At 44.8% G+C, this 126,748-nt stretch overlaps 3 protein-coding genes and 1 long non-coding RNA gene across 11 annotated transcripts in view; 1 reads left to right on the top strand and 3 right to left on the bottom strand.

Moving 5' to 3' along the window:
• Window positions 1–6,373: 6,373 nt before the first annotated feature.
• Window positions 6,374–8,232, bottom strand: LOC120882591 (thyroid receptor-interacting protein 11-like). The gene is given in 2 exon segments (XM_040266618.1): window positions 6,374–8,073; window positions 8,075–8,232. Coding segments are annotated over 2 exon segments (1,320 nt in total). The 3' UTR covers window positions 6,374–6,911.
• Window positions 8,233–9,333: 1,101 nt separating this feature from the next.
• On the top strand, window positions 9,334–108,745 carry ARHGAP17 (Rho GTPase activating protein 17). 8 transcript variants are annotated; one of them, XR_005724144.1, is made up of 22 exons: window positions 9,334–9,497; window positions 49,863–49,902; window positions 54,083–54,187; window positions 59,542–59,615; window positions 60,422–60,533; window positions 60,767–60,843; window positions 64,400–64,511; window positions 67,833–67,901; window positions 68,061–68,142; window positions 72,755–72,882; window positions 73,635–73,746; window positions 74,290–74,371; window positions 77,436–77,516; window positions 79,510–79,623; window positions 82,035–82,126; window positions 84,324–84,483; window positions 86,407–86,640; window positions 88,654–88,817; window positions 94,514–95,116; window positions 96,229–96,276; window positions 98,018–98,066; window positions 103,937–104,024. XR_005724144.1 is itself a non-coding variant. In XM_040258085.1 (21 exons), the coding sequence occupies exons 1-20, from the start codon at window positions 9,445–9,447 to the stop codon at window positions 98,023–98,025; spliced, it is 2,502 nt and encodes an 833-aa protein (XP_040114019.1). In that variant the 5' UTR covers window positions 9,334–9,444; the 3' UTR covers window positions 98,026–98,066; window positions 103,937–108,745. The 8 variants fall into 8 exon arrangements, 6 of the variants coding, with proteins under 6 accessions (XP_040114019.1, XP_040114011.1, XP_040114044.1 ...); XR_005724151.1 differs by lacking the exon at window positions 86,407–86,640 and having other exon boundaries at window positions 103,937–108,745; XM_040258085.1 differs by lacking the exon at window positions 96,229–96,276 and having other exon boundaries at window positions 103,937–108,745.
• Window positions 99,432–104,804, bottom strand: LOC120876328. The gene is made up of 2 exons (XR_005724153.1): window positions 102,774–104,804; window positions 99,432–102,653 (listed from the first exon to the last, which is right to left on the bottom strand). It is a non-coding gene; the product is annotated as an uncharacterized LOC120876328 (long non-coding RNA).
• Window positions 108,746–110,049: 1,304 nt separating the features above from the next.
• Window positions 110,050–126,748, bottom strand: part of SLC5A11 (solute carrier family 5 member 11) — a 59,515-nt gene continuing 42,816 nt past the window's right edge. Inside the window, exons 10-16 of the mRNA XM_040258050.1 lie at window positions 124,020–124,155; window positions 116,906–117,013; window positions 116,463–116,613; window positions 113,421–113,589; window positions 112,814–113,029; window positions 111,768–111,936; window positions 110,050–110,354 (exon numbers count right to left, since the gene is read on the bottom strand). Coding sequence (XP_040113984.1) covers window positions 110,149–110,354; window positions 111,768–111,936; window positions 112,814–113,029; window positions 113,421–113,589; window positions 116,463–116,613; window positions 116,906–117,013; window positions 124,020–124,155 — 1,155 coding nt within the window. The 3' untranslated portion in view covers window positions 110,050–110,148. The remainder of the gene's footprint in view (window positions 110,355–111,767; window positions 111,937–112,813; window positions 113,030–113,420; window positions 113,590–116,462; window positions 116,614–116,905; window positions 117,014–124,019; window positions 124,156–126,748) is intronic.

Here is a 126,748-nt window from a genome sequence, read left to right as displayed (position 1 = left end):
AGGCAGTGGGGACACCTAAAGTAATTTAAAGCTGGGAAGTATCATCAGATCTTTATGTTAAAGATGTTCAGCTTTACTGATGTCTGCAAAATGGACTCAAGGAGACCCAGGAGTGGCAGGTCGGTGAGGAGCCTACTGTACTAGTTCATGGAAGAGACAGGAAAGGAAGGAATTGAGGGCCCTTTGGAAGGTGGTTGGATATGGAGCAGGGGAGACAAAAAGCTCAATCATGACTCTGATGCCTCTTGCTTGGGTGACAAGATGGACATGGGTTTTAGGAGATGATAAAAGGAACAGAGGAGGATTCTGAAGGAAGATCCTGAGTTCCCCTTTGGACACGTTGATTTTGAGAAGCCCACGGACATCCTGACAGAGGTGTCCAGCAGACAATCAGCTAAGTCAGTATGGAGTCAGGAGAAAGGGGAGGACAAATATAGGCATTCAGAAGTCATCACCAGCATCCAGGTGAAAGTAGAGGGGATGAGCTTGCCCTGAGACCACAGGGAGGTGCAATTAGCTGAAGGTGGTACCTTAGAGAACAAATCTATCAAGAAGTTGTCCAAAGAACCTGCTGTAGAGCACAGGGAACTCTGCTCACTGTTAGGTGGCAGCCTGGATAGGAGAGAGTTTGCGGGAGACTGAATACGTGTATGTGTATGGCTGAGTCCCTTTGCTCTTCACCTGAAACTATAACATTGTTAATCAGCTATACCCCAATACAATACAAAAAGTTAAAAAAAAAAAGTGATCCAAAGAAGAAGTAGTCACAGAAGAAGCAGAGAAAGAAGAGTCTGATGTTAGGAAAGGAACTTAAGGAGAGTAGCATCTCCGAAAGAAAGAAGGTGGAGAGAACTTTTAAGAATGAAGATGGGGCTAACATTTACCAAATATCACCGAGAGTTTAGGGAAATAAGAAGACTGCTTTCTAATGCATTAGAAGGAAATGGCAAACCACTCCAGTATTCTTGCCTGGAAAATCCCATGGCCAGAGGAGCCTGGCAGGCTATAGTCCATGTGATCATGAGAGTCGGACACAACTTAGCGACTAAATCACCACCACCACCGAGAGTTTAGGGAAATAAGAAGACTACTTTCTAATGCATTAGAAAATACCTGGGACATTGAGACAAGATTTTGCGGTGCTTTCAAAAAGAAGTCTGTGAGGACTTCCCTGGTAGCAGAGTGAATAAGAATCCACCCGCCAATGCAAGGGCCGCAGGTTCGATCCCTGGTCTGGGAAGATGCTACATGCTGCAGAGCAACTAAACCCATGCGCTGCAACTACTGAAACCCGCATGTCCTAGAGCCCTGCTCTGCAACAAGAGAAGCCACCACAATGAGAAGCTGGAGCACCACGACTAGAGAAAGCCCGTACAGCCACAAAGACCAAGCACAGCCACAAATAAAATAATTTTTTAAAAAGGCAGTGAGAAATGAGATGGTGGGGAGGAGTGGAGAATGTTTTTCAGAACCTTTGTTGTGAAAGGTAAAGAGAGATGGTGGTAGCTGAAAGAGCAGAAAGGTAAGGATTGCTTGCTGGAGTGACTTGGACAGGGTCTGAAGCTTAGGGGAAAGATACAGGCACACGATAAGGCCGGAAGGAAAATCAATGGAATGAAGTCTTTGAAAAAGTCTGAGTGGATAGTTTCTGGGGCACAATGGAGCAATTAGACTTTAACTGCAAAGCTGGATCCCTTGTCCTCTACAACAAAAGGGGGGAAGTAGAAGTGGAGGGAAGTGAGTAGATGGTTAAATATAGGAAGGGGGTGTGGGAAATTGGGAGTTCCTGACTGCTGGCCTCTAGTGTCTGCAAGAGGGCATAAGACATACTTCAGGAAAGCGATGACAGTTTGGAGCGGTTCTTAAGGAAATGGGCAAGAGAGTTGGTTATGGCCATGATCGTTTTGGGGATACAAACTGCTTAAATGCTGATTAATAGGAGCTAGTTAAAAGAATTACATCTACACAGCAAACTAACTGCTGCTTTTTAAAAAGGGTAAGAGGGAATTCATTCACACCTGGAAAGATATCTAAGGTGTAGTGTTTTTTGTTTTTTTTTTTTTTGTCAGAGAATATACACAAATATACAAATATTTCTAAAAAGCCTGAGAGAATACAGTTTACTAACAGAGTAGTTTCCCAGGCAATGAAAGGTTTTCCAGGTGGCGCTAATGGTAAATAACCCACCTGCTAATGCAGGAGATATAAGGGATGCAGGTTTGATTCCTAAGCCAGGAAGATCCTCTGGAGGGGGTCAAGGCAACCCACTCCAGTGCTCTTGTGCAGAGAATCCCATGGACAGAGGAGCCTGGCAGGCTGCAGTCCATAGGGTTGCACAGAGTCAGACACGACTGGAGCGACTTAGCACAATAGCACCAGGAAATGAAAAGGGGAGTGGGACTTAGCCAGGAAAAGTAACCTTTCATTCTTAAAAATGTTATGCATCTTGTACTTTGGGGCTGTCCATCTTTTTTCTTATACAAAGACTGCGCACTTGTATATTCTATCACTTTGAACATTCTCTGTGTATGTGCTTAGTCATGTCCGACTCTTTGCGACCCCATGGACTGTAGCCTGCCAGGTTCCTCTGTCCATGGGATTTCCCAGGCATGACTACTGGAGTGCATTGCCATTTCCTCCTCGAAGGGATCTTCCCAACCCAGGGATTGAAACTGTGCCTCTTGGGTCTCCTGCATTGGCAGGCAGGCTCTTTACCACTAGCGCCACATGGGAAGTCCCATTTTGAACGTTAACAAAAGGTAATCTTTTAATTTCCCAAAGCCTACATAAGTACCTGCTTCTTATTTTAAAAAGTGAAAGCATAACAAACACTATTTGAAGCATCCCTTGGCCACAGCCTCCAATCCCACCCATGCCCTGTCTCATAAAAAGTTACTGTTGAAGTCTCATAAAAAGTAATCATCTTTGAAGTCCTCAAAATATACCCTTTTATTTTAAAAGTATTGATATTTTTATTAAACAAACTGACTCTGAAAAGTCATGCTCTGCTAAGGCACATAAACACAGTGACTTTGGTTTTTTAAAGTAGCTTAGTTTCTCGTCTCTGAAGAATCATCTATGGCTTTGAAAAGTCTTTCGACACATCTCCAGCCCTCTTGCCAGGTGACAGAACCAAAGGTGGGTAGGTAGGCAAAACATCAGTAACAGCATTTAAAAGAAGATGTCCAGACTCAGCGCTTTTACGTCTGGGTGGGTTAGTCAGAGAGATAGCTGTGAATGTCGATTCACATCTGGTTTGAGGGATGTGGATTCTGAGATAGTTTTAAGACTTGGTGATACATTTTTAGGTAATTTTTTCTTTCCTGGTGAACCCAAAGACTTTGGTTTGAGTGGCAGAAGAGTGAGAGGAGATTCTGTTTTGAGACATTTAACAGAGTTCCAAGAAAGAATTCTTCGTCTTTGGTTGCTGATTTGGTGTCAGAGGTGTGTTGGGGACACTTTTTGTTCCAAGCCAGCCAGTCATCCATAGGGTACCACTGCCTTGCTCCTCATTCACAATCACATCGATTTCTTCCCTTGTGATACCCAGGGTGTTATCCATTATCTGCAACATTTCATGATGTTGTTTTTGGTGTTTGAAAATACCCTATGAAGAGGTTTCTCATGAGGCTCTTGTCAACTTCTTCTGCATTACTTAGTAACTTCATCAGCTTCTTCTGCACCTCATCCAGCACTTCCTGTTGGACCTCATTTTGTTTTTTTCAGATCTTTAATTTGTTCTTCCTTTAGATTCCAGGCAGCATTCACTTTCTCCTGATGTCGTTGTGCCGATGTTAATTTTCCTTCTAGGTTTATCTGCTTTTGCCATCCATTCTGCGGCTACCACCTTCAGGTTAGCTAGTGCTTGGGCATCCTCCTTTACTTGCTCTCACGACACAGAAAGCTGTCTCAAAGTGTCATCTCTCTGTGTTGGGATGATATTTACTTGTTCCTTCAAACTGCAAACTGTCTTGTTGATTTGCACTTTGCTTGCATTAGAAGACAGAAGGAACTTTCCCTCCAATGCGGTGACTTTCATTCTTAGTTTAGCCGCTCTGTCTTCTGCAGCCAAAGCCTTGCAGTTATAAGACACTTCTGCTTCTACAGCCCATTATGCACTCTCTCCTGTTCCTGCTTTAAGCATAGATCTTTGCTGTGTCAATGTTGAACCTCTGTCTGGAGGGCATGGTTTGCCATTTATTTCTGTTTTAGTACCAGTATTGCTTCATTTCTCTCCTGTCGAAACGCGTCTTTTCTTGCATCGATGTCACTACATTTAAAAAATGACTTATTTCCTGTTTTGTCTTGTTCTGTTCCTTTTAACAGATGTTCAAAGGCAAGCACCTTCTCCTCCATTGTAAAATATTCCAATTTTTTCTCTCTTCACATCAGAGACAGCTGCATATTTGTCTCTTGCAATGCTTGATTTTCTGTTTCCTTTTGCCTAGATGTTTCTACTATTTTTTCCTTTTCCTCTTCTAGTTGACACATTTCTGATTCAACGCCGACTGCTATCTCCTTCAGGTTGATTACTGCCTGCTTCAAAAGGTCGTTTTTCACTCACTTTATTAGTGAAATTTTCACTTAAACAAAGTAATTCATCACTTTTGGCTTGGATTAAAAGCTCCTTTTCCTTAAGTTTTGTAAGTCGTCTTGTTTCTCCTGCAGCTGCTTCATTTCTGAATCTACTTTGTCACGTCGCTTTCTTTTTAGTTCTGAACCATCTGCGATGGAATTGAACAAACTCGGATTATCTTCCTGGAGGGTTCTAATGGTTGCATCTTTTTCCTCCATTAATTTTCTTAACTCTCCAATCTCTTCTTTGAGCATTTTGGAAGAGTCACTCAATTCATCAGCTTTAACTGCCTTAAGAGAGGCTGCTGACGTGGAGCTAAGTGGTTCTTCAGAAGGCTGTGGTAAAATCAGGTCGGACACTCCAAAGAGAAAGCCTTTGGCCCTGCAAAGCTGCTCTAGGCTGAGATTAATTTGTGCCACCTGCTGCTCCAAGTTTTTGAGTTGGATTTTATTCCTTTCATCATTTTGATCAGGTCAGTACAGTTCATCTGTAGTTTAGATTTATTAACCTTGTCACCTGAAACCGGTGCCTGAAATTGTTGAAGTTCTTTCTGAAGACTGGTTGACCCACACTGCGTATTCTGTACCAGGCCATCATGGGCTCTTTCCATTCTTCTAGCATCTTCACCTGCTCTCTCAATTTATCACGTTCCCACAGAAGCTCCTCAAATGGATCCATGTGAACGTCTCTCACCTACCACCATTGCTGGACGTTTGCACTGTTGTCAGTAAAGTCTGACATTTCTGAGTCAAAGCATCAGTTTCAATGTCTTTTTCTCGAACCACGTGGGATGAATTCTGGATCGTTTCTCTAAACAAATATTCTCTAAACATATTTCAGGATATGTTTGGATATGTTCAGGATATGTTAGAGAAATCTGGTGGAGAGTTCTGTGGTGACATCTTTGAGTTTCAGGAGGTCAGCTTCTTTGGCCACAGTTATATCTATCATTCTGAAAGTTTCTCTTGTAAGATGATTATTTTCCCTAGTTTTCTCATCTAAAACAGCTAACATTTGTTCTCTTTCCAAAGCATATGCTTGCAACTGATGAATCTCTTCATTATCTTGGCCACTGGAAGAAGCTGAAGATACTTTCATACAAAGAAACCGTATCTCCAAATCTTTTTGCCAGATGAGCTGAGTTAGCTTACCATTCTCACCGTGGGACAGCGGATCAATCTGTTCAGTTAAAAGAGTATTTTTTTCAGTTAGAAGTTTAATCTCCAATTTTTGTTATTTCTTGTAATAATCTTTCAGTTTCAGCTTTAGATCAGTCATGCTTTTCACTTCCGTTTTCTATGTGAAGACTCTGAACTTCTGTTACTCGAAAAATGTCACAGCTTTCTACTGGCATATACTGAGATTCTTCAGGCAACTGGGTTTTGATTTGTTCTGTTGCATTTTGCAAATTCCCGATTTCCTCCCCTTGGGCGGAAAAGAGCTGATTGTGTTTAACATTCATTTGCTCACGTTGTTATCTGAGATCTTTCTATTTCTTTTGATGAGATTTAATTTCAAGATTATCTTCAACTGTGCTCCATGCAGAGTCCTCAGATTCTATTTCTGGAACAGTTTTAGGATTAATCATTGTTGCGGTTTGACTGTGTTCTCCCCTCAGTTGATCCAAATTCTTCTTTCAGATGATTAATTTCTTCTCTCATGGATGCAAGACTTTTGGCTTTTTCCACTATGGTTTACTGTAAATTTTCCATTTTTCTTAAGGCTTGAGTATACTGGTTTAACTCCTCCTGAAGCTGTGGACCTCCTTGAAGTTTCTCAATAAAAATGTCTTTCTCCCTTATGTTGTTTCAACTGCTTCTGCTCTTCTAAACTAGATGACAAAATTTCTTTGGTTTCTTTGTGGTCAGCAATCATCTGCTCAACAGTATTTCTCTTGACCGAGTTTAACCAAACCCTCACACTCCAGCTATTAGGCCGAGCTGTCTGGGTCCTCTGCACTTGACGGTTTTTTAACAGCTTGCTCAGACTTCCTCCTTTCTTCCAATAGCCTCTGTGCTGCCTGACACAATTCTGCTTCTAACTGTCCTTTTTGCATTTTTTAATGAATTAACTTTTCTTTTTGCCCATCCAACTCTTTAGTTATGTTCATTTTATCATCTTCAAGTTGACGAACGCTCTTTTTTCCCACATTCTAGATCTTGTTTTAGTTTACTGATGATGTATCTCCTTTTTTTTTTTTTTTGATTTCTGATCTTTCATCAAAACCATGCACATTGTCGTTTTTTGTTTCTGCCTGTCCAGCTCTCCTAACTCAGGGATCAGTAATTTCTTTTCAGCAGTGACAATGAGGTTTTCCTTCTTTGATTTCCAAGTCCTATCTTAAATGAGGTACTTCTGAATCCAAGCTCATGTGTCTGATAGTTGAGCTTTTAATGGGTTCATATTCAGTGCTCAATCTGACAAATGATAGTTGACGTTGTTCCTTTTCTCTGTTTAATAATGAATTTTCTTTTTCTAAAACTTGGGCTCGTTTTTGAAGCTTCAGGTTCTCTTCAATGAGATTTTTATTCTGCTTCAAACTACTTAATCTCATCATTTCATTTTCAGCATCAGACAGCGGCTGTTGTTGTCTGGATGCTTCTTCCAGGGATGTTCTCTGTGGAAGAATTTTTTCCTTTTCTGTCACAGCATCACTATGCTTCTTAGTAGAAGGCTTCAACTCACCTTTTTTAAATCTTTTATTCGTTTCATTTATCTGGTCTTGTTCTCTAACTGAAGCATCCTTTTCTTCAGAAGATAATTTTTTTTTCAGGTATTTTACTCTAATCTCAAGTCCTTTGATTTTCTTGGTAGATGCTACTTTTTCAGTGGCCAGGACTTGAATAGCTTTTTGCATATCATGAATCATCTCCTCGTAATCCTTTAATTGTTTTCGATGCCTGCCACTTATTTCTGCCAGTTTCTGCTGATGAATTTCCTGCAGTACTGCCATTTCAAGCTGATGGTCATCAATTTCCTTATTTCGATTCTGTTCAAGTTCCTTGATAGTATTTTGCAGTTTATAGATTTCCTTTAGATTAGAACTATCTGCTCCATGTGCTGAGGAAGTTTGAGCAAAATGTCTCCAATGGCTGACATCAACCTCAAGTCTTAAAACTTCATTCGACAATCTATTTATTTCTTGTTGTGACCAAATTAGATCAGCGAAGTCCATATCATCATTCTGGAAAGCAAAAGCATGCTGATAGACATCATAACCCAGTGAAGAGGCTGCAGGAGTTGAGGGCTGAAAGCTATCCTGAAGATTTACTGAGTGGATGGCTGACTGCAGCTTTAGCAACTGATCCTTCATTGCTACCTGTCTTGCTGTCAGAAGTCTGATTTCTACGTCTTTCTGGTGTAACTGATGTCTGTAGCTAGTAGTTTGCTGCTTCAACTGAAGCTCTGAGGCTTCATACTTCTCTTCTAGATCGCTACAAAGAATTCGAAGCCTCTCAATCTCTGATTTTAAGACTGATTGAAAGTCGACAACCTCCTCTCTTGCAGTCAGGGAGTTCTTCTACCTTTTCAGCTCCCTTCCTCAGCACATCTTTTGTGAAACTAGAAACACAGTCTGTTAAAAAGGCCATAGTACCACCACCCACTTGCCCCAGGGAATGGCCTAAGCTGGAGCCAAGGCCACCAAACCAGGACATTGTCACAGGTCGTAAAACTGACCTGATCTGTCCTGCGAAAAGGATCCAGCGGAGTCGGACAGCCTCACTGCTGACCAGCTCGAGGTTAAGAAAAAAATGAGGAGTTTCTAGGCAACGTGGGCTGCGAAGGCCCCTCTATAGAACCTTCGGAGCCCCAGGCATGGCCTGTGACCTGACAAAGAACCTGTCTCCTGTGACGTGTCCTCGCTCGGGCGTCTGCTCATCCTCACAACTTCCCAGCGCTAGGGTCGGGCACTTCTCTGCTTGCGTGATTTTCCCAGGGCCGGTAACACCCTGGACCGGCGACCATCACCGCAGCTCTGACCGCGCCATCGGTGAGCACATGTTCATAGAAAGCACACCTTGTCTCTTTCTCTCTTCTTTATGATATGGAGTGACATTCAAGGTCGATTTAAATCAATAAAAGAGAAGCGGCACTACAGTAATAGTATTCAAATGGGAATAAAATATATTTAATTGCCTCTGACTTTTTTACTAAATGGCATCTCACATACACACAGTCCTGCAGCTTGTTTCACGCAACTATTTTTTTTCTTAAAAAAAAAAAAATCGAGGTAACATGTACATAGGGACACCCGTCCGTCTTAAGAATCCAAGTTGCTGTATTTTGACAAACGTCTACACCTGCGCATAAGCACGGCCCTGATAAAGACTTGGACCGTTTCCACCGACCCAAAGCTCCTATCCCGTTTCACTTCGCGCAACACTCCCCCCCGCCCCCACCTCCGAGAGCCCTGCCCGGGGGTCTAGTCCCGAGGGTGACTTTTTGTGTCCGCTCTTTGTGTCTGCTTTGCCCACCGCGTGTCTGGGAAGTGAGTGAAATATTAATATTTAATATTCGCTGAGCGGAAGCACAAGCACGCCGAGGTCCGGGTGGACCGCGGGGCCCCGGGCGGCCGCGCGTCGCGGGGCCCAGGGAACTACCTGGAGGCGTGGGGACCACGCGGCCCCCGGGCAGGCGGGCGGCGGAGGCCTGGGCGCGCCGCCCGGGGCCTGGAGCTCCTCGCCCGCCCCGACCCGGCCGAGCCGGCGGGCGGCGCCGCTGGAAGTGACGCGGCGAGGGCGGGGCCGCAGGCCTGGGGAGCCGTGCCGCCGCCGCCGCGCCTCGGCCGGGAAGCGATGTAGGAGCCGCCAGGCCGTCCCCCGTCCTGCCCGGCCGGAGCCCCGCGGGCCGCCGCCGCCGCCGCCGCCATGAAGAAGCAGTTCAACCGCATGAAGCAGCTGGCCAACCAGACCGTGGGCAGGCGAGTGCGCCGCGCCGGGCCGCCGGGGGTCGCGCGCCGGAGGTCGCGGTCGCGGGGGCGGACCGGCTTCTTCCGCGCGCCCGGCCGCTACGGGCCAGGCTGAGGCTCCGCCCGAGGCCGGCGGGGCCCAGGGTCGGGGTCTGCGCCACGCCGCGGCCTGAAGGCCCGCTCTGGGCCGCCGCCTGGCCCCCGGAGACCGGCCGGGCGGGCCGCGCCTCCCGCTCCTACCCCTCGGGGTCCCCACTGCCCCGCGGAGCATCGCCCTCCTGGGACTGGAACTGCCCCTCGTCTTTCCCTACCCCGGAATCGGGCAGCCCCGGGCCGCCGCCTGGGGCTGCAACTCCGATCAGTGGTGTGTCCGAGGCTGCCGGGCTTGGGGGCGGCATTCCCAGCCTTTCCTAGTGGCCCCTCTGCTGCAAGACCTCACTTGCAAGTGCCTGGGGGCGGGGGATGGGGGAGCGGCGAGCAGTCAAGAAGCAAGGGTCATAAGCCCAGCGGATCTGCCTAGTGAGTTTCAGAACGCCCTTTGAGGGAGCTACGAGGTGGTGCTGTCTCTAGACCAGAGGCGAATATGAACTGGACAGCTTGACATTTAAAAAAGCTTGGGGGGGGGGGGGGGGAATTAGGAGGAAAGGATTCTGGAAACGCCTAGCCCCCGTTTAAAAATAAGTATCATTTTAAAAGTCTTTCTCACTTTGGGTTTGGAAGCAGCTCCTGCTCCCTTGCTTCTTTGGGATTCCTTGACTGCTTGACAAGCCTTGATTCTGAAATGACAGGAGAGAACGGAGTTAGCAGAGGATCCGGCCATTGGGACAGGACTGGTCTGTGATCTTGAGAACTTCTGAAGATGACTGTCATGTGCTGTGTTACCTGGGGCAGATTTTTCAAGGTCTGTCCAGGGCAAGTTAGCTGTATGGTAGCGATTTTGCTGTTTATTCTGGGAAGAGAGATGAATGCGGGAATTTTTTTTCACCGCGTTGATTTCTTTTTTTCCAGCAGTTGAGTCAAAGGGGGAGTTTGGTTTGGCCAAAGCACGTGGCACACTTCTTTTTTGCGTGTGTGTATGAAAATACTTTTACTTCCTCTTGAGTTTTCTAAATGTGCTCTTTACTGTTTCGTTTCCCTCAACTTTTTTTGCTTAGTTTTGTTGTTTAGGTCTTTTTGGTTCCCCACCCTGTTAGCTTGGGGTGCATTTATCCTTTTTCCAGAGTTAATTCCTGTCTAGGCTAAAGCCTAGATGTGCCTTGTTTTCTGTTATTTGTGGGGAAATGATAGAAATAACGTGGAGAGGAAGGTTGACAATGTATTGTGGTGGTGGCGGTTGAGTCGCTATGTCGTGTTGGATTTGCGACCGTGGACCGTAGCCTGCCAGGCTCCTCTGTCCACGGGATTTCCCAGGCTGGAATACTGGAAAGTGAAGTGGCTCATTCGTGTCCAACTCTTTGCAACCCCAACCCCATGGACTGTAGCCTACCACGCTTCTCCGTCCATGGGATTTTCCAGGCAAGAGTATTGGAGTGGGGTGCTATTTCCTTCTCTGGGGGAGTCTTCCATGTCTCCTGCATTGCAGGCAGTCTCCTGCATCACAGGTGAATTCTTCATGGCTAAGCTACCAGGAGAGAGTATTGGTGATGGCTCATGTTTCAGTCAAGAATCTGGGAATGAATTACAAGATAATTCTGTGAATTTTCTACCGCTCTTAGTGTTCCCAGGAACAGGCATCAGGGAACCAATATTTAGTGAATGTCAAGATGCATTTGTCGGAGAGTCATTTTGGCCTGTTTATACGTTGTATCAGGCAAGTGATTTTTTTTTTTTTTTTAAACAAAGTTCTGAGGCTTTAAAAGCTGCAAAGTTGGTTCAGGGAAACTGTTCAGGGTGTCTTTGGCCCCTGCTTCCTCTGTCGCAGCTTCTCTTTCTATACTTTTAAATTCTAGCCATCTTGCCTACTTTCAGTTTTCAGTGGAGGCTATACTTTTCTTACATATTAGCCTCTACTTGGAACTATCACAAAGAAATCTCTTTTACCACACCTGCCCTAGGTCACCTCCCACTTGTTCCTCGGGTCTCCTTGGAAAGGTCTCTGCCTCTAAAAGGCCTTTTCTGGGACAAAGTTTGGATGTCCCTCCTTGGCTCTTTCCTAATCCCATACAGCACCTGTTTTTCCATCATGTAATTGCTTCTTTACTTGCCCGCATTCTTCATCGCGCTAAACATTTAAGAATGTTTACCCTTTCTTCTTTGATTCCCAGGATCTTCTGTGGTTCCTATCACTTGGCAGCTCCTCAATAAACATTGTCAAATGAATGTAAATTCAGTTCTCCCTAGATTGTTCAAGTGGTATGGGAAGACGAGAACTGGATAGAATGAGTGGAGTGATGTGACTCACCCTAGGACTGTAATTCTGGCTCTGACCTTTGACTCTGAAAATCTTTATTGCTTGATACAGTGTAGGCTGCAGCTATACAGTAGTATTAAGGGTGTGGAAATTATGCACCTAAAGTCAAAACAGTTTTTACTGGGGAACCTGTTGCTTTACTGGTTGCTTTCCAACTTAAGTAATTGTAAAGGACTAGGGAGGAAAGATGGAGGAGGCAGGAGAGAGCCTGAAATTGTTCTTGGGCAGAAGCAGATAGTTTGGTGGATATCAGAACCAGGCTTCTGGATATATTGGGGTCAAAACAAAGGCTAAAACACACACACTCACTAATGAATGAAGTTGTATGTGTGAATGACTTGCCCACAGTGTGTACTGTCAGTTTGTAGTTCTAGGTGGTGTCATGCGATGAAGTATTCTCTTTGCAGAATGAGGACCTTGTGAGTAACTCCACAGTGAGGTTCCATGGGACCGACATGTGGGAGAATTAGTAATGGCTGGAAGGAGTGAGTTCTCATGATGCAATTTGTTTGTAATGGGTGGATGAGTCTGTTTCAGAAGGTGGTTCAAATGAGGTGGTCTCCTGAGGTGGGTGTCCCAAAGAGGACAATGAGGATGGTTCTTTTGTGCCCTCTGCCTTTTGTTCATTCATCTATTTAACAATTGTTAGGCCCAAACTGTGTGTGAGTATGTGAGGTCCTGGAGTCTATTTCTGCCTCCCTGTTTCTGCCTTGAAGGAGCTCAATACATTTGTGGAAGAGATAGGCAAGCAAAGAAATAATTGTTACCCTGAGATACGTGCTTTCAGAGGGCTGGCTAATGCTGGTTCTTATTGGATGGAGGAAGGTAGCAAAAAACAGAAGAAAGCTTGGGCAAAGCCTTTTGGCTTTGTTTTCATCTTCAAGCACTTTCAGATTTCTTTTGTATTAATGAGGAGCCTGGTGGGCTGCAGTCCATGGGGTCGCTAGGAGTGGGACACAACTGAGCGACTTCACTTTCACTTTTCACTTTCATGCATTGGAGAAGGCAGTGGCAACCCACTCCTTCTTGCCTGGAGAATCCCAGGGACAGGGGAGCCTGGTGGGCTGCCATCTCTGGGGTCGCACAGAGTCGGACACGACTGAAGCTACTTAGCAGCAGCAGCAGCCCTTGGTAGTATGAAAACCCATTTCAAGCTGGCATAAGTGAAGATGGGAATTAATTGGCTTATATGTGACCAAAAAATATCCAAAAGGAGTCTGGCTTCAGGCTGGGCTAGATCACTCTCCGGACAGGCTGGGTCCACAGAAGGACCCCTCCCCGCCCCCACCCTCCATCGTCCTCAGTTCCAGTCCCAGAAGGACGGAAAAACCTTTCTCCCAGTCTCTGTCTCCAAGGCCCACAATTGACTCAGTGCTTCTGACTGTGTCCCCTGCTTCTCCCTGGAAATGGGTGTGGAGTAAAAGCCCATCTAAACCTTAGGGACTGAGAGTGGGGGAGCACTGGCTCCCCAGGGGAAACCGGGGTGCTGGTTAGGAAACAAGAAACATCATGTCAGGTCTTTCGTAGTCTAATTCCCTGGACAGAGGAGCCTGGACAGCCCACGGGGTCGCAGAGAGTCGGACATGATTGAGCACAGCCCAGCACAGCAGCAGCAAGAAGCAGGCATTTTGTTCTTTGAAAATCCTTGGTGCAGATAATCCAGTGGACACAGGTGGTGATTTGGAGGAGGTGATGCCCTGCCAGGAGGAAAGTGTACATGGGATGAGGACCTCGAGGAAAGTTTAGTTATGAGGTCTGAGTGTCCAGGAGAAAAGGAATCTGAAGGACTAACTAGGAGAGTTATGACCTAGGTGAGGCTCTGGGAGGGAGTGTCTCATCGGGTGTGGGTTCCTGCCTTGACTGAAGTACTCCCTGGAGGCTCAAAGCTTTTGCGATAAGCCAAGGTTACAAACTCAAATACCTGTAGGGGCCTGACGAGTAAAATAAATGAGTGACTGAAGACAGGTAAGGGTTGGGGCCATGCCCCTCCCCGCCCCCCTCCTACGGTCTCACCAAAAAAGGGCACATGAGAATATGGGCCCAGAGTGACTCAACCTTTGCAACTTTCCAGAAAAGCCTGAAATCTGGATTTTAATGAAAGTTTAGGTGGCATTTAATGCAAATGAGACAATCATTGTGATACTGGGGCAAACAAAATCCATCATTGGCCAGATTTGGCCTGTGGGTCACCAGCTGCCAATTGCTTGTCTAGAAGGACCTGGGAGTTCAGGATCCCTATTATTATTTTTCTTATTTTTCCTGTACCTTTCCCTGATATTATTGGAGAAGGAAATGGCAACCCACTCCAGTATTCTTGCCTGGAGAATCCATGGACAGAAGAGCCTGGTGGGCTATAGTCCATGGGGTCGCAAAGAGTTGGACATGACTGAGCAGCTAACACACACCCTGATATTATTACATTCTCGGTTCTTTGGATTTGTTGAAGAGCTCACTCTTTCCTTCATGCAGGTGGTTTAGTCATTAAGTCATACCTGACTCTTGCAACCTCATGGACTGGAGCCTGCCAGGCTCCTCTGCCCATGAGATTTTCCAGGCAAGCAACTGCAGTGGGTTGCTTCTCCAGGGGTTCTTCCTGGCCCAGGAATAGAACACACATCTCCTGCATTGCAGGTGGTTTCCCTCATTGCAGGTGAATTCTTTACGCCGAGCCACCAGGATGGAAATCTTTAAAAGGTTTGGTAGTATTACTCGTCAGCTTGTCTCTAGTTGCTTTACCAAGTGCTGTACCAAACCAGGGCTTCCCTGGTGGCTCAAATGATAAAGAATCCGCCTGCTATGCATGAGACCTGGGTTCGATCCCTGGGTTAGGAAGATCCCCTGGAGGAGGGCATGGCAACCCACTCCAGTATTCTTGCCTGGAGAATCGCCATGGACAGAGGAGCCTGACAGACGGCAGTCAGTTGGGTCGCAAAGAGTCAGACACGACTGAGCACCTAAGCACACAGCACAGTACCCAACCACCTGGCTTGGTTCTTGCTACTGGCAATGATCATTTCTATTTTAGAAAGAGGGAAATGACTTGCCAGGTTCATACAGCTACTAAGAGGCTGAGGCATGACTTGAGTCCTGGGCTTCTGACTCTGGATCCCATGTGCTTCCCACTACACAATCTGGGCTGCCTTTTCACCCGGGAAGGATTAATGTTTATTAAATGTCCTTGGTGCTTATTAAGCTGCTGGGCTCAGTGCTTTGCATAAATTATCCTGTCGCCCTCTTTCAGTAACTCAAAGAAGTAATGTTATTTGTTCCTGATATAATGATAAGGAAGCCAGAACTCAGAGAGGTCATCAAGCTAGTAAATGACAGATTTAAACGCTGGATTCTAGTTCCAAAGCAGCTGTAAATTCGTACTTCATGGGGGAACTCTTAGGTAAGAAACCTGTTTGAGTCGTGAGTGATGCTTTTGTTAAAATCCTTGAGGCTGAGAGTTGGATATTGCTCTAGTTTAGTGGCTCTTACCACGTATGGTTTTACCCCCTGGGGGACATTTGGCGACGTCTGGAGACTTTTTTTTGATTGTCCTGACTTGGTTGAGGGAGGAGTAGGTGGAGTCCTGGGAAGCTGCTACATGTGCTACAATGCACCTGACCTGAGAGCCTCTCGGCCCAGACTTATCTGATCCCAAATTCACAACTGCTGAGACTGACAAAGCCTGTTCTAGGCCTTCCACGATCCGGACATGTGAATTATCCAAACCAAGGCGCCAATGTGTTCTCTTTTGGCCTACCCAGTGCTTTTTTTTTTTTTTAACAATCATTGGCTCATATTTTTATCTGTTTTTTAAAATATATTTTACTTGTTTATTTGGCTGCACCGGGTCTTAGTTGTGGCACTCTGGATCTTAGCTGCAGCACGCGGGATCTGTTTTCCCTGCCAGGGATCGAGCGCGGGCCCCCTGTGTTGGGAGCTTGGAGTCTTTGCTATGCTCTGCTTAGTCGCTGGGTCGTGTCTGACTCTTTCTGAGGCCATGGACTCCTCTGTCCATGGGGATTCTCCAGGCAAAGAATACTGGAGTCTTCACTGGCTCCTACTTAAAAATGAGAAGCTTTCATATGAAAACCTGGATTTCCAGCGGCTTATAAAATCTCAGAAGACCTGGCAGTGCCTGCCGCCCCTCCCGAGTACAGGAGGCAGGAGCTGAGCTCCTGTTCCGCCCAGTTCAGCCCAGTCCCTACCTGGCTTGTTTTAGTCTGTTATTGGGTTGGCCAAAAAGTTCGTTCTGGTTTTTCCTGACGATGTCATGGAAAAATCCGAATGAACTTTTTGGTCACCCCAATACAGTCTTTGCCGACCCTCCCTGAAGGTCACAGATATCTGTGGACCTCCTCCCCCGCCCGGGTGGGCAGTGCTAAACTCTCAAGGTGAGTCAACAATACCCCTCTACCCGCGCACCCAGAATAGCCCTCTGGAGCCACGCAGATGCCATCTTGTCTCTCTTCTACGAGACAGCCCTTCCTTGCTCTTGTCAGCATCACACACTACATCCCTCACCTGCTCTGGGCTTCCCAGGTGGTCCTGCTGGTAAAGAATCTGCCTGCAAATGCAGCAGATATGGGAGACTTGGGTTTGAACCCTGGGTTGGCAAGATCCCCTGGAGGAGAGCATGGCAATGCCCTTGGGATTACCTGGAGAATCCTGTGGACAGGAGAGCCTGTTGGACTATTGTCCATGGGGTCTCAAAGAGTCAGACACAGCTGAAGCGACTGAGGATGCACCCTCTACTCTGCTGCCTCATTTTACTCACGTTGACTTTCTCTGAACAGTAATTCTGAAACAGAGAAGGCAGCTGTGCTCTGCTCCAATCTGAGTGGATTCCATCCAGCCTCTGCTTAGAGCATGGGTGGCAAGGAATCTGGTACTTTTGCAACTTCTTCTGAATCTGATCTTCTGTGGCCTTGTGATGTACTTTACATATTGTGAAATCCTAGAATAGCAAACAGGGTATTTATAGGTGAGTGAAAACCCATTATTCACCAAGGGGGGGGGGAAAAACCCAAAGGATGTGGTCACATATTTTCACATATCATATAGTGTATGTAATGCAGGAGACCCCAGTTTGATTCCTGGGTTGGGAAGATCCACTAGAGAATGGATATGCTACCCACTCCAGTATTCTTGAACTTCGCTTGTGGCTCAGCTGGTAAAGAATCTGCCTGCAGTGCAGGAGACCTGGGTTCGATCCCTGGGTTGGGAAGATCCCCTGGAGAAGGGAAAGGCTACCCACTCCAGTATTCTGGCCTGGAGAAGTCCATGGACTGTGTAGTCCATGGGGTCGCAAAAGAGTCAGACACGAAGTGAGCAACTTTCACTTTCATTTTGTGCCTGTGATTCCCAGTGTATACATGGCCGATCTCACCAGGGTCAGGTGTAGGGTCCCACACCAGGGTCAGGTGTAGGGTCCCACACTCTGGCATAATGTCCTAGAGCCAGCCTGTGCTCTGTGCATTCTTCTCAGACTGTGGATGGTTTTGCATATCGTTCTATTTCTGTTTCTCACATATAGATAAATGCTATTATAATTAATCAAGTATAAATCCATGTAAAAATATTATTATTGCACTCCCATCTGCTTTGTGTGTGTGATGTGTTCTTAAATGTAGATAGCAAAAGTATAATAGGCCCACAGTCCTTTATCCAAAACCTGGGGTCAGAGGGGCTTCAGAATTCAGAATTTTTCAGATTTTAAAGAAAAGTGCACATATGCGGTTATTATTAAATATGATATCTCCAGTACTGTCTGGGGCAGTAGCCCATAATCATACATGTTACTATTTCTGTAGCAAAATATATGAATGTATTTCATGCTAAATGGAATCCTTAAGATTATAAATAGCTTCGTGTTAGCTTAGGTCAAGTTATGTTGTTAAATGAGTTGGAAAAAAAAAAGGGTTTTTTTTTTTTTTTTTTTTAGAGTTTAGATAAGGGACTGTGGACCTGTAATGTTCCTGGTGAGAGAGTCTGAAATTTTGCTTTACGTAATGTCTACTGTTTTCCAAAAAGTTGGGAACCGCAATTAATACTCTGTAAGGAAAGAGTCACAAACTCAAATGCCGGGCAAGCAAAATTAGTCAGTGAAGTGGTAGACAGGTGTAGGCACAGGGCACGGTGAGGGCTGTGAACCTAGTGAGGCACGTGTATTTAAAGGGGACAGTGGGGGCCTCCCTGGCGGTCCAGTGGTTAAGACTTGGCCTTCCAGTGCAGGCGGCTGCAGGTTTGATCCCTGGTCGGGGAGCTAAGAACCCACATGCCTGGCATTCAAAAAACTAAAACATGAAACTGAAGCAATATTGCGACAGATTCAAGAAAAACTTTAAAAATGGTCCATAGCAAGAAAAGAATCTTAAAAAACAGGGATATCTGCTCTCAGCTCCTGCATTTGTTGCCGTGGTGAAATGCGTGTACATTGTATCACATCTCCCCTTTTTGAATAATATTTATATTCCAGAATGCCATTTCTTGGTGTTTAAATGCTCACAACCAAAAAGAAAAAATTAGTGTAGGCCCAAGAAAATATAACTTCAGGCTTTCTCTGGTCTTGGGCTGCCTGCTTTGACCTCTGGTTTTCGAAACTAACTCTTATGGTATGAACGTTGGACAGTAGTGTTTTGATAATGAACTTAATTTGCTGCTTCTTAAGATGGGGGACCAAACATTTGTTCTATCATCATTCATTATACTTAACACACATGTGGTAGATGTTTTGAGTATAAAATTCATAATAAAAATGAAACATTAAAAAGTTGACAGGCATTTTATTTTAGAATTGCCTTATTTTCCAGCCAGTGGGAAGATTTCTTTTTCGTGTTTGACATTGAAACTCAATCTTGGAAGTCATCAACTTTGGAAAAGGGAATGAAAGCCCTGTGTGAAAATAGGAGGCTCTTTTTAGGATAAAGGAATTAAGGGAGGTTAGGTTATCATGCCTCTATCTTTTTCATGGCCATAGTGAGCTGAGGTGACATTGCCCACCTGCCCTGGATTGGGACAGGGAAGCGCCCTTCATCCCTTCTCTTCTGAGGCCATTTCTCCCAGGTGATCTCAGCCCCATCACTGCCACCACACGACTGACGACTCTCGATTTTATGCGTCTGGCCCTAGCCTCTCTTTGTCTCTAGACTGAACATCTCCACTTTAAGTGTCCTGCTAACATTGAACTCCTGAACTTCATCCCCAGATTGATCTCCTTTCCTTGGATTCCCTAGTCTCCAGGTCGACAAGCTTTGGCCCGCAGGCCAAATCCTGCCCACAACCTGCTTTGTTAAAAAAAAAAAAAAAACCATGCGCTGGTGCAGCAGAGCTAAGTAGTTTTGACGGTGATCGTCTGGCCCACAGAGCCTATGCCGTTTACCATCTGTTCCCTTTACAGAAGCACTTGCTGACTCTTGCCCTAGTGCGTGGAATGCCACCACACCCACTCAGTCGCCTGTCAGGCCCACCCTCCCCCTCCACCCCCGCCTTGTTCATATCCAGGCTGTCACCACCATCTGGCAGCCTCCTGAGTATCTTTTGACTTGGTCTCTGCCCCTTGATGACCATTCTTCCATTGACCTTAGTTCAAGCTTTCATTTTTTTTTTTTCCACCTGGACCCACAGTGTCCTTCCAGCTGGCTCTGCTGGCTTGAGCTGGTCCTTATCCCTTCTGAGGAACATCTAGCTCTCCTCTTACTTTTGACATGGCCTGTCGCTCTTTTAATGATTTTAGCCGTTCCCCTGTAAATTATTATTTTTTTTTTCCTGATGAATTTTCTGGAGTTTTGAATCCATACAGTTGTAGGAAGTCAGTATTTTTGTGGTCACTGTACTGCAGATTGGGGGTTCCCTGGTGACTCAGTGGTAAAGAATCCACCTGTCAAGCAGGAAACGCAGGTTCGATCCCTTTGTCGGGAAGATGCCCTAGAGAAGGGCATGGGAACCCACTCCAGTATTCTTGCCCGGGAAATCCCATGGACAGAGGAGCCTGGCGGGCTGCACTCCATGGAGTCGCAAGAGCTGGACATAGCTGAGCGACTGAGCAGGCAGGCATAGCTGAGCGACTGAGCAGGCAGGCGTGCGCTGTAAATTGCCTGCTAGCTTGACAGCAAGGTCATTTCATCTGCAGGACATTTACAGCAGGTATGTCCCCCAGAATGCACATCACCATACAAGACATGATGAGTGCCATGTCTCATCATCACCCTCGTAGCCCCAGACAACTTTTTTTTTTAAGTAATTATTTTTGGTTGTGCTGGGTCTTTGTTGCTGCATGCAGGCTTTCTCCAGTTGTGGTGAGTAGGAGCTACTCTTCATTGTGGTGTGTGGGCTTCTCATTGCCATAGCTTCTTTAACTGCGGGGCACAGGCTTTAGGTGCACGGGCTTCAGTACTTGGGGCACATTGGCTTAGTTGCTCCTTGGCATGTGGAATTTTCCCAGCCCGGGGGTCAAAGCCATGTCCCCTGCATTGGCAGGTGGACTGCTGACCACCGGATCACTAGGGAAGTCCAGATGTTGTCTTTTTTTTTAATTCACTACTTATTTCAATTTTTTCCACTAAAGTTGAAATGACCATTGTCGCTATATTTGTGTTTCCTTGTATGTTCGAGTTTTCTGTATGTCATTTGTGTATTTAATTGCCATGGAATTAATGTTCAGTTGTCAGTTTCACTGTTCAGTTACCAGTTCAGCTTGTATTGTGCATGTGTGCCAAGTTGCTTCAGTCGTGTCCGACTCTTTGCGACTCTATGGACTGAAGCCTGCCAGGCTCCTCTGTCTGTAGGGACTCTCCAAGCAAGAATACTAGAGTGGGGTGCCATGTCCTCCTCCAGATGATCTTCCCATCCCAGGGATCGAACTTAGGTCTCCTGCAGTGGAAGATGGATTCTTTACCACTGTGCCACCTGGAAATATCCAATGTATATTGAGAACCTGTCAAATGCTAGGGGCTAGGGTTAAAAATTGGAGAAGGCAATGGCACCCCACTCCAGTACTCTTTTGCCTAGAAAACCCCATGGAGGGAGGAGCCTGGTGGGCTGCAGTCCATGGGGTCGCTAAGAGTCCAGCACGGCTGAGCGACTTCACTTTCACTTTTCACTTTCGGTGCATTGGAGAAGGAAATGGCAACCCACTCCAGTGTTCTTGCCTGGAGAATCCCCAGGACGGGGGAGCCTGGTGGGCTGCTGTCTCTGGGGTCGCACAGAGTCGGACACGACTGAAGCAACTTAGCAGCAGCAGCAGTAGGGTTAAAAATATAACCTACGACTAGGAACTTTAGTGGGAAGACAGACACACAGATAATTCAAATACACCCAAATGTATCTATTCTAGTGGCTTTTAGGTGCTAGTAAGTAAATATTAATGCCGTATCTTGATTTTGAATAGGTAGAGCCTATTTGTAGCAGATGAAATGAAAACATATTCAGTTCACCCCAGCGCTCTGGGTTGTAAGATTTGCTTCCTGTGTTTAGATATTTCACAGCGTGTTATTTGCATAGGTCTCTTCCTTTTAATTAGTCCTAAGATGTTTCTCTTCCTCTCCTTTCCCTCAATTCTTTTTTAGGTATCTTCCTTATCAATAGTCTAATCTAGTAGTCCATTTGATCACTCTTTTAATGTTTCATCAGCATTTCTTCTATGGTTTCTCAGTGTTCTTGCACGTGGATTAGCCAAGTTTTTGGCTTCTAGAGTTTAAATCATAAATTGTAGACTAAGTAAACAAAAGCTGAAATAAATACAAAAATTTAAATATATAAATGTTCAGAACTACACGGAAATTCTTGTAGGCAACTACCTGTTACCTGTCAGCGTGAACATTTACACATCTACCAGCTTGGATTTCACATGGTCATTGGATACTTTCAGATGCATTGCCTGGAGTGGCCACTTGAACCCATGCCCAGCTGCACCTCGGGAAAATATACCAGAGTATTTCTGCTTCACTAGCTGTGGTGAGTGCTAGGCTAGATGGAGCAGGGGCTCAGGCTTGTGGTCTCTGGGATGTGCTGGGGGCTCAATGAAGCTTTTCTGACATGTGATACTTTAGCAGTGTTGATAACAGGCAGGAAGAGATGACAAGTGATTAAGAATTCCAAGAGAGAAAAACAATTCATAGTAGAAAACCTAAAACCCTGAAAAGTATATTCTTTACTTAAAATACTTTTGTCTATAAATTGAAAAAAGACAACTATATCTGACTCTTAACAGTGGTAAAACTCCACCCAGCTCTTATTTTCAAATTCGCTAATGAAAGGTTGTGTGTAGATCCATATGATCTCAAGTCCAGAATGACTGTGGTCTTTCAATTCACAAGTCCCTGGATGCATTTCCATCCAGTAGAAGAAGAAGTAAATGGGTTTTTTAAAGTTTTAAGAAGCCTTAAAACCAGTATACTCAGGTTTCTTCACTTCGTGTAAATGAATGTCCATCTACCCCTGAATAGACAGTTGTGCTGTACATGGAAAGTCTATTGAGGCATTATATCCACAGTGCAGCTTTTAGTTTCTTTACTTTCCATTATACTTGTTTGTCCTCTCTTATAACCTTTTCAGTACTCTCACTGCTTTTGCATTTCTGGACATGCTAGGATTAATCATAATTCCCAAACAACCCCAATATGGCAGAACTCAAACACATGATCACCCATGACCACTAACACCCAACTTTTTGAAGCCAGGTAGTATTGACTGGCTTTTGTTCTCCTCCGTGGAAGACGATCATTAGAAAGACTTCTGCTCCAGCTTTGCAGACCATTGCAGTGGATCTGGGGAGCCCTTACACGCAGAAGGTCGAGAAAATTAAGTCGGTTTTCTTTAGGAAGACAATTCTGGCAGCAGGTGGAAGAAGGGAAAGAGGAGAAGGTGAAAGGAGGCTAGCTAGGAAGCTCTGGAACAGACTGAGGGAAGTGGTGGTGGCCAGAGCTAAGACAAGCGCACTGGTAATTGACTTGAAAACACATTTAACAGTATGATGTTTGAGGTGAAGGGAAGAGGTGTATGGTTAGATGTTACTTACAGAAGCAGATAACACCACGATACGTGGCTTTTCCAGTGTTTTATGATGCTTCTCTCTTTTTTAAAGCATACAATTCATATGTCTATGTCTACTTTTTTGACTGTGCTTTCTCTTCCACTGGTTTATGGCTTTAGTGTGCCTGTTGATCTGTAGCATGTTTTGAATCTGGTACATATGGTTTCCATGAGCTCTTCTTCTTTTTCAGGTATTCTTTCCTGTTTCTGTCTAAAAGTGAATTTTGGTCTCACTTTTCTAGTTCCTAGAAAAATTCATTTAGGGTTTTAACTGATACGGAGCTCCCTCACTTATCCAAACAATATTTATTGGGTGCCTGCTATGGGCTAGGTCCTGAGGAGACAGAAATAACTAAAGCCCAGGAATTATGGTCTAGGAAACCTGTGAGCTAGACCTGGGGAGAATTGATACCTTTACAGTGTGAGCATTACGCATCTCTTTATGGACCCAAAGCTTTTATGTGCTGCCTAAATATTTTGTTGCAATAGTTCTTGTTGACAGTAGTGCCTAATTAGTGTAATTGGTAAGCATGGGTCATATTGATGTTTGCATATACTTTACAACTTCTCTAGCTACAATTGATAATTTTGTTACTTCTTTGACTTTTCTGTATATATAATATTATCTGTGTGTGTTTCTATTTCTTTGGATATTATTTTAATGATTTCTTTTTCTTTCCTTATTTAATTAGTTAGACTCCCCAAAATAATGTTTAAGCTGTATAATTGTTTATAGCAATATTGTATAAAGGGCATGTGATTGCACCTCTAATGGGCGTTCCAGAAACATGATAGGGAATGCTTAAATCTTGCTAAAATGCAGATGTCCTAACCCGAATGCTTTCCAGTGGAAATCAGCAAGCATTTCCCTCTACCCTTCTCTCTCTTTTCTGGCCATGCCACTTGGCATGTAGGATCTTAGTTCCCCAACCAAGGATCAGACTTTTGCCCCCTGCCTTGGAAGTGTGCAGTCTTAATCACTGGACCACCAGGAAAGTCCTTCCGCTCTTTTCTTTTAGCCTCACACCTTTTAATATGTATGATGAACCTTTATTCTGTGTCTTAGTCATAAGATTGACAGGTCATCTTACGGGAAGAATGCTGAACTTATAGATATTCACCTGTATGGAGAAAGCAATTGCAATGCACTTAGGCTAAGGAAGGACTTGGAAGAGAAAGTTGAGAAATAGAGGAGGTTTAATTTTTTAACTTATTTCTTTTAATTGGAAGATATTGCTTTACAGCGTTGTGTTGGTTTCTGCCATACATCAGCATGAATCAGTCACAGGTATACATGTTTCTCTGCCTCTGGAAGCTCCCTCCCAGCCCCCACCCCATCCCACCCCTCTAGGTTGTCTCAGAGCACCAGGCTGAGCTCCCTGTGTTATACAGCAACATCCTACTAGCTATCTGTTTTACATATGGTAATGTATATATTTCAATGCTACTCTCTCAATTTGTCCCATCCTCTCCTGCCCCTACTGTGTCCATAAGTCTGTTCTCTATGTCTGTGTCTCTATTCCTGCCCTGCAAATAGATTCATCAGTATGATTTTTCTAGATTCCATATATATGCATCAATATTTGATATTTTTCTCTTTCTAACTTGTTTCACTCTGTATAACAGACTCTAGCTTCATCTACCTCACTAGAATTGACTCAAATTCTTTCTTTTTTATGGCTGAGTAATATTCCATTGCACATATGTACCCCGACTTCTTTATCCATTCGTCTGTTGACAGACATCTAGGTTGCTTCCATGTCCTGGCTCTTGTAAATAGTGCCGCAGTGAACATAAGGGGACATGTGACTTTTCAATTATGATTTTCTCAGTATATGCCCAGTAGTGGAATGGCTGGGTCATATGGTAGTTTTTTATTCCTAGTTTTAAAAGAAATCTCCATTCTTCTGTTCTTCATAGTGGCTGTATCAGTTTACATTCCCATCAACAGTGCAAAAGGGTTCCCTTTGATGCTGCTGCTGCTGCTAAGTTGCTTCAGTCATGTCTGACTCTGTGTGACCCCATAGACAGCAGCCCACCAGGCTCCCCCATCCCTGGGACTCTCCAGGCAAGAACACTGGAGTGGGTTGCCATTTCCTTCTCCAACGCATGAAAGTGAAAAGTGAAACAGAAGTTGCTCAGTCGTGTCTGACTCTTAGTGACCCCATGAACTGTAGCCTACCAGACTTCCTCCATCCATGGGATTTTCCAGGCAGGAGTACTGAAGTGGGGTGCCATTGCCTTCTCCCTTTGATGAGAGGAGTTTAAATGGAGCATATGTGACGGTATGTTCATAGAACTTGTCAGGTGGTCAATAGCTCACAGATCAATGGACTTAATTGTAGTCTTTGAATCTTAGAACAGTGTTTAGGAACAGATTTGCTAACCCACAGATTTTGAGGAATGTTCTAACAATCCTCTCCCCAGAAAAAAAATCTCCACAAATACACACTTTGTACATAATTTCATGGACTTCCCAGACATCTTCAAGCCTATGGACGAGAACCCCAGGATTAAAGGAAACCCATCTATATGGTCTGCAGCTCAGGAAGCCTACTGGTGATCAGAGAGATGCAGTTTCCAGGCTGTGAACTGGTCTTAATGTACAGATGGGTCCCTCACACATCTGTCTATCTGTATTGTTCTGCTGGTCTCCAAAATACACACTCGAGGTCTCTCTGAGAGCCCTCCCCTGCCAAAAGCAGAACTCTGGTTCTCTAATTGATGAGATTTGATAAGCACATCAAATTACTGCCCCTTAATCTAAATCAGCTTGTTGGTCAATTTGTTAATGACGTTGTTTTTTAAACTTGTAGATGAGGGCATGAGAAAGCTGACATTGCTTTAGGGCAGCGGGGGTATGGGAAGAGGTGAATGCGAGATCCTCACTGAGCTGCTCACTGGCCAGCTCTCTCTCTCTGACCTTGGCCGCATCAGCCTCCCTGCTGTGTTTCCGCAGTTGTCCACCAGAGAACAAGCCTGGGTATGATTAGGAAGTTGGCAGGTGATAAGGAGACATTATAAGACAGTAAGGAAACAGTCTGAGACAGCAAGTTAGTATTGGGGAAAAGAGTCAGGTGAGATTCCACCTCACCACTACATGCCAAGATAAATTCCAAATGGATTAAGAGTTTCGTGTAAAAAAAAAAACCCATAAAATAAATAGAAGGAAATATGAAAAGAACTTCATGCTCTGCCTTACAAATGCAGGGAATGAACAATAAAAGATAGCCTTTAGATTTAGCCGCATAACTAAAATTCTGTCATAGATCATAATTAAAATTATGGTGAATGAGTAACTGTAAAAAATCGAGAGCAGCCACAACAGAGGGTTAATATCCTTAACATATAAAGCTTTCTTACCAATCGTTTTAGAGAGCTCTACTGGGGTTTCTTTGGTGTCTCAGGCAGTAAAGAATCCCCCTGCAATGTAGGAGACTAGTGTTTGAGTCCTGGGTTGGGAAGTTCCTCTAGAGAAGGGCATGGCAACCCACTCCAGTATTCTTGCCTGGAGAATCCCATGGACAGAGGCGCCTGGCAGGCCATAGGCCATGGGGTCGCAAAGAGTCGGACATGACTGAGCAACTAACACTTTCACTGCCATAAGCAAATACCATGAGCAGAAAGTCACAGAGGAAGTACAGATAAGCAGCAAATGTGTGAGACTCTCCAAAATTCAAGGAACTGAAGAAGCAGAACGCTTTGAGACTCCATTTTTCATTGACCAAATTGGCAGAGTTGAAACTCAGGTTGTATTGCTGCCTTGGGAGAGGGGAGGAAGGCTGTGTCATGCCCTGCTGGTAGAAGTGCAAAGTGGCTTTCTTTTCCAGAGAGGAATCTGCCATTGTGTTTAAGAACCACTTCCATGTAGGGGAGGAAGGATAAATTGAGACTCTGGAATTGACATAGACACACTACTGTATTTAAAATAGATAACCATGGGACTTTCCTGGTGGCCCAGTGGCTAAGATTCAATGCTCCCAATGTAGGGGCCTCGGTTCCTTCTCTGGTCAGGGAACTAGATCCCACATGCCACAACTAAAGATCTCCTGTGCCACAACTAAGACTTTGTGCGGCCAAATGAATGAAGATAAATAAAATATTTTTTTAAACAAGAAAATACATTCATTAAAAAAGTAACATAGGTCTAACCAGCAAGGACTTACTATATAGCACAGGGAACTCTGCTTAATAGTCTGTAATCACCTAAATAGGGAAAGAATTTGAAAAGGAGTAGATATATAAATATGTATAACCAAATCACTTTGCTGTACACCCGAACCTATCTCAACATTGTAAATCAACCATAGTCCAATATAAAATAAATTTTTTTTTAAAAAGAGAAAGATCTACTTCAAAAGTCTTAGCCCCAGATTCTCCATCTGCCACCTGACTGCAGTCTTGCACTCTCAGATTTCTCTGTAATCCAGTTCCTCCTGCCCTCGATGAAGCCCCCTTCCTCCTCCAACAGTCCACCCTGGCGGCCTCCCTTTGACACCGCTTTCAGAACTCTGTTCAGTTGGCCTTTTCCTTTGGCCTGTTCTGCAGCCCAGCAGCCTGACGCCTTTATCTTCTTGGCAGCTTCACTCCAATACCTGGGATGCAGGGAACGGTCCAGAAAAATCATCCAATTGTGCAGGTTAGGGCTGCCAAAAGTTTATGGCCTCCAAGCTCCGCTGGGCTTTTCATACTGCTTTCCTATCCTTGGCTGAGTCTCCCATCCCATTTTCCTAAGTGTCTTCGCCAGACTTTTTACTTTCCTCAAACCTACTCCACCCGGCTCCAGACACACCCACTCTCCTCAGATGACCTGCCTCCTAACTGCCGAGAAGACGGGCTGCCGCCCCCGGTTCTCGGTCCCTGATGCTCAGGGGCACCATCTTCACACTCATCCTTGCTTCTCCTCTGCCCACCTCGCAGGGGGCCTTTCTTCATTGGTCTTCCCCAGTCTTTTCTGCATCTTCAGGTCTCCCTCCCTTCGCTGGCTCTTTCTTCTTGACTACTAACTGTGTTCAGGTTTCTCTCCGCTTTCTGAGAAAGCTTTGCCTCTCCCCCCTCCACCCTGCGTCTTGGCTTCCAGGAACCATTCTCCTCATACTTTCCTGTCCTCTCTGCCACCGTGTGCATTTTTCACCAGTCTCTCAGCCTCGCTTCCCTCCCCGTCCCTTCCCTCCCCTCCCAGGGGACTCGTCTTCTGCTCCCTGCCTTGGCTCCTCTTGTGTTGTGTTCACAAGCCTTCTGTCCTCAGCCTCCATCTTCCCATCTTCTCTGTAGGATTCGGAGTGAACTCCCCCACGTCCGTGTTTGCTGCTCGTCCGTACAGCGTGATCTGAACTCCCCCATCCAGGCGCCTCTTCTGTGCTTCAGAACCATACATCAAAAACCACACATGCATCAAACCATACATCCATCCATCAGAAAACATACAGGACGGCTCCACCTGAGCGTTCAACAGAACCCTGAAACTCAGCATTTCTGGAGCTGCCCTCATCGAACTGACCTGCAGATTCTTCCAAATCTCCTCTCTAGGTGAAGAGCCTTGTTATCCAGTCAGCCACTCAAGACAGAAACTTGGTGATCACCCTAGGCCCTTCCTTCTCGCTTCCCACCCACATCACATCACCAGGACCTGATCACTGTACCTCTGTAAAAACTCCCGTCCCCTCCTCTGCCTGCCCACTGCTTTCCTTTTTTTGCCCCCCTTGTTTAAACATTTGTGTTTGGCTGCGCTGGGTCTTCGTTGCTGCGTGTGGGCTCTCTCTAACTGTGGGGCACAGCTTCCACCGCAGGGGCTTTGCCTGTAGCTGAGCACAGACTCAGGCTCACGGGCTTCACTAGTTGCAGCCCGCAGGCTCAGTTGTTTTGGTGCACGGGCTTAGTTGTCCTGCAGCGTGGGGGAGCTTCCTGGCCAGAGATTGAACTGGTGTCTCCTTCATTGCAAGGCAGTTTCTTAACCACTGGACCACCAGAGAAGCCCTGCCCACTGCTTTCTTACTTGGGGTCTGGACCCTCCTCTTCCCTTACTTGGATCTCATATATGTGGGTCTCTTGACGTCCTCCTCACTCTCCAGTGTGTCTTCCCCTCAGTCATTTTCCACGTGGTTGCCAGAAACATCCTTCCAAAGAAAAATCATTGTAATAACGATAGCTTACATTTATTTGGGTGCTTACTATATACCAGGCACAATTCCAAGTGTTAATTATGTACTAACTCACTTAATACCCAGCACAGTTGTATCGGATTATCCCCTTTTACAGGTGAGGAAACAGAGATTCAGTAACTTGTCTGAGGCCACAGAGCTTGTAAGTCTGTCTCCAGAGTCTATACTCTTAACATCCTGTGATGAAACAATAACCGAAACCGTTTGAGGGGCATTCTAGGAATTAGCACCTCACAGGTATTATCTTTTTCACGTCTCTAACTTCGAAACTCAGTGTCTCCATTTGGGGGCTTCCCAGGTGGCTCAGTGATGAAGAATCCACCTGCCAATGCAGGAGAAGTGGGTTCGATACCTGGGTTGGGAAGATCCTCTGGAGAAGGAAATGGCAACCCACTCTAGTATTCTTGCTGGGAAATCCCATGGACCGGGCTGCAGTTCATGAGATTGCCAAAGACTTGGACGTGACTGAGCAACTAAATAACAATTTCCATTTTTCCACATGTGGAAATAGAGGCCCAGAAATGTGAAGTGACCTCGTACTTACACAACTTTCAGGTGGTGGATGGGCCTTTGAGCCCTTGCAAACTTAGCCCCCTCATCTACCCACAAGGAGCTGGGGGTGTGCGAGGGGGTACCTTCTGAAATCAACACTTTTATGAGTGTTTTTCTATTCTGCTTTCAAAGTTATAGGTGGCAAAGGAGGTATGCATGTATAAGGTGTTCTCTCCTAAAAGAGCATTTGTAGTGGTAAGGAAAGATTAGCTTCCTGTTTGAACGATATCCAGATGTGATAAAATACCAGATTTGCTCTGTGATGCCGTAGAAATTCCTCTGCTCGCTTAATGTGCTCCATTCGGATTGCTCTCTCTCTGCTTTTTGATCTGCTGATTTTTTAATCAGGAATTTGTATATATTCTTAGAGACATAGCTATCATAATAACATATTAGAGCACAGTGATTTGGACTGTCGTCTCCACTAGTAGCTTCCTGAAATTATCCATGGTAGGAAAATTCTCTGCTGAGGAGAGGAACTTCAGACATTATTAGAGATGGTTTCATTTAAGATGGTTGGCTAAATACATATTTATTTCTTCTCTCCCATTAAGATCTATTGAAATGTTGTTGCTGCTGCTGCTGCTGCTGCTGCTAAGTCACTTCAGTTGTGTCCGACTGCTAGTGACCCCATGGACTGCAGCCTACCAGGCTCCTCCGTTCATGGGATTTTCCAGGCAAGAGTACTGGAGTGGGTTGCCATTGCCTTCTCCATTGAAATGTTAGAAGAGATATTAAAAAATATTTTTTAATTAAAAATAAGTTACTGTAAGCCATTCAGAAAAAGTCCCAAGTGACTTTTTGAGTAGCAGGTAGCTCTACAGATGACTAAAGCAAGTGCAGTTTTATTTGCTTATTCATTGTCCAAGGCAGAACCATAGTTTGTAAGAAAAGTCCCCAGAAAAGATATTACCTCCACTTAAAAAAAAAAAGGTGGGAGTGGCTACAAAAAGATACAGAGTTCTTGGAAGTTAAAAAAAAAAATACAATGCTGTCACCATTTCATAAAATGTTTCTCAAGGGGCTAAAGAAGTAGTCTTCAGAGAAGAAGTAAAGGAAGTTTCTATGTTCTTTTATTTTCCAGAGTACAGGACTCCCCCAGATGTACATCATCAGGGATAATACTAATAATACTAATAAAACAAAAACACAGTTATTTACTAGGTCATTACAAAATTAGAGGAGTATGCTCTGTCTTCCTTCAACCTCCCATCCCATTCATGTGGATAAATTACACTGATCTTCACACTGAGAGAATGCCACGTTTCTGCCTTTCTGACAGCCATCAAGGTGCTTTCTATTAACCAAAACTGAGGGCAGTTTTGCCCCCCACCCCAACATTTGGCAATATGCCTAGATGATTTTGGTTTTCCTCTCTGGGGTAAAGGGGATACACTGACACAGGCTTCTAAGCTGAAGGATCCAGGGCCACTGTTAACGTTCTGCAGTGCCCAGGACAGCACCCCCCAGCAAGAAAGAATTATCTAGACCAAAACGCCAGTGGTGCCAAGGTTGAGAAGTCAACTCTAAATTGCCTACCACACTTGGAGCCCAAAGTTTTACTTTATCTCCTAAGACTTCAGAGATGTAAGCAGTTAAAATCTGAAAGCTAAAAACTGGCAGTCTTCTTTGTGTTAAACTGTCCTCTAATACTTTACTAGAAAGTGGATAAACTCTCTTAACATTTCACTGTGCCTAATCTGCCTGCACGGTGAAGCTAGGGTGTGACATTAAGTTTGACACTGAACGCCTGGGGCAAACATATCCGTGGTTGGAGTGACTGGCCCATCCCTCTGCCACTCTGGCATTGTCAGTGTGTCTGGCTCTCTTTCCCAGGGAGTTTGGGTCCAGGCTCATAGTGCCTCTCTGACCCAGGCTACAGACAGCCATGACTAACGGGACTTGGCATGGGAAGGAAGAGCTCAGAGCTTCCCTCAGTCCAGACTGGATCAGCAGGGATGGCTTATGCCTACACTCTCTCCCTCTCCCTGGTCCTCCCCACTGTAGTGTTTTAGTGAGGTCTTCAGAAGATGAACTCTTGTTAACCTTTGTCTCTCTAAAAATGTCTTTATTTCGCCTTCATCTCTGAGGGAAGTTTTCATTTGATGTGGAGTCACTGGTTGACCTTTTTGCTCTTTTTTCACCAGTTTAGAGATGGTGTCCCATTGGCATCTGGTCCTAGTGTTTCTGATGGCAAGTCAGCCGTCATTCTTGTTGTGCCCTTGTCTGTGAAGTGCCCTTCTGTTTTGTTCTTCTTCTTCTTTTTCCTCTCTGCTTTTTAAGATTTTCTCTATATCTTTGAGTTTTAACGATTTGACCTTGACCTTTGTTTTTTAGGTTTGTTTTTAGTTTGGCCACATCGTGCAGCATGGGGGAATCTTAGTTCTCAGACCAAGGATCAAGCCTGTGCCCCCTGCATTGGAAGTCCAGGTTCCTAACCCCTGGACTGCAAAGGAAGTCCCTGACCTTAATCTTTTCTTAAAATATTTGTTCATTTATTTCTGGTTGCACTGGGTCTTCATTGCTGTGTTCAGACTTCCTCTAGTTGCAGCAACCCGGATCTACTCCTCAGTGCAGTGCTTGGACTTCTCATTGGGGTGGCTTCTGTTGTTGTGGAGTACAGGCTCTAGGTTGCATAGGCTTCAGTAGTGGTGGCATGAGGGCCCAGAAATTGCTACTCTCGGGCTCTAGAGCACAGGTTCAGTAGTTACAGTGCATGAGCTTAGTTGCTCCACAGCATGTGTAGTCTTCCCAGATCAGAGTTCAAACCTGTGTCCCCTGCATGGACAAGTGGATTCCTATCCACTACACCACCAGAGAATTTCTGACCTTGTTTTTTTTTTCAGGTGTGTTTTCCTTTGTGTTTATCCCACTAAAAGTTCTCTGAGCTTGGGTCGCTGGTTTGATATTGTTCATTAAATTGGAAACTTTTCAGCCACTGTTTGTTAAACCATTTCTTCTGCCTTATATTCTTTATTTTTTTCCCTTGAGCACTGTATAGGTACATATGTGAGAGACTGATATTGTCCCATAGGTTTTAGATACTTTACCTCTTAGCTTGGATAATTAGTTGCATTTTCCAAATCTCCTCTAAAATCCCTCATCTATGCATGCCTTTTCCATTAGCTCCTTTAATATTTTTATCATAGTTGTTCTAAAGTCCCTGCAAGGTAATTCCAACATCTTGGCTATCTTTGGATATAGTTCTGTTGACTCTGTCCCATCTTAATAACGCATGTCTTCTGTTTCTTTCCTGTGGTTAAGTTTTGATTGAATTCTAGATGTGTGTAGAAACTGAGAGCATGTGCCTCTTCTATCAGGCCATCATTGTGAGGACTCAAATCAGTCTAGTTTGTGTGTGACTCCAGGCACAGGCTTCAACTTCTTCAAAAGCAGGTTGAAAATTTCCTCTCTGTCAGGGCTCTTTTAGCTCAATTTTCTTGCTTATCCTGTTTAGTAGGACTTATGGCACACTGAGTTGGACACGACTGAAGTGACTTAGCAGCAGCAGCAGGACTTGTGTGCCTGCATCAAGAGAGCTTTTCTCAGCTCTCCTGTCCCTCCCTGTGGTTGAGGACCACTGCCTGATACTCGTGTTATGGCCCAAAATCCTGCAGGTTCTCTGCTCTCCTCTGCCCTTAAGCAGGCTCCACATACTTGTGCCTTGGGCAGCCTGGGGTGGGAGGCGCCAGCTCTCCCACCCCTTCCCTAAGTGGTGGACTGCCTCTACCTCTCGCTCTGTGTGAGGCCCAGAGTCCTGGAAGGTTTCTCTAGTTCTCCTGCTTTGCCCTCAGACTACAGCAGGTCTGTGCATCTGAGCTAAAGGGGATTCTCTCCTACCTGTATTGCCATGTGTCTCTTCCCTCTCATGCTGTCTCTCTTCCTCTGTCCCTCACTGTCCCCTTGTTCTCTAACCAACACCCATGCTTCAAACTCCAGTTCACCCAGTGATGGCCTCAAAAGCCATCACTAGTTTCAGAAAACCTTTCTGATGTCTTTGGTCTGCATTAGGTGCCCTCTCTTTGCTCTGTAACTATTGGCAAGTTAATTACCTTCTCTGTGCCTAGCTTTCTCATCTGTAAGATGTATGTAATAGCAGTATTGATCTCATCATTACCTTGAGGATCAAATGAGTTACTATATGTAAAGCACCTGGAACACAGACATTAAGAACAGGATCTCTAAAATAACATTGCTCAGATTCAGAGCTTAGCTGTGAAAACCTTGAGCAAGTCACCTCTCTGTTCCTCAGTTTCCTCATCTGTAACATGAAGGTGATATTAATACTAATCACCCCATGACATTATTGTTGTGCCTTAAGGGATTAATTCTTTTAAAAAAAAAATTATTTATTTGACTGTGCCAAAACTTGGTTGCGGCATGCAAACTCTGAGTTGCAGCATGTGGGATCTTAGTTCCCCAACCAGGGATCAAACTTGGGTCCCCTGCATCGGGAGCTTGGAATCTTAGCCATTGGACCACTGGGGAAATCCCAGGAATTAATTCTTAGAAGCGCCTGGAACAGTGCTAAGCACACAGTATGAGTTCAGTAAATGTTAACTATGGTGATAATAACAGACAACTACCCCTCTTAGAGGGTCCTGGGCCCCCATTGGAGCACTCACTGCACAGGAGGTAATCGTGTATTTTCCTTGATAGTCCTCCAGCTTGTCAGGGCAGGGGCTGTATCTCTTACTCGTGATGGCCCATGGAAGGGAACCCAACAAATATTTGTTCAATGACTAACCACTTAGGAAGGTTAGTGGCAAAATATGCACGACAGCAACTCAGTGTTGGGCTGCAAGCTCCTCTCAGTTAACATTTCATTTGAGTAAAAGCCTCTTTTGAAAATATCCATTTTCTGTTTCAAGTCATCCACAGCATCCGTTCATCCATCAAGCTGTGGTGTTGGAACACTCTTCCCTTTGACCTTTAGAAAAGGGCAAGTGAAGATTGATGGTGTTCTCCACCCAGAATCTATCCATCATCCCTCAAAAGCAGTCTCACCCCATTTTTCCAGGTGAATGTTTTTTCCCCTTCATCTTGTACACCACACTAATCATGGAACTTCCTGTGCTACATCTGTGATGTGTATTCCTTGTAGAAACCTAGAGGGTCCACACTTACCCAGATTCTCAGTATTACCTGCTTTTAAAAAAATATTGATTGTTGTTTATAGAGATGCAATCCTCAATTTGCAAAGCACGGTTTTGCAGGTTTCAAAATATCCTCTCATTTGCTGCTTTATTGTGGCTTTTAAAAATTGTGTAAGATCGTTGATGCAAATATAAATAAAGTGAGATACAGGAAGGTAAAGACTGTGTTTTTAGATCATACGGTTACTTGGTGGTGAAGCTAGGACCAGCACCTAGCATGAAAAGTAATTCACAGAGACTCAACTTTGGTTGATGATCTTGAAATTGCTCTGTTCCTGAGGGTCCAAAGAGTTTTTTGTTTCATTCTGTAATTTATTTAATGGGTGTTTGCCTCAGTTTGCACATCCATGAAACAGGGATAATAAAATTACCCCATAAGAGTACATGTAATATAAGAAACTGAAATAATATGTGTGAAAGTGCTTTCATTTTTTCAGTTAGATGCCAAGTCTTAATTTAATATTGGAAATACAGTGGTTTAAACCGGTTATAATTCATGAATTTAATTTTATTTACTTTTGGGGGGGTTTGCACTGGGTCTTCATTGCTATGCAGGCTTTTCTTTAGTTGCAAAGGGCAGAGGCTGCACACTCTTTGGTGCAGAGGCTTCTCATCGTGGTGACCTCTCTTGTGGTGGAGCATAGGCGCTAGGCACACGGGCCTCTGTATTTGCAGCATGCAGGTTCAGGAGTTGTGAATTGTGGGCTTTAGAGCACCTGGGCCCCAGTAGTTGTGGTGCACAGGCTTAGTGGCTCCATGGCACGTAGAATCTTCCTGGACCAGGGATCGAACCCATGTCCCTGATTGGCAGGCCTATTCTTATCCACTGTACCTCCAGGGAAGTCCAATCCATGAATTTTAGTGTCTGCATTTGATTTATTTCTTGAGCAGAGAGAGCTCCATCCTTTATACATTTTTCTGGAACTTTTAAAACGTGTTTTTGAAGCCATGAGTTTATAGTTTATAAATTCTGCCCTCTTATTTCTGTTAAAATAGCAGCGTGTCTTTGGCTGAGACTGTGAGGGGTGGATCTCTCTTCTTATCCCACCTCCTGGATGCTGCCCGGGGTCCTCCAGGTGTTCTTCCTACCTGCATCCTGCTATCAGAGTTGTCATTCTAAAATTGGGACCTGGGCTTCGCCTTGCTACTCCATTGCCGAGACGCCATCAGTGGCTCCCCTTTGCCCTCTGCTTCCTCAGCAGGCAGAGCCTCTGTTTCAGGCAGGTCCCCGCCCCCAGCGCTCTGTGCCCCCAGTGCTGCGCCCTCTCCAGATCCCCTCCCCCACACCGTTCAGATGTTCCGTCTTATCTGAGAACTTCTTGGATGGCTTCCCTGTAAAACCTCTCCTGGCCGCGCAGTCCATTACCCTTCTCTCTCTGCTCCTGCAGCTCCGCGCGAACCTGTTTACTTTCCCATCAGCTCCCCAAGGGTGGAGACTGCGGTGCATCTCTCTCTTGTCTTCCCTGCCCAGTTCTTGACATTTAGAGAGAGCTCCGTGAATACAGGCTGAACAATCAAGATCAGAAACACCTTGTGGCAGGTCCTTCCTCGGGTGATTTCTATCTGCAGAGTTCCTTGGCCCCTCCGAGAGCTCGCACTTGAGAGCCACCGACGCTGGCATTTTTACTGCCTCGTTACCGTCCCCGTGAGGCTCAGCCACTTAAGATGTTGATCCTTTGATGAAGGGTTTTGCTAACTCCCCACATATTTGATCTCTAAGTTTCTGTGTATTCTGTGGCTGTGCTTCTCTTTGGTGGCCTGCAGCCCACACAGCATTATCACAACCAAGCCTTTGTTGCAACTGACCAGCCTGCCCTGCTCCCACTGAGTAAGTGTGACATAGCTTTTTGTCTTTGTGTGGTCTGGGCTCAGCCGTGACTTCTCCCAGGAAGAGCTACAACAGCTTGATGACTACGGAAAGCTTTTTTTTTAGATGGACTGTCTTGGTTTTATCTGCTGGTGGTTGTTGTTTGCTGTAATTCTCAGAACAACTAACATTCCATGCACTCAGTGCCAGAGAACCAGTTTATGAGAGATAAGTCAAGTGAGATAAATGGCATTTCTAAATAACCACTAAAGTGACGGTAAAATGGCTATTCCTATTTGAAGCTTTTAGGATTATTCCCATTTTACAGTGGAGGAAGTGGAGCCTGCTGTCTGCAGCTTGTGTGTGTTAATTGCTCAGTCATGGCCGACTCTTTGCGATCCCATGGACTGTAAGCCCTCCAGGCTCCTCCGTCCATGGAATTCTCCAGGCAAGAATACTGGAGTGGGTGGCCATTCCCTCCTCCAGGGGGTTTTCCCGACCCAGGGATCAAAACTAGGTCTCCTGCACTGCAAGCGGATTCTTTACCTTGTGAGCCAGCAGGGAAGCCCTGTAGCTTAGCCAACCACAACACTGGGATTCAAAGTCAGGTCTGTCTGACTGCAGAGCCCTGACTCGCAGCTCTTGTCATGCTGTGTCTCCTGATCCTTGAAACTTAAAATGAAACTTCGAATCTGCCATCCATTAGTTTCTTGTCCCTCAGCGAACTCTGCCTGAGAAGGAAGAGCGTGGACCCAGTTGTGAGTCATTCCTATCAGACCACATCCTGAATGGTCTTGACCCCGAAGGAGGATGTCTCTGGCCTGTTATCCAGGAACACTGCAGGCTCTCCCCTCTGTCTACATTTACTGCGGGTCCCTCTCTCCACCGTACTTCCACGGTACTTCCTCTGCTACCGCCTCAGACTGTCTAATGTAGGGGTTCTCAGCCCTGGCTACACTTTGGGGTGGGTTGAGAGCTTTAAAATAAAAAAAGCAAGGCCCCACCCTTCAAAGTTCTGATTCAACCTTTCTGGTTTGGGGTCCAGCTATTATTCTTTTTTTTAAAACAACTTCATTGAGATAAGCTCTTTTCTTTTTTTTTTTTTTTGCTTTTCTGGGTCTTTGTTGCTGCGAGAAGGTTTTCTCTAGTTGCGGAGCTCAGGGCTCATTGTGGCGACTTCTCTTGTTGAGGAACCTGGGTTCTAGGTCTTCAGCTGCTGTGGCATTTGCCCTGAGGCATCTAGGATCCTCCTGGACCAGGGATTGAACCCATGTCCCCTGCATTGATTGGCAAGTGAATTCTTACCCAATGGACCACCAGGGAAATCTGAGATACACTTTGTATGTCATAAAATCCACTCATCACCCATCTTAAGTATCCAATTTGATGATTTTTAGGAAATCTGCAAAGTCGGGTAACCATCACCACCATGTGATTTTAGAACAGTGGCATCACCCAGGAAGATTCCCTCGTTCCCCTCTCTGGCTAATCCACATTTCCACCCTTACCTTCAGGTAGCACTAGGCATCTTTCTGCCTCTCTAGATTTGCTTTTTCTGGTCATTTGATATAGACAGAATTGCTTGCATTATTTCAAAAGCCCCCTGCATTATTCTGAAAGAATTGTAATGTGTAGCCATGGTTGAGAAGTAGTTATCTCCTGGTTTTTCTTTTTTTACTGCTGTTCCCTGGGTTTAGCCAACGCCCGCCCACGAGGGCTGTCGTTTAGATAAGCTGTAAGTGAAGTAGGTCCCTCTAAGCTGGGCTAAGAACGTAATGATCATTTATAACCTGCTTTCTATGGGAACATGCTTTCCAAAGTCCAAATGTGCTGACTTAGGAAGAAGCCTTCGGAAGGGAGCCAGTACAACCTGTCTTCAGACGCAGAGTGCCTCCACTGGTGGCCCCAGCCCTGAGTCAGAGCCGAGCCCTTGACTTTGTGTGGCTTTGCCTTTGGCACTTTCGGTTTAGATTTTTTGCGTGGCTTCGCAGTTGCTGCTGGCCTCTTGCCTTGCTTGGCAGTGAACAAGACCCGACCCCCCCTTCCTGGTCCTCCTCCTCGCTTCCCACCAGAGGTCTCAGCTCCGCATGCACTGTTTGCAATGCTTTGCAAAATATTCCTCACGTATTTTTTACCTGTTTGAGGAAGCTTTGAGAGGAAGTTTTGAGATGGCAAACTCAGCTGCCCCCAGGCACAAGCAGGTACTGTAAGTGACTAGAGCAGGCCTGGGAGGGAGGCACTTGGACGCCTGACCACTGAAAGGAGTTAGACAGTGTGCTGATGGCCGTGAGCTTTCTTTCTCACTTTGCCATAAGCAGAAGTCCTCGGTGGAGCTTTTAGGCTGATCTCATATGATGGACCGGAGAAGGCAGTGGCACCCCACTCTAGTACTTTTGCCTGGAAAATCCCATGGCTGGAGGAGCCTGGTAGGCTGCAGTCCGTGGGGTCGCTTCGACCTCACTTTCACTTTTCACTTTCATGCATTGGAGAAGGAAATGGCAACTCACTCCAGTGTTCTTGCCTGGAGAATCCCAGGGACGGGGGAGCCTGGTGGGCTGCTGTCTGTGGGGTCACACAGAGTCAGACACGACTGAAGCGACTTAGCAGCAGCAGCAGCATATGATGGACAGGGAGGCCTGGCGTGCTGCAATTCATGGGGTCGCAAAGAGTCGGACACAGCTGAGCGGCTGAACTGAACTGAACTGATGGTTACAGCAGGGATGGGAAATAGATTCCATTCCAGGTGCCAGAGGGGGAAATACCCAACTGACCAAACAGAAAGCTGTGGGACAAGCTTATGTATGTAGGAAAATGATAAAACTCAATTCAACTTATTTTAAAATGTAACAATTCACCTCAGTCATTGATTCAAATTCAAATAATATTACAGAGATTCAGTTAAGATTTATAGGGTTTGTTGTTGTTATTTAAAGTAAAAAAATATATATATATATATTACTTAGAGCAGCTGTAAATATGTGGGTAAAATCCCATCATTTGGAGAAATAAATCAAAGTAGAGAACTGTGAGATGTTTGTCACCCGTACTATTGCCGAAACAGTTTCTCCTTAATCATTTTCCCTCTGATTTCTTTAAACTTTTTATTTTGTATTGGGGTATAGCCGATTAGTACCCAGTTTCTTTTCAGCATTATGTATGGAGATTTTTTTCCCTCATACTATCCCTTTAGAGTTCTATAAATGCTCCTTTAAGGCTTTTAAAATTACTTTGTGGAATGTGTTGCAAATTGATTCATTTATAAAGTGTCAGAGGGGCCTTTATTTTTGAAATCCAATTAAGTAGATTTGCAATTCCTTCCCAGGAACTTAAGAAGACAGCTAATCTAATGAGATAAAACAGGAAAAACTCACTCAGTAGTCCCCTGACTCACTGTGAAATCAGATGAGTGAGCCCAAACTCAGAGCCCAGGCTCAAGGGGATTTTGTAAACACTTGTAACAGGAGATGACAGCGTTGCACAAAACCTGGTTCCCAGCAGAATGAAATAGACCACTTAGCCATGGGTCTGGCTGCTGTAATTCATCTGAGAATATAAATTCCAGTGCATGCAGTGACCATGCGGTGCTGTTGCCCCATGTATGATATTGAGAATCTGCAAAAGATTGATCAGAGTTTATGTTGTTCATCAAAGATGCATTTAGGTATTTGCAGATAATCAGAATTTAAAATCAGTTTATTAAAAATTCTCTCCATGTCCCATTTCTCCCCGCCCCGACTTTAATTGGCATATCAAAGTGAAAGTGTAAGTGAAAACCCTACAGAACTCTGATCTCTTGTGAATTTCTAAACCAAAAAATGGCAGCACTGTGATCTTGGAGGCAATGGAAGCCCTCACTGTTAGACGATAGTTCTGGCTCCTGTACCACTGATTTGCATCCCTGGGTAGAGAGGGTATTGAGTGGTTAGAAAGATGAGCCCCCATAGTGGCTGAAGGGACTGAAGAGGAGTAATCTAATGGTGTCCTGAAAAGCCAGTGTCTGAAATGCAAGTTGGGAAAGTGCAGAAATCCCCCTTCAAAGTCAGAAGAATTTGGAAGTGATTAAAAAGGATTGGAGTTTCATGGGAAACCGTATTTCACTTGTACATGGATCAGGAGTCAGCAAACTGTGGCCTGTGGACCAACTCCAGCTGCAGTAGGCTCACGATGGTTTTTGCATTTTTAAATGGTTGGGGAAAAAATCAAAAGAAGAATATTTCCTAACATATAAAGATTGTGTGAATTCAAATTTCAGTGCCCATAAATAAAGTTTATTGGAACCCAGCCGGGTTCATTCATTTTTATATTGTCCCTGGCTGCTTTTGTTACATGGCAGTGCTGAGTAATTGCAGCAGAGACGATGTGGCCTGCAAGCCTAAAATATTTATTATCTAGTCTCTCCAGAAAAAGTGCGATGCCTGACTAGACAATTGTATTTATTTATTTCTCATCCTGCAATCTGTTTACAAGCAGAAATCGTGGAGAAAATCGTCGTTGTAATACATGTTTTTGGGGAGACATGGGTGGGTGGAAGTGGGTAGGCAGAGCGGAAGCTTAATTTCTGATTTTTCACTGTCACCAGCATGACCAGCCCTGGGCTGTGCCTCCACCTTTGAACGATACTGTCAGAGCCAGCAACCCACATTCATTTTAGCAGCTGCTTCTTAAACAGGAGGCGGAGAAAATACACCTCCAGACCGGCCTCACATACCAGCCCGCAAAGTGATTCTCAAAAGCCTGTGGGGGTGGTTTGCACCACACACTGTAACCATCACTGCTGCAGCCCCCGGGTCAGCAAACTTTTCATCTGAACAGCCAGCTGGTGTTCTGAGCTCTGCGGACCACACGGTCTCTGTTGCAGCAGTTCAGTTCTGTTGCTGTAGCGAATGCAACCATAGATAATTCATCAGCAAATCAGCCAGGCCGCGCCCTAAGAAACCTTGACTTGTGCACACCGAAACCTGAATTTCATAATTTTCACATGTGATAAAATATTGTTTATCGCTCTTTTGAGTTCTTTCAACCATTGAAAAATAAAAACTCTTTTTAGCTTGCTGTCCATACAAAAATATTCAGTGAACTGGATTTGACCTATAAGCCATAGTTTGCTGACCCCTGGTCATAGGGATGGTTTACGTTTTGTTTTGTTTTGTTTTGTTTTTCACGAAAGAAAGATGAATTTCAGAAGAGAATATCACATTTTAATTGTAGTCATTGTGGATTTGCGGTGGAAGGCAAATCTGTATTTATGTGTGGCTGTTTTTCTGCCTTAGTGTGACTGAGTGTTTTCCTCGCTATCTCTTTTGAAATCTAGAATATTCTTTATTGCAAACCTTTCTCTGTCATTGTGACAGTCACTTTGTCATTCATTCAATTAGTATATATTTACTAAGCCTTTGGGGTTCCCCAATGGCTTAGCAGTAAAGAATCCACCTGCAGTATAGGAGATGCAGGTTTGATCCCTGGGTCAGAAAGATCCCCTGGAGGAAGAAATGGCAACCCAATCCAGTATTCTTGCCTGGCACAGAGGAGCCTGGCAGACTACAGTTCATTGGGTCACAAAGAGTCTTAACACGGTTAAGCACACATACTCATTCAAGTGCTTTCTGTGTGGCAGGCAGAGGCTGAGCGAGGTGCTGGGGAAGGGTTGATGCTAAGATAGACCTGGTCCCAGCCCCCAGGGAGCGCTCTGTTGTGCTGGGATGAGGTCAGTAACGCTCAATAAGTGCTTGGAAGGTCACAGTGTACATTGAAGGTGTGGACTTGAGCATTTATGGCCACGGCTCCCCTGGTACGTGCTTAAAGCTGATGTCTGTTCCCCAGGAAGTAGAATGGCAGTTCATGATATGATAGCAGCATCTGGCATTGAGTGTAGTGATGGCAGAAACTCCTCTAGAAATCAGTCCACGGTTAGAGGTGGAACTTGTCAAGGCCAATTGGAAATCTTCCTTTGGCCCTTTTCCTCACTTGAGCTTTTCTGGAAAAGGAGACTACGTTATGGCCCACACAGCGTGGCTGCTTTTAGACTTTGGGAATTACAAGAGGGAAATCTTAGGCTTTATCAGAAAGTGATAAGTAAATTAAAAACCGTGCCTGATGGAAGCCTTGTCTGAATGACTAGTGAAATTGTGCAGCAGCTTGCATAGGAAAAAACAACCCCCAGAGTAAAATGGCGAGTGGGAGGTACCTTCCTGCTCTGTATTGTTTTTCCAGTTACAGACAGGAAACATCAAGTGTGTTTTCAAGCATGGAACATTGGACACAAGGAAGGCTCAGACAAAGCAGGAAAAAAAAAAAACAAACCCTCATATGCAAAGAGTTTAGGTCTGTGTAGCAAACTGCTTGATTGAAAACAATCTGATTTAGCAAGTATTATTTTTATAATTGGATCACTTTGTCTTGATAAATTCAGTCCCAGTAAAACTAAGTTTCTTTGGCTTAGGTAAATGGCTTTTAAATGGGGACCTTGGCCAGTACTCTGAATGCTAATCGCCAAACTTTCCTTAGGGTAAAAATTCCACATCTGTGGTAAAGATGAATGTTCCAAAGCACTTCAGCATAGAAAGGGCTGAGTCTTGGACTGGTCACAGTGATGAGGGAGGTCAGGTCATTTGGACCACATATGAGGGGAGGTAGAAACATTGGTGGTTCTCTAAAATTAGGATGGGGATACACAGTCCATTGGGGAGTTTCTGTGAGAGGGAGCCATCCTAGTTTGTATATTACATTCTGTAGTTGTGATTTAGAAGTAATCTTTCGGGGGGGTTCAGGATGGGGAACATGTGTGTACCCCTGGTGGATTCATGTTGATGTATGGCAAAACCAATACAATATTGTAAAGTAATTAGCCTCCAATTAAAACAAATAAATTTATATTAAAAAAAATTTTTAATAGAAGTAATTTTTCCTAGATAACCCATATTCATGGATTGGAAGAATTAGTATTGTTAAAATTCTGTACTACTCAAAGCAATCCAAAGATTCAGTATAGTCCCATAAAAATTCCAATGGCATTTTTCACAGAAATAGAAAAAAATAATCCTAAAATTCATATGGAACCACAAAAGACCTTGAAATAGCTGAAGTATTACTGAGCAGTAACAAAGCTAGAAATCACATTTCCTGATTTCAAACTATATTATGAAGCTACCGTAATCAAAGCAGTATGACACTGGGATAAGAGCAGACACAGATACCAAGAGACCAAAATAAAGAGCCCAAAAATAAACCCACACATACAGTTAACTGATCTTTGACAAGGGCACCAGGAATGCACAGTAGGGAAATGATAGTCTGTTTGAAATGCTGTTGGGAAATACACATATCCATATGCAAAAAAATTAAACTGGACTCCTACCTTATACCACTCACAAAAGTTAACTTGAAATGGATTAAAGACTTAAATATAAGACCTGAAACCATAGAGGTCCTAGGAGAAAATAAAGGGAAATCCACTTGATATTGGTCTTGGCAATAATTTCATATATGTAACACTCAAAACACTGGCAACAAAACTGAAAATAAACAAGTGGGACTACATCAAATTTAAAAACGTCAGCACAGCTAAGGAAACAATCTATAAAATGGAAAGGCAACTTTTGGAATGAGAGAAAATATTTGCAAACTATCTATCTGATAAGGAGTTCAGTTCAGTCGATCAGTCATGTCCAACTCTTTGCAACCCTATGAATCGCAGCACGCCAGGCCTCCCTGTCCGTCACCAGCTCCTGGAGTTCACTCAGACTCACGTCCATCGAGTCAGTGATGCTATCCAGCCATCTCATCCTCTGTCATCCGCTTCTCCTCCTGCCTCCAATCCCTCCTAGCATCAGAGTCTTTTCCAATGAGTCAACTCTTTGCATGAGGTGGCCAAAGTACTGGAGTTTCAGCTTCAGCATCATTCCCTCCAAAGAAATCCCAGGACTGATCTCCTTCAGAATGGCCTGGTTGGATCTCCTTGCAGTCCAAGGGACTCTCAAGAGTCTTCTCCAACACCACAGTTCAAAAGCATCAATTCTAGTATCATATATATATCATATATTATATGAGTTTGCCAATTGCATTGATGCAATAGCAAAAAAAAAAAAACCAACTAACCTGATTAAAAAATGGTCAAAAGACCTAAACAGACATTTATCCAGTGAAGACATTTTTCCATATGGCCAAAATGTAACTGAAACCCTTTTACACTGTCTGTGGTGTAAATTGGTACAAACATTAAAGAAAACAGTATGGAGGTTCCTCAAAAAAAGAAGTACCATATGATCCAGGAATCCTATTTCTGGGTGTGTATCTGAAGGAAGTGAAATCAGTATTTCTAAGAGATATTTACATGTCCATAGTCATCGTAGCATAGTTACAATAACTAAGGTGTAAAAACAAAGTGTCCATCAATGATGGATGCATAAAGAAGTTGCATACACACAGGCACACAGGAGCATTATTCAGCCATGAGAAAGAAGGAAATTGGGAAATCCTGCCATTCGCAACACGTGGATGAACCAGAAGGACCATATACTAAGTGAAATAAACCAGAGAAAGACCAATACTGTATGATCTCAATTATATGTGAAGTCTTAAATAAAATGGAGTTGAACTCAAAGAAACAGAGTGGTGGTTACCAGGGAATGGGGCATCAGGGAAATGGTGGGGATACTAGTCAGAAGGTAAAAGCCCTCAATTATAAAGATGAATAAATTCTGGGGCTCTCACTCAGTTGGTAAAGAATCTGCCTGCAATGCGGGAGACTTGGGTTCGATCCCTGGGTTGGGAAGATCCCCTGGAGAAGGGAAAGGCTACCCACTCCAGTATTCTGGCCTGCAGAATTCCATGGCCTACAGTCCATGGGGTCGCAAAGAGTCAGACACGAGTGAGCAACTTTCACTTTCACTACAGCATGGTGACTGTAGTTAGTAATACATACTTGATATCGGCTGAGAGTGGATCTCAAGCATTCTCACAACTATAATGAAAAAAGGTAACAGGATGTGTTCATTAACCTGATTGTGGTAATCACTTCACAATGTGTGTGTAAATCAAATCATCACATTGTATACTTTAAATATATGGAGTTTTGTCAATCATGTAAAGCTAGGGGGGAAATAATCTTTCCTGATTATAGGTAATTTTAATTAATTTCATTGAACACAAAAATCTGATTAAGAAGATGCACTGGATCTCTTTCTAAAATTAGCTTCATCAGTGTGGTATACCGAGTGTCCACAAAGGTGGAAAACAGAGGATAAACTCATCTTTAAGCTGTCTGTTAACGTTTTCACATAGTATGTTCCGTGTGTTTTTCAGTCTGCAGATACCTTGGCAAGTAAAGTGCCTCTAAATTTAAAGGAAAGGATCACAGTTGTCAGTTTGAAGAAAGGACAAAGAATATAACCAATTTGCCTTGCATTTCAGATGCTCTCATGTCTGTGTTCTGTTGTTCTTTTGTACAGTTGACAGTTGGATCCATCACTTTAAAGTTATGCTTCACCTAAGTTTATGCATCGCTTGAAACCATATCAAGCATGTTGCTGAAAAAAGTAACGAACTATTGTTACTTTTTAACTATCTTAAAAAAGTGCTATTTTTTTTTAATTTGTTGTAATTTTAAAAGTCAAATAACAGGAAAAGGCTTATGCACAAATTACAGTGGATTCTCTCCTCACTCACTGCACTTTCCCAGCTGAGATTCCCTCACTGAAGAGGCAACTGCTTTCAAACTTGAGCTGTTTATTTTGGCATTAACTCCTATCTATATTTATAGATAATATATATAAACCACTGTCTTTTGAGTTATCGAGTCTAGGTATTATTTACTGACTTCCTGTTATGATAAATGAGGGTTTAGGGCTCTCTACTTCTGCTTTCCCATCCTTCCAGTACAGTTACATTACAACTTTTGCATATATTGCTATTTGGTATATATGTTACTATGTTCAATCAGTTATTTGCATCAAAGCATAGTAGTAAACTAGGACTGTCTTGCCAGTAGACTTTTAATTTTTCTGAAGTTAATTCTTGCTTTCTTTTTACATTAGCTTTATTTTCTTTATGGCTATAGCAGTGCTATGCTCATACAGCTGACTCTCAAAACAAAAAACCTGATTTGTATTATGTGTATTTGTTTGTATTCTATTTGATTTTTTTAAAAATTCATTTCAAGTTACCAGTGTGAGGTCACTGAACAAGCAGCAGGGACAAGATGCATGGTTTATTCTCGCAAACCACTGAGCTGTTACTGACTCTCTCATACCTACTAAACACCCACATTGGGATTTTATCTTATTAATTATTTTTTTAAATTGAAGTATAGTTGCTTTACAATGTTGTGTTAATTTCTGGTGTACAGCAAAGTGATTTAGTTACACATGCATACATATCTATTTTTTTCATATTCTTTTCCATTATGGTTTATTCTGAGATATTGAGTATCATTCCCCATGCCATGCAGTATGACCTTATTGCTTATCTGTTTTATTTATAGTAGTTTTTATCTGTTAATCCCAAACTCCTACTAACTTACCCCTCATCTCTCCTTCCCTTTCTGTAACCATAAGCTTGTTTTCTATGTCTGTGAGTCTGTTTCTGTTTTATAAATAGGTTCATTTGTATCATATTCTAGATTCCATATATATTGATATCATATATTTGTCTTTCTCTGACTTACTTCACTTGCTATGATAATCTTCAGGTACATCTGTTTTGCTGCAAGTGACATTATTTCATTCTTTTTTATGACTGAGTAATATTTCAGTGTGTATGTGTGTGTGTGTGTGTGTGTGTGTGTGTGTGCATACCACATCGTCTTTATCTGTTCATCTGTCAATACGTTGCTTCTGTATCTTGCCTATTATAAATAGTGCTGCAAAAAAAAATAATAATAATAAATAGTGCTGCAGTGAATATTGGAGTCCATATATCTTTTTGTGTTATAATTTGGTTTGGAATATATGCCGAAGAATGGAGTTGCTGGGTCATACGATAAGTCTATGTTTACTTTTTTGAAGGAGGAAACTCCATACCGTTTTCCATGGTGACTGCACCAACGTACATTCCTACCAACAGTATAATCAACCTGTGTGGATCAGCTGGTAAAGAATCCTCCTGCAATGCAGGAGACCGGGGTTCCATCTAGGTTTGATCCCTTAGAGAAGGGAATGGCTACCCACTCCAGTATTCAGGCCTGGAGAATTCCATCGACAGTCCATGGGGTCACAAAGAGTCGGACATGACTGAGCAACTTTAACTTCACTTCACCAACAGTATAGGAGGGTTCCCTTTTTCCCATAACATCTCCAACATAAATTATTTGTAGACTTTTTAATGATGGCCATTCTGACCAATGAAGTGTACTACACTGTAGTTTTGGTTTGTATTTCTCTAATAATTAGCAGTGTTGAGCATCTTTTCACGTGCCCATTGGCCATCTGTACCACAATGGGGGTTTTAAAATTAAGTTTTCCTCTTCTGTTTAAAAAATTTTTTTTCATAAGTAGACATATATGCTCTGAATCTTCTCTTTTGAACTTGTGAATATTTTAATAGGCCTTGGGACTTTCCTCTGCACATACTTATACTTACAGAAGGAGATATCAGCATGCTGTCAGAGTCGTCCAGGGCCCTCTCCAGAACTCTGGGTTCTGGCCAGTGAAGACAGATGAAAGTTACATCGTCTTGAGGTGGTATTTTGCTCAAGGAGTGGCAACGCTGGGATGAATGGTGAAGCTATGGTGGTCTCATGCCAGGCTTGTCCCTGCCAGGCCGACTCACAGGCTTCTCTCCGAGGCCGCTTGCTTAAGATCATAGTCAGCTGGGGTCCTGCTCCACTTCCCTAACTGGCATGACTACCTATGTTTGGCGCTTCAGCAATGCTTGGCACCATGCGTGCCAAGCGAGGGCTAGGATGACGTATTTTGGCCGGCTACTTCCAGAACTCGTTCATAGAGTAGAGTTGGCCTCTTTCGGAACCTGGGGCCTTGGCCTGATCTCCAGGCTCTGCTCCTCTGGACCTGGGAGGATTGAATCAGGTCAGAGTTCTAGTTTCCTGCAGAAACCACAAGTGAGCCACTCCTATTGGCATCTCCAGGTTAACTGGGGCACTGCTGTTGACGGCTGGGTTTCACTTGACGTGCCATCTCCCAAGCATGGGGTTGGGGGTGTGGGCCACCGTCCTTCTTGCATCTGTGCTCTTCTGAGCCTAGCAGTGTTTTGCCGTCATTCTTGGGGGTCCCACCGGTTTTTCTGGCCAGATGCCTTCTCCTTCTCTTGTGTTGGTTCATGGGCAAGACCAAGGTCATGCAGCCTTCCGTTCTGCAGCGTATCTTATAAAAAGGCTTCAAATTTTCTGATTCATCAAGGGTCTTACCTCCTCCCTCCTACAGTGTGATCAGAGCTGAATTTTTTTTTTTCATTTTCCTTTAAAAATGTCCCAGTTTGTTTCAATGGGAATTTGGTAGGGATGTTAAATGACTGGGCTTAAATCACTATTTGAACCAAAAGTCCAGAATGGCTCTTTTGTAGTGATTCTGGGTATACCAACAATGTTGCTGTTTTGGACTGCAGAGAAAAATCTTCTTGGAAAAAGATAGCGATCTGGCATGTGAGGTTCCAGCAGCTCACAGTCTCTGCTGATTGTCGGCTGCTGTATCAGTCCTCTAGACAGGTCAACAGGAGTTCTGAAGCGTAGATAAGGGTGAAAGTATTTTGTCTCTTTTGAAAGTAAAGATGAGATAGCTGAAGGAAGGAAGACTTAAGTGTTGTTACCGTGTGTGTATGATTGCATAACCTTTCTGAATCTGTGGCACACTTGTTTGCTGTGAAACTCAGAAGTGATCATTTTAAGAACTGAAGTTTAATTTTCTCCAGAGCAGTCTTTTCTCAAAGTGTGGTCTACAGGCTTCCTGCCAGGGAATTCTGGGCAGGGAGGAGCTTATTACAAATTCAGGATCTCACTATGGTGGTAGCAATTCTGGAATATGGCATTTTAAGGCCACACCTCCTCCCCCACCCCCTTGTTGGGTCTGTGCATGCCCAAGTTTGAGAACTCCTGATCTCAATCATTTGGTCTTTAGGGTTGCTAGTTTCTGCAGACTTCATTTATTTGTTTCTTTGTGGCTTTGCTAAAGTTGCCCTCTAATATAAAAACTGGTAAAAATTCCCCCCTTGTGATCATTCATTTCTACCTGTTGTGTTTTAAACTCCAGGATACTAATTACTCAGTTTCATGGGTTGCTTTTTATTTCCAGACGTCTAACTCTGAACTTGGAATTTTTCCCACAGGGCCGAGAAAACAGAAGTCCTCAGTGAAGATCTGTTACAGGTAACAAAAGAAAGACTTTTTAAAGTGCTCCATTTAAATAAGAACAACAACAACAACAAAACCCATAGGTAGAAAAAAACCAACAAATCAAAAAACCCATAGGGGAGAACTGAACCTTATGGTTCTTTGTTTTGGGGGGATTTTTCCCGAAACAGAATTAATATGATTAGCATGGTTTTGAGCAGGAAAAGAAAAGCAGTTGAGTTGCATGGTGATAAAGCGGATCTGAAACTTTGGTGTCGTGTTCTGAAGTTCAGATGGGGCTAGTCCCACGTTCAAGTGCCAGGTGTTGGGGTGGGGATGGCGGTGGAGCCTGGCTGGGCCGTCTGGGCGATTGGCACCGTGGCCTGGTCACGGGTCCCTGCAGGCTGCTGCATGGTGCCCTTGATGCAACAGGCTCCACCAGCTGCAGCAGTGACCCCACTAGCTCCAACAGAGTTTGGATTTTTTGCTCCATTTTATGCTTCTTTTCCCCCAAACTGAGCTAAGTTGGGTCCTGCAGGACTCAGAGTTTCAGTGACAGTGAACAGATCTCTCAGAACCACCCAGAGGCCCTAGGGTGGCCTCACATGGCTAGGCCAGACTTTCCTCTCTGTACAGGGAGGGGTGTTTCCTGCCGGGGACCTTAATTACGGCTACTCCATGCCATCTTTCAGAAGGCTTCTCTAACTGTGGGGCTGGGTGTTTCTCCCAGGAGGGCTTGGACCCTTATATACACATCACTTCACCCAATCCCACTCCATCCCCACCCACACCGAATACTTCAAGAAAGACAGGACCCCTTCCACAGGCAGGTTAGGTTAAGACTTCTCCACCTGTCTCCTAGCCTTTTATTTTCATAAGCTGCCTCAAGTGTGCTCCAAGGAGTCCCTGGAGAGCAGAGATCTGCTCCCAGATGGCTTTCTGTCTCTTCCCCTGGAGAGAAGGAGCTGCATAATTTAGAAAAACATCTGTGCTCTGCTCCCACCCCATGCCAAAACAGCCTCCTAAATTACGACAGTCTTCTGCAGGTAGAAGATTTTAAGAGCACTTTTTTTTTCTTCTATTTTTAAGGACTAGAAATTTTTATCAAGGACTAGGTTTTTTAAAAAAGATTTATTAAGGAATCATAATCTTAAAAAAAATTTTTTTTGAAGCATAGTTGATGTACAATATTATAGTTTAGGGCTTCCCAGGTAGCTCAGATGGTAAATAATCTGGAAACCTGGGTTCGATCCCTGGGTCAGGAAACTCCCCTGGAGAAGAGAATGGCTACCCACTCCAGTATTTTTGCCTGGAGAATACCATGGACAGAGGAGCCTGGCGGGCTATAGTCCACGGGGTCACAAAGAGTTGGACACAACTGAGCGACTAACATACATATTGTAGCTTAAGAATCAGATTCTTAACACTATTTCCCCACTAACTTTTATCAGATATTTCAAATCCATTTTCAGACTTTTAGAAATATTGTTTGTTCCAGTTCCACCATTTTTTCCTGTGAGCATTCTCATTCCCACATCTCAGTAATTTCATCCCAAAGCCCTGAGAAGAGACCAGAGCTCTTGCTGGCAGGTAGAGGATTGCAGAGATCATACGGGACTCAAGACAGTGACTGTCTGTTCTTGTCTCTTTGCTCAAACATCCACTAGGGCCTGAGGAGTTTGCTAGTTTCTAGAAATCCTTTTTTTTTTTAATTTATTTTATTAAAGTATATTGATTTGCAGGGTTGTGTTAATTTCTGTTGTACAGCACAATGATTCAGTTATGTATATCTGTATATCCTTTCTGGTATTCTTTTCCATTGTGGTTTATCACAGGATATATTAACTCCTTATAACACAGATACTGCACGTCTGCAGCGGTTGCTTTCCTGCTCTGATTTCTGTGGGCTTTAGCCATAAAGAAGGTTTGTTGTGGTTCACAGCCCTGAGTCTGGTGACCAGCCACCTGTATTCCATGCCAGGTCTGCCCCTAACTAGTTTGGTGGCCTCAAGAATTCTCTGCACCTCCCTCTGCCTCAGTTTCCACTTCCACATCTTTTGACTCTTCTCTAGAAGGAAGGTAATCAACATATCACCCCGTGGGGTTGTTAGGAGGGGCTCATGGGTTAAACGTGGTCAGCCCTGGGAGCAGAGCCTGGCCCGTAGTAAGGGGTAAATATTAGTGACTTGTTAATAAGATTGCCACTGTCCCAAGCCACAGAGGTTGTTTTGTTTCTGGTGTGAGACTTCCCTTAATTTGCTTTTTCTCCTGCCTCTTTGCTTAGATCTCAGTTAGAGCAGTTCAAGAGGCCACCCTTTTATCTTGTTTGTATAGAGTTTCCCCAAGAGGCTGTCAACCCAGGAGGGCAAGAACCACAGATTATTTACTCTTGTTTTTCTAATACCGTGTATGGGGATTCAGTATATACTTGTTCCTTCAACACATACTACCTTCTATTCATGGGCCAGGCAGTGATCAAAGCACTTGGGATAAATCAGTGACCATAAGAGACCAAGGCCCTGTCCTTGTGGACTTTATAAAAGTGAAGTTGCTCAGTCATGTCTGACTCTTTGTGACCTCATGGACTATAGCCTGCCAGGCTCCTATGTCCATGGAATTCTCCAGACAAGAATACTGGAGTGGGTAGCCATTCCCTTCTCCAGGGGATATTCCCGACCCACAGATCCAACCTGGGTCTCCTGCATTGCAGGCAAATTCTTTACTGTCTGAGTCATCAAGGAATTCTAGAGGAAATTGGGGCTTCCTTCGTAGCTCAGTCAGTTAAGGATCTGCCTCCAACGCAGGAGACCTGGGTTCTATTCCTGGGTTGGGAAAAACCCCTGGAGACGGAAATGGCAACCCACCCTGTTATTCTTGCCTGGAGAATCCCATGGACAGAGGAGCCTGGCAAGCTACAGTCCATGGGGTCGCAAAAATCAGACACAACTTAGCAATTACCACCAGTGGAAAATGGAGTCAAGTAAAAATGGAGTTTTCTGGGTTTCCCCCCAGCCCCGACCCTGCTTTTATGGCCAATGGACAATGTGTATTAATTTTCCAATGCCTTACAATCAGGTCATTATAATATATGGGACAAATGATGTGGCATCCAGTCCTAAATAAATGAGGCTGTAGATTGGGGTCCTGGTAGGGGCCCCAGGTCTGAAGAAGGGCTGCTTGAGAAGGAGGCCCCAAACCATCTCCTTGGGTAAAATGTTTTGGAGTAAAAATATATTCTGCTTGAAATCTGTTGATTTTTCTTTAAAATAGAAAGCATCCCTAAGGGCCTGCCCTCATTCTTAATGAGTCATCAGAATACACATTTTTGGCATTCCTTCCTGTAAAAAGCAGCTCTCTTTGCCATAAACAGCCATATCCCAGCAATAATATTTTGGGAAGCTAATGATGATGAGTGGGCTCCCGGAGTCAGAGTTTCTTACTGTTGGCAGTCCATTTTGCTTTAAAGGTTTGTTCTAAAACAATACATAAATAAAGGCAAAAACACCCCCACCCCCCGCCATCCCAAGCCCAATAAGGAAAAATAAGGAATAATTTTGAAAACGCTGATCTCAAGTGTCAGTTGTGGAGCACATCTTTTGACTTTTCTGTCTGACGTACTGCGTGTGGAGGAGTCCATTGCCACAATCTGGAGAAAGCTGAATGTCCGCATGGCTTTCCCACTTGGCAGTGGGCCTGGGGCTGGCCTCAGCCTGTTCATCTGCAGTGCTGCTGGTTGGACCTGGGGCTTTGCTGGTGCTGTAGTGTGTGACTTGGCCACCACTCATCAAAGAGCAAGCTCTAGTCAGGACTGTCCCCTCCTCCTGCACATGGAGTCAGCCTTTAAGGGATCTGAAGCGTCACTGCAAAACCAGGGGCCGTTTTCGCCTCTGGGAATGTATTTGACAATATCCAGGGACAGTTTTGGTTGTCAGAAAGGGGGCAGTTGGGCGCTACCAGCATCTAGTGGGTGGAAGCCAGAGATGATGCTAAACATACCGATAATGCACAGGACAGCTGCCCCTAGCCCAGAATTATCCAGCGCAGTTGTCAGTAGTGAGAAACCCTGGTGTAGGTGCATGGGAACCTTTTCCATTTACACCCGAGAGCTGAAAAGCTCGATGGCAGGACACTTCTCCCTGCTGACATGCAGACTGCAGGAGAGGAGGCTGAGCTGGCTCCTGAGCCCCGCCAACCACTCATCGGTCTGTGTTTTCAGATTGAGCGGCGCCTGGACACAGTGCGCTCCATGTGCCACCATTCCCACAAGCGTCTCGTGGCCTGCTTCCAGGGCCAGCATGGCACCGACGCAGAGAGGAGACACGTGAGTACCGGGTGGGGCTCGGAGCCCTGACTCTCACGTCCCTGGGAAGCTTCTTGCTCTTTATCAGTTGATTTTCCCAAGCAGCATCAGAAGGTCTGGCTGCAGGCATGAACCTTGTATCGCCATTCACGCTCACGACTTGTGCCTGACCATAGTATTCTTTCATGCTTCCCTGAGCTGAAGGCCCTGCTCACACTGAATTCTCTGCAGGTGCTTTTAAAGAGTGAAAGTGAAAGTCGATCACTTGTGTCCGACTCTTTGTGACCCCCTGGACTATACAGTCCACGGAATTCTCCAGGCCAGAATACTGGAGTGGGTAGCCTTTCCCTTCTCCAGGGGATCTTCCCAACCCAGGGATTGAACCCAGGTCTCACATTGCAGGCAGATTCTTTACCAGCTGAGCCACAAGGGAAGCCCTTTAGAGATTGTACTGTCAGTTAGAAATCCTTTGATGGTAGAAAGCTGAAAGCCTGTCTTGAATTATCTGCTGCTGCTAAGTCACTTCAGTCGTGTCCGACTCTGTGCAACCCCATAGACGGCAGCCCACCAGGCTCCCCCGTCCCTGGGATTCTCCAGGCAAGAACACTGGAGTGGGTTGCCATTTCCTTCTCCAACGCATGAAAGTGAAAGTGAAGTTGCTCAGTCATGTCCGACTCTTCGTGACCCCATGGACTGCAGCCTACCAGGCTCCTCCATCCATGGGATTTTCCAGGCAAGAATACTGGAATAGGTTGCCATTGCCTTCTCCATGAATTATCTGAGAAAGTAGAATTAACTGACTTACTAATTGAAAAGTTCAGTAGTTGGGATGACTGCAGGTAAGGCTTGGTCTAGACTTTCAGTGATGTAACCAGGACCTCAGTTTCTTTCCTTCTCTCCTCCTAGCTGCTTCAGTGTCTGCTTTATCCCTCATGGTGCAGGCTGGCTGCCAGCAGCCTCCACGGGCCACCTGCTTCTTTGTGCACATCAAACTGGAGTAGAGAGCATGTCTTCTTGTAGTGTCCTTAATGGAGTGAGGAAGCTTCTTTTTTCCCATACCATTGGCAGGTAGAAGTCCCTTCCCATTGCACCAATGTGTGTTGGGTCACATTCTCCATTCCTGAACAACCTCCTCCCAACCCCCACCAGTTACGGTGGGTGGGAGTGCGTTTGGGTGAGGAGATGAGACTTGCTGGTTAGCTGAAGTTAATCACGGCTCACCCCAGAGCTTGGACTGTGGTCTTACCTCCAGCTTGTAGGCTCCATCAAAACCAGAATAGATCCTCAGCAGGACTCAGGATGCTGTTATAGGCAGGAGGAAGGCTGGGCTCTAGGAAATACTCCGATGTCTACTCCAGAGTACGTTTGTTCAAATTGTCCCAGTCCCCATATCCCTTGAGCAGAGCACAGCAGCTTGTTCATCAGGCAGTTCTCTCCTTAGCATTACAAGTTCCCAGCCTATGAGTGTACTCTGACCCTTAGAAGCTCATATAACTTTAAAGTGGGAGTTTCGATGGCTTTCAGGGAAGCTATGATTTCCCATATTGTTTTATTTGTCACTAGATGTCTCATAAGATGATCTGTGTTATCTCCTTTGATATTTCCTACACGTTTCTGGCCAGCTTGCCATCAGAACCAGGCCCAACCCACTGGTCCTGCCACCGCTATTCCTTCACATTTTCCTGCCATGGCCTCTGCTCTGTTCCCCTGTTAATATCATCCCCTAAGGGTCTTCCATTCATCTCCTTATTCTCGCCTTCATACTCCTTGGGGCCCCTCCTCTCCTCATGGCTCCTAACTAATGTGTTTATTCAGGCACCTGTAAACCATGTTGTCTTTTTTTTTTAATTAAACTTTTGATTTTGTATTGGAGTATAGCTGATTAACAATGTTGTGATGGATTCAGGTGGACAGCAAAGGGGCTCGGCCATACAGATACACGTATCCATTCTCCCTCACACCTCCCATCCAGGCTCCTGTATAACAATGAGCAGAGTTCCCGGTGCTCTACAAGTAGGACCTTGTTGGCACCTGTAAACCATTTTCAATCAGCAAAATACTGCCTCCCCTGGTTGTCCATTTTAGCATGCATAACCTATTCTTCCTTCTGTGTTGACCTGTGAATTCCACGCCCCCTATTATGCAGTCCAGGGTATCTTACTTTCCTGCTTGTCTTATCCTCTCCCTCCATAGCTGCTTGATTTGCAAGTCCTGTGATTCTGTCTGTGACTCTGTCTTGAATTCCTCACCTCCACTCCATCTTTACCACCTTTGCCTAATTGCAAGGCCCAATTACCTCTCATGTGGACTGTTCAGTCACTTCTTGAGCTACATTGTCTGCCTTTAATTTCCTTCTTTTTCTAGCCTTTCTTCAGTGTGATCACCAGAGTTGGTTTCTTCAAGTACAAATTGATCCTGGACTTCCCTGGTGGTCCAGGGGTTAAGACTCTGCCCTTCCAACACAGGGGGCACAGGTTCGATCCCTGGTCAGGAAACTAAGAGCCCACATTCCATGCAGAGAGGCCAAAAAGCAAACACAAACAACAGAAAAGTTGATCCTGTTATCCTTCTGCATGATTTAATATTTTATAGATTACACTCCATTTAAAATTGTTATAAAATTTTGGCCATTTTCTCTGTGCTGTACAAAATATCCTAAAGTCCAAGCTCTTTAGAGGACTTGTGTGTGTTCAGTCACTCAGTTGTGTCCAACTCTTTGAGACCCTATGAAATGTAGCCCACCAGGCTTCTCTGCCCCTGGGATTATCCAAACAAGAATACTGGAGTGCGTTGCCATTTCCTTCTCTAGGGGATCTTCCTGACCTAGGGATTAAACCTGCATCTCCTGTATTGCAGGAAGATTCTTTACCACTGAGCCACCTGGGGAAGATGACTTGAGCCCATCATAATCTGATCAAATTTTCCTTATCAGTCTCACTATTTCCTGCTTCCTCCCATTCATGCTACAGGTCATTGCCCTTCACACAGAGCTGTCTTCTTGTTCCTTTGGTCTACTCTGAGACACAGCCCAAGACCAAGAATGGATAACAGAGGAGGAGAGGGGTAGTTACAGGAGGCTTCCTGGAGGAGGCAGTAGCCTAGCTGTAAAGGAGAAAGAGTGCCAGGTGATGGCCCTCTTCAGGCAGCAGGGGCAAAGGTGTATCACCCTCATTTCTGAAACCTAATACCTTAGCCTTCGTTTTCCAACCTCAAATCAAAGTGCCCAAGACAGGCCCTGAGAATGTCTATAGTCTGCACGTGGGAAGAGGAGTCACCATGGAAATGACAGGTGATAGGTGGCCATCAGATGTCAATCATGTTGAGAAAATCACAGCAGTCTCTCAGGCTCGAGGAAATATCAGAGGAGCCTCCCCCAGTCCCCAGCGAAAGCTTACACGCTTGGGGAAAGGCAAGAATTGGAGGGAAGAGAGACGTAGCAGGTGGCCTTCTCAACCCAAACTTCTCAGCTTATATTGTGGGTCATACATGTTAGATCTGAAATTATTTTTGTGCAACTGGCATGCCTTTTGTAAATTAGGACGCCCTCAGCCGTCTGTGTGGAGGTGTCTGATGTGAGTAGACAGCATCTTCGTTAATCAGCTCAAGCATCAAATGAGTGGAATGTCTGTAATCTGGACATTAGGAAATGGGATTGTTGTGCTTGGGAGTCAGGGCATGGAAACCACAGCTTAGTTACAGCTGGGTACTTGAATGATACGTGTCAAAATAAACTCTTCTCTTTATGATTTGTTTCCCCATAGACCTCCATCTAGAGTTGCACAAAGTATATTTCTCTTCCTTATTGCATTGAGCATACATTAAGTTCCCTTAGAAAGGCAGCATCACTAAAAGGTATGAATTATCCTCTATTGTGATCAAGTGTACTGCCTGTTTTCTTATAGCTTCCTAGTCTAGAAAGGTGGAAGCCAGAAGCGTCTCCTTGTGGGGCAGATAAAGCCTGTTGTTCGTTTATTTGAAAATTACCTGATGGGGAAGGGAGATGGATAAACATATTTGTTGTTATTTATTTTAATTTATTTTTTATGTTATTTTGTTTTATTTTTGGTGCACCCATGCCGCATGTGGGAACTTAGTTCCCTGACCAGGGATCGAACCCATGACCCCTGCATGGAAGTACACTGGATGGCCACGGAAGTCCCCATTGTTATTTATTTTTAAATTTAAATGTACCATTTTGAATGGGCTGTCCATTTACATGGTCAAAATCCATAATATTCAAGTGAACGTAACATGATGTCTCTCCCAGCTCTGTTCCCTGGGCACCCAGTCCCCATCTCCAGGACCACCAGTAGTAGGAGTTTCTTGTATAGCCTTCCAGAGAAATTCTATAAGTATATTGAGTGGACCCCTTTGAAAGCAGGAGAGGCAGGTGCCGTGCGTGAGGTCGAGGCAGAGCTATGCCACAGCAAGGTGAACCCTGGGTTTTAAACGTGAGTGCTGTTCCTACTTGGAAGGCAAAATGACGTGAGGTACTGCAGCATCGAAAGCATTTTTTATTAGCAGTTTATGGTGTTATGACCAACACCATACGTGCAGCTGTCCTGGCATCTTCTGCCCATATTCTGAGATAAACCACCAGCCAGGTATGGACAGACTCTGAACCGGGGCTCGGGCCATCAGCACCAAGGTCTGGTTCCATGCCCTCACCGGGGTGCCTGGTCAGGCTACGTAAGCGCCCTGGGCTTCCCATTTCCCAGCCACACTATGCGAACATTAATCAGATGACCCTTACGGTCATTTTCAGCTGAAAAACCAATCTCTGATAGGAACAGAAATGGTTTTATGCTTAAAAATCTTTTTCAGATATTTAGCTTGATATTTTCAAATTTGTAACTGAAGCAAAATCTTTATGATTACAGCCAATGTAAGAGCCAGTTTAAGAATGAGTATTCCAGCAGTTTTTGCAATTTGAGCAGTTCATGGCATTTCTGTGCCGTGATAATCAGAGGGCGTCATCTGTGTCTCATGTCCCATGTCCCTAGTGCGTGGGACATAGTTTGCTCGATTAATCAGTAATTATAGTAATAGCAACACCAGTAATAATAGCACCTTACATCTACCAAGTACTTACCATGTCGGGGGTTGCTTGACCTTGATATATCTCCTTTAGTCAATCGACAGCCCTCGGACCCTTGTACTGTTAGCCCTAATTTCCAGGCATGAGGAAATGAACACAGAGGTTAAGTCAGACAATTGATACCTTTGAGACCAGAATCTAAACCTAAACAGGTATCTCTTATCTGTGCAGTGTACCTGGAGAAGAAACCGATGATTGATGATCTGACGCAGGTAGTTAAGAATGGGTGTCAACTCTAATGAAAAAAAGTAAAACCCCATTGTCTTCTGCCTTCCAGAAAAAACTCCCTCTGACAGCTCTCGCTCAGAATATGCAGGAAGCATCAACTCAGCTAGAAGACTCTCTCCTGGGGTAAGAATTGACTGCTATCAGAAAGAGAGCCGAGCGCCCTGTGGGTTGGTGGAAGTGGGTGGCTGGGGGGCGGCCTCCTGTGTGACCAGAGGGACCGTGAGCGTGATGGCATGGCCCCTCTGCCAGGGGATTGGCTCAGGCGCCAGGGGAGGCCCCTGGGATGCTAGAGAATCTTTCTTTTAATAGAAGCAGGGATCGATGCTACAGAGGGCCGATGATGAAGTAATTGATAGGTCAGTGTTTACTCTGCTGAGCCTGTCAGCTCTCTCTCCTGCTGTTACACGGGCCCTCCTTTCCCAGCTGGGTATGACCTTTGGACTTTTCAGCCCATTTCCAGGGTCTGCCATGTTCTGCGCCCCGTAGTTCTCTGTCGTTCTTTGAAGGGCACTGCCTAGGCTGTGAGGACAGAAAACAGATACAGTGTAATGAACTTCACTATTATTTTCTAGCAGACAAAAAACAAAATAGAATAATGAACTTGATGTATGTTTTAAACGATTTTCAGAGTGCTTTTGAGAATACTTGGTTGTCCCCTGATCCGAGGACCTAACCTTTCAGTGAGTTGCCACCTCACTGTTTACACACATCCCACCCCTGCATACACACAGTGTACTTGAGATAGTCTTGTTCCTTTTAAAGAACAAGCCTGTGGACCCACGCCCTAATACATTTATAGCATTTTTAAGGCTCTATCGTGTAGCGCCCTAAGGTATTCCATCGTGGAGAGTGTGGAGCTGGCTCTGAGGGTTTTGGGGGCCGGATTTAATGGATGTACATGTGTTGTCGGGGCATCTTGTTTTTTAAAGGAAGATGCTGGAGACGTGTGGAGATGCTGAGAATCAGCTGGCTCTGGAACTCTCTCAGCACGAAGTCTTTGTGGAGAAGGAGATTGTGGACCCTCTGTATGGCATCGCAGAGGTGGGGGCTTCGGTGGGGGCTGGGCAGGGAAGGTTCGCTTGTATCTGAAATTTTAACAATCAGTGGTTTTGACGTTTATGCTTCTTTTTGGATATAAGGGGAGTAAGCGAAGGGTACAAAATCCTTTGCCTAAAGAGAAAAAACATTTGTAAATAAAGATTACACTCTCAAATGTTAAACTGAAAATCCTGGAGCTCGTCCCACATGGTGTGCTGGTGTGTTCTTCTTTGCAGGTTGAGATTCCCAACATCCAGAAGCAGAGGAAGCAGCTCGCCAAGCTGGTGTTAGACTGGGACTCGGTCAGAGCCAGGTAAGATAAAGCCGAAAAATAACCCATAATGCGGTCTTCCATGACATCCCCAGTAACCATCCCCCTCCTCAACACAGATAAAGACCACTGGGTGGACAAAACAGAAGTCGCCGCAGACTCACACACCTGTGACACTGAGTCACAACCCACTTACACCTGCTTTCTGGCCCCATTCTCCCAGCGGGATGGTGTTAGAACACCCTGCTGTTAATCAACCAACAGTGAAAGGAGACAGGAAAAAGAAAAAAAAACCTAAGTGTATTCAGGGAAGAAGAGACAGTTCTAAGAAAAACTAAGAGCCTTGCTCTTAGAGTAGTGGAGTGTAGGAATAAATAGATCAGTGATCTTAGCAACCACGAAGGGTCCCACTGTGTCAAGATACACTCGTGTGCTTTTGATTATTTTTCACAGTCAAGGGATTCTATGCTCCACTCCATCCTAGAACAGGCATTCCTTCACGTTGCACGTGCTTGTGGAGAACAGACAGGACTCAAGGAAGGGAGTAAATGGTCCTTCCTTCCCAGAGCATAGTTAGTTTCATTTTTTAATTGTCACATTTTATCGAACCTCTCTTCCCCTCTGACCTTCCTCTCATCTGCAATTTCCTGTGGTCTCTTTTCCACAAGATGAAAGCACTGCAGAAAGAGGAACTCAGTTTCCTTCCAGATAAAGGGAAAGAGCCTGACTGTAAATTTTAAAAACTTGTAAGAAACTGCTTACGTTCTGCCAACAACCAGAAACAGGAAGAACTATATCTGAAGCTGTGTCTGCAAATAGATTAAAAAGCACTTTTATCTTTAATTCATCACTGCAGACCTTGTAATCTATTGTATACTCAAATGTTTTACTGTATCAGAGAAAACATCATGCGATACATTCAGAAAAGCTGGGAAAATAGTTCAAAATACAATATAATTAACTCAAAAATAGAAAGAAAGAAATGCCGTGCTCAACAGGGAGGAACTAAGTAAAACCAAGTAACCATCCCAGAGAGCTGATGTCAAGTGACCTGTCTGTCTGTGCTCTGGGCTCCAGCCTCAGTTCCATCCGTGAGGGCATTTGTATCGATGATTCATATGAGAAGCTTGGGGATAAGGGAGATGGCCCTTATAGGCCCGATCCTTTCTTATACCTTGTACAGGGATTGACAAGCTTTTTCTGTAAAGGGCCAGATGATAAATATTTTCAGCTTTGCCAACCAGATGCTCCCTGTTCCGGCTACTCAGCTCTGCTGTTGTAGCGTAAAAGTAGCCCTGGGCAATGCGTACATGCATGAGCAAGGCTGTGTTTGAATAAAACTTTATTTGCAAAACAGGTGGCTTTGCTGAGCCCTACTTTGTTAATAGTCATCATTGCGCTCTTGTGAACTAGATGTGGTTATTTCTGTTTGGCAAATAAATGGAGACACAGCCACCATTTACCGACTTTCTATGTGTCAGATGCTTTTACTGCAGATTGAGAGAGTCTGTTAGAGGGCTGCATTTCCTTGTTTCTAAGATGCCACGGAGTGTCAGATGCACCACTGATTTAATACCCAACTTCAAGAGGGAAATGAAATGGAAACACCACTGTATTAAATGTACAAATCAAGTGGGAAGACACATCCTGATATAACAAATGTTGAGGTGATCAAAGAGACATCTAGGGATTAACACATGGTGAAAATGGTAATTGCCGCCACCACCTACCGGGTGCTTGCCACATGCCAGTTACACATACGTGATATGTCAGTTCTTCGATTCTCGCACCAGTCCCTATCAGTTTGCCTGTTCATGTTTTCAACAGACATGAAGTAGGTCCTCACTGTGAATCAGACTCTATCAGATACTAAATGCAGAGACCCTTCAGTGAGGGTTGTCGGGGGACGGGGGTTAGGAGGTTATGTGATGTCTGCTACTTTGAGAGGAGATTTGTATTGCAGAGACGGGAGGGACGTGCACATGGCGTGTATGTGACTCGCTTTGGCCCTGAGACATAATAAACAGCAGAGCTAGGATTCTGAACGCAAAGTCCATCATCGTCTTGCCATCTGTGTATGTGTGATTAGAATCTTGTGGCCAGAAGCAGTATCGGGGAGTGCAGGCTGCCCAGTGGTAGATTTTTGCTGAAGGAAAGGAAGATTTCTTTTTATGGTTAATTAAACAAAGCTGTGAGTCACTCTTGCTGGAGTTGGTTGAGCAATATTATAGATGCCTACCTGCCCGGAAATTTGCATCTGCAACACACGTATCCTGTAGGAGATTTCAACACTGATTCTTCGTCCGGCGTTCGTGGCCCCATTCATTTAATGATGAGACACTGAAATAGATGAATATTTCCTTGTTAGTTTTGCTTATTCCTGTTGTTTTTCCCTAGAGGAAAATGGTAACAGCTAACATTCATGTGGGACTCCATCACGTGCACACGCATATACACATATGTTCTCTCCTTTGTTGCTTAGGACATTTCTGGCGTGCAAACGGTATTTGTTTTCTTAGTTTTGCAGATGCGACAACCTGAGGCACAGAGAGGTTAGACCATTGCCCAAGGTCACACAGCTCATGAAGGCAGAGCCGAGCTTTAGACTTGAGCCTGTCAGACTTCAAAGTCAATGCTTTTTCCACCCAGCTTTGCTTTAGCAGATTTACTGAAGCCTCGTTGTGGAGGAGTACACCATATCGGGAGCATGAAAGAGTGGGGCAGAGCCTTTTGAGGGCAATGCAGTCATCTGGGAAGCTTGATAAGTTGCTAACATGGGTTCTCATCTGCATCCTTATAACATCCATGTTCAAATTTGAAGTGCTAGAACTTTCCACAATAGCAGGTATGTCCATATTTAAAAAGAAATCAAAACACACTTGAAAACTGAAGAGAAGTTGTTTTAGAGTGTTATTCCCCATGCATCAGCCCCCCACCGCCATGACTATTGCTGTATAATTTGGGGGAAGGGAGTCCTTCTGACTTACTGTGAAAGGAATGTCAACATTCCACATTATGTTTCGATTTGCTGTAGCTGTTGTCTTTGGAATATTAATCCTTACAAGTGATTTTAATTCTTAAAGTGCTTTCACTGCTATCGATTACTAGTTCCATGACTGCAGTTCTGGCTTTCACTTGCTGAAAGTAGTCACAGGTCAGGACAGTTGTTGGCAGTGTTATAAGGGGTCCTGAAGAGCAGCAACGGACCCAGTGGCACAGGAAACGTTCCAGATCAAAGAAAGAGAACAAGGGGGTATTTCATGGTGACGATCCCAAGATTGAACGCTAGAGGAAGAAGTTCCGTGGACTGATTTCCAGCAGTGGGGCTCACGAGAGACAAGACGTGTCAGTTCTGCTCGGAGCGGACAGCTCCTCCCGGCACCACGAGGGTCCGGTCCCAGCGGGAAGCCTGTGTCACTTCCACCAGTCTCCTTTCTTAGAGGATAAGCTCCAGAGAAGCTGGCATCCTAGGTACTGATACCTGTCCCAGGTAGAATCAGTTTTGGGAAAGGAATCTGTCTCTGCTAGATCCTCGACTCCATAAGATTGTGTACATACAATGGATTTTCAGATAATACCTACCCCTGTGCTTCTGCAGGTGGAACCAGGCTCACAAATCTTCAGGAACCAACTTTCAGGGGCTTCCATCAAAAATAGATACCCTAAAGGAAGAGATGGATGAAGCTGGAAATAAAGTAGAACAGTGCAAGGTAGGAAAATTCCCTAAGGAATGTGTACTTAAGTCAGTCTTTTGGTTTTTGCAAGTGATGGATGAAAGGTCAAATATTGCAAATTATTTAATGTCTTATATAATTCCTATTAGAATTCCCTGAATGATATTCAAGGTGGTTTCTATTTTCTTCTTCCTTCTTTATTTTCCAAGACTCTGCATTGCTTTATAATCAGAATAAAAGATTATTTTTTAAATTCAAGTAGGATATTTTTTTTTAAAAAACTTGATTAAAATGTCTAAGCTTATTTAAAACAAAGATTTTAATAGATATACCTATGGCTGATTCATGTTGATGTATGGCAGAAACTAATACAATATTGTAAAGCAATTGTCCTCCAATTAAAAATAAATAAAATAAAGAATGGGGGGAGATAAAGGGAGAAAACTATAGAAAAACATATCATAAAAGTTACGGGCATTAAAATAATGCAGAGTAAGCACAAAAACAGAATCATATAGGTTTTCTAGAATGAATGCTGTTATGTTTAAGGGTTGAATACATAGTCATAATATGTCCATAAGAAAGGGAAGGATTATTTTTAAGATGTTGCTAGGACAATTGGTTTTCCACTTGGGAGAGATATAAAATTTGTATCTCATAGATTAAATTCCAGGCTGGGTGGTTCAGTGATCTTATTCTCTATGCATTTATCTACGAAAATAGATGTTTATTCCAAATGTTAGTTGAGGTGGTAAAGAAACAAGTCTTTGGTGAGTCTTAGAATCATGGCCTGCAACTTTTCCTCCTCTTATTATTCACCATTTTCCAAAACTGGCATTAGGACTGGACATTTTGGTTTATTCAGGTTATGCTATAATTCACTTTTCAAGATAGGAAACCTTGGACAATTTGCAACAAAACGACTTGTTGAAAATAGTATAGTGGGTAAGAATTAATACTGAAGTCATGCCATACCCTTTGCATTTAAAAAGATGGTAACCACACAAATGCTTCTGATAAAAGTCTCATACTGGCTTTTTCTTGTTTAGAGAGTTGTAGCTTTGCCATTGTTATTCATATCTGGTCTAACCTAGCTCTCGGCTGCTGGTTCCTTATTGGAAATAAATTTGGCTAGCAGTTTGGGTGTCTGAACTGGTGCATTATGGGCTGATGTCTCTTCTCTGAACTTCCACACCATGGCTTGTCAGAAAGTCAAATGGTGAAAACTTAGGAAAATATTTTCTGTCTCCTCCTCTCTTTATGTTAACTTCTAGTTCCCTAAGATAGTTAGGAAACTATTTTACCTACTATGAAACTACCTACCATAAGGTAGTTTCCTAAGATATAAGTTCTGCTTCACTGATTCTCTCTTTTGCTGTGTATGATCTGATGTTTAATTAACATCGAGTTTTGAATTCTACTGACTATATTTTTTATTTTAAAGTTCTAATTCTTCAAGTCTGCCTTTTTTGATAGTGCATTATTCTTTTTTAATGTTTTCAGTCATTTATGTATGCTTAAGTCTTTGTTCATTTTGTTTTCTTAAATTTTCTGGGAGAGTTTCCTTTATGGTGGACTGTTTCTCCTTTATGGTGGACTGTTCTGCAGTTTTGTATCATGAGCTTATTTTAAGAGGGACTTTATCTGTGGGCCTTCTTGGAATTAGGAGTCAGTCTCCCAGAGAGTATTGCCAGCCCAGGGCAATTTTAAACTAAACTTTCTCATTTTAAGGATTTCTAGACATACATATAATCAACTCAAACTTCAAACCCTCATGAAAGTAGATCTGTATTTGAGAACTCTCAGGGAAATGTTTTACTCTCCTAGATCCAGAACCCTATCCAAAACAGAAAGTAGTACACTAAAATATATATATATATATATATATATATATGGAATTCTATATGTATATATATGAAATTTTGAAATATGGATATATCCAATTGCCCAACTTCTCAGTTTTAAGTGAATTTTTATGTAAGTAATTCATTTTGTTGTTCAGTCACTAAGTTGTGTCCAACTCTTTGTGACCCCATGGACTGCAGCACACCAGGCTTCCCTGTCCTTCACTATCTCCCAGAGTTTGCCTCAAACTCATATCCATTGAGTCAACGATGCCATCCAACCATCTCTTCTGTCAGCCCCTTCTCTTGTCTTTTCTTCCAATGAGTTGGCTGTTCGCATCAGGTGGCCAAAGTATTGGAGCGTCAGCTTCAGCATCAGTTCTTCCAATGAATATTCAGGGTTGATTTCCTTTAGTATTGACTGATTTGATCTCCTTGCTGTTCAAGGGACTCTCAAGAGTCTTGTCCAGCACCACAATTCAAAAATCAATTCTTTGGTGCTCAGCCTTCTTTATGGTCCAACTCTCACATCTGTACATGACTAATGGAAAAACCACAGCTTTGACTATGCAGACCTTTGTTGGCAAAGTAATGTCTCTGCTTTTTAATATGCTGTCCGGCTTTGTCATAGCTTTTCTTTCAAGAATTCCATGAATTCTTTTAATTTCATGGCTGTAGTCACCATCTGCAGTGATTTTAGAGCCCAAGAAAATAAAATTTGTCACGATTTCCACTTTTCCCCCATCTGTTTGCCATGAAATGATGGGATTGGATGCCATGATCTTAGTTTTTTAAATGTTGAGTTTTAGGCCAGCTTTTTCATTCTCTTTCACCCTCATCAAGAGACTCTAGTTTCTCTTCACTTTCTGCCATTAAGGTGGTATCATCTGCATATCTGAGGTTATTGATATTTCTCCCAGCAATCTTGATTCCAGCTTGTGAGTCATCCACCTCAACATTTCACATGATGTACTCTGCATATAAATTAAATAAACAGGTTGACAATATACAGCCTTGACAAATTCCTTTCCCAATTTTGAACCAGTCCTTTGTACATTAGTTCAAATATCAAAAGTATAAAACAGTATAAAGTCTTTCTTCCGCCCTTGTCCTTCTCCTCCTAATTCCCACTGCTCCCAAAAGGTAACCCCTGTTATTAAGCAAACCCTCTTGCTTTTTTTCCTAGAGGTATTTTTCTACAAACATGGTGGTAAAAATCTTTCCTCTCCCTCTTTTACACTTTTACTATACCAGAAGTAATGTTCTATGTTTCATGTCTTAATAAACCTTAGAGGTTTGTTATCAGGCCATACCTAATAAGATCAGGCCATAATAAGCTTACTTATTCTTTTCATCATCCCTATGTATGAGTATACCAATCAGTTGATGGACATTTAGTCTGTGGCTGTTTCATCACGTTTTGCTCTCAGAGTTCATGGACATCAATTCTCAGATGCTATTTGCTTTCACTTCTCTTTTCTTCAATGACACATCTCCTCTTCCACTTACTCAGGATCAACTTGCAGCGGACATGTACAACTTTATGGCCAAAGAAGGGGAGTACGGCAAATTCTTTATTACGGTAAGCACTTTGCCCTGGCGAGACATGAAAGCACTGTAAAAGTTGAGTCATTTTAGCTTCTTTTGCAAAAGATGTCATTTTTGGTTTTGCTCAGCCATTGTGTGTATGTCCATCCAATGCTAACGTTACTTTTGTTTTTGAATGTGGGTCTGTTCTCAGTTATTAGAAGCTCAAGCAGATTACCATAGAAAAGCATTAGCAGTCTTAGAAAAGGCCCTTCCCGAGTTGCGAGCCCATCAAGGTAACGTAACCTGCGTGCTGGCCTGACGCCTCCTTCTTGCCTCTGCCACTTCCGCCTTTGTTCTTCTTCACCCAGCCCCTTTGCATGCGTTTCCTCTGGACAAAGCTGCTCGGTCTAGGCCTAGGCGGGCACTGTTCCCCAGCACACTTTCATCTTCCCTCGCTGCATTCTCTAATTTCTTCCAAGCCCAAATTAACATACTAATGGAACATTCGCAGTTCTGAAACCTTCAGTTGAAGAGAAAGCTGCACCCTTTGGGGGAGCGCCTGTTTTTCTGTCTTCTAAATAGGCTCAAAACCTTCTGGCCTCTAATTACCTTCTCCCAAACCCGTTATTTGTTCCATAGGGCGTTATTCTGGCTCTGGGATTCCAGGAGCATACATTCTAGGAAAAATGTTGGGGGCGTCCCAAAAGAAATTTTAGAAGCTGGTACCTGATACCACAGCATTAGGCATGTAATCAGTGTGATTGGGTCATGAGAACGTGACCACCTCATTCAGATCTTGTTCTCATCAGCACTCACTTTGCCCGCTATGTTCAGGCACATTGCTGATCCTACCCTTGAGTTATGAGCAGTCTGAACTTTCCCGTGATGCTTAGTTTTGATTCTAATCCTCTCTGATTTGCTATCAGGGCATCTCCCAGCAGAGATCAGTAAATGATTAGACACTGCTGTCCCCTTCAGACATGTTACATGCTTTGCCTTATGGTATGGTCCTGACATTTGGAACTTAAATGCCCCCAACAGAAACCTTGGTCTTGAGCTTAAAGAGGATTAAGCCAGGCGCTGAGTGTGACAACTCCGTGATTGTGAAACATAGACGTGTGTGCATGGGTGTGGCTGTGCCCACGCACTGGCCCCTCAAGAATACCACTCCTCTCTCCTAAATATTAATAGTAGGCAATCTCAAAAGATAGTCTTTGTGCCTGAGAGTTGTTAGATTTCAGAATTAGAAAATTCTGTGTCTTGCCTGACCCTTTAGCCCATCTCCCATCTGATCCCATCGCCTAACCCTTGGGTAATGGGGTTGAGTCACAGTGCAGAGGAACGAAGCAGCCGGCGAACACTCAGCCTTGCAAGAGCTGGCCAAGGTGAGAGCACCAAGAGCCTGTAGTTACGGGATACCTCCTTCGCGCAGTGCTCTACACAGGACAAAATAGTAAAGCTCACCATCTTAGCCTTTGAAGCCTAGTCTGGAAGGGTTGGCTAAAGGACACAAAAAAGAAATTTCTTTAGCAGCTCCACTCCCCTCTTTTGAAAAGCTCCCGTTCTATTTTTACCCAGGGCTATTTTCCCTGGAGAAGCATGTCAGAAAGTCATGGGGAACGGGCAGGGGCAGGCAGGCATTTTAGGAGGAACAAGAGAAGCCAGTGTGTGGCGGGAGCAGCCATCGAAAGAAATGAGATTCTCTCTCTCTCTGAGGCTGCTGCCTTCGCCCACGCCTTGCAATTCAGCCCCTTCCACCTCTGCCTCCAATCTGCCTTTATCTTAGTTCTGTCTTCCTCTTCCTTCTTCTCTCTTTCTAGAAAGACTCAGAGTGTCCTTACGGTAGGAAAAAAGCTCAGCCTCCCACCCAGCGCCCTGGTCTTCCACTCTGGTCGTCTGACCTTGGTTCAGTACCTGCTTGTCCTCAGCATGGAGCCTCCTTTCATCACATTCTCCTTTGTTTTTCTGGGAGGCTGAAGAGCCTCCAAATGACTCCTTTCTATCGACCACCTCAATTTTCTAACCAGCTTCCCACCCGTGTGCTATGTGGTCTAATTTCCACTCCCAATCATTTTGCTGTTAAAACCAAAAATGGAAAACAAAAAGCACTGCAAATCCCAATGGGCCAATGACTCTGGATTGTCAGATTCTGGCGTGTGACGTGGCTTGAATGGGCTCTTCCTTGCCAGTTCCCGCACTCATTTTGTGTTTTCCACCATTGTTGGGGCTGTGTTTTCTCCACATCAGAAATTAGCCTTTTCTGCGATCCAGTCCTTGCTCCTGTGTTCTTCTTCTTCTCCTCTTCCCCACCTTCTCTCTCCAGGCCTCCACTCTCACCTGCACCTTCATCCACACAGGCTCAGTCTCAGGCGATGACTGGCTGTCGTCTTAAACTCAGCATATCACAAGCAGCAAACTGACGCTCCCCCACACCAGCTGACCTTTTCCTCCACCTGGGCTCCTCGGGACCTCCTTTCCCTCAGACAATCAAGGTTTCAAACCTCAGAGCCCTCTTTTCCTTCCTTTCTGATGCCTCCTCTCCATTCCCACTCATGCCCCATCACCTGGAGCAAGAGTGTGGACCAAAGTGTCTGTTCCCAGACTCAGGATCCCTGCTCTCTTCTCAGCCCAAGTCCTCCTGGTCTACTTAATTCCTATCCAACTTCTAAGACTTTCACCAAGCTCCCCTCCTTGAGAAGCCTTCTCTGACAACTGAAGCCAACAGTGAACACTTGCATCTCCCAAATCGCTCTAGCATTTATGGTCTATACGAGAAGTCGCAAACAGCTGTTTCTCATTTAAAAAAAAAATTTTTTTTAACTAATTGCCATCATTTAAAAACCCTAACAGTCCTAATCTCTGGCTTCTCTTGGAAGTTCAGAGGGTCTGATGATGCTGGATCTGCTTTCCCGCATGGTGACATGGGGCCAGCTCCCAAGAGCAGCTGCCGCCTTGGGGCAGACCGTGCACATGCTCCCCACTGGACTGAGCTCCTGCGGCGACCCTGGACACAGTTATGTTTGCGACCCTCGTCTGTACCATTTTTCTGCAGTGACTTAGCAAATACGTCCTGTCTTGTTAATTTCTGTTGTCTGTTTACATGCGTGTTTTGTGTTCTCTTCACACTCTGATTGCTCTCGTCCCGGGGGGTGGGGCTGGGGGGGTGTTCTCTGTGAACTCTGACCCAGCACTGCACGTCTGTCACTTGAGGGGTCTGTCATTGAAGGGGCAGCCCTGGTGGTAAAGTCTGCCTCTGGAGTGGTCTCTAAGCCAACGGCTCTCACAGCCATCCTCTGCCAACGTTACACCAAGGTGGGGATGGGACACCCTGTCCAGTTTTGACCTGAAAGTTCTGGCGGGGTCTGGAGTGTGCCCGCCCCTCAGCATCGCAGGGTCAGGCACAGGGAGGTAATGGCAGGAATCGTTTTCAGCAGTCCCTGGGTGATTCTGATGTCCTCCCCTCAACCCCCCCGCCCCCCCCCCAGGGGAAGGTCAGCTGGCCCTCTTCTGCCTGTGTTGAGAATCATTGCTTTAAATAAAGGGACGAAGTATTCGAAGTAAGATCTGGCCTTTGAGTGGACTGTCCCAGAGCTCTGTATTCTGAGAAGGGCCAGGCCCCTGGCTGCTGGTTGTGTTCAGAGTTCCACGGACCAGGGCCGGGGCCCAGGGACGAGGGGCCTCCTGACAGTTCTGAGAGTGGCCACTGCCCTCCGCCCCATCACCCCTTCCTTTAAGATCCTAGGGTAGGAATTTATGTTGGCCCTTTCCAGTCCTGTATGATAATGCCCGGCTTGTGTTTACATTTTTAAGAAATTATTTCCTTTTTCAATTGAAGGAGTCGATTTCTTGTACCCTACTTGCTCTTTCCACCAAAGAAAAGCAGCCTTTGACCTCTGACTTCCCAGGAGCGCCCAGGTCTCCGGGTTCGTGGGATTTCCCTTTCCTTCCTGCAGTGGGCCCCTCCCCCCATCACGTGCGGAACGGTGTCAGAGCCATGCTGGGGTAACACTGCCCACCTGGCATTCAGGATTCGAATAGCAGAGTGGCTGAAGCACACGTGTCCACATGCCGAGAGGAACCCTTCCCGAGCCACGTGTGCCGGTGGAGTCCCTTCCACCAGGCGGCCTGCGCTCTCTGGCTTCTGCATGCATCTGCATCAGTGCTGGGCCTCCACGGGCCCCCAGGCGGCCCGGGTCCCACCACCAGTTCTTAGGCTCCCTGGGCATCCACGTCGTAAATGCCTGTCTCTGTCTCCCCGCTTTCTCGTTTGTCTTTCTGCCAAGCCGCCTCACCTCTTCTGTGGAATGAAGCAGCGCACATGACTGGAAAATAATACACAGCGTTGCTTTGCTGCTGTTGGCACAGACTCCAGCCTAAGCTGCCTTGTGGGGGCTGCCTTCTCTCCACTCAGAATCCTGGGCAGTCTGGGGGTCTGGCACCAAGAGGTGCTACAGGTCCAGGTGTAGGAGTTTACGGTGGCCCTCTCCAGTCCTGTTTAATAATACTCGGCTGATGTTTACATTTTTAAGAAATTGCATGGCTAGGTCAATTTCTTTTCAGTGAAAACTCTGTGTTCAGATAGGCTATTGGTTTTGGCCCAAGGCAGCCCACCCATCTTGGGTGCGTGTTGGGCCAGAAGCCCCATTGCAGCTTCCACTGGGCATCTCACATTGGGCACCATGTGGGCATGTCGGGCTCTGTTCCACAGGTCACCTTCCCAGCCTGGCACATACATAAACAGGAAAGGACACGAGCAAAGAGGACACGTTTCCCCCTTTCCCAAAGCCTCAGCTACAGGCTGCTAAAGAAAAAAAGAAAAATCCCTTCTGGTAGTCTGGGGGAGGAAGTGACTTGGTGGCGCCCGCGAGGTGGTTGAGTGTCTCACTGGACGGTTTGCTGCTCTAGATAAGTGGGCGGAGAAGCCCGCCTTTGGGACGCCTTTGGAAGAACACCTGAAGCGGAGCGGCCGCGAGATCGCACTGCCCATCGAGGCCTGCGTGATGCTCCTGCTGGAGACGGGCATGAAGGAGGAGGTGAGGGGCCCCGCCGTCCCGGGCCGGTCTCCCCAGACCAGTGATTCTTGAACTGCATTCACTGTGACCACATTTCACACTTCTGTAGACATGGAATGAAAGAGAGCTTTCACAGAGCAATATTTACCTTGCCTACCTGCAGTACACCCTGCCTTTTTTTTCCTTTTGGTCCCATTTGATTATTTCATTTTACACTGTGGTCATGATTTGTAAAAGTGAATTTCATGATGTACTACTGAACCAGAGCTTATGTGAGCTTTAGTTTCCAATAGCAAGAGTCTTACATTTGTGTAGTCCTCTGTGAGGTGGGGGAGGGTGGTATTTACATACTTTTATTGTATGAAATCCTTACCCCAGGTGGCGCTAGTGGTTTAAAAAAAAAAAAAACCACCTGCTAATGCAGGAGACATAGTGTTCCATCCCTTGGTCAGGAAGACCCCCTGGAGGAGGGGATGACAACCCACCCCAGTATCCTTGCCTGGGAAATTCCATGGACAGAGAAACCTAGCAGGCTAGAGTCCATGGGGTCACAAAGAATTGGACACAACTTAGCAACTTAACAACAAAAGCAAATAGCTGATTAACACTGTGGTGATCGTTTCAGGTGAACAGTGGGGGGACTCATCCATACAGACACATGTATCCATTCTCCCCCAAACTCCCGTCTCATCCAGGCTACCGCATAACATCGAGCAGAGTTCCCGGTGCTGTATATACAGTAGGTGATACTAATGGCTTTTCGTTGTCTTTAGGGCCTTTTCCGAATTGGGGCTGGGGCCTCCAAGTTAAAGAAACTGAAAGCTGCTCTAGACTGTTCTACTTCTCACTTGGATGAGTTCTACTCTGACCCCCACGCTGTAGCAGGTGAGCTCCATGGAAGAAGGCGCCTCAAGGTGGTAACTACAGCATCAGCTGAATGTTCAAGATTAAGTTTAAGTAACAGATAAAACTGAAATGGTCTCCTTAATAGATTGAAATGACAAAACTCAAAAGTGTGCGTGCTTTCACTTACACATACATATCTTTTCTGTTCCTGTTTTGGGAGTTTTGTTTTATTTTCCTGATTATTAAGTAAAGGTGAAAGCAGCTTATAATCCAAATGTTTGGAGGCATGCTTGTATTCTTTTCCCTTCTTTTACCCCCAAATCTCTGTCTACGCAGAGAAATGATGCCTGTTAAGATGACTTTGAAGCTGATTTTACTTTCTGTTAATCTCTCAGTATATTTTACAAGGGACAGAAATTGTCCTGTGAATATTTAATCCTCTAACCACTCCTGCCAATTCATGATTTGTTCTATGTGTCGTGAGTGGTTATAATTGAGGTCATTTGAATTTGCAAAATAACGTATCCTGAGAGTCCCAGCCTTGCCCCTTGCCACACTCAAAGAGGGTGTTACTAATTTCAGGTGCTTTGAAGTCCTATTTACGGGAGCTGCCTGAACCTTTGATGACTTTTAATCTGTATGAAGAATGGACACAAGTTGCGAGGTAAGTGTGAAGAACACCAAGTTGTTTGTTTTCCTAATTGATTTACTTTTAACTGAAGGATAATTGCTCTACAAAATCGTGTTGGCTTCTGCCATACAGCAAGAGGGATCAGCTGTAGGTATACCTGTCCGCTCCCTCTTGACCCTCCCTCCCACCTACCCCATCTCACCCTCTAGGCTGTCACAGAGCGCTGGTTTGAGCTCCCTGAGTCATATAGCAAATTCCCACTGGCTGTCTATTTTACATATGGTGCTGCTGCTGCTAAGTCACTTCAGTCATGTCCAACTCCGTGCAACCCCATAGACGGCAGCCCACCAGGCTCCCCCATCCCTGGGATTCTCCACACAAGAACACTGGAGTGGGTTGCCATTTCCTTCTCCAGTGCATGAAAGTGAAAAGTGAAAGTGAAGCCGCTCAGTCATGTCCAACTCTTAGCAACCCCATGGACTGCAGCCTACCAGGCTCCTCCATCCATGGGATTCTCTAGGCAAGAGTAATGTAAAGAACACTGAATTTTAAAAGTTAAAGAGAACAATGTAATACTCTGTCCTGCTTGTAAATCATCTTACTCTTGGGGACCACAAAACAACATTAAAATAAGGTATTTTGAGCTGTGTGGGAACTCAGCTGTACAATAATATAATGTTGACATGATCAATAACAATAGTTGATGCTTACTGAGCATTTACTGCATGCTAAGTACTGTACTAATCTTTATGCCCATGAATTCCTGCAGCCGATAATTAATAACATGAAAGGCAGAAATGGTTGTTATCCTCACTGTTCAGATGAGGAAATGGAGGCTTACGGAAGATTGGTGTCACTTAACTGACAGAGCTTGGAATCCATACCCAGAACTCTGCCCCGAAGCCTGAGTCCCTGTTGTATATCTCTTCCCCTCCGACCCCGGCTTCTGTCTGTCAGGAAGTAGTTGGTTTTAGGCACGGCAGGACTCATTGCAAAAGTTCTAGAGGCTTCTCCCTGGTCGCCTCCTGGTCAACTTGTCCCTCCCAATTGACTCACTTCCTCTCAGAATGCCTAATTCCTCACCTATAATGGGAGGGGAGGTATAGTCCCCTCCTCTCCCTTCCCCTCCCCTTCCCTCCCCTCCCCTCCCTGCATCTTCAAATGCTCACCTGTTCCCATCAGACAAGCCGTGATTAGAAATAAACCATGTATTCTGATGAGTCATTCATCATCAGTTGAACCAGGCATTTGGGCTTTTTTTTTTCTTTAAATATTTAGTTATTTTTGGTTGCATCAGGTCTTAGTTGCAGCATGTGGGGTCTTAGTGCCCTGACCAGGGATCGAATCCATATCCCCTGCGTTGGAAGGCAAATTATTAACCACTGGACCACCGGGGAAGTCCCTGAGCTTCTCTCTGCAGCTATGGAGCAAGACGTTATTCCTGGTAGATAGTGAGGATTTTAAAGTAAGAGTGACCTCTTAGTCCAGTTGTGTCCTTGGAACCAGCAAGGGGCACTGCCTGCTCAGGGTACCCACATTTGTGGGGCTGGAGGAACCCACCGAGCAGTGTCAGGTCAGGGGTTCTGGAGTCTCGTGTTGGGTAGGCTTCTTCCCTCCTCCTAGGCCTTGACTTTTCTCTCTGTTCTGAGATTCCCAGACTCGTCCCTGTGAGGAAATAAGCGGTAAAAGAAGGAATCTGTCTACTGGTGTGTTTTCTCTATACTTGAGAAATGTCATCCCCTCGCAGTGACACATTCACTGGCCTCCAGAGTGTCATTGTGTTTAACCCCTACCCACAGCTCTCCAGGCTGGTTCAGCTGTCCAGGAGGTTTTAAGTCTGAAGGTGTGTTGTGTAAGCAACTTCTAACGCCCTCTCCTGCTGGTGGGCAGAGTTGATTCTTGCCCTGCAGGCTCTGATCTAACCCTTTTTGGGTCTGTGAAAGCTCGCACATTGAAACTCTGCAACAGCAGAATTCCTGTAATTGCTTCAAAACAGAAAGGGCTTCTTGACCCGGAGCCTTTGGGCAGTACTGAGCGCAGGAAGAGCCCCGGGGATTGGGGTGCTAGGAGCTTGGCCCGCTCATCTGCTGCTGGGCCACGCTTGGGACACGAGACCTGAGCCCCGGACGCTGTACAGGAATATACACATTGTCTAGACAGAATTTCCAGAATGCCTCCTGTGTGCCAAACATTGATCTGGGTGGTTTCTTATTGTTCTGTCTCTGAAAGCTCACAAGCACTTGGCAGAATTAACATTCTTATCCCTAGTTTGGCACTTCAGGAGATTGAGTCTTAATGAGGTTGACTAACTGCTCAGCGTGTGTCAGTTAGTATTTGACTCCACATTTGTTTCTTTCCAAAATCTGTGCTAATTAAAATTTTTTTAATTTAATTTTTTATTTTTTGGCTACACCACCTAGCATGTTGGATCCTAGTTCCCCAACCAAGAATCGATCTTGCACCACCACCCCCACCCCCACCCCATGCATTGGAAGCTCAGAGTCTTAACCACCGGACCACCAAGGAAGCCCCTTTAATTTTTTTTTTTTAATCTTGTCTGTGCCACACAGCCTGCAGGATCTCAGTTCCTTGACCAGGGATTGAACCTGGGCCACGGCAGTGAAAAGTGCCGAATCCTAACCACTAGGAATTGCTGTGCTATTTTCCAACTGTGCTTTCTCTGTCAATGGGGTCATCGCTGCTAATATAGCAGATGAACACAGGTATTCCTAAAATGAGCATTCAGTTCAGTTCAGTTCAGTCGCTCAGTTGTGTCCGACTCTTTGCGACCCCATGAATTGCAGCACACCAGGCCTCCCTGTCCATCACCATCTCCCGGAGTTCACTCAGACTCATGTCCATCGAGTCCGTGATGCCATCCAGCCATCTCATCCTCAGTCGTCCGCTTCTCCTCCTGCCTCCAATCCCTCCTAGCATCAGAGTCTTTTCCAGTGAGTCAACTCTTCGCATGAGGTGGCCAAAGTACTGGAGCTTCAGCTTTAGCATCATTCCTTCCAAAGAAATCCCAGGGCTGATCTCCTTCAGAATGGACTGGTTGAGTATTAATAAAGGTTATAAATAATTTTTTTTTCCTCAGTGTACAGGATCAAGACAAAAAACTTCAGGATTTATGGAGAACATGTCAGAAGTTGCCACCACAAAATTTTGTTAACTTTAGGTATGTATGATCGGCATTCTGCAAATTAAGCCACCGAGCTGCAGTGAAGAGAGGTTTAATCCGCAGTGGAGAGGCCATTGGATTCAAGCATGTTTGGCACATCAAAAAAATGCTCTGGAGGGTAACTCGGGGTTGCTGGGAGCGGGGCTTGAGGTGTATTACTGTGATGCATCTAGAGCACGGGTATCACGTCTGCCATCGATAGCTACGTCTCCTGACCATTTCATCACTGCAACTGTCGGGAAAGAATTCTTATGAAAAGTTTGATTGACAGTATGCTGGATTTGGAGTCCAAACTGTCCAATATCTAAAAGGCAAACATTCAACAATATTTGTCCTTTCTATAAGGTGTTTCACATATGCTACATACTTTATTTTAAGCCGAGTATGAATCATCCTGCTCAATAAAACTTCAAGAAATTGAGATTATATATTAGTTTGTGGAATGGCTGTGTTGGTAGGAAAATTTGCCATGGAATAAATTTCTAGTATTTAACTTCAGTTTTCTCTTTGACTTAAAATGTAACTCTGAAGAAGCGCAGAGAGAAGAGTAAAAAAGGTAGCCTGAAGTAATAAATCATTTAAAACCAAAGAAAACTTTGTAAGAAGATATGATCTGAAATGACAGATACTTTATTGGTGAAATTTCTGGTATGTCGCCTGACCTTTAATTTCAGTCTTAGATCCTGTCACTAAGCTAAAGCTAAATATTCTAATATTTAGCTAATATTTTAAAATCTAAATGTTTTAATATCTTAGCTATCAACCTTGCCTTATGAATGTGTTAAATTTATAATCTCTTATTTGATTCATGTAACACACCCAGCTTGTAATTGCAGGTACTCTTTGTTCAGTGTCTTATGGTGGAAACTAAATTACACTCCTTGGCACTTTAGGATTTGAGCTTTTGTTTAACTTACTCATTATAATTTTTACCAATTGTTTTTTGACTAGGGAGGACATTTCCATGGTTCAAAATTCAAAGATGTACAGTGGAAAAAATCTCTTTCCTCTTGTCTCCCAGCCACCTACTTCGTCTCCTGAGAAACAACCCGTGTTTTCAGTTTCTTGTATATGCTCTCAGCAAGAGTTGATAGATGTAGAATCAAATATATATACGTATATATATGTCTACATACATATCTACAAACATTTCTGTCACACCTTTCACTTTTTTTTTAAACTAAAGGCAATGTATACTATGTACATCATTCTCCTCCTTGCCTTCTTTGCCATAATACACGCCCTGGAGGTTTGTCCATATCAGTGTGTAATAAATTTTTATGGCTACATAGTACTCTACTGTATGGATATGCTGTAATTTATTTAATCAGCCCCCTCTTGGTAAATAGTTGGGTTTGTTCTTAATTTTTTGCTTTTATAATGCTATTCTTGTACCTGAGAGTATATGATAAATTGGATCCTTTCATAATTAGGGCCTAAAGCATTCTCAGTTTCTTCTAAGCAATAAACCTTGTATTTTTAAAATCATGTTTGTAAAAAAGAAACTATGTTCATATCAAGAATATATTGACCCCACTGTTAATCATACTGTAATCTACTTCAGGGTAGAGAGAGAGGGCATAAAGGAAAACCAGATTAGAAATATATTGCACATAGAGATTGGATCATTGAGGTTTGCATTTGAGCTGTTTTCCTGTTCCAAGCTCTGAACTGTCTGTTCCCTGGAACAGAGAACATGTACTTATGGAGAATGAAACGGCAACCCACTCCAGTATTCTTGCCTAGAGAATTCCGTGGACAGAGGAGCTTGGCGGGCTAGTCCATGGGGTCACAAAGTGTGGAACAATAAAGGTTACTTCAATAACAACAACAACAAAAAAAACACACTTAACCCAAGGCAGCTTCGGGTTAAGTCACACCCTGCAGTTAGCATCTGTGGGATCTGGGGCTGAGCAACCCCTGGGCAGGAAGGTACTGCTCCTCCAAGTATTTCAGAGGGGATGCTTTTCTTCTCTTGTTTGTTCCGTAGGTATTTAATCAAGTTCCTTGCGAAGCTTGCTCAGACCAGCGACATTAATAAAATGACCCCCAGCAACATTGCAATCGTGTTAGGCCCTAACTTGTTATGGGCCAAAAATGAAGGGTGAGTAACCATTCCCTGTATCCTGTTATCTAAGTTCTGCTTTCCACCTGATGGGAAGGGTAGACATGAAATTCACTCCTGAAGTCAATCTTTCCCTTATAGCTGACTTTCTCAGACTTTACTGTGCGCTGGGTCCTGTCCCACACACTGGTCACACAAAGGTGTAAGAGACTTTGTCCCTGTCCTCCAAGGACCCCAGTCCTGGGCAGCCAGGCAGGTGGACGGCGATCATGCAGTGATAAGCTCCACACGCACGTCTGTGCATCGTAGATGTTATGAAGGAGGAACGCAGCTCGGGCTGAGTCATTCAGGAGGGGCCGGCACTTGACTGATGACGGATGAGTGGTTTCCCATGGGTAGGACCGGAATGAGCTGTGGCACAGAGGGCACAAGAAGGCCCTGGTCTCTGTGTTTGCGGGTGGGGGGGTGGGGGGGTGTCACATGGTCTCATGTAACTTGAGCACAGGGGTCATGAGGCTATGGCTGAAATTTATAGAGCCACTTTATGAAGGGCATCTTGCTGAGATGTTAGGAACTTATTTTATGGGTCAGGCTGGGAAGAGGCATCAAGATTTCTCAGCAGAAGAATCACTTGAGCAAATTGCATTTAGAAAGATTATTTGTTGGCTCTGAGAATTGTAGATTGACTGGAAGAGAGGTATCTAAGAGGTCAGCTAGAAAGCATCCAGGAAACCACTCCTGTTGACGTCTGCCACATAACCTTTTGAAGTCGGTGATCTGTCCTTATTTTTACAGATGAGGATGCTAAGGCTTAGAGAGGACAAATAATTTGCTTATTGCACAGCAGGGAAGTGGTGGGGCCCACAGGATCTGTCCTTAGCTTTCACTACTCTTCCCTGCCTCCCCTCACTGCTCTTCAGCGTTGTAAAATCATGAATGGTTCAAGTTACCATTCAAAAAATGTAAGGACTTTCTGAATCAAAATTTTTCTATCTTTAATTCATCCATTTCCTTGTGTTATGCCCACTCTTGTTTTGGAAAGTATTTATAAAATTATTTACAAAGATCCAATGTTATAAAGCAAAAGATAGGTGAATATAAAGGCTAACTACGTAGTGTATTGTATCCTATAGCAAATAAATTCCAAGGTAGACCAAAGAGCTAAATATAAAGAGTGATGTTGTAAACATAGCAAGTTAAAAAAATTATGTAACTAAACATAAATGCATCAGGTAAATATTTATTAGCTTTGAGCATATAATGTAAGAGGATTTTATAAGCATAAAAGCAGTTTAGGAAACAGATAAAGTCAAAAAGCTCCTTAAATAAATGGCAATTCACAAATGGGGAAGGAGTTCCTCTAAAAATATCCAGATATATTAAAAGGTCTTGAAATCAATAGGTAAACAATACTTCCTCAAAAAGAAAAATTGGCCAAGAATACCAGTGAATCGTTCCTCCCCAGTGCTAAGGTTCTAAGGCAGGAGAATCAGAATCCAGGTGAGTGGAAGGAAAGTATGAACGGGAGGGGAGGGTGATTTTCAGGCAGAATTTGGATTCAGATTCCAGCTAATTTGGAATTTGAAAGGAGCTAGAACTTTCACGTGGTTGGAAATCAGAGCAAAAGTATTCTTCCCAGTGGAAAGACAGGTTCAAGTGATAAAAGGAGGGAGGAAGTAGGTTTGGGACTGTCGGATGTGGGATCCAGTCTGTCAGAGATCCAGTGTCCTCGTTTATATGAAAAACCTCAGAACAGTCCTGATGCTGTAAAAATTAAGTGCAGTGAAGAATCTGAGGCTCTGAGTATGGTTGGTGCCCAGTAAATGTCAGGCCCTTACAGCCCATCGGCTGTCCTGTGTTCTGACTCTGGGCTGGATGTGAGCTCCTTAACAGCAGGAACAACAATTCTTTATCTTCTTTCTTGCAAGCCCTGGCATTCAGACACTGTCAACTTCTGAACACCCACCTTGGGACCAGTCCACATCCGCATGTGACACCCTTAGTTAATATGTGTAAACGCAGAGCCCAGGTCTTCTGTGTGATAAGAGACACCCTGAAAAACCGCATACGCTTGGCTGCATCATAGCTGTGATCACCATTGTATATGTGATCCGGGGTCTTAGACAGTGTGATTCCTGCAGGCAAGAGTATGGAGTGGGAAAATGCAGGCCTGTCCCCAAACAACTGAAAACCAGCATTCTGAGACGTCCTTGGTCACTGACTTACGTCATACTTGTTAGCACAGACTAAGGAGTGACAGCCGAGTTAGGGTAATTTTTCTTCCTGGGTGATCACTGCCACACTCCTCGGCCAGAACCTGGTGGATCTCATTTTTGCCTTTGTACTTAAATGTTTTATCCTTTTGATATAATTGAATTGCCCTGACTCAACCTGCAGAAATTGGAGGCTGGCCTGGGGAGATGGTTTAACTTTGTCAACTTCCTTTGCAGAACGCTCGCTGAGATGGCAGCTGCCACATCTGTCCACGTGGTTGCGGTCATCGAACCCATCATCCAGCACGCCAACTGGTTCTTCCCCGAAGGTGACTGCTGCTCTGATTTCATTGACACACTGATACACAGCAGTAGTATAAACAATCTTTCTTTATTGCTTATCTTTGAAGTTTTCATTTTGGTAAAATACACATAACATGAAATTACCGTTTTAAGTGTACAATTCAGAGGGATTAACTGCATTCCCAGTATTGTGCAACCATCATCATCTATTTCCAAAGCTTCTTCATATTCCAAACTGAAACTCTCTGCCCACTGAACGGTAAGTAGACATTATCTCTGCCCCTCAGTCCCTGGCAACTGTTAATACTATCCTACTTTCTGTCTCTGGGAGCTGGTGATGGGACAGGGAAGCCTGGTGTGCTACGGTCCTTGGGGTCACAAAGAGTCGGACACAGCTGAGCAACTGAACTTTCTGTCTCTGTGAATTTGCCTGTTCTGTGCATGTCCTATAAGTAGAATCATAGAGTGTTTAACCCTTTGTGTCTGGCCTATTTCATTTAGCATAACAATTTCAAGGGTCATTCAGCCATGTTGTAGCATGTGTCAGAAAAAAATCTGAATAATATTCCTTGTATGTATAAACAGCATTTTGTTTATCTGTTAGCCGATTGGTGGGCATTTAGGCTGTTTGCACCTTTTTGACTATTGGTAATTGGCCGCTCTAAACATTGGTATACGAGTATCTGTTTAATTCCCAGATTTCAGTTATTTTGGGTACATATCCAGGAGGGGAATTGCTGAGCTATATGAGAATGCCATGTATAAACAAACAATCTTTTTAAGGAAGCAAATGCATAAGTAATCCCATCACATTGCCTTTGCTTTTACATGCTTCTTTTTAGACCCTTGGCATTCCTGTTTTCACGCAATGGTAACCGCGCTGTTGGGTATTTCACTTTGTTTCACGGCACCCGGTGTCACCCACTCAGCCAGTGCATGTTGAGTACTTACCAGGTGCACGTGTTTGCTGGTAAGACGTGCTGTCCTCCCTGGAGAAGGAGACCTGATCGTCAGAGAAACTCTGACACACGACACATTTGAAGGAAGGTGGAGGGAGGATTTGACAGACTCCGGTGTCGAGCACAAAGGGCCAGGGATGGCTCCGTAGACGAGGTGGCGCTGACATGCAGGGACCCTCGGGTGCAGGCCCCCCTTTCGGGTACTGGCTGGGAGTCTGGCCCTCTCACCCCAGCTTTGCCCGGAGCAGCCCAGCTGGCACCCTCCGGAGTGTAAGCACATCTCTTCTCCTCTGTCTTTGTTCTTCGTGGGCATCTTTCTGCTCATCTGTCTCTTCCCCTGAGTTCCCACCATCCAGAATCACACCCCGCTCACATAAGGATGCATAGTGAATGTGTGATAGATAGGTGATAATTGGCATCTGCCCGGGGTTTCCTTTTTTTTTGGAGGGGGTCAGTGTTTATTGAGGTATAATTTGCATAAATTAACAACTTATGCAAGACTGTACAGTGTAATGATTTTTAACAAATATATCCAGTGTGTACCTACCACGATTATATAGACTATTTCCATCATCCCAGAGAGTTCTTTCATGACCCTTTTCAGTCATTCCCTCCATTCACCCTGTGGCCATCACTCATCTGCTTTCCGTGTCTACACTCTGCCTTTTAAAATTTTTTATATAAATAAGAGTATGGAGTGTAGTCTTTTGTATCTGGCTTCTTTCATTTAGCATCGTGCTTTTCAATAAGTTCCTTCGCTCAGTCATGTCTGACTCTTTGCGACCCCACGGACTGCATCTCCCAGGCTCCCTGATCATGCTTTTGAGAGCCAAGATTTCTTCTGAGAAAACGAGTCTTCAGAACCTGCTATAGACAGTATGAAGTTGATGCCACCCTTTTTATCTACTTAATATCAAGCTGTACATATCTTAGTTTTTTCTGCTTCCAATAAGTAGTCATCCATGCTCAGTATCCTCTTCCATATTCCATGATTTTTTTTTTTTTTTAAGAAAAGAAAAAGCAGGGGAATTGTGTAACTTGGATTCTGAATCTTACCCCTCCCCTAGCTCTAGTTTTCTTAACTTACCCCCACCTTGGTTTGGTAAACTCTCCTTAAGAAGATGAGATGCCTGGGGCTTTCACTTGTGAAATAGTGAGGGCTCGAGGATGAAAGAAGGAGTCTCCTATGCCAGTGGGGTGTCCTCCAGCTCTCTTGACCCCTGTGCACTGTGTCTCATGTACACGTTTCTTTTTCTTCCGGCAGAGGTGGAATTTAACGTGTCAGAAGCGTTCGTACCTCTCACCACCCCAAATTCCAATCACTCATCCCACACTGGAAATGACCCGGTCGACTCGGGGACCCTGGAGAGGAAGCGGCCTGCCAGCATGGCGGTGATGGAGGGGGACCTGGTGAAGAAGGAGAGGTGGGTTCAGAGCTACGGATCGTCACGGTAGTGGGAGCTGGCACAGGGGAGAGGTGGTGGACCCGTGGTCCCTGGTCCTGCCTCAGCGGACCAGCGACTCAGTGTGTACCCAGGCGTGTTAGAGTCCAGACAGTTTCGGGAGCTCGGCTCTAGTTCATTGCAAACATTAATCTGCCTCCACAGTACGTGTGTAGCCGCCAGTTAACATTCATATCTGACGCATCCAAGCTTTGCTTGGTGGTCTGTGATGAGCCCTACACAGTAGCATCACACACATGTTACGAATTCACCTAAATGTACTTGATTGGAGAAAAAGAATAAAAAGAGTTAAATATTGAGGATGTCTGTCCAGGAATGAATGTGAGAACAACCCACCTCTCCTGGTGATCTGTGTGAGTGTAAAGACACACGTTTTTAGTATAACTTGGTTCCTCATTGGATGCCAACCATAGCAGCCTCAGTTTTTGCCAGTTCTGGAAGAAAAAAAGAAAAACTGTCAGACTTCTCCTTGGGTGATCTGTGGGGTTTTCAAAGGTTATTAAGACTATTTGTGATTTCTGCCTTCAGATGCCAATCTGTCCGACATGTATGATGAAATGCTACTGTGTTTACCAGTAACATTGAGTTAGGAGTCGCATGCTTTTCTCATGTACATGCAATAATCTTACTAGAAATAGTTTTACATTAAAACTAAACAACAAGCTCTTATTCTAACTGCCCGCTCTTAAAGTGAGGTCTGCTTCTTTGTTTTGCCTTTTTGTTGTTTGTTTGTTTTTAAAACCCATGGCAAAGGAAAAGGCTTTACTTTTCTGTTCTGTCACTCTGGAGGCCACACTTATTATGTGCAGAAGCTTCACTCCTCTGAACCCACATTCACACACGCAGAAGAGCTTCCTGATGACAAACTGTCCTTCACAGAATTAGCCTTTGTGTATCTGAAGTTACCGAATGCAGTGTTAGGGTCTAGTTAGTTAGTACATGATAAACAGTTCCCAGCCATCTTCCTGGATGGATTCTCCCCACTGGCTGACTCAGTAACCACAAGCTCAGGCAGCCATGTACCTTTTTAATCTTTTGAACTGGCCAAAAGGGTTAAAATTCAGTGGCTTCAGTAAAAAGTGAATCTTCCTTCTCACCTATCCTCCAACCACCATCTCCTTTCCCAGAGCAACTATTTTTCCAGCCCTACACATCCTTTCAGATATATTCTTTGCATATTTACCATTATTTCTGGGCTTCCCTGGTGGCTCAGACATAAAGAATCTGCCTGCCAGTGCAAGAGACGCAGGAGATGTGGGTTTGATCCCTGTGTCAGAAAGATCCCTTAGAGTAGGAAATGGCAACCCACTCCAGTCTGGAGAATCCCAGGCACAGAGGAACCTGGTGGGCTACAGTCCATGGGGTCGCAAAAGAGTCGGACATGACTTAGCAACTAACCAACAAGCAACAGGTCCTTTGGGATATATTCTTTGCATACGCATAAACCAAAGTTTCTACATCTCAGCTTAAGAGGTGACGTAAAGCTGTCTTACTTTGCTGCTGGTGGCATTTCTGCACTCAGCTTCCACCTTGATGCCGAAACACACAGATTCCAGGTGATGGCCTTGTGGAAATAAACTATGGAAATAAGCACGCTGTCATGATGGCACTCACTCAGGATGAGGCCTGCGTGTTTGCTTTCAACTGCTCACACCCACTTTAAGAAAGGGCGCTGGTCAGTACCAGGTCCAGATTTAAAGCCCTGTTACTCCGTGCCTGGGTAACAGGAGTGACCATCCGTCTGGTCCTTGCTGCTCCATTGCATGCTAGGCGACTCGGGTGGCTATCCCCGCATGTGGGGTGTAACGCGCGGGGACTGACGGGCTTCTGTGTCAGTGGTCGGCTCGCATGGTGTGTTGTTCACTGTTTCTTCTCTCTGTGTAGCTTTGGTGTGAAGCTTATGGACTTCCAGGCCCACCGGCGGGGTGGTACCCTAAATAGAAAGCACGTATCCCCTGCTTTCCAGCCGCCACTCCCGCCCACAGATGGCAGCACCTTGGCTCCAGCGGGCCCAGAGCCCCCTCCCCAGAGCTCTAGGGCCGAGAGCAGCACAGGGGGTGGGACTGGCCCCTCCTCTGCAGGCATTCTGGAGCAGGGGCCCAGCCCGGGCGACAGCAGGTAAGGAGGCCAGCTTCTGCTGGCAGTGGGTGCCAGACACCCCAGCCTTCTTGCAGGTGCTGGCCTGTGGGCATGGCCTCCATGCCCCAAGGATCACTTGGCATGGCATGAACCATCTTTGCCTTCCCTCCTCCTCTTGGCAAAGGATGGAAAAAAAAGACTGCAAACTGCTTGCTTCCTTTCCTGTTTTCAAAAGAAAGCAACATTTGTTTGCATTCTTTACCAAACTGCTTTAGGGTTGGGAAGCTAGAAGCCAGTAAGTGTCTCACAGTCATAAGCCTCTCTTACCTGTTTGATGTGTACTCGTTCACGTAGCATTTGCTTGTTGTCATCCAGAATGCTGACTAGTAAATGTTGGAATGTAACAGGTTAGTAAGATAATTATATTCCTCGCATTCCTTCACTCATGCATTCATCCAGCCATCCAATCAGATGTACTGAATAACTGAGTACTGAGTAATCCGTGCTGGCCACTATACTGAGCATCCCCCCAGCCCCCCGATTTTAAGTCTTGTAGAGGAGGTGATACATGAGTATAAAGTAGAAAATGATGGTAGATTTTCTTTAGAGGCTCTTTTGTTAGTTCACCTTTTGATTAGCCACCTGGAGTGGAGTGTGAATTTATAGCAGCTTTAAGGAAAAATACCTTTGACCTGGAGACCTTTATTGAATTGGCGTGAATTCAGTTCTCCACTCTGACCGGGGCAGATGACCACGAGAGGCCACTTGAGGTGGTATGTTGGGTGGTTCAGAGCTTGCAGCTGCTATGAAAGATGAACCCCTCTTGTACATGCTAACATTTTTATTGTATTTGGTCTACCTCGGCCACCTATAAAGCACTGAACGGTCATATATCAAGTAAAATACAAGATAAAGCAAGGATGGCCTGTGGATCGTGCACTTTTTTCCTGCCCAGAGGTGACTTTGCCTTGGGGGAGCTCCCCCAGGTCTTCTCCTTTGGCGGGGAGAGACTGTCATGTGCAAAGCGTAATGAGATGAGAATTTCATTAAATTCTCATATCTGAACTCTGAGGGCTTTATGCATGCCTACATTCCTTTCTACCACCATAATTGAAGGAAATATACTTTCTGGTTAAAAATAACTAAGGTGCTTGACATCAAACTCCCTGGTGCTTCAGACACACATTGTAAACTCCACCTTGGCCTGTCCATAACTGCTGCCACCCAGGTATTCATCTGGGCCTGAATCTTTTGCTTGGAGAAAAAGTCTTAGCAGACTCACTCACACATTTTCATTTACCTGAAGCATTCAATTTGTTTTGATCAGGCAAAATATTTTATTTAAGACAGAAATTAGTCTTCACTGCAGAAGGACAAATAGGATCTCCGTCATCAATTTGCTCTTTGTTTTTTGTGCTCTGTAGATATCTTGGGGTACATGTCATCAATGGCATTTACCTTGACAAACTGTAGCTGTAAGGTTCAGTATACAAAGTTCTGAGCCAGGGATTAGTGGAACCTCAGGTCTGATCTCTACGCCATTGTTAATCCACCCTGGACCTTGAGTAATCATTTAGCCTCTCAGAGTTTCTTTTTCCTGCAGGCCAAATTATTGATAATAATTGAGCACTTGATCATTTAGCGTAGCATTAGCATTTTGCTACTGCATTTGCTTAGTTTTGTCCAATGTGTATGTCAAAATGGCATTATTTGGAAGTCCAAAAACCCTTTCATGTCTTTAAATGTTGCCCAATTTAAGTACAAGCTCATTAGAACTTGAAATTTCTTATCGATTGCTGCAAAATGGCCTCTCGTGGTTTTTAAGTGACAGAGTAGTTGGAAGACCATCTGGTGCCATGAATCTCAAAATCTGTGGTCCTGGCTGGCACCAAATAGATACCAGTTTCAGAGACCCCGAGTGAGCTATTTAAAAATTCAGACCACCTCCTTGCCTGCTATGGGGAAAACTAGTGGGAATCCCATACTTGACAGCATGTTTAGCTTTTCTAGCTGGGAATGCTTGACATCTAACGTGGCTTCTGCTCCCCGTAGTCCTCCAAAGCCCAAGGACTCTGCGGCTGCCCCCGCGCCCGGGAGGAACAGCAGTCAGGCGGCCCCCGGCCCAAGCCAGGCCCAGGCAGCTGCCGGCTCCCATCAGCTCTCTGTGGGCCCCGCGCACAATTCCGCCGGCCCAAGCCCTCACACCGTGCGCCGAGGTGAGTCCTGCCTTCACTCGTGCCCTTGGGGAGGGACAGGCACACCTCCCTGGGTCAGCGTAGTGATCAGGCTGAGAAGCTCTGTGGCTGATGGTTCCACATCTGTTGTAAAGTGGCAAGCAGGGGCTTCCTGGGCCTGGAGCACCCAGGCTCTCTGGACTGGGCTCTGGGCCTCTGGGTCCCCATTCCCATGTAATCTGACCTGCTCCCACCTGTGCCACTGTGGTCCTCACCCCCGCAGGCAGGGACATGGCTTTTTTTTTTTAATGAAAAGTTCTTTAAATTCTATAGTGCTTTACAGTTTTTCAAAAGTTTTGCACGCATGATTTCATATAATCCCATAATAACGCCCCCTTTTTTCCGTACCCCTTTCTTGCCCCTCCCCGCATCCCTCTCCCTGTGGTAACCACTGGCTTGTTCTATGTATCTTTGAGTCTGCTGCTGCTTTTTTGTTTTATTCACCACTCCGTTGTATCTTAGATTCCATGTAGAAGAGATACCATACAGGATTTCTCTTTCTGACCTATTTTGCTCAGCATAATGCCCGTCAGGAGGGGGATGGCTTTAAGCCACAAAGCTGAGTGCGTCATCCTGGCTGGAACTCTCCATACCTTCCATGCAGACCTCCCACCAGGCACCCTGCATGGTCTGGCCAGGTGGTCTAGGTTGGCCCCTCTGAGCCCAGCTCTTCCCCTGTCCCCTTCCTGACTTCAGCCTCACTGGTCCACTCTCTGTTCCTCAGATGCACTAAGCTTATTGCCTCTTTAGAGCTTCTGCACATGTGTTCTCTTCCAGAACATTCTGTCCCACATCTTCACATGGTTCCTTCTTTTTTATTTTATTGGGGTAGGAGCACATGAGATCTACCCTCTTACATATTTGTGTATAATGGATAGTACTGGACTCCTCAGTGCATGATACAATCCTGTGCTGTAGGCACAGTGATATACAAGAGATCTCCAGAAGCTACCTAACATGATTGATACTTTATGCCTGTTGAATACCAGCTCTCCATGACGCCCCACCTTTACTCCTGCCCCCAGCCCCTGGCAAATCCCATCCCACTCCTGGTTCCAAGAGTTTGACTATTCTTGATACCTCATGTAAGTGGAATCAGAATCTGTCCTGTGACTAGCTTGTTTCACTTCGCATCATGTCTTTAAGGCTCATCTGTGTTGTTATATGTGACAGAATTTCCTACTTATTGAGGCTAAATAATATTCCATTTTATGTATATACCAACTTTTAAAAATGCAGTCATCCCTTCTCAGTGTAGTAGGAAAAAAATTTGGAAGTAAGTTTTGATGCATAAAAGTCTAGAAGATGCAATGAAGTATAGAAGATCCATATCCAATATACTGAACATTAAATTTATAAAATCAGGAGCCACTTAAAGGGCTGATATCCTGTTCATCATAAAATTGAGATAAAAATTAATTGTGCTAAGAAATACCTTTTCACCTCCTCAGTAAAAATGACCATTTTTCTTTAAAGAAAAAATAAATCCAGTTATCCATTAGTGGGCAGCAGATTGTTTCCACATCCTGGCCATGGTGAATCATGCTTCAGTGGACATGTGCAAACAGTCTCTTCAAAATCCTGATTTCAGTTCTTTTGGGGAAATACTCAGAAGTGAGATTCTTGAATCAATGTGGTAGTTTTATTTTTAATTTTTTTAGGAGACTCCATTCTGTTTTCCATAATGGCTACACCTGTCTACATTCCCACCAATAATGTATAAGAGTTCCAGTTTTTCCATATTCTCACCAGCGCTTGCTGTCTTTTGTTTTTTGATATTAGGCATTCTAACAGGTGTGAGGTAATATGTCATTTTGGTTTTGATCTGCATTTTCCTGATTGTTACAGTGTTGAGCACCTTTTCATATGTCTGTTGGCCATTTTTATGTCATCTTTAGAGAAATGCCTATTCAAGTCTTGAGTCTATTTTAAAATCAGGTTGTTATGTATATTGCTGTTGAGTTGTAGGAGTTCTTTATATATCTGGGGAATTAACACCTTTGCAGATACATGATTTTGAAATTTTTCTCCCATTCTGTAAGTCGCCTTTTCATTCTGTCAACTGTTTCTTTGGTTGCTTTACCAAAGCTTAGTAGTTTGATATAATCCCACACATCTATTTTTGCTTTTGTTGCCTATGCATTTGATGTCATATCCATGAAACCACTGCCAACACCAGTGTTATGAAGCTTTCCCCTTCTGTTTTCTTCAAAGAGTTTTACAGCTTCAGGTGTTATATTTAAGTCTTTGATCCATTTTGAGTTGACCTCTGTGTTTCGTGTAAGATAAGGGTGCCATTTCGTTCTTTCACATGTGAGTATCCAGTTTTGCCAGCATCGTCTGTTGAAAAAACTATCCTTTTTCCATTGTGAATTCTTGGTACCCTGGTGAAGATCAGTTGGCGGTACAGACACGGATTTATTTCTGTGCTGTCTGTTCCCTCCATGCTTTAGGTCTCAGCTCAAAGACTTCCCCAGTGAACCCTCGCTGACCACCCAGTCTGAACTGAGGACCACCACTCGCACAAGTCATTCTCTTATCACATCACTCTATTTCTTTCAGAGCCTTTTTCTCCATCTGAAATTTTTAAATTTGTGTTTTAACATATTGCTAGTCTCCCCTCGTAGCTCACAGAACTGGGATCTTGCCTGTCTCACGCACTCCTATATTCCTGGTCCTGGTCCCGTGCCTGTTACCGAGAGGATACTCAAATATGTATGGTCTGGGAGTTAGAGAAGCTTGAATGATTCAGATCTTGGGATGATTTTGCTCTCCTCCCACCATCTGGGACATTTGGCAATGTCTGGAGACTTCTTGCTTGTCACAACCAGGGAGGGGAGCAGTATTGGCTTCTAGTGTGCGGAGGACCAAGATGCTAGTAAACATCCTACCGTGTGCAAGACAGCCCCCCGCGACACAGAACCGTTTAGCTCCACATGGCAGTAATGCTGAGGCTGAGAAACTCTGGTCTACAAAGAGACATGGTTCACTGAAAATGTTTCTAAAGTCAATTGAATTCCATGTGAACCAGGGCACTCTATGTCTTAATTCCAAACTGCATTTATTGGAGTATGGATGATCTTCAATATAAAATGACATATGTATTTTTTAATATCAAATTTGATATAACTTTAGACTTAAAGGAGAGTTGCAGAGATAGTGTAGAACATGTGCACATGGTCGTCACTGAACCTCTCTTAAATTTTTATATTTTTATAGAACAACTATAGGCATCAGGAAATAACACTGAGACAGTGTTATTAGCTAAACTTCAGGCTTTGACCACATTTCCCCAGTTTTTCCAGTAAAGTTCTCTTTCTGTCCCAGTATCAATCCAGAATCCCACATTGCAGTTATTTTTTTAAGGTGTACAGTGTGATGATTTAATACATGTATACAGTGTTAAGTTATTACCACAATCACGAGAGGTTAATATCCAAGATATATAAGAAACTCATATAGTTCAATAGCAAAACAGAATATCCCATTTTAAAATGGGCAAAGAGTATATTTCTGAGTTCATTTTCTTGTATTATCATCTCTGTAACCAGGACTGGAAAAACAGAATAAATAACAGTTTTGCTATTAAAAAATCTTACAGAGGCTCTCCTATAAGCCACCGTCATCTTTGTCTGCATCCTAACTGATGCTTGAGGGAAGTTAGGTCTTTTCTACCTGGATTCCAGGTATAGCCCTGGAACTGAGGTTGGGATTCCTTCATAGCCCCTTTAGGAGTTTTTCCTGCCTCGTAGATCTCAGGCTTCCTCCCAAGAAGAGTCTGAGCCTTTGTGCACCGTCCACCTACCCTGACTCAGCCTCCCAGCACCTGCATGGTGGGCTTAGATGAGGCCTGCCTTCCTCCCAGCCTGGCCTCCACACTGGACTTGGACCTTGTCATGCTGCTGTCATGCTTTCTCTCCTGATTCCCTCTACACCCTTAAATGTCAGGAATGATCTTTTATTTGGCGTGAATTTGTAGTTAATATTGTTTGGAACAGAATGCTGGAAATTTTTCTTTTTAAGTTGCTTATGATAACCAGAGTGCAGCTAATGTTCCAGATTCCTTTGTCAGTGGGTTGGTTGTTTCTTATGGGAAAAGATCTTCCTATTTCCAAGGTCAAAAAGTTCTATCAGGCCAGCAGAGCAGACTTTATTCCTTTTTTATTCCTGAATTCTGGACCTTATGAGCAGGGAGCCAGGCAGTGTAGGAAGGAAGAAGAGAGAGAGAAAGAGTCCAAGGAGGCCACAGGACATGATGTGAGCCTCTGCTCTGCTCTGCTCTGTACTGGCTGTGTGAACTTTTACAAACACTTGACCTCTCTGAGCCTTGGTTTTCTACACATGAAATGGATATGATAATACCTGTCTTGCAGTGAGCTTATGAGACTTAAATGAGACAGTCTATGTAAAGGGCCTAACTTGGTGCCAGTCACGTATTAGGTGAATGATACACCTTCATTTCTTCCCTTTGTTTCCCTCTTCCTTTCTTGCAGGATTAGAAGGATCTCAGCAGAATTTGAAAAAAATGCTAAAGTTTCTCCTTTCCACCCATTTCTCCCAACACCACACCAGCTCCAGACTTGTTTTTTTCTCCTACCCTGCCATCCTCGGTACCAAATTCCCACCCCCAGTCATACTGATCTCAGCTGGTGTAGGGAGTAGAGTGATAAAGTTCAACTCTTGAAACTGAATCCAAGGCGATCATCCAGATTTATACTTTTATCTAGAATATATGTATTAGCACAGATGATTCTGGAATTTGTAGAATTTGTTAATAATAAAAAAATATCAGGGCAAGGGGTCCATGGTTACGTACAGGTGGCCCAGTCATGCTTAGAGACCCCCTTAGCTGTTCTTGGAGAAGGAAATGGCAACCCACTCCAGTATTCTTGCCTGGAAAATTCCGTGGATGGAGAAGCCTGGCAGGCTGTAGTCCATGGGGTCACAAAGAGTCAGTGCTTGACTTCATATAAGTGGGTCAGCCTCTGTTAACTGAGTTTTCTAATCATTCAGCTTTTTTAATGACAGGTTTTTAAAGACCTATATGTGTACAATGTACTTTTTTTTTTTAAATAGCCTTTTTATTTTGGAATAATTTTAGATTTATAGAAAAGTTACAAAGGTAGTCTAAGTTTTGGTGTACTTCTCACTCACTTTCCCCTATGGTTAACATCTCCCATCACCAGGGTACTTTATCACGGCTGTGAAACCAACTCTGGTACATTACTACTAACCAAACTCTGTATTTTGTTCAGATCTCACCAGTTTTTCCTCTACTGGCCCTTTTTTGACCCCAGCTTGTCCCCCCCGAACCCCCCAGGACAGCATGTGGCATTTAGTCAACATCACCTCTCCTTACCATTTTCTAGACTATGATAGTTTCTTAGTCTTCCCTTAGTTTTCCATGGCCTTGACAGTTCTGGGGAGTCCTGGTATTTTGAAGACAGCCTGTCAGTTTGCGTTTGTTAGATGCTTTTCTCATGGTTAGGCTGAGACTGTGGGGTTGGGCGAGGAGGACCACGGAGGTGGGGTGCCCCTGGCTGACATCGGGTTGGGAGTGGGGGCAGGTCTGGATCTCACCTGGTTTACATGGTGAGATTAAGCTCGATACCCTGGTCCAGGGGGCGCTGGCCATCCCCAGCACTCCGCTTCCTGAGAGATGTTTTTCCTTTGCGCAGCTGTTAAAAAACCTGCTCCAGCACCCCCGAAACCAGGAAACCCACCTCCTGGCCATCCCGGGGGCCAGAGTTCTCCAGGAACATCTCAGCACCCACCCAGCCTGTCGCCCAAGCCGTCCACCCGCAGCCCTTCTCCCCCAACCCAGCCCCCAGGCCAGGCCCCGGGCCAGCCCTGCGCCACCTCGCAGCTCTCGGCACCACGGAGGTACTCCAGCAGCCTGCCTCCGATCCAAGCTCCCAACCACCCGCCGCCGCAGCCCCCGACGCAGGCCACATCGCCATCAGCGCTCACCAAGCCCGGCAGCCAGGGCCCACCGGCGCCCGGGGCGCCCGGTGAGCCTGGACTCGAGCAGTCGTCCCACACCCCTCCCCAGACTCCGACGCCCCCCAGCACTCCGCCCCTCGGAAAACAGAACCCCGGCCAGGCGGTGAGTAACCCCGAGACCGCACAGCCACACGCTGGAACCTTACCGAGACCGAGACCAGTACCAAAGCCAAGGAACCGGCCCAACGTGCCCCCGCCCCCTCATCCTCCCGGCGCGCACGCCGCCGGGGATGGCAACCTCAGCATCGCAGCTCCCACCGCCTCCAAAATAGTCACAGGTAAGTGGGAAATGGATTCAGACAGTTCCCTTTGCAAACTCTGCCTTGCTTTTTTACTATTCTCCTTCATTTAGGCTTCGATTTTACATCAGGGGTTGGCAAACCAGGACTGCGGGCCAAATCTGGCCCCCGGCTTGTTTTTATAAATAAAGCCTTCCATTTGTTGACATGTTGTTTCTAGCCACTTCTATGCTAAAACAGCAGAGTTGTGTCGTCCTCTGGAAAGTCGTATACTCCCAGAGCCTTCCGAGTTACTACCTGGCCCTCAAGTTTGCCAGCCCCTGATGTACAGGGTCACTATGTTTGAGAACCATCTCCGTTTACATTTTCTAGGTATAATGACCTAGTCCAGGTGGAAGGTATTGTCCAACTCGAGCATGATATTCATTTCTTAGTGAACTCCTCGTTAAAATGCTTGTTTTCTTTTTAAGAGTAATTTAGAGTAAGTGAAGCATTTCGGGTATAATCTTTAAAAATATGTTTTGTCCTAAACTGGATGCTCTCAGCAGGGAGATTTGAGACGCATGAGAATCCCAGCCTTCATGGCAAAGAGCAGAAGAATCGAGATTTCCTTTTAATTCTATGGAAACCTGTTTTAGGTATTGATGATTGTACAGATTTTACCTCTCTCATGGGATATTTTTTATTGGCAGTCTGGAACATGACCGTTTATTTAGTTGTGATTTTTTTAAAATTTCCGTCCCAAGTGCTCTAATTTACTGTTTAAGGATGAGATGGATGGATTTTTTTTTTTAATGTTTTTAAAAATGGTAATTAGGAGCTTTGAATAATTTCTTAGAACAGCCTAGTTTTACATTTTCCTAAGTGGAACTGTTTTTAGAGAAGTAGCTGAAATATACCTCTGGGCCCTCCAGTCATGCTGAATGACATCTCTGCTAAAAAGGAGCAAAGGATACATCCCACCCTAAGTGATGAGGGTTAACCAACTAGTCTCTCTTTTGATAACTTCCCCCCCGCCACCCGAGGAGTATATTGCGTGATTTGCCTGTGTTATAAATTGTGAGCTTTTTTTTTCTGATGACACCTCAGCTTTTATTTAAAAAACAAAAACAAAGCCACATTGGTTTGTTTGTTTGTTTGTTTCCCAATAGATGCCCTTCCTAGTGCCCTCACAGGTGGGGAAGGTTTCCAGGAGTAAGGTCTGTAACCCTCCTCAAGCAGCTTGCCCGCAGCCCCAAATGCTCCTGCTTAGCCATGTTTTGTATACGTGCTTTTGACTTTGTGCTCAAGAGCAGCCATCTTACCCCCTGCCATCCAGTTTCTAGTGGGTAGACATCACTCTTGTTTATATCAGAAGCACTTTGAGCTGCAGTGCTCCAAATTTGAGATGTAGGTGTCAATAGATCTCAAGCCCAATTTCAAGCCACTCAGATAAGAATACTAAGAAATGTTTCCTTTCTTTTTGGTAAGCTTTTCCCAAGCGTCTGCTCTGCTCAGCGTGATTTCCCTGTCATTGATTGGCTCGTCAGCATCCAACCAAAGAGGACTGGGGTGCAGTTAGCCCAGAAAATGGCATCCCTTATGTCTTGAGCTTTAATTTTTAATTAACTGCATGGAGCTTCTTAATTTGGTGTTTGAAATTCTCAGGATCCCCCATCCCCTCCAAAAAAATTCTTTCTCCAAAGATCCCACACTAAATTTCTTTGCATTCTGGCATGCTTACATTTTGCTTTCTTAAACCACATGAGCTTTTTGAAAGGTACTGTGAGGCTCATCTGAATCTAGCCTTTAGGTCCACACTTGGACGGCATAAGGCTCTCGTTATGTGTGCAACTCAGTTCTAATCAGCTGATCTGAGCCTTAAGCCTTCAGTGGGCTACTTAGAGTTTTCCCAGCTTTGGCCTGAGGAAGACTTTCTGTAAAAACCAGAATCGGAAAACAAGAACTCAATCTTTACAACCAGTGGAGGGCTCAGGTCTTATTCCACCTTCTTGACTCCTGGGTAATGAACCCAGAAGTCTGCAGTTACCCAGTTGGGTGTGGAAATCACAGAGTGAAATGACTAAACCCTAATTAAGGCTGAGCCTTTTAACACTTTAATTCTTGTGATACATCAGAATTTTATTTCCAGATCTTCCCTTTTCTTTGGAGGAAAGACTACAATCAGAATTGTATCTGCTCTTCAATACCATTGTTATCCAGGTGTTTTTATTCCAGAAACTTATTTTATTGATGTGCTATGACACTGTAATGTTCTGTACTTTAACAACTGTCAGATAAGTGAAATTTGATATTATAAATACTTTTCCTAGGATATTAGCTAAATATTGTAAAATCAATCTGTACTTTGAATTCTCCTAACTCAAGAAATTCCAGGTCACCATATCTCTGTCTTACAGAATTAATGTTTAATTTCTTCAAATCCCCTGAATTGCCATTAGAAGTACATAAAAGGCCAGCATTTAGAATTTATGAATATGCTTGTGTTGATCATGCTGCTGTTAACCAATCTGGAATACAGTCATTGGGTTTTTCAAGAAGAAGAAAATGTTTTAACTTCCCTAGACAGGTAGTCCTTTATTATGAAATCATGTTTTCAGTTGAAAAACTCTAGACAGACGAATTCCTGAAAACAGGTTATTCACTGAGAGCATTTAATCTTAAAACCTGATTTATGGCCTGGGGATTAAGATAAGCTCTCAGGGAGATTACTGATACCAAACAGGTTTGGCAGTCAATTTCTTGCAGCTCAGCACCAGAGAAAGGAGGAATTCTGCTGCCATTCTGAATCTCTTCTTAACTGTTAAACTCTAGAAAGCAGTAAGAAAAAAGAAGAGCAGTAGGATTTTAGCTTTGCAAGGAAAAGCGTTTACATCTTGCTGTTTTTAAAGTAATAGATTTTAGAGTGTTCTAATCTAAACATTTCATTAAATAATTTAGATGTATGACCTGCCATATTCAGTAAGAACTGAAATTGGAATATTTAATGGTAAGGAACAGGCACCTGATTGGCCAAAGCATTGTCGCTACTCGATGATCATGTTCGCGCACTAATGCCTGATGTTAACCGTTCACTCTAACCCTGCCTGCTCGCACCCCCACTAATAGTGCATGTACTAAGGGAGGCTGGCTTTGTTCATGCTTGCTGCCAAGTACTCTGAGTACTGTGTTCACACACCCGCGTCACCGGGCTGGCCTTGTCACCTCCTCAACTTCTAGTCTTTTCTGTACCGGGCAGGCTTGAGGGGTAGTGAGAAAACACACTAGAATCAGACCTGCCTAAATTGGAATTTCAGCTTTCTGTGTAACAACGGCACCGCATCACCTGGATCTGTAAAATGGTGACATTTGCAAGAGTAACTATCCAAGGCGTTACAGCAGATCAAACAAGAAAAGGATCTTACAGTTCTTAATATACAGGGGGTCTGAGTCAGTGGTAGCTATTTATTGTCATTTTTATCGAGAAAAAATAGATAATCAGAGTTAGGTATTAGATTCGTATGTCACCATTTTAAAGACTCACATGCCCAGATCCAGACAGGTCAGGTCTGGAGCCCAAACATCCGTATTTTGATCCCAATGTGCCATTTGGTAGTGGGTTGAAAAGACAGTGCTCTGGACTAGAAGATATATATATATATATATAAATATATATATTTTTTTTTTTTTTTTTGGAGTATAATTGCTTTACAATGTTGTGTTAGTTTCTGCTGTACAAGAGCATGAATCAATTATATGTATACATATATCCCCTCTGTCTTGAGCCTCCCTTCCACCACCCACCACCCCCCCGGCCCACCCCACCACCCCTGTAGGTCATCAGAGAGCCCTGAGCGGAGCTCCCTGTGCAGGAATGGAATAGAAGATATTCTTAATTTAGTGAGCCTGAAAGTTAATTTAGTAAATCATTCATCCACTGCACAGTGGTAGAATGAGTCGCAATAGTAGTCATCAAACACTTGACATTTTGCTGGTTCTCATTAAGCATTTTTTAAATAGCAAGTAAGTAACGTATTGGGACTTCCCTTGTGGTCCAGTGGTTGAGAATTCACCTTCCAATGTAGGCGGTGCAGGTTCGATTCCTGGCTGGGGAGCTAAGATGCCACAGGCCTTGTGGCCAAAAAACCAAAACACAAAACAGAAGCAATATTGTAACAAATTCAATAAAGACCATTAAAATGGTCCACACTAAAAAAACAAAAAAAAAACTTTTCAAAAAAGTAATATATTAAAAAAAAAAATAAATATGGATAGTAAAGCAAATTGGGAAATCAGAAACAATAAGAAATCACCCTTCCATAATTGAAGAAGTCCCCTATTCATATTTTATTTTTTCCTTCTAGTTTTTTTTTTCCCTAAAAGGCAAAGGGATGCATGATCATAATTGTTTGGCATATACAGAGTTTGATTTTACGTTTTTATTTTACATCATGTGCTCTTTCTTGTATTGTGATATAATTTTTATAACTTTATATGATATGCTGTTTCCCATGTTATAATGTAGTTTTTCAATGACTACATGATATTTCATTAAGCAGATGTTTTATTGCTCACAGTTGGACATGTAAGTGGCTTCTGCTTCTAGTTGCATTTTATTTTTAATAAATGGATGTCAGGATCATGTCAAGATAAACATCCAGTGAGACTGGAATAGGCGCTCTCCTTTGACTGAAATAATAGAGTTGACTCAAAGTCGCTTACAGATGAGTAAGCCTCTCCCAGCCCTAGAAAACTGATGAGGATTGTAAGGAAGTCATTCCCTCAGACTCTAGCTTAGAGAAGAGTTTAATGATTGAGAGAGGGGTGATTCACCCTGCACTTGTGCCTGAAATGTTTAATTTCAGGTTTGTGTTCGGATCCCTTAATGTATCAAAGTGGCTATCAGAATAAACTTGGCCTTTCTGAAGGGTAGGTTTACCACCTAAATCACATACTAAATATTGTTGAAGTGACAGACTTTCTAGGACCATACCCTAAACTGTAGAATGCTGGTTCCCACCCTCAGAGGCCCACTCTTAGACATGTGTGTGTGTGTGCTCAGTATCTCAGTCGTGTCTGACTCTTTGAAACCCCATGGACTGTAGCCCACCAGGCTCCTCTGTTCGTGGAATTGGAGGATCCAGGGTATGTTAGTCAGAGCCCCAGAGCAATGGTGAACCACATGGCCTTCTACCAGCAAGCAGAGGCTGTGACTTGGCCCTCTTGCTCAGCCTTCTTATAATACTTTTCATATGAACTCACTCCAAGAAATATGCTCAATCTCAAACCAGCCCATCTTGGAGTGCGGGTATAATGAAAAATGATGACTTGTGTAAATCCATAGCCAGAAAGTTTTGGAGATGTTTTTTTTAAAAAACATTGAAGGGCTCCTATAGGCAAAAGACCCTTTATCTCCTTTGCAAATAATGAGCCAAAAGTCTTTAAGTCACGAAAGATACTAGTGACACTTTAAGTCACTGAAATGAGCCAAAGTCTAAGCCTCAAGCCATTATCTGCTCAGGTGCTGTCTTCTCTCTCCAGGGGCATCCAGACTCCTCTGGGGAGGCGGAGAGGCCTTCTGAAAATTAAGAGCCAGGCTCCAGAGCCCAGCCAGTCTGGCTTAGCCCCTCCTTCCGGTGCTGGCTGTGTCCCCTGGATCAGAGAACCCAGCCCCAGCCCAGACTCCCCCTTGCTTGTCTTATGGTGGCGCTAGTGCCGCCTTGGGGTGATTTCACGAGGGTTCAGTGCGAGTGTGTGGCACACTCAGCACCATACCTGGAAAGTAGTAGCTGCTCAGTAGCTTCGGCCACTGGGATAAAGATCTGGCTCTTTCTGAAAGCTGGCTCTGCACACATGCCATGATTCTTACTGCTTTTTGTGTGTAAACAGATTTGTTGTTTTCGTTCAAGAAATGGTTCATATAAAAGGGAGATGGAGGAAATCCACCAGCCTCAGGCAAACCAGGCAGGGTGAAGTAAAGGAATTTCCCCTATGTCCCACCACACGGTTTTCTTCTAAGTATGTACGTAATGTGTGTTCATCAGAAATAGCTACAGAAACTCAGAAAAGTCAAATCCAGAAATTATTTGTGATGTTAAAAAAAGAAAAAGAAGAAAAATAACAAGTTTGTACTCTGAAAAGGATCTCTTACTGATAAGTGTTACATTTACATGTAAATAGAGATACTGATCAGTAGAAATCTAACTCATATGCACACTCCCTTGGCATCATGCATGGCAGTTCCATAGTTCTGTGTAAAGTCTATGAGCCAAGAAGCGTCACTGGCTGATTGTCCCATCTGTCTTGTTGGGTTAGGATAATGGTAAAGGGGTTGAATGTGCAATGAGTTTCTTGTATCAGTGTTGTCTTCAAGACATGCCTACTTCTTTACATGAGGCTGTCAGCAAAGAGGATTAGAAAGATGGCTGTACTAGATGACTTTTTATCTGTTCTTCTGTCTAGACAGACAGACAAACAGCCACAACGTTTATTGAATGTCTGCTATTAACTCATCACTGTTCTGGGCACTAAGGATGCACTGTAAGTAGGAGAGACATGGTCCCTGCCCTCAATGACTTTCATTCTGCTGAGGACAAATCTGAGACAGTCTGTATTCTGTGTACATAGACCACCCTTACCTGTACCTTTAGACAGTGAAGTTCAGCACCACTCAGTTGACTTTACGATTATCATAAGACCTGAGCTATCTGAAATGACACGCAGCACCTCAACTCTTTGACACCTTGGCACCTCCGTAAATTCGGATATTTACCTGAGTTATGATGCACAGCAAATCTCAAGGGATGGTCTGCCAACCCAGGAGTGACTGAGAGAAAAGGGACACCCCAGGAAGTAAGTAGATCTCGCACCTCAGAGCTGTAGGGATGTGTCAGAGCAGGAGTCTCAAAGAAGTGAGCCTCCCAGGATACAACTGCATTTGCCAGTTCTGCCTATGTGGATCAGGAGTGGCTAAAACAGAAGTACTGTTTAGTACTGTTTTAGTACTGTTGAAAGCAGCTTCCAGCAAGGGTAGACTGCACTCCAGCCAGTACAGAAAAGCAGCGCTAAGCATAACAGAAAAACCCCAGCACAGCACCCCCACCACCACTCTGGTTCCCTCCCTGCTCCCTACATGACTAGCTCTAACCTGGCAAAAGGAAACTACAACACATCTAAACATCTCCTGCCTCTCTTCCACTGCCCTAAAATCCCTAACAAGGCTCATCATTTGCTAGAATTCACATCTACTAGAGAAACAAATTTTTCAAGACTGGAAGGCCTGTCTCCCCAGCTTAGCCATAGACTTCAGCTAAAGCTGTGTCTGACTTGTTCACTATTGCATCCTCACAGCTAGAATGTGGTAGGTGCTGAACAAGTATTTGTTCATGATGAAGGAGTCTGAGACTCACCGTCTCACTAGGAAGAGGGCTGTGATTGGTTCAGGTGTCTTGTGAGCAATCATGGCTTGAGGACCATGAAGGAGTTGCCATCTCGCTGAAGGAGTTCCGGCCAACGTAATAAGACACGAAAAAGGAATTGGAGGTATATAAGTATTAGAAATGGGCTTCCCAGGTGGTGCTAATGGTAAAGAACCCACCTGCGGATGCCATCTCGCTGAAGGAGTTCCAGCCAACGTAATAAGACACGAAGAAGGAATTGGAGGTATATAAGTATTAGAAATGGGCTTCCCAGGTGGTGCTAATGGTAAAGAACCCACCTGCGGATGCAGGAGATGTAAGAGACACGGGTTTAATCCCTGGGTCAGGAAATCCCCTGAAGGAGGGCATGGCAACCCACTCCAGGATTCTTGCCTGGAGAGTCCCATGGACAGAGGAGCCTGGTGAGCTACAATCCACAGGGTCGTACAGTCGGACATGACTGAAGCAATTTAGCACGCTTGCACAAGTATTAGAAAGAGATGTGAAAATTAATATTTGTAGGAGATTTGGTGCTCTGCCTCAGTGATTGTTAGCCAGGGGTGATTGTGCACTCCCACCCCCTTCCCAGGGACATTTGGCAGTGACTAGAGAAGGCAATGGCACCCCACTCCAGTACTCTTGCCTGGAGAATCCCATGGATGGAGGAGCCTGGTAGGCTGCAGACCATGGGGTCGCGAAGAGTCAGAAATGACTGAGCGACTTCACTTTCACTTGTCAGTTTCATGCATTAGAGAAGGAAATGGCAACCCACTCCAGTGTTCTTTCCTGGAGAATCCCCGGGACGGGGGAGCCTGGTGGGCTGCCATCTATGGGGTCGCACAGAGTCGGACATGACTGAAGTGACTTAGCAGCAGCAGAGATATCTTTGGTTGTCAGCTGTGGGAGGGAGAGCTGTGTGCCATTAGCATCTCCCGGGTTAAGGGCAGGGATACTGCTGCTCAGCATGCTGCAGTGCATAGGACAGCCCCACACCCAGGGTGGCCTGGCCCCGCATGTCACTAATGCCGAAGCTGAGGGCACAGCATTCATTAATAACAGGAGGAGACTCACAAGCCTCAGAAGAGGGAACTCTTTCCAGTGAAGCTCAGCCCTTCCCGCAGCCCAGACGTTGTCAGATTTCAGTTAATGCCTTAGAGATACCGGTAGGAGTAAGGTCTCTCTTCCTCAGTCACAGCAAGCAGATCCTTCCAGGGTTGCATCTCGGAGGATTGCCCTGGGCTCCCAGAAAGGACCAGAGCCAGGTGGTCTGTGCCACGTGGCTGCCCCTGGGGTCTCCAAGGCTTGACCCAGCTTCTTAGGGCTAATGGTGCCTGTAGTAGGGGAGTGTGCGTGCATGGGCTGACTCTCAAACTCTCCAGCTTCTCTTCTTCTCAGAGAACCTCGGTGGCCTCTTGGGCATTTCCAGACCATTGATACCATGTCTCCTCATGTTTTTGTCCAGACGCCAGTTCTAGGGTTTCAGAACCGCTTCGCAGCATCTTTCCTGAAATGCAACCAGACTCAGCCAGCAAAGACCTGCCTGGCCGCATTCTGTTGGATATGGACAATGATACAGAAAGCACCGCCCTGTGAAGAAAGCCATGCCCCACCCTTGACCGCTTCCACCCTGGCGAGTGGAGCAGGGGCAGGCAGATGTTAATCTTCATAGACCAAACAGTGAGAAGCTTTCAGTGAAGGGGAAAAAGAAAGGCCTCACCGTGCTGGACTTGGCCTTATCACAGCCCCAGGAGAGAGCAGAGGCTGATACTTAAAGCTGGATGACCTGTGTCTTGAAGAAGTTGGCTTTTTTTACATGGGAAAGAATCATGCCAAAAAAAAATTTTTTTTTCTTTTTAAAGAGAGATACCAACAGTGGAAGGTGTATCATTGCCAAGACATGTGTTGGAAGCTTTTGTCCCTGTTGTTCACACAGGCAGCACCACCGGCAACATGGAATGAACAAAGAGCCTTGCATTAACACTCTATTTAATGAAGTACATCCATTATGCTCACCTACTTCCTGCTGCTTGGACTTTCCTTCTCATCTATCACAAGGGAGTTTCCTCTCCTTCAGACATGCTGCAGAATCATTTTGTATGAAGTATGGTCTGTGTCTCCCCGACCCCTCAGAACCACGAGCATTGGGGGTGACTGCTGGATCCGTCACCTCAGCAAACTGGATCGCCTTGTGCCTTGTTGGATTGCCAGAATGTAGACAGAAATGTACTGTTCTTTTTTTTTTTTTTTAAACAATGTAATTGCTACTTGATAAGGACCGAACGTTATTCTAGTTTCATGTTTAATTTGAATTAAATGTATTCTGTGGTTTATATGAAAACTATCATTCTTGCAGGCAAAACTGTGGATTGTGTGTGCATGTTGTCATTCGTCACTTAACTACAGAGAACTGTGGATGGGGGTCTTCCCTGACAGTCCGGTGGTTAGGAGTCTGCGCTTCCACTGTAGGAGGCGTGGGTTCCGTCCCTGGTCAGGGAAACTGAGAGATCTCACACGTCAAAAAAATTTTTTTAATTAAAAAAAAAAAAAAAAAAAAGACTTGTGGATGGGACAGCTGAAAGCCTTAACTGTGAACGTAGAAGTTTGAAAGGGTCAAGAGCAAGGTCGCAGCAGTGAGACCCGCCCCCAGGGGAACCAGAGACCTCCCAGACTGGTTCTCTCTCATCGAATGTTCCAGGGCCCGGGCTCTTCCTTTGCTCTTACCAGTCCTGATTCATTTTCTTGTCTGGAGACACTTGTCCAGCGACACTTAGGCACTTGGAGGCCAACTCTCAGTATCTCAGCCCCACAGGCTCCGTGCAGGAGGCAGAGCCATTCATTACCTTCCAGGGAAATCCCTCTTCTAGTGACTGGAAAGCACTTCTTTCCCAGGATTGAAATAACCTGGGAAGAGTGGATGGGGGATTGGAGCAAAATGAGACCGATTGGCTGGACACCTGTTGTGTTGATAGTGCCTCCCTGTGGCCCAGATTTGGCATCAGCTCTTGGGACACACGCTGCCCTGCTGGCTGCCCCAAGTGACTCCACTGATAGAATCGCTCGCCAGGCGCATCCATGACCCGACCCCTGCTCAGAAGCCACTGGACCTCCTTCCCCTATTGTTGTTGTTGTTGTTTTTCAGTTGCTCAGTCATGTCCGACTCTTTGCAACCCCATGGACTACAGCACACCAGGCTTCCCTGCCCTTCACTGTCTCCAGGAACTTGCTCAAACTCATGTCCATTGGATCAGTGATGGCCATCCAACCAGTCTCATCCTCTGTCACCCCCTTCTTCTCCTGCCTCAGTCTTTCCCAGCATCAGGGTCTTTCCCAATAAGTCAGCTCTTCAAATCAGGTGGCCAAAAACGGGGGCTTCAGCTTCAGCATCAGTTCTTCCAATGAATATTCAGGACTGATTTCCTTTAGGATGGACTGGTTTGATCTCCTTGCAGTCCAAGGGACTCCCAAGAGTCTTCTCCAGCACCATAGTTATATGAATTGACTTAAATTTAACTTGCAAAAACAATCACTTTTTTCTCTTAACTCAAAGTTTAACTCCCTGCACTTTTAAATTACATTGAAAATATGTACCTATAAACCTGTTTACCCCCTATCTTAAATATGTGTGTACTGAAGGCTCACTCTTTCCTTCCTCATACACCACCTCTGTTCTTTTTCTCTGCTCCCTCCCATCCCCATTTAGCACTAAAGCAAACCCTCTAGAGAAAGCAAAAGTCTCCTTGTATTGATATGTTGCTCCTAAGTATTGACCCCTTCTCCAAGGAGCTCAGCCATCCACAGTCAGGCATCTCTGCAGACCTTGGAGACGCTTCTTCCAGGATGCCTGAACTCACACTCCAGAGGGAGCTGGGATGCGGTGCTTGCCCAAGAGATGGTGTGGGTGCCTGGGGAGGAGGAAGGGCCATGGCAAACATTCTCCCCAGAATGTATGCTGAGGTTTGTTACTTGAACAAAATGGTTCTGAAACACAGCAAACCCTACCCTCTTTACTTTAGGAACAGTGTTCCTGTTTCACCCTCCTGTTGTCTGTAGCTATCACCCAACCAGAGCAGCTCCCACCTAAAGAAGAATGAAGCTTGCTTGCCCTGTATGTGTGTCAGCAGCCACTGTCCATCTTCCTGGATGGGCGAGGGAGGTGTGGGATGTGGTGGCTCAGCCCATAGTCAAAGCTGTCATTGCATCACCACGGGAGCACCTGCAAGGTGCCACAGAGACAGAATCACCCCTGCATGGGGGGCAGGGGTCGCCACGTGGCTGTCACCTTGCCCGGGGTACTACACATGACAAGAGTCTCTTCACCATACCCACCATCAGAGAGGGAGAGAGGTCTGTAATCCAAACTCACATGGCCTTCCCTGACCATCAAGGAAGGTGCTGGGATCTGCCCTTCAGACTGTTCCCTTCCCTTCTCCATACAACCACTCCTCATGGCAGCGTCAGTCCTGGGTGCTCAGGCCTTCTGTTCCTGCTTCCCTGCCCACAGCGACACCAGAGTCAAGGACCTGGGCCTCTCACCAAGTACCTTGCAGGCAGCACCCATCTGCCTGTTCTAGGTCTAGCCGTTTGGAGGCTACAGGGGGTCAGGGTGTCCTCTGGTTGCCTTGATTGTACTGGGTTCTACCCTGTGAATTCCCTACAGGTCAGACTGAATCCCTGAACCTCTTTAATACCCTGGTTCCCTTGGGGGCTCCACGGAGCCCCTTTGTCCCCTTCTTGGGGCTTCAGCTTCTAGTACTGTCCTAAGCCCAGTGAATCCTTAAAGTGCTCATACTTGCAGGACTTAAGACAACCTCTTTTTCTAGTTTCTCTACCTGTGGTCTAGTCCCACAATTCTGCCCCCTGCACCATGAGCCTGTTGGTCTGAGTGCATTTCAGAGCCCTAAGTAGTCTCTGACTCACAGTATAGGGTCTTGCATGAGACCGGGCGGCACACCACTTACAGATATTTCTAGACCAAAGGCATCCACTTTGCTAATAGCCTAGTGATGGAGCTGAAGATAAAGAAAGTCCTGTGGACATGGCAAAGCCACCGGCTCTGATGCAACCAAAAGGCAAAAAGTGGTTCAAACTGCCTGAGCCGCCAACTTAGGGAAAAGGCATGACGTGGTGCAGAGTTGAGGCACCGTCTCTGGCATCACTTTTAGAGGTGTCTCTGCAGTTCACTCTCCCATTAACCCATCTCCATCACTGAGGCCTTTCTGCATTTCTTGCCCTGGTGCCCTCACCACAAATTCTCTCCCCCACCACCGCGCCTTTATTTTTTTTTTATTGTTTTTTGCCTAAACTTTGTAGGGTTTGTTACTTGCAAGCAAATGACTTCTACTTGATAACACTCTTCAAAAGAGAGTGTATCATCACTACATGCTATAATATAATCAGAGACGATATCTCATCACCCCGGCCAACAGAGGCTGTCCTTTTCTGCTCACTCTCCAGCACGTGACTGTACAGACCCCTGGCAACTCCACAGGCAAACTCTCCCCACATCACCCCACCTTTCATATCCACACAGGTATCCATAAATGGTACACACTGTCAGTTATCGCTGAGCAACACATGACCACAAACTTAAAGCAGCTTAGAACAATGCACATTTATTATCTCATTGTTTCTGTGGGTCAGAAGTCCAGGCAGAACTTAGCTGGCCCCTCTGCCTGGGTCTCACAAGGCTGAAGTGAAGGGTCAGATGGGTCTGGGGTCTTATCTGGAGGTCCGACTGGGGCAGGACCCACTCCTAAGCTCCCTCAGGATGTTGTCAGAAGTCATGTGCTTGTGCTTGTAGGACCGCAAGGTCTGGGAGCCTGTGCTTCTTGCTGACCGTAATCTAAGTGCTGCCCGCAGTTCCCAATCATATGGGCTTCCGCAGGGAGGCTGCTACTTCAAGTCAACAAGGAGACCCCTAGAGTGAAGTCTGCTGGCAAGACAGTGTCTGCGTGCTGTAATACAATCACAGACGGCATCTCATCACCCCTGCCATATTGTGTTGGTTAGAAGCCAGTCACAGGCTCTGTCCACACTCAAGGGGAGGGAATTACACAAGAGCAAGACACCAGGAGGTGGGGATCACTGAGGGTCACCTTGGGGTCTACCCATCACCTACGTCAAAATGTCACCTATGACCCATCAGGATATACTTGAGCCAAATATATTTTGAGAAGAACAAAAACAAAAATTCATCAGAGTTCTGTTTTTACCTTCTATATTTGTATTTGAATGCAGTTTTCATACATATCAATAAATTATATTTGGATGACCCAAAGTGTTTTTCATGTTATTTCATGGTAGAAACAGCATTCTTGCTTTCACCTAAGGATGTTTAGAATTGAAGCTGTGTCTTATAGTGATTTCTATGTCTTCTTTAGGTGAATACCATGGGCTTACTCTTCCATACACTGATCTAGACCCTGGGGAACCAAGCTAAGCCACACAAACGTGGTCTTGGCCTGCAGGAAGCTTGCAAACAGATACCTGGAAGCAAGGAGAGGCTGGGGGATGGGGAGGGGTGGACCATGGAAACATGTGGGAGGAAGGTCCCTGTTGGTAGAGAGAGGAGTGGAGAACTGGGCTCTCCAGGTGCTAGGATGGCCTGTGAGGTGAGAGATAGCACAGAAGGTGGGGGGGTGGGGGGGGGGAGCCACTGGCAAGGAGTGAGCCTGGTGAAGGAAGCAGGAGCTGGAGTGTGAAGGGTGTGAAGGGCCTTAGAGTCAACCAGGGAGCAGCGGGCTGTGGATGGAGGAGCGGAGTGACTGTGGGATTTGTACTTTAGATCCTTGTGGCTGTGGTGCTTGTTTTAGGGGAACAGCATTGTGGTGAGTCAAGCAGAAAGGCCCAAGCTAAGGCAGAACTTGGGACATGCAGCCAATCCCCTGATTTTCTTATGGCACAAGATTCCAGGGCACCAACTCAGGTCTGTTTCCCAGAGATCATAGAGAGGTGCAAACTTCACAGTGAGAAAACCTTTGGGGACCAGCTATTTCTTCACCCAAAGCCATCAACAGTGAAAAGCAGGAGACAGAAGGCAGGTCCCCTTCCTCATGCTTGGAAGATGAGCTGGGGAAGAGTACACCCAGCCCAGGAGATGTGTCTCTTGGAGGGCTGGGAGTCTCTGCTTGTCTCACCTTTTGGGTTTGGCTGTTGATGTTACATGATGGACAGAAAGAGTAAGTGACTGCCTTTTGAGACAAGGAAGCCTTTACTCCTCTCTCTTTTTCCAGCTTCTAACCTTCATTCCCTTGTAAGAAGGGCTAGGGACTTCCCTGGTGGTCCAGTGGTTGCGAATCCACCTTGTAATACAGGGGACTCGGATCTGATCCCTGGTCGGGAAACTAAGCTCCCACGTGCCACGGAGCAACTAATCCCCTGTGCCGCAACTACTGAGCCTGCGAACCACAAACCAGAGAGTTCATGCACCTCAAGGAAAGATCCCACTTGGTGGAATGAAGATCCCACCTGCTGAAACTAAGATCCAATGCCATAAACAAATAGATAGATAAAAATAAATAAAACAAGGGCTGAATATTACGTTGAAGATGGCCCATTAACAGCTTTGACGCCTAGTGGTAAACAAACAAAGCTTTATTATTTTTTTCTCCTTCATTAAAAAAATCAGAACATTGATAACAAATGAGAGCTCAGACCCCTGGGTTCACCCCCACGTTAAGCAAAGTAGCCCCAGAGAAAGATGGCACAGCTGATGCAAATGATGAGGTTGAGGTCCAGAAGGGTTTTCACCAAGGGGTTTTCTTCCAGGGAAACTATGATCGGGTCCACTCTGCTCGGTGCCTGCTCCTTGCCCTTGTTCTCCACACCACAGAGCCACAAGATGGCTTTCACCACTTTGGACCGCTTTGTGGTCGTGTCGCCTAAAAAGAACACAACAGATAAAGGTCATAAGGGTGAGCTGTGTCTCCCGGACAAGAGGGAAGAGAGTCTCTCCCGGTATGTTTCAGACACTGTGATAAAAACTTCATGTTCCTCTTCTGGAAGGTATTTGTTAATACCTCAATCCTGGAAGACTTGAATTCTGAAAGGTTGGTGTTTTCAGACTTTTCATGATGTTTAGGTGCAGAATTTCAGATGAATTTCAGCCTCTTAGATAGAGGCTCAGACTAACTTGAGTGAAGCACAGAGTGGGTCAGCAGAGGCAGAGATGGGTTTAGGACCTGCTTGATCTGACTCCCTCTCTGTGTGCGGCACCACCTGCCAGAGGCTGAAGGGAGACAGGCACTCTTGCAGGGAACTCTGTCTCCACTCAGAGCTGGGGCTGTGAAATCAACTGCGGATGGAGCCAGGCAGGTGGCCTATGGGAGTCAGAGGAGCTGATTTGCTTCTTACACACATCACCTCTACCAAGGAACATTCTCTCTCATGTTTCCTGAAGCACATGGCCTTCTGCATCTATCCTTGCGTTTCCCACTATAGGATGCCATGGGTTCATAGCCACAATTATTTTTTTAAGCCATTTGCTATTGTTTAGTCATCAAGTCATGTCCCACTCTTTACGACCCCATAGACTGTAGCCTTCCAGGCTCCTCTGTCCTTGGGATTTCCCAGGCAAGAATACTGGAGTGGGTAGCCATTTCCTCCTCCAGGGGATCTTCCTGACCCAGGGATTGAACCTGAGTCTCCTGCATTGGCAGGCAGATTCTTTACCACTGAGCCACCAGGGAAGGTCCTTTAAAAGCCATGTGTGATGATTAATGACAACTGCAGCCTTGGGGTCATGTAGGCAGAAGGGACTGCTGGGGACTTTGACTAACTGTATATCCCAGGTCTAAGGACCAGCTGCTTCCCACCTCCAGGCAACTTTTGCCAGGTAGGCATATGGGCTCCATGCTGCCAGATCTTCTAGTTATTCAAAAGAAGGTGGAAATCTGAAATGTTATGAAATCTCCCTACTTTTAAATAACTCACATTAAAAGAGTAGGTGGCCTAAACCAAAATATGTCTGCAAGCTGAGAGTTGAAAACCAGCAATTTAGAGCATACCAGCAGTAACCCCCGCCTACCACGTGGGGTTTCACGAGGATCAAATGAACTGTGTTTTAGTAGGCACTCAACAAACGTTGGCTCTCATTGCCCACCTGGAGCATCTGTCGAAAGTTCCTAACACTTTCAGTGGCCAGAGAGTGAGGGAAGACCAGACTCTGGGAATGAGGAGATGCTAAAATGTCAAGTATGCCCCTTTACTTGCTAGTGATATGATAGAAAAATTTCCACTTAAACATATAATGCTTCTTAAGGTTCCTACTGTAACCTAGGAAAAAGGCAACTCACAGCTGTGGGTTTTGGACATGTTTTCTTGAACCATCTCGAACTGGATGTTGGTGCTGCTGGCCTCTGGAGTCCCGTTTTGAGAAAGGGTAAGAGGGGGGGCAATGGCTGATGGCACCTGTTCCTTCTGGACCACAGGGTCGTGGCGAGTAGACCAGGTCAAGCGACTGACCTATGGAGCAGAGAGGAATTGTGAGATGGGGGTGGGTGGTGACCTTCATCCCTTTCTCCTGCCTCCTTCCAACCCCAGGCTCAGCCTTCATGTCCAAGTCTCTTCCAGTCTTGCCCTCCCACTCCACCTTCCAACAAGCTTCAGCTCCCTGCAGTCTTCAGAATCAATGGACGTTTCCCCCACTCATTCCCCATCTTTCTTCGAAAGCCCCAAATCTCTTGTGGGGATCTCACCCTCCCTCATTCTAATAAGAGCTTAACCCCAGCCCAGGGGTGTGTGGGACCCAGCGACGAGCATTCGGCTCACCCATTTCTCTGGCCACTGCAAGTGGGTTGGTTCATGACTGACCATGTGTCTTGGGCTGACTCCATCAATGGGCATGAGCAGCTTCACTGGAAATGCTGGGACTGAAATGCTTATGCTTTTGCCTAATGAGACTAAGAGAGGAGGTATCCTAGAAGCTGCTGACCCCATTAGGGGCTGGAGAATAGGAATAGAGGCGAGAAGGGACTTCCCTGGGGGTCCAGTGGTTAAAAGTCCACCTTCCAATGCAGGAGACCCGGGTCAGGTAACCAAGATCCTGCATGCAATGGAGCAACTAAGCCCTCACACCGCAACTACTGAACCTGTGCACCCTGGAGCCCACGAGCCCCAACGAGAGAAGACGGTGTGCCATAACACAGACCCAGTGCAGCCAAAATAAATAATAAATTAAAAAAAAAAAAAAAGGTGACCAACGGATTCAGATGGTCTTTTCTGAAATCAAGTTCCTCCAAAGACCAAACCCTGGACTTTTCAGCTTTTTAAAAATCAGTCCTGGTTTTCTGTCTCTAGCAGTAAAGGGTCTCAATGGCTATAGGGTCAAACCCCAAAGTACCATTTCCTTGGAGGGCGGCTCTGTGAACCAGCTCACGGCACACACAGTGATCAGGGTGACCGAGGACAGGATCATAGAGAAGTAGAGGTAGTGGACGTCCTTCACCACGGCTGGGCGCTCGTCCAGCTGGTCACAGCGAGGCTGCGTGTAGATGAAGTCCAGGATCAGCCGAACCAAGCCTAGGAGGAGGCCTAAGACCAGACCGAAGAAGGCACCCTGCAGAGCAGAGCAAAGCAAAGCTGTCTTAGACACACGCCTCGAGAAAGCTCAGCAAGCCCTCTCCAGAGCTGGTCTCTACCATGACAGTCACTGTACGGGCCAGTGATTCAAAAAGGGTGGGAGCTACTTATCTGCTTATCTTTTACATACAATTGATCCATTACATAAAATTCCCTGTTAATTCAGCTTCCCTTTTGAAAGACAAAAATGCATCAAAGTAGAAGCTTCATTGCTTGTGTTTTCAAAAGCCAGGTAACATCCTCCCTGGATCTTTCTCCCCAAAGCTTATCACCACCGCCCCCCCAACAATGACACCTGACATCCACGTGTCCCCACTCCAAGTCCCTCCTCTCCCTTCCAATGGACTGAAGGGCTGATCCAGAGCTACCTTTTCATTGGCCCGCTTCCAGAAACATCCCATGATGAAGACCACAGCCACAGGTGGCTGTAGGTAGGAACTGATGGACTGGATGTAGATGAAGAGCTGGCCGCCCTGGCTGGCCTGGACCACAGGGATCCAGAGGATGGAGACCAACACCAGAAGCAACACAAACACCCTGGTTGGATGAGAGACACACACCCCCCTCATTAGTTTTGTCCTCCCTGGATACTTCTCTTTTTTTATAGTTTTTTGGAGGTAGAATTTATACAAGATTCACCCATTGTAAGTGTGCAATCAAGTAATTTTGGTAAATTTATAGGCATGTAACCAACATCACAATCAAGCTTTTGAATCTACATCACTCCAAAAACATCCCCTCATGCCCATTTACAGTTTATTCTTGTTTCCAACCTAAAGAAGCACTTCTCTCTGCTTCTATCTCTATGAAAGAAAATGAAAGTGTTAGTCCCTCAGTCATGTCTGATTCTTTGTGATCCTATGGACTGTACCCACCAGGCTCCTCTGTCCCTGGGGTTTCCCAGGCAAGAATGCTGAAATGGGTTGTCATGCCCTCCTCCAGGGGATCTTCCTGACCCAGGAATCAAACCCAGGTCTCCTGCATTGCAGGCAGATTCTTTTCCATCTGAGTCACCAGGGAAGCCCCCTGGGGGCTTCTATATCTATAGCCTTGCTTTTCTGGACATGTCACATAAATGGTATACAATATATACAATACATGGTCTTTTGCAGTTGGCTTCTTTCATTTAGCATGTTTTAAAGTTCATCAGATATCATGTATCAGTATTTCATTCCTTTATATTGTTGAAAACATTCCATTGAGTGGATATGCCATTGTGTAACTATTGTTGAAAACATTCCATTGAGTAGATACGCCGTTGTGTAACATTATCTATCCTTCACCCATAAGTGGACATTTAGATCGCTTCTACTTTGTGGCTCTTGTAAAAACTGATGCTATGAACACTGGTATACATGTCTTTGTGCAGACATATGATTTTATTTCTAGGAATGCAGTTGCTAGGTCATATGGTAAGTTTATATTTAACTTTTTAAGAAAATGCCAAACTGTTTTGAACAGTTGAACCATTATATATTAACACCTGCAATTCGCAAGAAGTCCAACTTCTCTGCCTCCCTATCTGCTGTTCAATTATAGCCATACTAGTGGGTGTACAGTGGTATCTTGAAGTCATTTTCAATCTTTGTGAAAATTAGATTATACAAAATTAGATTAGAAAATAGATTACAATCTCATTTTGAAGATTGTTCTAGATTACAAGTCCTTTGTCAAATATTTGGCTTGCCAATAGTTTCTCCCAATCTGTGACTCATCTTCTCATTTGCTTTCTTTCCTTTCTTTTCCTTTTTTATTTTCTTGGCTACCCTGCATGGCATGTGAGATCTTAGTTCCCTGAGAGATCGAACTTAAGCCCCTTGCATTGGAAGCTTGGAGTCTTAACCACTGGACCACCCAAGTCTCCTTCTCATTTTCTTTTGAAGTGAAAAAGTTTTGGGTTTTGATGAGATCTAATTTAGCTCTCTAGGCTGAGCGCCGAAGAACTGATGCTTTTGAACTGTGGTGTTGGAGAAGACTCTTGAGTGTCCCTTGGACTGCAAGGAGATCCAACCAGTCCATTCTGAAGGAGATCAACCCTGGGATTTCTTTGGAAGTTTCATGCTAAAGCTGAAACTCCAGTACTTTGGCCACCTCATGCGAAGAGTTGACTCATTGGAAAAGACTCTGATGCTGGGAGGGAATGAGGGCAGGAGGAGCAGGGGACGACAGAGGATGAGATGGCTGGATGGCATCACTGACTCGATGGACGTGAGTCTGAGTGAACTCCGGGAGTTGGTGATGGACAGGGAGGCCTGGCATTTTGCGATTCATGGGGTCGCAAAGAGTCGGACACGACTGAGCGACTGAACTGAACTGAATTTAGCTCTCTTTCTTTTTTTTTTTTAACGGAATATGCTTCTGATGTCACAGTTAGTGGCTCAGTCATATCCGACTCTTTGAAACCCCATGGACTGTAGCCCACCAGGGCCCTCTGTCCATGGAATTCTCCAGGCAAGAATACTGGAGCAGATTGCCATTTCCTTCTCCAGGGGATCTTTCCGACCCAGGGATCGAACCCTGGTCTCCTGCATTGCAGGTGGATTCTTCACCATCTGAGATACCAGAGAAGCCTTTTGTTGTCATACCTTTCCCTCAACCATGGCTGAGACAGCCCTAGGAATGCACCTTCTGGAGAAGCAGAGCCCCGAGATGCTTGTTAGCATACATTTTGCATAAAATGTGCATGCCACTCACTTCACTCATTTTCATTCCCTGCATTACGCTTCAGGAGTTGGCAGAAGACTTGGTAGAGAAACCTTCCCCCAAACCTCCAGAACACCCTCTTTGCTTTTACCTGGCTATCTCCTATTGACCCCTCAAATCCCAACCCAAGTTAGAGACTTTCCTCTGAAGCCCTAGTTCTCCTGGCTCATCTGTCATAATATTCATTGCAGTTAAAACCAGCTGTTTACTTCTGCTTTTCTTCTTCTAGCTCCAAGAAAGCAAAATGAGTCTTTTCTTCTCCCTGCTATGTGCCCAGCACCTGGCACATAGGAGGTGCTCTTGAATGAATGAATGCCTTACTCATCCCCAGGGTCCTGGGGTCCTTCAGCTTGGCCATCAGAGCGGGGCTGAGCCAACCAGGAGAAGTCACTGTTTGGACTTTCCCTTTGAATAGCTCAGCTTTTTCCTCCCTGAGTTATCCTGACTTTTCAGACTCTTGCCTGGCTCTACCCAATAAGACTGTGAAGTGAAAGAAAGTGAAGTCACTCAGTCGTGTCCGACTCCTTACCACCCCATGGACTGTAGCCTACCAGGCTCCTCCGTCCCTGGGATCTTCCAGGCAAGAGTAACTGGAGTGGCTTGCTGTTGCCTTCTCCAGGGGATCTTCCTGACCCAGGGATCAAACCCAGGTCGCCCACATTGTAGGCAGATGCTTTACCATCTGAGCCAGCAGAGTAAGACCGTACCTGCCCACAATCATGAGCTCCTTCTCAGATGCCCGAGGCCGGAGATGGTTCCAGAGGTCCATGGTGAAGATGGTGCTGGCACTGTTAAAGATGGAGGTGAGGGAAGACGTGAGCGCCGCCACCATCACAGCCATCATGAGCCCGCGGAGCCCTGGGGGCAGAAGGGAGCTCTATGGGCCTTGGGCTTTTTTCTGCCTTCACTGTTGACCCCATTGCCCAGGTCTGTGGCTAACTGGTCCTGAGAGGTTCAACACTGAGAAGGCAGAACTCAGGGCTGGGAGCCGAGAGGAGGGACACAGAGGTGGGTGGGACACAGCCCGCTGTGTAGCCAGGGCCTGAGCTTCTACTGGGAGCCCTCGCATCTTGTCCCCCACCTCGGATCGGAGCCCAGCCAGGGTCCTCCTTTCTCGGGGGGACTCAGCTGAAGGGTGATGGATCATTACCTGTAGGCAAGAGTTCCAGCACAAGTTTGGGATACGCGATGTCAGAGCAGCCGGCGGGGTTGCTACAGACCTTCCGGCAGATTTCTGGGTCCGCACAAGCCACTTCGTCTGTGGAGGAAACAAGCCCAGAGATGGCTAGATGGACCCTCAGAGCCCCAGGCCTGGCCAAAACACAGCCCGGCACTGGACAGCACCAGGAGACAGGCTTACTGCATATAAGTGTAGAGCTCAATGAAATAAAAAGGACCCTGGACTTGATTAAGTGGTAAAGAATCTGCCTGCTTCCCAGTGGTAAAGAATCTGCCTGCCAATGCAAGAGACACGGGATCGATCCCTAGGTCAGGAAGATCCCCTGGAGGAGGAGATGGCAACCCACTCCAGTATTTTTGACTGGGAAACCCCATGAACAGAGAAGCCTGGCGGGCTACAGTCCATGGGGTTGCAATAAGTCAGACATGATTTAGCGACTAAACAGCAGACTTGATAAACCATGGCCTTCTCACTTAACCATCCTGGACCTCAGTTGCTGTATCTGTGAAATGGGACAGTAACGGAACTTTACTTCATAAGATTCTAGCGAGGACTGAGACGGTACACGTTAACACACTCAGCACAGAGACTGAGACATGGGAAGTACTGAGCTCATTTCAACTGCTTTTATTGTAACCTCAATAAAGCTGACACCTCACGACCAGTCTCGGCACAGTGTTCTACATCAGGTTCCTTAACTCCCTAAAAAGGACACAAGCAGTTCACCTCTTTACCTAAATTTATTGGAAGTGCAAAGGAGAATGCCATCATTTGACACATGGCAAATATTTTTTAAATTCCTCTTTTCCCCATCTCCTTCCCAATAGCATATATAGTTCAACAGCTGTTCCTCATTTTAGACTCATAAAAACTTTACCCACTCGGAAGTTTTCTCGCCTCCTCTTTCTCCATTTCTGTATCCTTTCCTCTCCCAAGCAGCATTCTGATTTTCTAATGTAAACCCACCCAGAATTCCTGGCACCTCTAGTTCTTCATTTCTACCTGTTATCGTGATGAACACATCCAAAGCATACGTGCATAGACCTCTTGCTTACAAGATAGAAAGAGATTAAAAAAAAAATTATACTAATGTGTAGTACTGATAGGGACAGAGTAAAAGGGACAAAGTAGATGATTAAATAGTTAATCCCACTAGGGGATTGTATGTAAAAAAATACATATATAGGGGAGCCTTGTAAGTTAATGATTACTCAAGGGAGCAGGTTTGCTCAACCACAAAACCAAGCAGGCTGGCTTAGCAACAAAACCGTGCAACAGAAGCACAGGACTGCCACTAAACCATGAAACAATGGTGGCACAAGGCCCACAGCCTGCCCAGTGAGCTCAGCAAGTTACTGATTCCTAAGACACGCTCTCTGCACATATGAAAACCAATAATTTGTGGACCTAGCCTGACCCTGCAGGGACGAGAAAAGTCCCCTGCGCAACCTGGAGAAGGAGCTGATGTTGGAAGCAAGAAAGACAGGCAAGAAAGTCTACTGAAGAAACACAAAGAAGTTCCTCTCACACCCCCTACTTTTCCTTTGATTATGAAACTGTAGCCCAGTAAGTTCTCAGGGCATGGCACCCCCTCGCCCACCTGCTTGTAAGACTTCCAACTGTTCTATTCTAAGAAATCACTTCTTATCCATCACTTTGCTTCTCACAGAATTCTTTCTGTGCTGAGACATAAAGGACTGTGGTACCGGGAGCTCTTTGGAGCCCCCCTGAAAGGCCACTAAACGATTTCAGTGCAGACTATCTGCTCAATACACTTTTGTTGGGAAGAGGCTCGCTATCTCATTATTAGTGTTACCTTCAGAGAGGGGAAGGGACCTGATTATAATCACCCAGCAAGGTCATGATGGAGACAGGTATTGCAACTCCCAATCCAAAGTTTCAGAAAAGGCCCAGAGTATAGGTAGTTTCAGTGGTCTGGCACATGTTTCTTGTTACTTTCTGTCTTCCTCAGCTCCTCATATCTGAGCTGAGCTATGCTCCTCACCACCGTCTCCATGCCAAAACATCACCACTCACCCCTGCTGGACCACTTACAAATCCTAATATCTCTTTTGCCAGCTGGATCTATTAATAGGGTTAACTCCCATACACAACTCCCAGACCCTCCCTCTGTGTTTCTTCCTCATTCTGATGGGTAACACTGCCTTCCAGACCACCTCTGATGGCAAGTGACAACTACCCCCAAGACTCAGTTTAGGGATGGGCTTGGAGCCTATCGCTGCCCACGCCCATCTCCTCGCAGGTTCTGATGCAATAACAATTTCATAATGAACGTGTAATTGAGGCCTCGAATTCACAAGTGGCCTCGAACACAGATGCTTGACAGGGTTACAGCACGCAGGTAGCCAGGTATGAGCAGGGAAATGGGGGCAGAGGCCAGGTGGCAGGATATCTTGTAAACATCTTGTAAATGTCTTGTAAACAGTGAGGCAGATGAAGGAAAGCAGGAAACTCCATACTGACAGGAAATGACATATTGTAGGTGATAAGGGTTCAGGTAACAAAGAAAGCTGGGGAAAGGCGGGAATCTCCTGCCTCCAAAGGCAACCTTTTGCTTAGTATGTTCTTATTACAATAAAATTGGCCTTACAGATAAGAAGCCCCCACCATGCACTGATGCCATGACACTTCTGATTTCAGCTAAATAGGGACAAAAATCCCTCCTCCCCTCGGGAAAATGGAACTGGGGTTAAAACCAGGGAGTACAAACTCCAAACTCCTCCTTCCTCAGGCAATATTCTACCTCTTCATTTGTATGAAGACCCTCTACACCGAGGATAAAGAATCCCAGGGTGGCGGCTCCTCACCTGTCTGCCCACTGTCCCTGTTGCTTAAATAAACTCTCACTTTATCTTCCCAACCTCTCTGCTTTGTCTCTGAAATCTTTTGGGACAAAGAAAGAACCTTAAATTCACTGGCATCAATGTTATCTCCAGATGAGGTTGTATGCCTGGTCTTTATAATTTTATCTGGGTTAAAACTATTAGTTTAATAAATGTGAACATTTAAAGTACATCACAACTTTAAAACCTAGTACTGTTGGTTCTTTTCTTTAAAATTTTTTATTGAAGTATGGTTGTATAATACAGAAGCTTACAATGTTTCAGGTATACAGCAAGTGATTCAGTTATATTTGTATATATATATATATATATATACACATACACACACGTATATTCTTTTTGAGATTCTTTCCTTTATTGATTATTAGAAAATATTGACTATAGTTCCCTGTAGGTCCTTGGTGTTTATCTATAGTAGTGTGTATCTATTAATCCCAAATCCCTAATTCATCCCTCCCTGCCCTCTAATATTTTTTATTGTTCTTTTTGCCATGCTGCACAGCTTGCAAGATTTTAGTTCCCCGACCAGGGACAGAACCTGGGTCCCCTGCAGTGGAAGCACAGAGTCCTAATCACTGGATTGCCAGGAAGATCCCAATTCTTCATTTTCTTTTTTAAGGTAGTATAAGACCTAAGAAATGGAAATCACCCCAGACCGCTTCATCCATGAGGAAGCCCAAGAACTAACTGGTCTTTGTAAAATTTCTCCACTCACAGCTATGTTTTCTCAAAGCCGGGACCCTCCCCTCCACTTACATCCATGAGTGAGAAAGGGTACTGTGTCCACAATTAATAAAACTAATAACAGGGGACTTCCCTGGTGGTCCAGTGGCTAAGACGCCACGCTCACAAAACAGGGGGCCCAGGTTCAATCCCTGGTTGCAGAACTAGATCTCACAGCCCACAGCTAAGCGTTGGCATGTTGCAACAAAAATCAAAGACGCCATAATTAAGACCCAGCGCAGCCAAATAAATAAATAAATGTATTTTAAAATAATAATAATAACAATTGCTATGGAACAAAAGTAGATGCCTCCAGAACTCTGATTCAGTTTAGACAAAATTCAGATAGCAGACCAAAAATGATATTTGACAGGAAGTACTGAGAAGGAACAATCTTTTTGAGAAAAATGCTTTTGAGAGGTCAAAGTTCTTGGCTTGGTTACAATTTGTCTGAGGAAGTTTTGGAGAAGGTTAGAAAATAGTTACATTCCTGTGGCCAGAAGGCTGTAGGGAGCCTCACAGGTGGGGCAAAGATCTTGTTTACATTCACATGTTATGAGTTCAAACTCTCACCATCCAAAAACTCCTGTCTTCAAGGGATACCAAGAAGGAGCAAGACTCCCCCTGAAATAATTCATTTAACAACCAAGTTTTTGTTTAACCCTCTAGGAATGCAAGCTTCAACCATGAAACATGTGACACAAAGTTTATAATGCATGTTTAGGGCAGAAAATTATGTTTGTTCATTCGGGCTGAAAAATATGTTCGTCACAAGGAAACTATTTGGCTCAGCTTAAGTTATAAATGAAATCGACAGCCTTGCGATCGTTAACCCACCATTCACTAATATCTGCTCACGTGTCTTGGGTAAATTAATCAACCATTTCATACATTGAGTGGATTCCCTTGTCAGATCCTATGATGCTTGAAATAAAGGATGGCTCTAGCAGAGTCCAATCCAAACACAGCACCAAAACTCCTTCTTCCAAAATGCCAGCATTCATAGAAGATGTACTGTGATGCAGATGCTGCAAATTAACATTCTACACATACCTTCTCATGTAATTTTCATAACTCTGTGGGGAAGACATTGCTATCAGACCAATTTTTAAAATATTTATTTATTTATTTGGCTGTCCCAGGTCTTAATTGTGGCACGTAGCATCTTCATTGTGCCATGGGGTTGCGGTGCATGGATTCTAATTGTGGTAGGGGGCCTCCGTTGCTCCATGGCATGTGGGATCTTAGTTCCCCGAACAGGGATCGAACCTGCATTGCAAGGCAGATTCTTAACCACTGCACCACCAGGGAAGTCCCTATTACACCTATTTTAAAGACAAGCAAATTGAGACCCACAGAGGCTAAATAACATCCCCAAATCATCAACCTAGGACTCAAAACCTTAGTTTATTCCAAAGCTTAAGTGGAGATGATTGGCTTTGTAAACAGGTACGTTTCTAGACTCTTGTGTTTCATTGTTTTGAGGGTCATTTTGCTTCTTTTTTGGTTTCTACCAGTGTTTCTTAATGAGTGGGTATTATTTTTCAGATGGACTAAATGGAAGAGGATGTTGTCCAGGCTCATGAGAACCCAGGATCAGAGCATCCTTTGAGGCAGTGCTGGACCCATCTGAAGATTCAGTAGGGAGCTGCTGGAGCTGAGATGGAGAGAAGAGTGGAAATGCGTAGGAACATTGGCTTGGCCTGGCCCCTGGCCCTTTAGACCAGGGATTCTCCACCTTCCGTTGGGCCCCATTCCCAGAGACCTGGATTCGATAGGTCTTGGATGGGGTCAGAAAAGTTTGCCTTTCTAGCAAGTTCCAAGGCAACTCTGATGCTGCTAGACTGGGGACCACACTTTGAGAAGCTCTGATCAAGACCTTCAAACCCACTGTGCCCACTTCACCATCTCCACCCTGCCTCACTCTCTCCAATTCATTTCTCACTTATTGCTGGTACCATAGGCTAGAGTGTTTTGATATCTATTTTCTTTTACTTTTTCATGAGTACCAGACTCATCTGAGATGTTACAACTCCCTAGGATCATGGAATGTGGCATTATGTTTCATTTAATAATCATCACTGATTGGCTGACTGCTATGAGTCAGGATCAGGGTCTTGTTATTGGTCTTCCAGATATAGATCCAAAGCTTAAGATGTGATTTCCTGAGAGAGACAGTAGCATGATTAAGAGGCAGGTTTTGGAAGCAGATGCACCTGTCTGCAGGTACAGGTATATAGATCACCAGTTCCTGACATCACAATGACTCCCAATCACATTTTCCACTCCTAGGCCTGTTTAATCCCTATGCTGAAAACCTCATTCCTCTACCAAGTTTTTTTTTATAGATAAGGCAAATACTTTAGAGGTTTGATACCCCAGTTTTGTTAAGAAAAGTACCCTGCCAAGGGTTCTATGCTTCCCTTGTGGCATATTAAAAAGCAGCGATATTATTTTGCCAACAGAGGTCCAACTAGTCAGAGCTATGGTTTTCCCAGTAGTCACGTATGAATGTGAGAGTTGGACTATAAAGAAAGCTGAGGGCCAAAGAATTGATGCTTTTAAACTGTGGTATTGGAGAAGACTCTTGAGAGTCCCTTGGACTGCAAGATCAAACCAGTCAATTCTAAAGGAAATCAGTTCTGAATATTCATTGGAAGGATTGATGATGAAGCTGAAATTCCAATACTTTGGCCACCTGATGGGAAGAAACGACTCATTGGAAAAGACCCTGATGCTGGGAAAGATTGAAGACAGAAGGAGAAGATTGAAGGCAAGACAGAGGATGAGATGGCTGGATGGCATCACCGACTCAATGGACATGAGTTTGAGCAAGCTCCAGGAGTTGGTGATGGACGGGAAGGCCTGGCGTGCTGCAGTCCATGGGGTCACAAAGAGTCAGGCACGACTGAGCGACTGAACTGAACTGAACTGAAGGGTTCCATTGGGCTGAAGTTGCCAAACCACTGAAGTGTGAGGGGCGCCCTCACATGAGATTTCAGGGAGCTGACATCTGGGACAAGATTTAGCCTGCTTTGTGGTTTTAAAATATATATGTACAGTGAGGGACTTCCCTGGTGCCCCAGTGGCTACAACTCCACGCTCCCAATGCAGGGGACCTGGGTTCAATCCCTAGTAAGGGATCTAGACCCCACAGGCTACAACCAAGTGTTCACATGCCTCAACAAAGATCAAAGCTCTCAAGTGCTTACAACTAAGGCCTGGTGCAGTCAACTAAATAACTAAAATATACAGTTGAAGTAAAGCCCTGGATAGGTCTCCACTCTGTCTGCCCTGGGACATCTATAGGACATGCCCATTGAACCAACATTGGGAGACAGCACAGAGTCAGTAGATGCTGGAATGGAGATGCCTCAGTGGAATCTCAAGGACGGGACACCAGTCTCATTCTCATGGGGCAGTTGGTAATATGTTTAGAACACTTTACTGGGTCTGTGACTCACACACAAAATCTCTCCTCCCAGCTGTCTTCTTACCTGGAAAGAGGACACGGCTGACCATACCCGGGAACACCATGATGAAAAGGGGTAGCACCTTCAGGTATGCGGCCAACAGAGAGCCTCCTTTGGCGTGGGACAGGTTCTTGGCAGCCAGAGTCCGCTGAACAATCACCTGGAGACAGAGGGGTGGTTGGAAGTTGAGAGGACTTTCTCTGGTAGGCATAGTAGACTCAGGAGCCTAGTGGATCTAGCTCCTCCAAAGAAGCATTCCTTTTATTCGCAATCCCTGTGGCCCAGCGGTCCAGCCACAGGAGCTATACCAAGGCAGAGAAAGCAAGAACTGGAAGGAGAATAGAAGAGAAAGAGAGGTTCTGAGATATTGCCACCAACAGGATTGGTGTATCTGGGTTTATAGTTACTGCATACTGGTACACCTAAGTCTTAGCCTGATCCCCTTCTCTCTGATGGGAGGCATAAGGTAGGTCTTATCAAGATTTATCCCTTCAGAACAGATTGGTAGTTACCAGAGACAAAGGGTGGGGGTGGACAAAATGGGTGAAGGGGGTCAAAAAGCACAAATTTTAGTTATAAAATAAGTCCTAGGGATGTAATGTACTGCATAGTGACTATAGTTAATACTGGGTCGCCTATCTTTAAGTTGCTAAGACATGATCTTAAAAGTTCTCATCACACTAAAAAAGGTCTCATCACAAGAGAAATGTTGTAACTATGTATGGTGATGAAAAATAACTACATTTATTTTGGTGATGATTTTGCAATATACCCAACTTTTGAATAGCAAAAAAAGATTTATCCACTCAAAGGGAATGACATGCTGGCGAGTGTTTTTGAGTAGAAAGAAGACCGGTCCCTACAAATCCTGCTCCAGCCTTCAGACTGCATCTACATGAACTCAGAATTTTCTCTACTATTTCCTGAGGCTTGGGGTCTTGAAGCATCTGCAGAAGTTGCAGAGACCTTGGTGAATTGTTGTTTAGTCGCTAAGTCACATAGGACTCTTTGTGATCCTATGGACTGTAGCCCACCAGGCTCCTCTGTCCATGAGATTTCCCAGACAAGAATACTGGAGTGGATTGCCATTCCTTTCTTCAGGGGAGCTTTCCAACCCAGGGATCAAACCCATGTCTCCTGCATGGGCAGGCAGACTCTTTACCACTGAGCCATCTACCAGAGCTTTTATAAGTTGGTTTTGTGATCAGTGGACAAGAGGAGTGAAATGTCATTACCACTGTGGTGAGCAGGACAAAGTTGGAATCCTTCCCATTTTTAAAAAGTGTTAATGGCACAGGCTTGCTGGAGTGTCCTGCTTCTTCTTTTGAAACCCACCCCCTCGGCACATGGCTATCCTTTCTTCCTGGGCACAGATCCTGCCTGATCCAGGGGTAGGTACGTGACCCAAGCCTGGCCAACCAGAGCCCTTCCAGGGTTTTTGGATTTGGGACTTTGGGAGTTGTCAGTCTCTTTCCGCTGGACCTCGATGAGAAACAATGAAATCTACAGGTAAGAAATAAAGACCAAGGAGAAGGATACCAGAGTAAGTTCCAGGAGTTTCTGAAGGCTAGTACACCTTCCTGCAGTTCGTAATCCATGAGATAATAAATTCCCCACCCTTTTCCTAAGCTGGTTTAAATTTGATGTGTAGGTTTTTTTTTTTTCCTGTGACTTGCAAACAAGTGTTCCCTCAATTGCATAGATTATTATTATTTGTTTGGATGCTGTCAATGAATGAGTCTAAAACATGGAATCAGCTTACTTGAGGAGAGGTGGGGGAACAGTGAGGCTCCCTCTATCCCGGGGTGGGGACTTAGCTGTCTTTGTCTAGAAGCTGATTTAACTGTTACCTGTCATTTCTCATAACTCCAAACATACACCCATTGGGCTTTCTAGAATACTTAAGAATGTGGTAGTTACATGTAACAATATCGCATCTATAGAATACTTTTTTTTAATGGCTTCATTAAGATGCCAAAGGGGCATCCCCAGTAGCTCAGTGACAGGAATCCACCTGCAATACAGGAGGCACAGGAGACTCAGGTTCGATCCCTGAATTGGGAAGATCCCCTGGAGAAAAAAAATGGCAACCCACTCCAGTATTCTTACCTGGAGAATTCCATGGACAGAGGAGCCTGGTGGGCTATAGTCCCTGGGGTCACAAAGAGTCGGACACGACAGAGCAACTGAACACAGTCGCTCAAAAGTGCCAAAAGAGGCATTCGAGCTTCAATCCTTGTCAGCCCATCTGGAAGCAGATAGGACAGTTTATAGCTTTGGAAAACCTAGCTCTTGTGATGGCAGGTTCAAAGCTGTGACTGAAAAGAATGTTGGCTTTTATTCCCATGAAGTGGAGCCTCCAGAGGGGAATTTAAGAGGCAGCTGAGTAAGTTTTAGGAGAGTTGTGCTGCTCAAAACCCCACAAGCCCTGTGAAGAGGGTGTGGCCCTGTATGACAACTCCCAGACCCAAGTAATGAAGCAGAGCTCATAGAAATGTTATGAAAATGAATGAGCTAATACGTAGGAAATGCTTCAATCAATTACTGGTAAATGGCACAGTTATCGATACATGTTTAAGTGTCATTACTGATTGTGATTTGCCCTTCTGTCCCTGCACAGAAAGATCTAAAACACACTCTCAATCAGTGCACCATGCATGCCACTTTTGCCTTTCTTCTGCTCTCAAGTGAGCTACATACAGAGCTGACAAAAAATGTGCGTCTCCTAGGGCAGCACCAGCACAATGAACTAA

Source organism: Oryx dammah, unplaced genomic scaffold (genome assembly GCF_014754425.2).
Source record: "Oryx dammah isolate SB20612 unplaced genomic scaffold, SCBI_Odam_1.1 HiC_scaffold_2, whole genome shotgun sequence".
Lineage (NCBI taxonomy): Eukaryota > Metazoa > Chordata > Mammalia > Artiodactyla > Bovidae > Oryx > Oryx dammah.
The sequence above is the reverse complement of the archived record's forward strand: the minus strand, read 5'-3'. Positions and strand labels throughout refer to the sequence as shown.

What these genes read in the sequence shown, in the direction of transcription:
- ARHGAP17 (XM_040258065.1), top strand. Translation starts at nt 9,445, where the DNA reads ATGAAGAAGCAGTTCAACCGCATGAAGCAGCTGGCCAACCAGACCGTG. An exon ending in CAACTGGTTCTTCCCCGAAG is followed by an intron (nt 82,127 to 84,323) that starts GTGACTGCTGCT and finishes TTCTTCCGGCAG; the next exon opens with AGGTGGAATTTAACGTGTCA. An exon ending in CGCCTCCAAAATAGTCACAG is followed by an intron (nt 95,117 to 103,936) that starts GTAAGTGGGAAA and finishes GTTTTTGTCCAG; the next exon opens with ACGCCAGTTCTAGGGTTTCA.